General features: G+C 43.7%; 1 protein-coding gene and 1 pseudogene across 1 annotated transcript; one reads left to right on the top strand and one right to left on the bottom strand.

Annotated features, from left to right (window-relative positions):
• Positions 1 to 30541: 30541 nt before the first annotated feature.
• HS3ST3A1 (heparan sulfate-glucosamine 3-sulfotransferase 3A1) lies at positions 30542 to 116292 on the bottom strand. The gene is made up of 2 exons (XM_022560858.3): positions 115632 to 116292; positions 30542 to 31794 (listed from the first exon to the last, which is right to left on the bottom strand). Exons 1-2 carry the CDS (start codon positions 116228 to 116230, stop codon positions 31173 to 31175), a joined length of 1221 nt encoding a protein of 406 aa, XP_022416566.1. The 5' UTR covers positions 116231 to 116292; the 3' UTR covers positions 30542 to 31172.
• A 9575-nt stretch (positions 116293 to 125867) lies between these two features.
• On the top strand, positions 125868 to 131511 carry LOC111167729 (uncharacterized protein C3orf38 homolog pseudogene; annotated as a pseudogene).
• Positions 131512 to 144179: the final 12668 nt, after the last annotated feature.

The following is a 144179-nucleotide window of genomic DNA, read 5'->3' as shown; positions in this document are numbered from 1 at the left end:
TCTCTGTGAAACCTGAGTCTATCAAGTAGGTTCTCCCAGGGCCTTTGAAAGACAGATAACAAGCTGGGGTTATTAAAGGGTAAAGCCTCAAGCTGTAGTCTAAAGACAGGGCGTGTTGGAAATAGGACTAAAAGCCCTGGAACGGTTGTAGTCTAGCAGATGAGGTGGTATAAATAGCTGGATCAAAGGATGCCTATTCTAAGTTGTCCTTTTCGCTGGGCATTCTTGCGGGCAGCAGTGCTTGGGGCGGGTCTGCTTCATCTTGGGGAGGGAACCAGTATGGACCAAGCTGGACCACATACCCCCCCCATGCCTTCCCCACCACTGTATGGTTCTCTGGTTTTCAGGCATCCCACATCTATTCCAGTGCCTCAGCCTGAAGGACTGGTGTAGAGATAAAGTGCAGACAGAGCAGCTCCAGGAGGCCTCATGACAATGTGGATACAGAAGGACTCCGCGTGAAACCAACTGAAACGTGGCAGAAATCAAACTTGTGAGAGTAAGAGTTGAAATCATATTGTACTAAAACACTTTCTTTAAAAAACATCTCCAAAAACATACAGTGGAGGATTTTTATGCCTCCACAGTGTCTCTCTTACAGATGGAGTGGAAAAGTTTCTGCTGTCATCTGATGGATTCCCAGAATTCTGCTTCTGTGCCTCAGATTAACTCTCTGGCTTTAGTTCAATTCAACAGATACTCAATCATCACCTAATACAGCCAAGACACTATGTTTAAGCACCTTGAGGATGTATACATGAACAAGGTGAGAGACATGAATACTTGTGATGGAAAGGGCCTTAGGGATCATTATTAATTCATTCATATAAATACTGGGTCACCACTATGTGCCAAGCTTTGCTTCCCTCTAGAAAACTAAAGAGATGGCAATAAGCCAAGATAGGCAAGATCTCTGGTTCCTGGGATCCAGGGGCATGTTCTAGAATCACCTGAAAAGCTTATAAGATGCCCATGCCAGGACTTCACGCCACCTTGAAGATTCTGATTCGGTCGGTTTTCATAGAATCATGGCAACACAGGTAATTCTGATATACCTCCTGCCTTGGAACCAGTAATGTAGCACCATTTTACCAGCATTAAGTTGAGGGAACTAGGGCTCAGAGAGAAGTTGTGTTGTTCGCAAGGATATATACTGCTTAATGCCAAGTCATGCTAGGACCTTGAATTTCATACTACGCTACACCCTGGCCTGATAGATAAAAAGACATGTACACAAGTGATCATAAAAGCAGGTAAAACTTGACAGAGGCTCTAGGAAAGGTTCAGAGTACCTGAGGATATAGGTGGGGAGACCACTTCTAGGATGGTAATCACCTTAGAGGCCTTGGAGAATGATGGGGATTGTGTAAATTTTTAAATAAGGAAGTGTGAGTCCTCCAGTTTTATTATTTTTCAAGACTATTTTGGATATTTATGATCCTTTGCAACTCCATATGAGTTTTAGGATTGGTTTTTCATTTCTGCAAAAAAAAAAAAAAAAAAAAAAAGCCATGGGGATTTTGATAGGAATTGCATTGAATCTAGACTGCCTTGGATCTATTACCATCTTAATAATATTGTCTTGCAATCCATAAACAGGGATGTTTTTCCAATTATTTAGGTCTTTTTTAACTTCTTTCAGCGTGTCTTGTCAATTTCACTATATATGTCTTCCTTAAATTCATTTCCAAGTATTTTATTCTTTTGATGCTATTGTAAATGAAATCATTTTCTTAATTTCCTTTCTGGATTGTTCATTGCTAGGATATAGAAATCCAACTGATTTTTGCATGTTAATCTTACATCCTGTGACTTTGCTCAATTAGTTTATTAGCTGTAGTGGGTTTTTAAAAATAGGTTCTCTAGGATTTTCTGTCTGTAACATCATGGCATCTGTGAATAGCTGTACTGCTGCCCTCCAGTTTGGTTGCTTTTATTTCTTTTGCTTGCGTGATTGCTCTGACTAGAACTCCTAGTACTATGTTGAAAAGAAGTGGACACAATGGACTTGCTTGTCTTACTCCCGATCTCGGAGGAAAAGCTTTCAGTCTTTCACCATTGAGTATGACGTTAAATGTGTTTTTTTCGTAAGCGCCCTTTACCAGGTGGAGGAAGGTTTCTCTATTCCTAATTCTTTGAGTGTTTTTATCATGAAAAAAATGTTGGATTTTGTCAAAGGTTTTTCTGCATCAGTTGAGAAGATCGTTTGCTTTTTTCCCCTCCTTTCTACTAATATGCTTATTACTTTTGTTGATTTTCCTATACTGAACCACCGTTGCTTTCCTGGGATAAGTCCCACTTGGTCATGGTCTATAACCCTTTGAATATAATGCTGGATGGATAAGGAGGGATTCTTTTTTAAGTAATTAAATTAATCTAGTACATAATATAGTTACCTGTTAGAATACTGGTGAAGGAGGGCACATGATTGAAGGGGAAAGATTGCAATTTCTATGTCTTACATGGATACAGGAATAGCAAGCAGGGAAATGAGAAAGGAAAATGCAGACTTTCTTCTTATAGGCTTGAAGAAATCTCTGAAAAGACTCTGTGAAGGCCTTACGCTGCAAAAAAAAAAAAAAAAAAAAAAAAGACTGCTATAAGCCCTGACACATGGTGAAGCTTCAAAATCCCAGGCAATACATGGGAAAAGAATCTAAAAAAGAGTGGATAGATGTATATGTATAACTGATTCACTTTGCTGTACACCTGAAACTAACACAACATATACAATGGTATATCAACTATACTCCAATAAAAAAAAATTTTTTTTAAAAGGTACAAACTTCCAGTTATAAGATAAATAAGTACTAGGGATATAACGTACAACATGATAAATATAATTAACACTGCTATGCATTATATATGAAATTTGTTAAGGGAGAGTAAATCCTAAGAGTTTATATCACAAGAAAAACATTTTTTTTCTACTTCTTTAATTTTGCACCTGTATTTGATGATGGATGATCATTAAATTTACCGTGATAGTCACTTCATGATGTATGTAAAGCAAATTGTTATGCTGGACACCTTAAACTTATACAGTGCTCTCTGTCAATTATATATCAATAAAACTGGAAGAAAACAAAACAAAACAAAATCCCGGGTGAGTGCTGTCATTCATGCACCATGGCGTGGATAATCGTGAACAAGGTCTGTGCAGTAGATGATAATTAGGTTAAAATAAGTTGGTGAGTAATTTCTATGTCTATAATTCCCTGTGCGTTTATGACTCATTTGTATTCCTGTCCTCTATTGCTGCCTAACAAGCCACTCCAAAACTTGGTGGCTTAAAATAAGAGTAAACATTTTATTATCTCTGGCAGTGTCTGTGGGTTAGGAATTTGGAGAAGGTTCAAATAGGCAGTCTTGGCTTGAGGTCTCTCATTTCAGTCAAACAGGAACTGGCCAGGCATCTCTCTGTCTTGGTTTAGTCTAAAGAGCTTCTCCATGTGTTTTTCCCACATGGGCTGCCTTGAGCTTCCTCATGACATGGTGTCCTCCCAGGGGAAGGACTTTGTGTCCGGCTATTTAGAACTCCAGCTTGAGTGCCCCAGGGCACCAGGTGAAGCTGTACCTCTCATATGACAGCCTCCAGAGTCACGTGGCATCGCTTCCACCATAGCCTGTGGACTGACCCATCACGAAGGTTGGCCAGATTCAACGGAGGGGATGTGGACCCCATCTCTCCAGGACAAGAGAATCAAAAACTCACAGGACTGTTTTCAAACTGCCACAATTTGCTTGACTGAATCCTTGAATGCTATTTTATTTAATTGATTGGAAAATCTAATTCCCCGATACTGAAGCATGAGCTTCGTTGTGTGGCCCATAGAGCTGCAGCAAAGCAAAACTGTGCACCCAGTGGTGGCAAGCGGAATGCCCAGGAGGAAACAATGCACTTCTTGAGTCCTGCATTTGCAGTCCTCGCACAAAGTGAGAACTTCACAAAACATTGCTACTCCCAATACAGATACACAAAACCCATCTTCCAGGAAACAACGTTCCATGTTTCTTCGATGTTTCTTCCATGTTTCCATGTTTAAGAAAATGCCATAAAACATCATCAGATCAAGGCCCTCGCAGTACCTGTGGCTGACACTTATTTGCTATTTTCATTTGTATGAACCATTTCACCGTCCCACAGAGCGCAAACAGCTGGTTAGCCCTTAAATGAACACGATGATACAAGAATGATGTTCCGCATGCACTCAGGAAGGTCTCTCTGGATAAATAAAAGGTTGCTCATTTATTTATGATGCAAAAAAATCCACTGTGCATTCGGCAGAAAGAATCATCAATTATTTATTCAGAACTCTCTGTCTCCAAGTATAGCTTTTTGAGTGCACAAGGCATGACTGCTGTTATTACTCTAAAACATGTAATTTTCTCTTTGATGGTGGTGGATGTACTCTCATGAAGCACGTGGCGCTGTGGTAACCTGTGCATTTGATAAAGGATTTCTAGTTGACCATATACCCTTTTCATCCGATCCCCATGGTGCCCTGTACTCAGAAACCCAGGAGCTGTGACAGATGCATATCAGGAGTGCATTCATTCACCAGGAATCTCATGCCCTCTCTCTACCCCCAGGACAGAACTACTGCGTCACTACATCATTAATTAAACCCTGGGAGCAAACATCTTCTCAGGCATCACTACTTACCCTAACCTTAGTGAGGGCATGATTCTCAAAGGTATTTAAAGGTATTTTAAACTGACTTTCCTTCAGCTTAACTCTACATCCATCACATCCCATTGTCAGATCAGAGAACCTGGTTTCCAAGGTCTATGTGGAAAGTGTAAAGAGCTGAAATTGGGTTGTCCACAGCCTACTGTGTGAGCTCTCCAAGGAGTTCATTCATCCCCCAGTGCATATACAGCGGCCGCCCCACTGCTGTGCTCACTTAGTAGGAGACTAGGGGAAGGTACATCATGTGGGCCAGGAATTACTCCTCTTCCAGACACCTGTCAAGGGCTTTCTTTATTTTTATCTTTTATTTTTAAAAAAATTTATTGGAATATAGTTGATTTGCAATGTTGTGTTCCTTTCTGCTATACAGCAAAGTGAATCAGTTATACATACATATATATATATATATATATACATCTACATATATACATTATATATGTATATATACACATATATGTACATCTCCACTCTTTTTTAGATTCGTCAAGGGCTTTCTTGTTGCAGAGGGTGGGAAGTTCCCCTCATGTGAGGTTTGGGTGGCTGCCTAGCAAAGCCTCTGATCCAACACAGCTTTGAAGCACTTGAGCAGCGCCCACAAGCAAGAGCAGCCCTTGGATTCCTCACCCAGGCCCTCCAGGGGATAGTCTATGCTTGGGCTCCTCTCCTGGCTTGAGGACCAGCAGGTGTGGTCTCCATTGAGGTGCATGGCTCAGGTGATTTGGGGGAGCCTGCTAAGTGGAGAGCGGGGACTGACGGCCTTCAGCTGCCACACCTTGGATCCACTGTGGCATGTGTGCCAAGGCCATCCTCTTCCCAGGCTGCTTCCGACCGAGGAAGGAGTGTAGTGGCTAGGGGCAGGAGAGGGGCTCAAAGAAAGCCATTTCTTACCAATGTGGAGCCCCTGTAATGGGCAGCCTCTGCTCTAGGACTCCCCATCCGAGGACCTTCTCAGGGCTGCACTGCAGTTTGAGGCTCTTCCTTCCCTTCCTCATTCCTTTCATAAATGTCACACTTGCATTCGGATCTGAAGGCTATTATCCTCAATAAATTTTGCTTCACCTCGCCTTTCTAGAAAGAGAAACAGCATTTGCCCCAGCAAATCTCTCCTACTTAAAATTCCATTGTAGGGTCTGCTCATAGAGCCCTAACCCTAAAACTAAACATCACCCTCACCCTCACCCTCACTCCCACCCTCACCCTAGGTTTCTTCCTCACCTTTTCCCACTCTTCCCCTCTCCTCTGGGTTCCTGCCCACACATCTGCATCTGCCCACACAATAGCCTTCTTTTCTTTTCTTTTCTTTTTTTGGTGGCATATCAGAAATAGATAAATATTCCATCTGTCTTATCCTACCTAAACCATTAACACACACACACACAACTGCTTTACTTTCCAAGTCCCCGCTCTCTGTGGGGCAGGAATTGATCCTCCTTCTTAAGCCCCATCCCCCAGTAAGACAGATGAAACCTTCTAGTGAAGCAAAGAAAACAGTAAAAATCAAGTTGAACTTTGTAAAAGATGGGTGAAACATGCATATGCTGCTACATCTGAATTTTACTTGGTCATGTTTTATTCATCTTTGTATTCCCATCACAAATGCCTGGAGTATAACTAACATAGTTGAAATAACTGTTGCATAAAAAACCCACAAAAATTTATCTCTGCTATTTCCCCACCCACACTCCTCTTTACATAACCCCTCTAGCACCTCCTGGTAGCCAGTGGCTTCAAGCTTCCTTCTGGCATTTTCTACAACCTTAACCTTTGCACCCAAATTAGAACTCTCACCACTCAGATTCATTCTTGGCTCTCATGTAAAAGCCATATTAAAATCCTTATTCTATTAGCTCCCATTATTCCGGCTACCAGAAATCTGATTAAACTCATAAAGTGGGAAAAGAATTTCCATGGAAGTCAGTCTGCTGCCTTTAACTAGCGGAAGATTTTGTATAAGTAATTCCGTTCCCTTGGCTTCAGCTTTCTCATCCGTGCTACCTAGTGTATAATGTCTATTGTACATTAAGGGAATTTTCTGAAAAATGAATTCATACAACAATACAAATGGTTGAAATTTTACTTTATACTTTCTGATATATGTATGTGTGTATATATATTTATTTATTGCATATTCTTGTTAGATCAAATAAATCAGATGCATTCAGCCTTTCTGTTGATGAAGTGAAAAATGTCAAGTAGTGTTGGGGAGATTCTGGGAGGATCGGAAAGAGTGATCTTCCTGCCATCAAGGTATAATCACCACATACACTCACTCAGTCACACACACCCACCTACATGTGTCTTGAGAGCCATATCCCACCTGCTCTGGAATATCAGGGCAAAAAAGTCTTGCTGACACACTTGGGCAACTCCCTGGTGAGACTCTTAAGTCCTTTTCTTGGCCATCAAGGCACAGGATGGATGTCCTGACAGTGCAAGACAGCAACAGTAATAAATGACATGTAAGGGGTTTGAAATACAGGGCGAAACCGTGGTTATTTATGCTGAACCGCTCCGAAGCTCTAAGAGAAAGGAAATCTGGCAGAAACCTCTGCATTTCCTTTCCCCACCTCTGGGACAAGACCCTGAAATCCACACACCTTGGAAAAATGCAAAATATCTCTTGGATCTAAGCCCCCTCCCTATTGGTTTTAAGTACCATAATATACAAAGACGACGGACAGCCGGGAGACCCTGCCGGTGTTCCTCAGTAAAATGTGCCATTGTACGTTGTAAGACGCTCCCATCAGAAAGACAGCAAATAAACAGCCTGTTTCCTTTCTGTCCAAACTTTTTGGCAGGATCCTAATTTTTCAGTCTCCTTTATTCTCACAGCATAGCTAATATACGTCACTTGCCCTGAATGTACCTGAGGGACCCTTGGGGTCACAGGAGTAGCAGCTTCAGGACAGACAATTAACTTTAGGAAGCTTGTTGCATCCATCTGATCGAAAGCAGCAGATAACGCAGGATGAGATTTTGAAATACCAGACGAAGGTTCTCCTCTTTTACTGTGTGACTTCCTCTCCCCAGGACAGATAGAACATTCCACTTCGGTGTATCAGGACAGGGATATGTCAGCAGCTGTGCCAAAAGGAAGAAGAAGTGAGTCAGCTTTGGATCAGAATTGATTCTGGAAACTCCTGGCAGGAACAGTGGTCTACAAGAAAAAGAATTTTAAGTCACAAGGACCTCAAAATTAGGAGTTGCAAGAGCATACATGGTCCAGCAGATGTTTTCATATATCTCCCTGAAATGAGAGGTAGATAAACAGCTGAGTTATCCTGCCTGTGTATTGGGCAGATTTCAAAGGCTGGGAGGAGAGAGGTTCATTAGAAGAGAGAAAGGAAGTTAGAGGCTCACCTGGTCCTCAGGCAGGTCAGCAGGGTAATCGTGCCAGGTAGGCTGGAGAAGTAAGGCCGCGACATCTGCGTCTCTTCCCTGTGGAGCCTGGGGAGATAAAAACCCTGCTCTCTGGTGCTCAGCAGAACGCGGGAGCTGTAGAGTAGAAACGGCCGTGAGGTGTGTCTCAAGGACTCAGAGTCTTTAGTCTCAAGAATGGCACCAGAGAATGGCTGAATGTCTGCCTTGCACCCCTCTCCCCTCTGCCAGAGAAACACAGAAAAGGCTGAGTGGGAGCTAAACAGGTGTGTATGAAGAGGCCTTTTGTCTGGGGCAAGAAGGATGAAGCAGCAGGCTGAATGGTCAGGTAACTGGAGAAACGTTGGGACCAAGGAAAGATAAGCCAATGAATGCCAGCTCTGACCAACAGCAACGGAGGGACAGACACTCCATCCTCAACACACACACACACACACACACACACCTGCCTTGGCACTTGGCAAGAAACTGAAATACAAAATGCTGTAGGAATTGGAAGAATCCCCAAATTCACACATTCAATGACTTGTTTCTTGAGTTTCTGTACATCGTTTTAGGTTCCTGGGGATAGAAAGGAATAGAAAAAATTGTCCCACCCAGTGGCATAGGATCTTAAAAGAGAAAATAGGATCAGCTAGAGATAATAAGGTAATGTCTTGAAAAGGCGAGTTTGTGGCCTGAGATTGGTATTCATTCCCCAGGGGTCTCGGGGCTGGGGCAGGAGTCAGGAAACACAAAGAGAGAAGGATTGGTGTTTTGCTCTGGTTCACTTAGCTCGAGGGCCTGCTTTTGCCAGCATGATGCACAGTATGCTCCATCTCTCCTTGCTGGGCCCTGCAGCCATCTTTCTGGTAGTTAACCTCAGAGCAAGAAAGAAGGGGAACCATCTTGACAGGTGACTCAGGATAGAGGCAGAAGTTACGGGACTAAATAAGATTTCTCTCAACCCTAGACTCTTGATCTTGTCACTCTGCCCAGTGCTCACCCTCGTGAGGTTTGTGTACTGGTTCTTCCAGAAGGACTTCCCTCCTGGCCCAGATGCCCAGAGGCCTTCCAAGTGCCCAGCTTCTCGCTCCTAAGCTACTAGCTGCCCTGGTTTCTAAGTCCTGGCTGCCTGAGGCTGATGAAGTATTGCCAACTCTGTTTTGATGGAAACCATATGTTTGTAACTTCACGTCAGTGTCAGATGGCAAGACATGGAGTAGAAGCTATGGCTTCTTGTTCCAAGGGGTCTTTGCTTGCCTTAGGCTTGTAAAGATGAGTGCTACAGTTTGCCGGGATAACCCAGCATCCCTGTACTCCGTACAAAAAGCCCTTTTGCTAGACGTGCATGTGCTCTTGGTTCTCCCAGGCAAGAAAGCAGAATAGCTATCTCAGAGTTGAAGCATCGTGTTGCCCACCCCGACATTGCTCCCTGCAGGGACACAGCTCACCTGGAAGGCAGTGAGGATAAATCCGGGCTTTGTTTCCATATGGTGGTAGAAAATACTAGTCACCAAACTTCAAGTCACCCTGAGTGCCTGCTGCTGATTATAAACAAAGAGGAGGGCCTGAGATGGGCAGAGTCTAGGGCCAGGACCACTCTCTCGGGCCTGAGCATAGGGGGGCACAAAGACCCCTATTGTTTACACTGGGCCTGTCTGATGCCCAGTCAGGAAGCCCCCTTCGCAAACAGAGTGGCCTCTGCCAGCCCTCGGGGACCTGGGGAATACATTCGCCCAGCCTTCGGTCTGCGTGTTTAGACTCACGCCACACCGAATTTCATCTGGGAGGAAAAGCTGTTTCAGATGACCATGAATAGCAGCTTTCATCAGCTATCACTCCCCATTAGGGCCAGCGTGATGTGGAAATGTACTAGAGGCTGGAGTGGAAGGAGCTCTTTCTATTCTAAACATTTATTGACTTCACTTATCCTTTCAAAAAAGTTAATCAGTCCATTTGCCTTTCACCGCCCCCCCCCCCCCACATCTGGCTTAGGTTCATCTGACTTTTTGGGGCAGAAAAATTTGGTGCCTTAAGGCCAGACCTGGGTGGAACTAAGGATGCCAATCTAGGTGATTCTGGGGCTCCATTTAGTGCTCTTTCCCTTGGGGCAATCAGCTGTGTGCCTCAGCTTCCTCATATGGACTTGGCCTCAAAGAGACAGGATATGTTTTCTGTGTTAGGAGAAATGGGATAATGTCCCTGTGGGCGGGTATTCTGTCTTATATTTGTCATTAGGAGCAGTGATGGGCTTGCTTCAGGGGCATTTGGTGAACCAGCTCCCTCAGGAAAAAAAAAAAAAAGGAAGGAAAGAAGAAAAGAAAGAGAGAGAGAGAGAAAGAAAGACAGAGAGAGAGAAAGATAGAAAGAAAGAAGGAAAGAAGGAAGGAAGGAGGAAAGAAAGACCATATTTGTAGCATTTGCCAATTTCCACAGTATAAATACTCTCACCATGGTTGAGTTCAAGGTACCAGCATGACGTCACTGAATGTGGTGTCCATGCAGCTGGGAAGAGATGCAAGCTGTTGGCTCTAGTGAGCCAGTAGGGGTCAGTTCCAGCACACCACTGGTGTGTGGGCCTGTTGGTTGGTTGTACAAAGCTGTGTGATGGGTACAGGCCCAGGAACTTCTGATTGACCTGTATTCTTCAAGCCAGCCCAGGCGATAAAAGAGCTCTCGATCCGAGCTATGGAGGGGGCAGGAATGACTGGCTGTAGCTCAAGCTAGCAGACATAATGTACTTTAAGCTCCAGCCTAAGACTAAACAGGTCAGAAGAGTCGTCATTCATTAGCCATTCAAGATGTTGAACAGGCAGTGGGGACAGGCCAAACCCTCGTGTTTTGATCCTCGACATCCTGCTTATGTTTGGCCACAATATAGAGAAATGCAAAACTGGGAACCAGGACTTGTTCATGCAGCTTTGATGGAAAGCAGATTCTGTTGTGCTGGGCAAGAGAAGGAATCTAACACCTTTGAAGAAAAATGACCCTCGCTAGGAATTTTCTGTATAAGCTGCTATGGCTAAAGTAAACTTTCACAAAGCCAACTGGACTTCCCTGATCACCACTGATTCACTTAAGGATTAGTGCTTGGTTCAAAGCAACTGTGTGTGGAGTGTCTAGGGTGATCTCTGATGAACACCTCCTGTAGGGGCACTTGTACAGCGTGGTGGCAAAATGGTCCGATCGGGAAAAACATATAAATGTAAACACAGACAAGGTGAGTCCTTCGCCCTCAGTCTTTCTCTGTGGAGGGGGAGAAGCTGTTCTTCCAGTGAAATGAGGGGCCTGTCTGGTGCCATAACAGCTGGACCCTGGCTCGCCTTCCCTTGTGTCCTTATCACAGTGCCCGGGTCTGCCTCGATTTCTATCCCGGAGTGAAACCAGTCCTGCGCTTAAGGAAACTGCAATCTAGGAACATAAGTTTAGTATATAAATAGCTAGTATACAAAGAACAACAAAGAAATTGTCAGGTGTCAGGAAGGGCTTGGAGGAGGGCGGGGTAGCCTAGAGTGATTGGAGAAGGGATTATTAAAGACACAGCGCTGCAGCTGGGCCTTGAAAGGGTCACAACATGAAGACCTACAGAGAAATTAGGAGGGAAGGACAACAGGAGAACATTCCAGAAAGCATGAGCCAGTGTATCAGTCAGGCAGGCACGGACTGTAAACTGGGGAGCAGGAAATGAAGGAAGGAATCACAGAAAATAACATCAGAAAAAAAAAATACAGACAGACTATGGCAAGGCAAATAGTGAATTAATGAAATTTTTTGACCAGGAGGGAGTTTCTGGAAGATGACTGTGGTGATAGGGTGAAGCCAGGAACATGAGAGAAACAGGATCCTTTTCGCTGATCCATCCAGAAACAATCTGACATTGAAACTTCTCCTGATCAGGATGCCATACTCATTAAAAGATGACAACGAATGTGACATCTGGCATCAATGAAAAGGATACGGGAGCCTTATGACACTAGCTCTGGAGGTAAGTTAGCTCTGCCCGGACAGCCTGCCAGGGCCTGGGTATCTGCCATGGGGAAAGATGGTCCCTACGACCACGTGAAGCCGGGATGAATCCCTGAAGAAGGAGGAGATGATAGGATTCGCTCATTAAATTTTTCTTTGTTTTTCCTTATGAAAATTTTTCTTATGAAAGAAATGGAATAGATTCATCACGGGGTGGCTGCCAAAAGTGACGTAAAACCATCCGACACCGCGTCTATAGGAACGGCTTAGAAATGCTTTCCCAGCATGACTCATTTCACTTTGAAACGCTCAAGTACAAAGCCCTCTGCGATGGTGGACCTGTCAGAAGGCAGAGGTGGCGGAGCAGTGGGGTCAGAGGCTCTGGAGCCAGACTGTCTAGTGTGTCGCGCCCTCCATCGCCTGCCTCCTTCGAAAACTTCAACTAGCCCTTAGCTACCCCAGGCCTCGGTTTCCTCTTCCATAAACGAACGTGGAGCTTACTGACAACACTAAGTGAACCCGCACGTGAACTTAGAATAATACCTAACCCATGATAAGCAAGCAATTAAGTATTAGCCAGGGATTCCTATCAACTTCTCTTGACTTTTGACCTTCATCGCTCTCAGATGGAAGTTTGCTCACCCCTTGAACACCCAGAACGGAGCCGGACACGTTCGTGCCTCTGGGATCGAGCTGTAGCGGTGCCTTCCCTGCTGCTTAGAAGAGAAATTGTCTTAATGCAGCCCCTTTTAGGCTGTGGACAATAAGGGCTTTTAGATGTTTTCTATCCAAGTCACCCCTGGAGGGCTTTCTGGAGCCTCTGTACTCCCACGAGGTCTCCTGAATTGCTCTAGACCTCCCTGCTCGCCCTTCCTTCCCTCCCGACGCTGGGCCGCGCCCCCGGGGGTCAGGGGGAGATGGAAGGGGAGCGCATCCGCCTGCCAGGTGTCCTATAACGGGAACATAAAGAATTCCCCGTCTTTACCTCTTTCCTGGGAGAACACATTTCCTTTTAAAGCAGCCCGATCTTTTTTTTTTTTTTTAAACACTTTTAGGTCACCACCAACATCTATAACAGGTTTTGCAACAAAACTTTAAAGAATGCTTCATTTTGTGCTGGTGTTGATTTAGGAGAGTGAGATCTGGGCCCCAGACTCCACTGCTGCTCACCAGCCCAGCACATGTTCTATTCTGAGGCTGATTTTATTCCAAGATAATCTATCTACCCTCCCCCACCCCTTTTTTAAACCAATGCACGTATACAGCTCATGAGAGGACTTCACTTGATCTACATTTTCCTTCTTCCCCATTCAGAATTTGCTCTCTCTCCTACAGACCTACCATCTCAGTCCAGCTTTCTTCAAAAATACCTGCCGTTCTCCCAGTTTTAAGATAAATAAGTCCTGGGGATGTAATGTATGGCACGGTGACTCTGGCTAACAATACTGTATCGTCTATTTGAAAGTTGCTAAGAGTAGATCTTAAAAGTTCTCATCACAAGAAAAAAATGTGTAACAATTCGAGGTGATGGATGTTAACTAGACTGATTGTGGCAGTCATTTCGCATTATATACATTTATCAAATCATTGTGTTATATACCTTAAACTAATAGAGTTATATGTCACATATCGATAAAACGGGAAAAATGTTTTGTTTTGGTTTGGTTTTTTTAAAAACATTGTTCTCCAGTAATAGGGAGAATGAGAATAGGAGTATCTTCTTCCTGAAATTCCCCTTGGTCCAAAGTTAGTATTTTGAAGGAAACAGTAACTAATCCCTATTCTTCACATAATCTCCTAAGTATTTTTTTAAAAACCAAATCCATAGATGTGCATAGTTAATTTAGAAGAGGTCGGGAGGCAGGTGTGCGTGTGTATGGATACAAGATGGGAAGGGAGCAATAACAATGAGCTTAGGGGTCCTCCTCTTGCTCCTACCCCTGCCCCAAGGATAGAATTTCTGAAGAATTTACAATTGTGTAGACAGAGTGAGAAAAAATGCAACTTCCTGATTTACTCATTTGGGCAGGATATGCGCAGTCCTGCCCATGGATTGTGGATTAGTCATTCCATCCACCAGGAACTTCGGGGATTGTTTGAGCGATGTCCGGCTGGGGAGAACATCCTTCTGAAATAAACCAGGAGTTAAGGAGTAGAGCCTTACTGACCAAGTCAGCTCATGTCTCACAACCTTGATGCCCTCATCTCTTCCCAAGCCCCATTGGGTGATGCTCTTTTCACAGTGTCTTATCTCCTTAGGTTCTTTGCTTTCTCTCACCTGACCCTCGTCATTCCCCCACCACAGTGAGTTTGGCATGCATTCAATCCCTGCACACTTTCACCCTTCCTCTTGCCAGAGCTAGGGCTTTCTTTGTTCTACATTCTGGCTCTATGAGTTGGATTAAACCCGTCTGCCCTCACATCACAGGTGGTTTGCAGTAACATCGGGAAGAGTGTCTCATTCCGACCCTTGAGCTGAGCCCAGTTATGCTACACAACACAACGGTATTCATTCCTTCCCCCCCACATCTGGAGCCCCAGTTCTTGAATGTGAATGCCTCATGCTCTCTGTACTGGGTTCCCAGGTAAGTCACAAGGAACAAGAGAAGAACAGGCAGCTTCAGTGGCCGGTGGGTTGAAGAGGTCGTGGCTGGGGGCATAGTGTGCTAGGAAACGGGGAAGGTGAGATGAGTTTGAAAGTCATTCCAGTGGCATTAGGCAAATTACAGAGTCCACAAAGCCAGGCCTGAATTGACATCCGGAAGTCAAAGCCAGGACTGAATCAAGTATGGAATTGTTACTGGCATCCAACAACTTCTACAAGTACTAGGCTCTCTTCTTTCCACTCCTTACAAAGAAAATAAAATTTCATTAATGTGCCAATGGATAGAGTTTGAAGTCACAAGAATAAAGTCAAGAACCCTTGTTTCCTCATGGAGAGTCAGTCCGTCTAGGATTTCTCTTTACCTCCAAATAGTTAATAGAATAAGAGGGGCTGAAGGGGTCTTCTCCTCTGTTCCCGTAGAAGGTCAAGGAAATCAGGATGTGACCACTAGAGAGAAGGACGAGGCTGACCACTTGGGGGCTTTGTCTAGGTCTTCAGGAAGCTACCATGGTTAACTCCAAAGATCTTGTTGAATTCCACGATTAAATGAAATTGAAAATTAACTGAGATTTTGTGCATGGCATTTAACATTTAACTGACAGTGCTGTGCATTTGTTTATGCCTCTGGCCAATCATATTGAATTCCTGGATTTGGGTCCAGGGGGTTGGGAAATGATCAAATTGCATGGCTGTCTTTGAAATCCTAAGCTGTTAGAAAGCTTTAAAATTTCATGTATCTTCTATTTTTCATGAAAAAGGTCGTGTGGGTTGTGGATATAATTAGGATTGAAGCAGAACGTTTTTCAGTGGCAATCATTGGAATCACTGATTTCATTGAGGTATTTCTGTTTTCATTCCTTTTCAAATGTTTTTTGCTTGGAGCACAGGCAAAAAAAGACCCTATGATTTGCCGAATTCTTTAATGTCATCCCACCTTCCCCATTACAGCCCTTCAGAATGCTACAGTGCATCACCCAAACGCACAGGGAGAAGGAATTTATGTACTCACCAGGCCTGGAATGGAAGTTGAAATCTCAGAACACTTCATAAATCTGGGAGGCCTCTCATGCCTGTTGGCAAACTCCTGGCCCCTGAGCCATACGTCAGGTTGAAGAGCAACTTTCCTTTAAGAATCTCAACTATAAAGCATGATCCATTGTGCAAGAAGAAGGTCCCTGAGGGCCAGCTGGGTCCGACTTCCATTGCTCTGTTGAAAAGAGGTCAGTGTGTCCATCCATTCTTTTTTATTTTTAGACAGTAAAAGAGAGACACAGATAGGCAAGAAAGCCTGTGACAATGACCTTCGTTAGCTTCATCCTGAAAATGTGTAGTACGGCTGACCCTTTTTTGCTTCAAGGCTACAGCTTCATCCACTGACACGGCGTTTACTGCCAAGTGTGTGATGACAACATAGCTTTTCTTAATTGCTCTTGAATGTAATGAAGCAGGAAAGAGAAGACAGGTCTTTGGATTCCTAGCCTCATCAGTGGCTAATGAATCAAGCATTCCATCCCAGGATACCGCTGGTTTTAACTAGCAGTAGGTGCGGGATTTATTGGGGCAGATGGCAGTTATACGGGATGCGGGTGTGCAGAGTTCCCCGGAGTTGGAGAGGTGCGTACCCACCGGGGCAGCCTGGTGCTGTGGAACAGATGTACTTCCTGCCCTGGTTACTTCACCTGAGTTCTGTAACTAAAGAGCTCCCTGCTGACAGATTCCTCCAACACTTTAAAACCACATTTCCTGTGAAGGTCTTTCGGAGGTGAAGTAAAAGTTAACGGGAAGCACAGTGAGGGGCCGGGATCGGGTTGCCTTGGGGAAGTTTATTACGATTCACACAATGCTGTAGACCCTGCAGACGTATCCACTCTGACGTGACGTGGTGAACTTAGAGGGAAGCAAGTTTGCCACTTCCTTCACATGGCTTGTCCCTAGAGCAGGGGTGGGGTTCCTCCCAGCCCACACAAGAGAGGCCGTGTTGGTGGTCACAGGCGCCTCCCAGACCTCACTAGGAGGGGAGCTGCTTGGTCCTGAGTGATGTTAATGTCAGTGACAGCTCACGTTTATCAAGTACCTGTCACTGGCCAAGCCCTGCTCTCAGAACCTGATGCACGCAACTTTATTGAATCTTTAAAACAGTTCTACAGGTCTGATGTCATTAATACCCCTATTAACAAAGGAAAGTGAAGCAAATTGAAAACACTATTGTCTGACTCTGCGATCTCTGGGAACCCGGATATCTTCTGGGCGCCTGTATTTCAGCTGTAGGTCTCGGAAGCTGAAATGTGATTAAGTTGAACATACTATAAAAGAGTAAGTTATCATTTGAGACCCTGGGGATCTTGTCCATCTTCCCTTCCAAGCCTCACTTTTCCATTTTATTCCTAGAGTTCATTCCCTGAATTCTAGAGCAGGGATGGCAAATAGGGTTATCACATGCAGGGGCTTCAGTCACTTGGTAGGAGGTTCCCAAAGCATGTGGCTGGGGAGGATTCTCAGGGGAATCGGGGTTCAGTACATCAGAGCACTAAGATGAAAGAATGGCATCTTCTGTGGGTACAGGCGGGAGTGGATGAGGGGTTAAGACCATCCCCACAGTGGTGCCATTGTATCTCTGTTGGCCCTTCTATAGGGACCTGAAACAGTAAATCAATTTGTTAACTTATGTATCCTGAGACGCTTCTCTGTGGTGGCACCGTGTTTTCTCATGCCTTCACACCACCAGCAACAATCCCATCCATCCTGGGAGGTTTGGGTCAAATACCATTATAGCCTGAGGGACGGTCCACGGTGGTGAGGCTGGAGATTCAAAGAAGAGTTTCACCAGCTACTGGCCCCCAATCAGAATTACTTTACTTGAATCTCCGTGTAAAATAATAAGGAATGTCCTATAAAGAAGCACCAGTGAATGACAGCAACAGACCCTGTATCGTATGAAATGGGTGCCGTTTATTACATACAATATAAAACACAAACACAATTGTTTTTAAAAACAGAAATAACACGGAACACAAAGTGTCCAGCAAAATATGTGAAGACAGATGTTTTAAACTCCTTAAACCTTTATCACAGAAAACATACATATTTTATGTTACATAGAAAGAGACAGAAAACCTGGCGCAGTGGTACAAATTTAATAAATACATTTAAAATGGGATTTTCCAATTTTAAACTGAAATTTTTTTTTTTTTTTGGCCTCACCCCATGGCATGCGGGATCTTAGTTCCCTGACCAGGGATCAAACCTGTGCCCCCCGCAGTGGAAGCAGGGGACTGCCAGGGAATTCCCTTAAGCTTAAATTTTAAATTTGTTACTATTGCCTCTAACTTTCCTTTTTGTAATTTTGTCACAGCGAGTCTTAATACATTAAATGTAATTAATACATTAAACAGTGTCTAGTTTAAATTACTAGAGTAGAAAAGTTAAAGAATTAAGAAAATTCACAGAGAAGCATTTTGAATAAAAGACCTTAGCAGCTTTTGTAAGAACTGGTTAAGAATGATGGACTGAAAACAGAAGAAGAAATTATATTTCCTCAGAGACAGAAAATGGTCAGTTGTCTCAGATGGGGTAAAATTTGCAGTACTAAAAAAGAAATTTAAAGACTTAAAGCACATAAAAGCTACCTTTTTGATAACTGTCAGAGAAAAATACTTTAAAGGAGCTTTGAAAGGCTTTTTTTTTTTTTTTTAAAGTTAATTGTCATCAAATACGACCAAACAACTTGGAACTTCAAATAGAGTGCCCCCTTAATACAGCATATATGTAAATCTAATTTCTACTTCAACAAACATGAGAAAATAAATTGCATCAAATCAACATCCACGACCACCAATGGTCTCCTTTCAGTTGCCTTTGCTCTCCAGCGGGAAGAAAATAAACAAACATGTACAATTGGCTTAACGGAACCAAACCATGAAGGGAAACTATGAATTGGCTTGTTTTTTATGAACCTTAATATGTTTGCAGAAATCCATAGGAAACCCAGATGTACCCTTGAAAAATTCCAACTTTTAATTTCAGAAAGTCAGGGAAGCTAAAACTGTTTAACCAATTTGATAGATATATAAAATGCTAATAGCCCTAGTCTCTAAGGCCGGGAGACTTGTAAAGTTTTATTTCATAGCATCTAAGTCCTATTTCCTGGTAAATATCTTCATCTTATAGAAGTGCTGCTAAAGAGCATTTTTGTCATATTGAGGTTTTGCAACTGTAATCGTGAATTAATTCCACGACCTCAAAACAGTCTGATAGACACAGCATCCCAGTTTTATTAACCTGGTTTATAGTCGAAGAGGTTGAACAACACCCTTGCCAGTATATGAGTCATCTCTCATTAGGCTTTTTTCCCTAAACTTATCACTACTTTAAACTTCCGAACCATCATCTTTCTTCCTCTTCTAATAAAAACAGAAAACGTGAATTTACGTTGTCTCCATACCAGATGATTGCAGAAGTGGGGTGTGGTGTAGACTAGTACGAAATCTGCTGGATCACTGGGCCGGTGATGATGATTCTTAAAATAAAGAAGATACTCTGCCATGTAGTTGCAAAGGTATTACTGAAGAAGAACCATTGAACTTAGGGGCTATGAGGGATACTCGGTGATGAACATGAAAATATCCACCTTCAGGGGCTCTGACTCCCAAGAAAAAAGCTAGCCTTTGGCGTCAAAAGTCTTGGGCAAACTTGAAAGTGGCCACAATTAAAATGTGTCATCATCAGGGTTAGCCAAGCGATCATGTTTTCAGGTTTGACAAAACGTGCATTTATCCTTGTTTAGAGCTGGTGGGAACCTTCAAAACCATCTATTCTACTTCCTGAGGAGCAAAGTGAGACCCTAGGAGCCCTAGGAATTTCTGTAAAGTCACAAGGGAGTGGGACATGAGGCTGTGGGGGCTGCTCCGGCCCTGCCCTGGGGAGACCCACAGGTCACTCCACCAAGTAACCCCACGGGTTTGCTCTCTGTAGGATGACTTACAGTGGGCAAGCCTAAGTGGTCTCCCTCCTGCCCATGACTTGTTTCTGCAAAATAGAGGCGGGGGAGGTGACTGAGGGGTCACAAACACAGACTCCATCAGTGGGTTTACGCTACTCCCCGCTCCTTCCATCTCTGGGATTTGGAAACTTCCAGCTTGTTTGAGCAGTCTTCTAATTTCAGGGTAAAATAACCTTAAAATGGAGTGCAATTATCCCAAATTGCATAATCTCTGTGCAAAAAGACCTGGAAATGCATAGAAAGATAGGGATGCACCTGTATGTAAACGTGTTCATGCAAACAGTCATTTCCTAAAAGCAACAGAGGGGGTCTGTAATACTCCTAAACAGTAGCAAACAGAAAGGCTGAAACTTACATCCTATTTGCTGTGCGCCAGGCATGGATATCAGCGCCTCACATAACAATTCAACCCTCATGTCAAGTCAGTGCTTTAAGTGCTATTATTGTCATCCTTTCTCCACAGGTTAGAAAACTGGGGCACAGAGAGCTTAAGTATGTTTCCCAGGGTCTTCATAAATTAATACATTTAGAAAGTAATAAATCTAGAATTCAAATCAAATATCCATGCCCTTAACTAATAATTTACACAGACCCTCAGGATTAAAGACTTAGAAAATAAGCTCAGACGGGCTTAAGAAGGATGTGAGGTGATCTGGCGCTGCCCGTTAAAATTAAAATGCATCGTCATCACTCCTTTCAAATGGAGCTGAGAGGATGGTCTCCAGGGCACTGGGCTGTCCCTGTCTCTCACGCGGCTCCATCAGCCTCTCCTGTAAGTTACAGCTGCCAGCGGGAGCAGATGAGAATGAGGAAGGGGAGCTGGGGAATAAAGCAAGAGCCTTGCAGCACTTCAGATCGAGGTGAATTTGAACGTGGTTTCGGGGAAGGCCGTGTGCCTGTGGCTGAGCGTGTGCCCTGGCCACATGCTACTGGGATGACAAGAAGGAGGTACCGGTTGGTCACCTTCCAGAGCCCAGAACGGAAAGGCCAGACAAGCTGGGGGAATCAGGATCCATCCAGATGAAGCCGCCATGTGCTTGCAGGATAGATGATCAGGAGGGTCTCTGGGATGTGGAATGTTGGGAAGAAGCAGAGGAAGCCGTGGAAGAAAACAGAGGATGAATTGGTTCTTGTTGTGGAAGGAAAAGGGGGAAGCTGATTTCATCTGAGGGATGGAGAGGGGTGAAACGGTCAGGAAAGGGCAAGGAAAATGAGAAACAAGTCTATGTATTTAAAAAATAAAAAAATTTAAAAGCCCCAAGAAGAATGACAAGAAGGAAAGGGCCAGAAACAAAGATTTTGAGCTAAGGAATAAGAATAGAAAAAAGGCATCCTTTTCCCCCCACATCTATTAGGATCGCTATTATCAAAACAATTCAAATAAAATAAAAATCAAACAGAAAATAACACGTGTTGGAGAGGATGTGGATAAATTCGAAATTTCATGCTTTGCTGGTGGGAATGTAAGATGGTGCAGCGGCTATGGAAATGTCTGGCAGGTCCTCAAAGAGTTAAGCACAGAACTACCCTATGATTCAGGAATCCACTCTGAGGTATATGCTTAACAGAATTGAAAGCAGAGACTTTTGCAGGTATTTGTACACCCATGTTCATAGCAGCATCATTCACAAAAGGTGGAAACAGCCCAAGGGTCCTTCAAAAGATGGATGAATAAATGAAATTTTATATATATATATATATATATATATATATATATATGCAATGGAATATTATTTATCCTTAAAAATAAAGGATCATCACAATGTGGAAGGATCCTTAGAGACGTTTGTAAGTGAAACAGCCCAGACACAAAAGGACAAATATTATATGATTCTACCATGAGGTACGTATAGGGGAGTCAAATTTACGGAGACAGAAAACAGGATAGACACAGCCTGGGCTGGGGGAAGGGGATGGGGAGTTATTGTTTAATGGGTACAGAGTTTCTGTTTGGGAGGATGAAGTTTTGGAGATGGTTGGTGGTGATTGTTACAGGACAACATTGTGAATGTATTTAATGCCACCGGATTATATACTTGATGGTTAAGATGGTAGATTTCATGTGTACTTTACCAAAAAAAAATTTTTTTAAGGACCCTTTTAAAAAAAGAGTTCAAAAGATCCTTGGAAACTAAGTAAATTCCCACAAATCGATGCCAACTGGATTTAATTATGAGGCCCTTAGGCACAATGGATAGTGCCTTTCCTGGTCCCTTGAGGATAATCTTTGGGCAAACCCTAGACTCAGAAGGCATTTGTATTGTCGATCAAGAGGCAAGAAGTATGGTCCCCATTTCCAAATGGTTATCAATGGTGCATTTTCTCAGTAGTAAAGGATTCACAGAGTGAGGTTCTATCTTCTTTCTTTGCAAGCAGGGAATGAATGGTGCAGGAGGTGGGAAAAGCCAGAGTATAAAAAATGCACGGAAAATAGTATATGTCAAAGGAAAAGCATGGTCTGTCTGGACCAGATCAAAGTGATGATGAAGGATATGGTTAACACAAGCATGGATGAGTTTCTTTATGGCTACATTTTATCGTTCAAGGTGGGAGGTAGTCTGTAAATTAAAGACCCAAAATGGATGGATGAAGATAGTTCCAAAGTAGAAACTGTTATTAAGGACCTTTTTTTAAAAATGTTTTTAAATTTTATTTATTTTTTTATACAGCAGATTCTTATTAGTCATCAATTTAATACACATCAGTGTATACATGTCAATCCCAATCGCCCAGTTCATCCCACCCCTCCTTCCCCCCGCAGCTTTCCCCGCTTGGTGTCCATACGTTTGTTCTCTACATCTGTGTCTCAATTTCTGCCCTGCAAACCGGTTCATCTGTAACATTTTTCTAGGTTCCACATATATGCGTTAATATACGGTATTTGTTTTTCTGACTTACTTCACTCTGTATGACAGTCTCTAGATCCATCCACATCTCTACAAATGACCCAATTTCGTTCCATTTGATGGCTGAGTAATATTCCATTGTATACATGTACCACATCTTCTTTATCCATTCATCTGTTGATGGGCATTTAGGTTGATTCCATGACCTGGCTATTGTAAATAGTGCTGCAGTGAACATTGGGGCGCATGTGTCTTTTTGAATTATGGTTTTCTCTGGGTATATGCCCAGGAGTGGGATTGCTGGGTCATATGGTAATTCTATTTTTAGTTTTTTAAGGAACCTGCATACTGTTCTCCATAGTGGCTGTTATCAATTTACATTCCCACCAACAGTGTAGGAGGGTTCCCTTTTCTCCACACCCTCTCCAGCATTTGTTGTTTGTAGATTTTCTGATGATGCCCATTCTAACTGGTGTGAGGTGATAACTTATTGTAGTTTTGATTTGCATTTCTCTGATAATTAGTGATGTTGAGCATCTTTTCATGTGCCTCTTGGCCATCTGTATGTCTTCTTTGGAGAAGTGTCTATTTAGGTCTTCTGCCCATTTTTGGATTGGGTTGTTTGTTTTTTTAATATTGAGCTGCATGAGCTGTTTATATATTTTGGAGATTAATCCTTTGTCCGTTGATTTGTTTGCAAATATTTTCTCCCATTCTGAGGGTTGTCTTTTCGTCTTGTTTATGGTTTCCTTTGCGTTGCAAAAGCTTTTAAGTTTCATTAGGTCCCATTTGTTTATTTTTGTTTTTATTTCCCTTATTCTAGGAGGTGGATCAAAAAAGATCTTGCTGTGATTTATGTCAAGGAGTATTCTTCCTATGTTTTCCTCTAAGAGTTTTATAGTGTCTGGTCTTACATTTAGGTCTCTAATCGATTTTGAGTTTACTTTTGTGTATGGTGTTAGGGAGTGTTCTAATTTCATTCTTTTACATGTAGCTGTCCAGTTTTCCCATCACCATGTATCGAAGAGACTGTCTTTTCTGCATTGTATATCCTTGCCTCCTTTGTCATAGATTAGTTGACCATAGGTACGTGGGTTTATCTCTGGGCTTTCTATCTTGTTCCATGGATCTATGTTTCTGTTTTTGTGCCAGTACCATATTGTCTTGATTACTGTAGCTTTGTAGGATAGACTGAAGTCAGGGAGTCTGATTCCTCCAGCTCCGTTTTTTTCCCTCAAGACTGCTTTGGCTATTTGGGGTCTTTTGTGTCTCCATACAAATTTTAAGATTTTTTGCTCTAGTTCCATAAAAAATGCCATTGGTAATTTAGGACCTTTTTTTTAAACAGAATTTTTTTTTTCAGAATCCAGAAAAGATAACGGCCTTACAGTCAAGGAGTGAGAATGCCAGGATTGCAGAGAAAATAGGAAGAAACACACAATTCAAGGGCAGTCATCACTCCTCCGACATTGACAAATGCAGCTAAGTGATAGAGGAAGGAAAGGTTTGGTGGCCAGCTAGCACTGATTCTTATTAATAAAAGCAAATTTTGGTCACAGTTTTTAGTGGCCTATGGGAAATAGGTAAAGCAATTGATTTAATGATAAGCATTTTAAGAGACAGAAGAAAAATAATTGTGACAGCTCCAACCATAAAATGTTTCCAGACATTTCAGTTGGACTGAGCTTGACAGTACAGTTTATCCTGTGCATTTTTTAAAATAAATGAGAAAATTGAGGTTTAGTGGTTCTGAATGATTCATGCAAGAGTTCATCATTTCTGGTCAAATCAAGACTGTTCACAAAATAATCCACAGGACATGGGGTTTCATCATTAAGGCACAGAAAAAGCTGATGAAATGAAACATCTTTTTTTTTTTTCTTTCTTTTTTAAAGGAAGCTAGGGTTAAGAAAATGGATGGATTGGGCAGGTCATGGATTCTTTTCAAGGCATATTTAACTTTGAAGTGTGAGATAAATCTAATGACTATATAATCATATTATTTATCAGTACGGCTCTATCCCTGGCCTCAAACAGTGAGTGGAGAAAAAAAATTTAAGTAGGAAATGAGAAGGGCTGCTTAGGAAGGGTCAGGCAAAGGCAGACTCAGCACAGTTCTAGACACATAGCAGACATCACAGTGGCCAGAGTAGAAATAAAGGAGAGGACAGTAAAAAGGATGACGATCAGGCTAGAGAAACTGGAGCCAGAGTCAATTAAATAATGAAAATGTCATAGGAATAGATGGGCCTGAACAAGCAGGGAACAGACTGGCGAGACAGCTAGAGACACACATCGAAGGACTGATGAGGGAAACAGACTCTGGGCATTGTTATCACACGGGAGATTTGCAGCTTAACTTAGGACACAGGATGATGCTGGTCAAAAGAGATCTGCTTCCAATTTTTCCGTGTATTCATTATATATGGCTCAGGCTAGCGGAGTTTATCATTCAGCTCATACAGAACTTTTTACTCATGGCCTCATCAAATAGCAGAGGCCGAAGAGTCTGAAAAAGAGCTCATTATTTACAGCTAGATGGAGGAAGAGCTAAACGTGTTCAACACAATCATTTCACAGTTGGGAGCCAATGCCGTTTGGTGCTTTTGCATCTTAGTGGGTAAGAAGGGATCAGAAAGCTACATCCCCAAGAAAGTTCTCAATTCCAGATGCTCAGACGCTAGTGGGAAGGGGATTTTTCTCTAAAGAGGACTTTTCCTAAAATGAAAAGGCACACTCTAAGAAAAGTTAAAGTAGATCAAAGAAGGTAGAATCAAGGCCAAGTTTGGAAATGAAAACAAGGTATCGTTCTGGGGCCAGATGGTTACAAAAAGGGAAAAGTGACAAGTAAGAGTCTCATTGAAAAGAAAGGCAGGAATCCAAAAAAAAAAGATGCAAGATGACGTTTGGCATAAAGATTTTGATACAAGAAAGTATTGCAGGGTAAAAGGTCACCTAGAAGAAAGATGATATGGAAGTAAGAAGGGTGGGAAAAAAGGGGTGAAAAGATATTTGTAAGTTATTCAGTTGAGGGGAAATGTGGAGTTCGCTGGAAATGCTGAAGAGCTGTAATAGCCTAAACTTTTTTTTTTTTAATTTAGAAAGAAAAAGAAGAAAAAAACTGTTCAGGCCTAAATACGGTATAAAAGTGCTTTGACTCATTCTATATAAAGGTAAGTTATTATTATTCTAGAATATTTACTTGGACTTTTCATGAGAAAGAACAACTGATCTGGGGTTTAAGGGGTAAGATCAAGTGGTCTGAAACAAGAACTATGTTTTGCTCTAAAGGTATCAGTTGATAGTAACTCATCAGGAACTCTGTTCCCTCTGAAAAACTGCAGTGAAATGACTGCAAAATTTTCTTGCTTCCTAGTGTTCCCTAGTTGACCAGCTGTTGCAGGCTTGAAATAAAGAAATCTGAACTTAGATAAGGCTTTGTGGGAAAACAGGTGGGAGAAAAATGCCATTGCCCAGACCAGAGGCAGACAACCTTTCAGGAGTGGAATGCCAAGTTGCTGACCCTGGTTCTTCAGGTCAGGGATGAAGGGCAGGGCCCTGGGAACCTGGGAGGTTCCAAGAACACCTCCAGCTCCAGTCAAAAATGTGCCCACAACTTTCACCTCTGTTTCATCCATCTTCCTTTGGGCCCTGTTTTCCTAATGTAAGTATTCTCTGGGAAAATGAAGCTCATCTGACCTGCATCTGTCTGGGTGTCTACATCAGATAAACAAACTACTTTCCGTAGAGCTAAAGATCAGAGCAGTTGCCCCAGGTGGACCACAAGGTTTTCCCCAGGAATCTGAAGCGTGAAGTGGACACCATCAAGTATGGTGCTTCTGATGAGAGGGTAGAACTTAGACCAGTAGGGTTAAGCCCATAAGGACACAACGGAGCAGTGGACACAGGCAGGATGAGGGGGGAGAAGTTACTTGAAAAGTGAAGGAAGCAGGGATCTAGGAGGTAGGAGGGGAAAAGGCACATCACTTCCCTTTGTGATGAAAACAAGCCCCCAAGGATGGTAAACACTTTATGATTACTATAAAGTGACTTTGGGTACGTGGACCATAGTTGGACAATGTCTAGACTAGACAGTAACCTGAATGCCCCTGAGGAGTTAATCAGTTAGCGCCAACCTAGGAATCTGGCCTCATCATGTACCAGCCAGGAGGAGCTAACAAAGGATGCCGTTTCTCATCATATGTGATCCTTCGAATATACCTAAAATATCAGACCCAGGAATTGGGGGATGAAAAGGACTCACAACAGAATGTATGATCCCTCTTTATTGTTACTTTTTATTTTGACAGTAAAATTAGAGGAGAATTAAGATGTTGAGCCTATAGCTATTAAAAGAACACAACCAACTGTTGGAAATTTAACTAGATAATTAGGGTTATAGCCCAAAACCTACTAACTAAATGTCCCACAATGGATTCATATATTAGAAGCAATTTCTATTTTCAGTTTTATTTCCTCCTGACGTAACGAAAATCCATTATTTTATTACTCTGTATTTGAGGTTGCACTGCCTTGTAATTTTCCAAAATTCATTTCTTTAAGCTTTAAACGAAAGACCTGCCATTCCACAATTTCATGATGTGACAAACAGGTCTGTACTTTCCCTGTCCATGGTTTTCACCATATAATTGAGGCTCTGAATGCAAATCTGTCTTCACGTCGATGAAGATATTTCAAAGACCATAAATTCTACAGTAGCGCTGATGTTTCTTGATGTTTGGGTTTTTAAAGTCCCCTTCTTCCTCAGTGATTACAGGATGCAATAGGAGAACAGGTGGGTGTTTTATTTCTACACTAAGACTTTCACTGGACGGTGAGCCATATTTTCTTAATTTGGGGAACCATACGATTGTCTCTTCCTTGATTCTATGGTGGGCCCATACAAAGACCTGGGGTTTCTAGAAAATGTGGCAGTAAGAATTCATCTTCCTTTGCTATTATTCAGCCATTCAGGGCCAATTGTAAACCATAGCACATCTATCTGGATTTAGCTGGTTTACAGAAGTCGAGCCATTTACTTCTATTTCTCGACACTTGGTTGTGTCAGGTGACAAGAAATACTGTCATGGCACTCTCATGGAGGCAAACTGAAGCTGCAGGACTTGAACTTGAAAAAGACTTCAGAAATGTTTTATCAGAATGACATTATTCCACCCGAAGCTGACTGATTCCACTTCCCAGAAATGCAGTGATCCATTTGTTACAAGCTGCTCCTGTATCTCAGTTGTAAAAAACCCAGCTCAGCGATGCTTCTCTTTAGTACTTCTCTTGACAAAGCACACCCTTAAACACTGATCTAGTTACCATAGTGGAGTCACTTACAGAGTTAGAGAAGGAAAGGTTTTCAAGAGAAAACCTAGAGTGGCGAGTGAAAGAATTACTAGCCGAACCTTAATTAAAGTCTGGTTTTTAGACCTGGTTTGGACACAGACTAGCTGTAACTGGTGTACTTCTTCGTCAACTGGAAACCTCAGCACCACTGAGGTGCTGATGTCTATGTGTGATAACAAAGTGTGATAATACTTCGTTATGAAGGCTCTCGTGTACATTATTAGATGGCATCTATAATCCACCATGCTTGGGACCCCAGAATATCTCCAGACATCACTTGGAATGAAAAATTGCTTTTCGTTGAGAGCCACTGTCTTAAGTGTTAGTTTTTTCATCTGTACGGTGGAATGTAAGTGGAGAGCAGGTGTTGGTTTAAGGGGAGAAGATGTACTTCGGGTAATCTGCTACATTAATATAAGCTGTTATCGCTTTATGGACCCATTTACTCACATATTAAATGTTGGTTATCTTCATGGGTAACAGATTTGGCAGGTCTCATGCAGGATGCAGGTGTTTAGAAGAAACGTATCCTCTTTACAACTGTAAAATCAGAGTTAATTTAGAGACACATCAATGTTTTAAACCCCTGCATAACCAGCTAAAGAAAGGACTCAAGTGCCAAGTGGGGATTTAATCCGCATTACCATTCAGGTTTATTCTAACTTTGAGGATTTTTGAAAATAAGGAAATTAGAGTGGGATTAATACTTCTGGAATAATATCTGTTCTCTAGAAGCTTATTAATCTATAGTTAATAGGACAAAATTAATTTCCCTTAAAATTTCTTAGTTACCGGAAGAATTTATACACTATAGGCGTGGCCTCAAAAGCAAACGATTCAGAATGAAGCCGTAGACCTCTGGTTGTTCTCTAAGAGGGGTGAGCTTGGAGGAAGGATGATTACAATGTTCAAATCAAGAGCACAGCCTATGATCTGATGTAGCCAAATGGAAGAAAGAAATCTGAGGCCAAGTCCGTGCACAACAAGAGGAAGTACTACATAAAGGCAGAAATGGAAAATTCCTGTTCTGAGGTAACACTGACCCAAGATCTTTATGCACTTGGCTGGGATCTAAAACCTCTACCACTCTTATGAAATCTTCTTAGAAGTTAGAAGGCTTTCCTGGAATGCTCTGTAGTCATTCATTTTAAAAATCATATGACCAAACAAAAAATCTACATGCAAGAAGAGGTTCTTTGCACTCAATTCTGTTCTTTTATTATTTCTTAACACAACAAGATGAAGGTTGCTGAATTCAGTTGTTAGATGCACTTGTGTCCTTGTGCAGGCCGCCTTCGCAGAAGGTCCGGCACATGCTTACTAGGGAGTCAGAAGCACAAACATGAGTTAAGAGAAAAGACGAAAAGAGTTTAAAATGCGTTTCTTGTTGCTGGTAGTGATGATTCAAGTAGAACAAAAAAAACAGGCTGTAGCATCGGGAAATTGAGGGCCTAGAAGGGAAGGCTGTCGGCTGGGAAAGGGGACCTGGATTGGGGGTTTACTTAACCCCCGTGAAAGAGAATTAATAAATCCAGAGATTTAGAGCAATGATAGAATATCTAGAAACTTAAATTGTTTTCCTTCATTTTAATCCCGTGTGAGACTTCTCAAGAAGTATTTACTTCACCCGATGCAGCATCTATGTCAAATGCACAGTGAAACTGCATATTGTAAAACAACTTTAGTTTCTTTTGATTGACAGCACTGGAGAAGAATATTCTTTTAGAATACTGGAGTGTCTGGTCCTTTACATTTTAGCAGATATGGAAAATTTCCATGAGATTGGAGACATTTTCCTCTTGGGTTTAAACCTGTGATAAAAATGTTGCTGACAGACTAATTATGAATGTTTTATATAGTTTGTGCATATGTGCTCTTCTCTAAACCAATTTAGTTCCCATTAATGCTAATCTCGTTAATGCCCACTCAGAGAGGAAAGGAATACTCTTAATAAACTATTGATTTATTTGAGCTATCTAAATGGGGAACAGGCAGAAACAGATGGGAGAAGAGGAAAAATCACCACTTTACCCATATCTGCATTTCTTATTTTCCAAATACTAACGAATATGAGGTTATAACTGGTACAAAGAGGAAATGGGGAAAAATAAAGTGACAAAGTGACAGCCCTCCCTCCACCCATGAAAAATTGGGGCCTTGTAAATGAGATGTTGATTGACCTTTTTTTAGTACTAGCTGCAAGTTTAGAAATAAGATATTACAAAGAGAGGCAGATTTTCTTTGTTAAAAAAGAGGTTTATAAAATGAGATTCATATTTGTAAGCTCTTACTGAAGTGGGTTTTTTTTAAGAAAAAAAGGAAAATACAGTCAAAACAAGAATAGGTAAATTCTTCTCCTACCACACCTTGTACTCCTAGTGTGAATGGCCATCTTGTTCTCCATACAAGGATCCAATAATTTCTCTCAACTTCAATTGAGTCGAGATATCCACGTCTCAGGGTGCTTTAACTACCCAAGATTGGCTCTTAAAAGATGTTGTGTCCAAGACAGAGTGGTTTCCTTGAGTACAACTGTGTAAGGTGTCTGAGTGCCATAGAGGCTAGCCTAGAACTTAGAAAGCAACAGGAAACTCTCTCTGTTGGTCCCCAAACTAGCTAACCATTTCTAAAGGCTGTCTGTGCCTTTCCCATTCTCACCGGAAAAAGTGGCACAAAATAGGGAACAAGTGGAAGATGAGGTTTTGTTCATAGTCCGCCATCTGGCCTTAGGACACATCACTTAAGCTCCCTGAGACTCAGTTTCCTTATCTGTAAAACGGGGGTAATAATCTCCATGTATTATGTTGTTATATCACATCTGAGTATAAGGATCAAGAAAGATACTTGATATTTGAAAGCACTGTGGTAAGTGGGAAGTGATGTGCAAACGTACAGAATCACTAACTGGGAAAGGGGTTAAGAAAAAGTGGCACAGGAGAAAAACTAAAGGGAGAAGAACATAAGGGTAGACATCAGTCTTATCCGGGCTTTGTTAAGAAAGGAGAGCGAGCACGAGCTATACCCTCAGGATTTTCTTAAAAGTTTTCATGGCAGCTGACGCTCATACTTCGTCACTGTGCGCATGAAACATGAAGTGGAAATGGAAAACGGAGAGAATTTAGTGAGATGCGTGCAGGTTTCCTTTTTTGTTTCTCCAAATGTTTGTGCGCGCAGTTGTACATGACGGTGAGGGCGGAGGCGAGAACAATCTCGAGAACAATCTCTTTAACAACATTCATGGGAAAAAAATACTGAAATATCAGCAGCGCAAATATTCAACTGCCTCTTCTCTACCGATTGGTAAAAAAATATATTATCTTCTGATTTTTTTTTTCTTTTTAAATTATAAGGTTATCCGTCCCAGCCGAAGTCGTGGCCCGTCATCTGGTAGAACTTGCGGTTGAAGGGCCGGTAGAAGTCGCGCAGCCGCCGCAGGACCTGGCCGTCGATCTCGGGGTGGGGTCTGCCCTTGGTCTTGCCCAGGCAGTGAGGGCGGCCGCTGCCCTCGGCCTTCTTGAGGCAGGGGAAGCCCTTGGTCTGGTTGAAGTAGAAGTGCTTGTCGGAGATGATGCGCTTGAGGCCCAGGAAGTCCTGCACGCGGCCCAGCTCGCCGGCCGGGTCGCGCACCAGCCGCTCGCCGCTCACGAAGAGCAGCTGGCGGGCGGGGAAGTGGCGCAGCCAGCGCTCCAGGTGCTCGGCGTACAGGCCGATCTGGATGGCGCTCCACGCCCGGTCCACGAGGCCCGCCGTCCGGTTCCTGAAGGCCAGGCTCTCGAAGCTGGGGATGTCGGGCCGCTTGGACAGCGTCTGCGTGTAGTCCGAGACGGCCCTGGTCACCGGGTCCCGCACCACCACCAGGAGCTTGGTGTCCTTGGACATGGCCGAGATGCGCGCGGGTGCCTCGCGCGTCACGAAGTAGCTGGGCGTCTTCTCCATGGTGATCTGCCCCTCCAGGGTCCTCGGCATCAGGTCCCTGCGCGGAGCAGAAAGGCACGTTAGGGCCTGAAAACTGAGCTCCTTCCCAGCAGAGGGAGGGTCTTACAGACCCGGAGCCTGAGTTGAGGTACCCACTGCTCCGCTTACTAGATGTGTGACCGTGATCGCGGAGAAGTCGCACAGACGCAAGGCTGTGGACCCCTGGTTCCTCGCGGACGTACTTAATGGGAAATAATAACACTACTGATCTCCTACGGTTGTTATGATGATTCAACGTATTAATATACCTCAGCAGCTTAGAAAAGTGCCTGCCACAGAATAAGCGCTGTGTAATTTTTATTTTTTATAATTATCAACCCACAAGGCTGTAAGAAAATAACCTTGATCTAATTCTTTAGGTGAATTAGGACAGTGTAATAAACACAATTGTATGACTATGGGATGGTGTTAAGATACCCTGAGCCCTTTCTGTAGTTTTCTAACAAACAAAGCAATTACAGTCAACATGATACCCTTGCATAGTACACAAAATACTTCTCTTTATAATTCCTGAATTTTCCTGTAACAAACAAGACATGAAATAATCCATCTTTTATCTAATAATTTCAAATGCCATCCTTCCAGTAGTCTGAATATCTTGGTTCCTCTTTCCATTGGCCCAGTACATTATGGTATATTTTCATGTACATCAAAGTAAATTCTGACTCTGTTGTTCAAAACGTTCTAATGATTCTTGTCTGTTTATTCTTCCAGATGAATGTTAGAATCACTTTGTCCTGTGGAAAAAAGAAATCCTGTTGGAGTCTTGATGGAGCGGAGATTGCTACCTAGTTCAAGCACGCGTTCCTGCTGAGAAGTGATGGGTCTTGAAGCCAGTCCAAAACTGTGAGTAGGAGAGATAAAACCTATTTATTCTTCCAAAAGTGTACTGCCATTAAAGCCACTATCTATTATATATATGAAACACATACACACATATATATATATATATATTCTAATTTTAAGGCACCATCTTGCTAATTCCAAGTTTTATAAGAAATAGACATTGTTCAAGTCAATATTAGATAAATGTATTTGGGAGATTTATTGCAATGACAAAATGTATTTTGTCCTTTGATCCACTGATCCAAACTGATAAGTACCCTAATATTAGATTCACTTTTATTCCTGGAGTAAACCCTATTTGATCATGGTATATTATTCTTTCAATATAGTCCTAGACTTGATTCATCATTATTTTGCTTTGGATTTGTCATCCATATGCATTAATGAGATGTTCCTATAGTTTTTTTTTGATCAATAGCTTAATCAATTCTGAGAACATGAATTATTCCACAAATAAAATGAGAAATGTTTCATAGTTTTCTATATCCTAAAGAAGTTTCAATAGCAAAATAATTTTCTATTCCTTCAAAATTTGATGGGTCATCTACAAAGCCACCTAATACTGGTACTTTTGGGGTAGAGGGTAAGAAAGGGATTAGAATCTTCAAGTATCTTTTCAGTTTCTTCTGTGGTTATTGTTTTTGTAATACTCTACCTCATCTTGTGTCAATTTTGGCAATTAATATTTTTCTAAATGAATTATTTTTAAGTTTATCTCAGACAGACATAATATCAACTGGTTCATAAACAATCTGGTGCCCATCTGCATTACACCCGGCACAGATGCCTCAACAGTTGTGGCCATAAGCCACTCGTGCTGTGTTAGTTTAATGACGCAGGTTTTCTCACACTTTTGCCACCTTTGATATTTCAGTCAAGTTATCTTTACTTTTTTTTGGAGGGGGAAATGATAATTAGATATCTCATTTCTGTTGCTTTTTTCTTTGTTGTTTTAAAAATCTGCAATTCCTTTTTCAAAAGAACTTTTAATGTGTGCCCATTTCCCATTTCTTAAAAACGCCTGAAGGTCTGGGTAGGAGAAAGCAAAGACCAGGGAGGTCAGTGTTGACACAAGGGAGACACAGACTGTCTTTACCGCCGACGCAATGCTGGAGCCACTGCGTGACATGAATTCACAGATTTCACCACTGTATATACATATACATACGCACTATATATATGTATTCCCTTCATGGAATTGAGAAATAGGCTAGACCAACCTACTTTGGAAGTTTAGTTACACTTTTATTATAAGATGAGCCAGGAGATCTATCCAGAAACTGTTGGACTATCTCAGTGAAGAAAATTGGCTCAAAGGTGTGAAAAAGTTTTGGACTGTAAAAGCGAACATCAAGCATCACTGAAACTATAAGAAGGAGTATTTGGTGATGTTTTTTGAAGTCAGCATTCTTGCCTCCTTCCCTATCATCTCTGACTTTTAACCACTCGACCTCATATTTCGGCCAGTAAAATAGAGATAACATACTTCACGTGGGAGCTACTGGTTGGTAATCTCAGCCTTCCTGCCCTCCGGCCCTGGGGAAAAGCAGAGACTCCCCAGTAGCCTTTCAGCAGAGATTAAAGCTGAAGAATGTGCCGTTCCAGAGGAAATGTTACCAATATTTCTGAAAAAAGAACCATATTTTAAATTATCTCAATAGGGTAGGAAAAAGAGCTATCCAAAATAGGAGGAGTTCGAAGAGGAAGCAGCTAAAATAGGATTTCAGAGGAAAAACACATTAATTACTGTCATCTACAGGATGAGGAAAGCTGATGGGTTTAGCATCCCCATTGGGATGGGGAGTCGGGTTAACTATGAACTCTCTGCAGTCTACTTTCTCAAAAACAAAGACGTGCGAGTGTAAATAAATCCTCAGTGAGGCTTACATTGTAGAGCACAGTTGTTTGGTAAAAGGAGTCACAACAGAATTCTTTAAAGAGCAGTCTCCCTTTTAAATTCTACATTCATTTTCTTATTGCAATTTGAATTTTAACGTTCAGAAAGGAGCTCCTCTATCACATAAAACAAAATGCACATGTACTTTGGAATATCGTATTTCAAGGTGTTTAGGCAAACTTAGAAATCTTCCTTCCTTACCAGAGTGAGGCATGTACTGTGACTCTGCTCTGTGCAAGGGCTCGGCCTGGGATGGGCGATGAAAGAGCCATCCCAGTACGATGAGAGCTTTGCAGAAACACCAGGCACGCGAGGGGAGCGGAAAGGTGTACGCAATGAGAAGACATTTGAGGTTGTCTAAAGACAGGACAAGCTGGGGCGGAGGGTGAGAAATTCCATTGAACGATGGGAAGGGGAGGTCCTAGGACGCCTTAACTTCCAGGCAAACAGTATTGGCTATATTCCATTCACTTCTCCATAGTGAAAAGAATTTGGAGACATTTATAGTCAGTATAGGAGAGGAGAAATGGGTAGAAACTAGAACAATAAAGAAAAATTAGAGACGCTTATTTGTTTTCTCCTGAAGATGACAAGGAGAAGAAGGGGTTTTACAAGCAAATGAAGGATTATAACAGGTGTGTCCCACACATTTGTTCTTTGTCCCCAAAGAACAAAAGAATTCTCCATAGCCAAAAAGTAGAAGCAACACAAATATCCATAGAGGGCTGAATGGGCAGGCAAAATGTGATCTCTCCATGCAGTGGAATATTATTCAGCCTTAAAAAAGGAACAGGATTCTGACACCTGCTGCAACGTGGATGAACCTTGAGGACTTTATGCTGAGTGAAGTAAGCCAGACACAGAAGGACACAGATTGTGTGATTCCACTTGTATGAGGTCTCTAGAGGAGTCGAATCCACAGAGACGGAAAGTAAGATAGTGATCGCCAGGGCCTGGGGGTGGGGGGACGAGGAGTTCGTATTTGATGGGGACAGAGTTTTAGTTTTTCCAGATGAAAAGAGTTCTGGAGAGTGATTGCTCAGCACTGTAAATGTACTTACCGCTGTTGACCTGGACATGTAAGAATGGTTAAGATGGTAAATATTATGTCTGTTTTACCCTGATTTATTAAAAAGAGAACTCACCCAGAGGGCAAAGACTTCAAATTGCATCGATAGACTTGAATTAGATAAATGAATCTTTTTGGCTTTGCAGGTAATTAAACACTAGCATGAGGTACCTGAAGAAGATGGTGGCCTTGCTTTCCTCTTGCAAGACCAAAGGGGAATAAAATCATGATGAGATTTTATGGAGCTGAGATCAGAAATGTTTGCCTGTGTCATTTCATTTCCTTTTTGTTTACCTTTTTGTTTATGGTGCTTCTGATTTTTTAACTACCAGCAGGGTGACCATGTGCTACTCATAACCTTTCCAATCTCGCCAGAAAAATCAAGCCAAGAGCTTGGGAAATCTGGATTGTAACGAAGTGTCAGCATGACAATTTCTACAAGGAACACACCCAAGCACTGCTCTTAAGAAAGTGACGCCCAGTGTACAGAATTCCCAGCCATCGGGAGAACCCCATTCTGTCCAGATAACTCGGGTCCAGAGGAGATCAGAGACCCCCGGGCGTGTTCCTGGGACGTTCACACACCTGCTCGCTTGAGGCCTCCCGCTGAGGACGTCCAGATGGTAAGGAGGCTGATGTGCGGGTTGTGAGCTGGCAAAGCCGAATTCTCTGGAAGGACAGCGGCTGGCTGGTTCTGGTGGGAGAGATGAGCTTGGCTTCTCAGGGGCAAAACCCCCCTGTAGTGTTAGATGTCAGGACAGCTGTTGCCTTTGTGGAGGGGGGCGCTTAGTGACCAAAAGGGGCCACAGGGGGCTTCTGGAAAGTCAGGAATATCCCAGTGCAGGACCTGGGTGCTGGTTTCACAAGTGTATCCGCCTTGTGAAAAGTCACTGAGTTGTATGCCAGGATCTGTGTCCTTTTCTGAATGGTGCTATACTTCAATAAAAAGTTTACGACACTTATAGAGGGCAGAGGGGAAGATGGCGGAAGAGTAAGACGCGGAGATCACCTTCCCCTCCACAGATACACCAGAAATACATCTTCATGTGGAGCAACTCCTACAGAACACCTACTGAATGCTGGCAGAAGACCTCAGACCTCCCAAAAGGCAAGAAACTCCCCACGTACCTGGGTAGGGCAAAAGAAAAAACAGAGACAAAAGAATAGGGACGGGACCTGCACCAGTCGGAGGGAGCTGTGAAGGAGGAAAGGTTTCCACACACTAGGAAGCCCCTTCGTGGGCGGAGACTTCGGGAGGCAGAGGGGGGAGCTTCGGAGCCACGGAGGAGAGCACAGCAACAGGGGTGCGGAGGGCAAAGCGGGGAGATTCCCGCACAGAGGATGGGTGCCGACCGGTACTCACCAGCTCGAGAGGCTTGTCTGTTCACCCACCGGGGCGGGCGGGGCTGCGAGCTGAGGCTTGGGCTTTGGTCGGAGCGCCAGTAGAGGACAGGGGTTGGCGGCGTGAACACAGCCAAAAGGGGGTTAGTGCGCCACGGCTGGCCGGGAGGGAGTCCGGGAAAAGGTCTGGAGCTGCCGAAGAGGCAAGAGACTTTCTTCCCTCTTTGTTTCCTGGTGCGCGAGGAGAGGGGTTTAAGAGCGCTGCTTAAAGGAACTCCAGAGACGGGCGCGAGCCGCGGCTAAAAACACGGACCCCAGAGTCGGGTGCGAGCCGCAGCTAAAAGCATGGACCCCAGAGACGGGCGGGAGACGCTAAGGCTGCTGCTGCCGCCACCAAGGGGCCTGTGTGCGAGCACAGGTCACTCTCCACACCCCCCTTCCGGGGAGCCTGTGCAGCCCGCCACTGCCAGGTTCCCGGGATCACGCACGGCGCACCTAAGGCTGGTGCAACGTCACACTGGCCTCTGCTGCCGCAGGCCCGCCCCGCACTTGGCGCCCCTCCCTCCTCCCCGCCCCGGCCTGAGTGAGCTGGAGCCCCCGAATCAGCGGCTCCTTTAACCCCATCCTGTCTGAGCAAAAAACAGACGCCCTCCAGCGACCTACATGCAGAGGCGGGGCCAAATCCAAAGCTGAGCCCCTGGGAGCTGTGAGAACATAGAAGAGAAAGGGAAATCTCTCCCAGCAGCCTCAGAAGCAGCGGATTAAAGCTCTACAATCAACTTGATGTACCTGCATCTGTGGAATAGATGAATAGACAACGGATCATCCCAAATTGAGGAGATGGACTTTGAGAGCAAGATTTATGATTTTTTTCCCCTTTACCTCTCTTTGTAAGGGTGTATGTGTATGCTTCTGTGTAAGATTTTGTCGGTATAGCTCTGCTTCCACCATTTGTCCTAAGGTTCTTTCCATCCCTTTTTTCTAAATAATTATTTTTTAATTTAATAACTTTATTATACTTTATTTTACTGTATCTTCTTTCTTTCCTTTCTCCTTCCTTCCCTCCTTCCATCCTCCCTCCCTCCTTTCTTTCCTTCTTTTCCTTCTTTCCTTTTCTTCTTTCCTTCTTCCTTTCCTTCCTTCCTTCCCTTCCTTCCTTCTTCCTTCCTTCCTTTCTTTCTTTCTCTCTCTCCCTCTCTTTCTCTCTTTCTTTCTTTCTTCCTACTTCTACTAATTCTTTCTCTCTACTTTTTCTCCCTTTTCTTCTTCTGAGCCATGTGGATGAAAGGCTCTTGGTGCTGCACCCAGGAGTTAGTGCTGTGCCTCTGAGGTGGGAGAGCCAACTTCAGGACACTGGTCCACAAGAGACCTCCCAGCTGCACATAATATCAAACGGCGAAAATCTCCCAGAGATCTGCATCTCAACACCAGCACCCAGCTTCACTCAACGACCAGCAAGCTACAGTGCTGGACACCCTATGCTAAACAACTAGCAAGACAGGAACACAACCCCACCCATTAGCAGAGAGGCTGCCTAAAATCATAATAAGTCCACAGACACCCCAAAACACACCACCAGACGTAGACCTGCCCACTAGAGAGACAAGATCCAGCCTCATCCACCGGAACACAGGCACTAGTCCCCTCCACCAGGAAGCCTACACAACCCACTGAACCAACCTTAGCCACTGGGGACAGACATCAAAAACGGGACCTACAAACCTGCAGCCTGCAAAAAGGAGACCCCAAACACAGTAAGATAAGCAAAATGAGAAGACAGAGAAACACACAGCAGATGAAGGAGCAAGATAAAAACCCACCAGGCCTAACAAATGAAGAGGAAACAGGCAGTCTACCTGAAAAAGAATTCAGAATAATGATAGTAAAGATGATCCAAAATCTTGGAAATAGAATGGACGAAATGCAAGAAACATTTAACAAGGACCTAGAAGAACTAAAGATGAAACAATGATGAACAACACAATAAATGAAAAAGACTCTAGATGGGATCAATAGCAGAAAAACTGAGGCAGAAGAACGGATAAGTGACCTGGAAGATAAAATAGTGGAAATAACTACTGCAGAGCAGAATAAAGAAAAAAGAATGAAAAGAACTTAGGACAGTCTCAGAGACCTCTGGGACAACATTAAACGCACCAACGTTCGAATTATAGGGGTCCCAGAAGAAGAAGAGAAAAAGAAAGGGACTGAGAAAATATCTGAAGACATTATAGCTGAAAACTTCCCTAATATGGGAAAGGAAACAGTTAATCAAGTCCAGGAAGCACAGAGAGTCCCATACAGGATAAATCCAAGGAGAAACACGCCAAGACACATATTAAGCAAACTGTCAAAAATTAAATACAAAGAAAGCATATTAAAAGCAGCAAGGGAAAAACAACAAATAACACACAAGGGAATCCCCATAAGGTTAACAGCTGATCTTTCAGCAGAAACTCTGCAAGCCAGAAGGGAGTGGCAGGACATACTGAAAATGATGAAGGAGAAAAACCTGCAACCAAGATTACTCTACCCAGCAAGGATCTCATTCAGATTTGATGGAGAAATTAAAACCTTTACAGACAAGCAAAAGCTGAGAGAGTTCAGCACCACCAAACAAGCTTTACAACAAATGCTAAATGAACTTCTCTAGTGCAAGAAACACGAGAGAAGGAAAAGACCTATAATAACGAACCCAAAACAATTTAGAAAATGGGAATAGGAACATACATATCGATAATTACCTTAAATGTAAATGGACTAAATGCTCCCACCAAAAGACACGGACTGGCTGAATGGATACAAAAACAAGACCCATATATATGCTGTCTACAAGAGACCCACTTCAGACCTAGAGACACATACAGACTGAAAGGGGATGGAAAAAGATATTCCATGCAAATGGAAACCTAAAGAAAGCTGGAGTAGCAATTCTCATATCAGACAAAATAGACTTTAAAATAAAGACTGTTACAAGAGACAAAGAAGGACACTACATAATGATCAAGGTATCAATCCAAGAAGAAGATACAAAAATTGTAAATATTTATGCACCCAACATAGGAGCACCTCAATACGTAAGGCAAACACTAACAGCCATAAAAGGGGAAATCGACAGTAACACATTCATAGTAGGGGATTTTAACACGCCACTTTCACCCATGGAGAGATCATCCAAAATGAAAATAAATAAGGAAACACAAGCTTTAAATGATACATTATACAAGATGGACTTAATTGATATTTATAGGACACTCCATCCAAAAACAACAGAATACACATTTTTCTCAAGTGCTCATGGAACATTCTCCAGGATAGATCATATCTTGGGTCACAAATCAAGCCTTGGTAAGTTTAAGAAAATTGAAATTGTATCAAGTATCTTTTCCTGCCACAACGCCATGAGACTAGATATCAATTACAGGAAAAGATCTGTAAAAAATACAAACACATGGAGGCTAAACAATACACTACTTAATAACGAAGTGATCACTGAAGAAATCAAAGAGGAAATCAAAAAATACCTAGAAACAAATGACAATGGAGACACGACGACCCAAAACCTATGGGATGCAGCAAAAGCAATTCTAAGGGGGAAGTTTACAGCAATACAAGCCCACCTTAAGAAGCAGGAAACATCTCGAATAAACAACCTAACCTTGCACCTAAAGCAATTAGAGAAGAACAAAAAACCCCCAAAGTTAGCAGAAGCAAAGAAATCATAAAAATCAGATCAGAAATAAATGAAAAAGAAATGAATGAAACAATAGCAAAGATCAATAAACTAAAAGCTGGTTCTTTGAGAAGATAAACAAAATAGATAAACTATTAGCCAGACTCCTCAAGAAAAAAAGGGAGAAGACTGAAATCAATAGAATTAGAAATGAAAAAGGAGAAGTAACAACTGACACTGCAGAAATACAAAAGATCATGAGAGATTACTACAAGCAACTCTATGCCAATAAAATGGACAACCTGGAAGAAATGGACAAATTCTTAGAAAGGCACAACCTGCCAAGACTGAATCAGGAAGAAATAGAAAATATGAACAGACCAATCACAAGCACTGAAATTGAAACTGTGATTAAAAGTCTTCCAACAAACAAAAGCCCAGGACCAGATGGCTTCACAGGCGAATTCTGTCAAACATTTAGAGAAGAGCTAACACCTATTCTTCTCAAACTCTTCCAAAATATAGCAGAGGGAGGAACACTCCCAAACTCATTCTACGAGGCCACCATCACCCTGATACCAAAACCAGACAAGGATGTCACAAAGAAAGAAAACTACAGGCCAATATCACTGATGAACATAGATGCAAAAATCCTCAACAAAATACTAGCAAACAGAATCCAACAGCACATTAAACGGATCATACACCATGATCAAGTGGGGTTTATTCCAGGAATGCGAGGATTCTTCAATATACACAAATCTATCAATGTGATAAACCATATTAACAAACTGAAGGAGAAAAACCATATGATCATCTCAATAGATGCAGAGAAAGCTTTTGACAAAATTCAACACCCACTTATGATAAAAACCCTGCAGAAAGTAGGCATAGAGGGAACTCCTCAACATAATAAAGGCCATATATGACAAGCCCACAGCCAACATCATCCTCAATGGTGAAAAACTGAAAGCATTTCCACTAAGATCAGGAACAAGACAAGGTTGCCCACTCTCACCACCCTTATTCAACATAGTTTTGGAAGTTTTAGCCACAGCAATCAGAGAAGAAAAGGAAATAAAAGGAATCCAAATTGGAAAAGAAGAAGTAAAGCTGTCACTATTTGCAAATGACATGATACTACACATAGAGAATCCTAAAGATGCTACCAGAAAACTACTAGAGCTAATCAATGAATTTGGTAAAGTAGCAGGGTACCAAATTAATGCACAGAAATCTCTGGCATTCCTATACACTAAGGATGAAAAATCTGAAAGTGAAATCAAGAAAACACTCCCATTTACCATTGCAGCAAAAAGAATAAAGTATCTAGGAATAAACCTACCTAAGGAGACAAAAGACCTGTATGCAGAAAATTATAAGACACTGATGGAAGAAATTAAAGATGATACAAATAGATGGAGAGATATACCATGTTCTTGGATTGGAAGAATCAACATTGTGAAAATGACTCTACTACCCAAAGCAATCTGTAGATTCAATGCAATCCCTATCAAACTACCACTGGCATTTTTCACAGAACTAGAACAAAAAATTTCACAATTTGTATGGAAACACAAAAGACCCCGAATAGCCAAAGCAATCTTGAGAACGAAAAACAGAGCTGGCGGAATCAGACTCCCAGACTTCAGACTATACTACAAAGCTACAGTAATCAAGACAGTATGGTACTGGCACAAAAACAGAAAGATAGATCAGTGGAACAGGATAGAAAGCCCAGAGATAAACCCACGCACATATGGTCACCTTATCTTTGATAAAGGAGGCAGGAATGTACAGTGGAGAAAGGACAGCCTCTTCAATAAGTGGTGCTGGGAAAACTGGACAGGTACACGTAAAGTATGAGATTAGATCACTCCCTAACACCATACAGAAAAATAAGCTCAAAATGGATTAAAGACCTAAATGTAAGGCCAGAAACTATCAAACTCTTAGAGGAAAACATAGGCAGAACACTCTGTGACATAAATCACAGCAAGATCCTTTTTGACCCACCTCCTAGAGAAATGGAAATAAAAACAAAAATAAACAAATGGGACGTAATGAAACTTCAAAGCTTTTGCACAGCAAAGTAAACCATAAACAAGACCAAAAGACAACCCTCAGAATGGGAGAAAATATTTGCAAATGAAGCAACTGACAAAGGATTCATCTCCAAAATTTACAAGCAGCTCATGCAGCTCGACAACAAAAAAACAAACAACCCAATCCAAAAATGGGCAGAAGACCTAAATAGACATTTCTCCAAAGAAGATATACAGACTGCCAACAAACACATGAAAGAATGCTCAACGTCATTAATCATTAGAGAAATGCAAATCAAAACTACAATGAGATATCATCTCACACCAGCCAGAATGGCCATCATCAAAAAAACTAGAAACAATAAATGCTGGAGAGGGTGTGGAGAAAAGGGAACACTCTTGCACTGCTGGTGGGAATGTGAATTGGTTCAGGCACTATGGAGAACAGTATGGAGGTTCATTAAAAAACTACAAATAGAACTACCATATGACCCAGCAATCCGACTACTGGGCATATACCCTGAGAAAACCATAATTCAAAAAGGGTCATGTACCAAAATGTTCATTGCAGCTCTATTTACAAGAGCCCGGAGATGGAAACAACCTAAGTGCCCATCATCGGATAAATGGATAAAGAAGATGTGGCACATATATACAATGGAATATTACTCAGCCATAAAAAGAAACGAAATTGAGCTATTTGTAATGAGGTGGATAGACCTAGAGTCTGTCATACAGAGTGAAGTAAGAAAGAAAAAGACAAATACCGTATGTTAACACATATATATGGAATTTAAGAAGAAAAAAAATGTCACGAAGAACCTAGGGGTAAGACAGGAATAAAGACACAGACCTACTGGAGAACGGACTTGAGGATATGGGGAGGGAGAAGGGTGAGCTGTGACAGGGCAAGAGAGAGGCATGGACATATACACACTAACAAACGTAAGGTAGATAGCTAGTGGGAAGCAGCCGCATGGCACAGGGATATGGGCTCGGTGCTTTGTGACCGCCTGGAGGGGTGGGATAGGGAGGGTGGGAGGGAGGGAGACGCGAGAGGGAAGAGATATGGGAACATATGTATACGTATAACTGATTCACTTTGTTATAAAGCAGAAACTAACACACCATTGTAAAGCAATTATACTCCAATAAAGATGTTAAAAAAAAAGTTTACGACACTTATAAAAAAATAAATGGACCAATTTTCCATAATTCTCCAAGGAATACATGGATTTCAAACAAGGGCATTTGCTAAACCAGCTACATCTCCAGTTTGTGGATGTTTAGGTCATAAAGGGAAAGGAACTGAGCTCCCATTTCTAGGAACCAGTGGTCCTCATAGTGACCTCTTGCCCCGCACCCCCGGTAAGCATCACAACAGGAGCTGCCTCACCTCTGTCCCAAACGAGGTTCTCCCAGCGCTATAAGCACTACCGGGTTCACGTTATCATGGAAGATGTGTGTCTAAGGTGTGGACACAAGCAGAGATACCTGAAGAAATATTACGCTTGCAAAACATCTTATCAATGGTTTTCTCCCTTAAGATAGGCATTATGCTCCCCAGTTTTTCTGATGAAGAAGCTGAAATTCAGGGAGGGAAAGCTGCAGGTCCAAGTTCCCACAGTCAGTATATGGAAGGTGACAGAAGTCCTCCCAGTGCCTACGGCCAGGTTATTTCTGTTGCATCGGATGAGAGGAAGTCAGCAGACAAGAGGGATGGGAAAAGGGTATGCCCGAGGTGACTTGGATGGAGCCAGTTGGACGGATGGAGAACCCAAGGACGTGTGAAACTCACCCAGAGGGTAGCTGTGAAGAGCCTGAAAGGCCCAGAATCTGAATTGGACACAGATGAAGAAATCTGTTTGAAACAGGGGAACTGCATGAAATGAGACTGCAAATGTGAGGGTGTGATTAGAGTCAGTGATAGATTAAATCTGAGTCGGAGCACAAGTCCGGACGGATCAGGAAAATCGTGCAGGTAGTGAGATATTTTGCAAGGCTCCTCCGGTGTAATCCAGGCTTGAGGAGCTGAAGACCCTGGGTTTGGGGGCTGATGGTGAGAGAGAAAAAGGTGGTGGGAACGAGAGGAACATTGATGGGAGAACGGAGGAGGCTGCACAGCTGACTTATGGACGGAACACGTTTTCAAACAAGATCCCAAAGCTTTAGAGGTGGAAAATGATAAAAATTTTACTTTAAAAAAAAAACCCCAAACAGTTCTTTTCAAGGAAGAAGTAGGACCCCTTCTTCTTAAAAAAGGGGGAAAAAATGTAAGTTTCTCCTTCAGTAGAGTTGAGGCTAATTTTTTTTTATACTTTATTTATTTAAATTTTTGGCTGCGTTGGGTCTAAGTTGCTGCACGCGGGCTTTCTCTAGTTGCGGTGAGTGGGGGCTACTCTTTGTTGTGGTGCGCGGGCTTCTCATTGCGGTGGCTTCTCTTGTTATGGAGCACGGGCTCTAGGCACGCGGACTTCAGTAGTGGCACGCAGGCTCTAGAGCACAGGCTCAGTAGTTGTGGCGCACGAGCTTAGTTGCTCTGCAGCATGTGCGATCTTCCTGGACCAGGGCTCGAACCCGTGTCCCCTGCACTGGCAGGTGGATTCTTAACCACTGCGCCACCAGGGAAGCCCGAGGCTAATTTTTTAAGTTAAGATTTCTGCCTAAGAATTCTAATAGAGACAAAAGACAACACATGATTGGCTTTATCCCAAAATATGGCTCAGATGGATCACATATTTCCATGAAGAAACCACAGTTTTATGGGAAACTCAAAACTGGGAAGAGAAATGTGGATTCAGTCTTGATTCTGATGTTAAAAGCTGTGTGATCCTGAGCAGGTCACTTAACTTCTCTGGGCCTTGGTTTCTTCATAAGCAAAATAAGACCACGGTCCTTCACGTCTCAAAGGCCATCCCACCTCTCAGGTCCCATGCAGATTCAGGGCTTTCACTCCTTAGTAACTTGTCAAATTCAAAGTTCTGCACAGCATCACACTTGCTGCTCTGTTCTGAAGTGTGACTCCACCAATCAAATAAAAAAGATCTGTGTAAATCATTAAGCAGGGCAGTTCTGCATCAACAGAATCGATTTCAAAATCAATGAGGTCGGAAAGAACGCGGCTCCCATAACAGATGCCTAGGGAAAGTGCTCAGGCTGGTTCAGACGAAGGCTGTACTGGCCACGTCCCTCATGCCTGGAGCTAGCAGAAAGACCAGCAAGTCCACCAGCTGAGTGCTGTCACTGCCTTTAAGAGGGCAGGGATGAAGGAGACCCATCTCTGTCCCACGTGTCCTCTGTGCCCAAAACATCAAAAGAAGATGTCCCTGCTAGAAGGTGAGGTTCCCAGATAGGGCACTGTTACCAGTAACACACACGGGGCAGACAGGATTTCAAGTCCAAGTGTCTTAGGAAGAACATAATGAAGCAAATGAGCACTTACTAAGCGTTTACCATAGGCCAAGATCTGATGTATCCTTTCCTGTGTCTCACAACAGCAAAAAGCTAGAATTACTGGCATAATTTCTCAGATGAGATAATAGACTCAGAGAGGTAACGTGAGTTGTCCAAAGACACACAGCAATGAGTGAAAGGGACAGAATGAAAATCCAGGTCTATTCTGCTCTAAAGCACACGCTCCTTCCACCGTCCCAGACACCCAGGCAGCATGAGCAAGAGTCTCTGGGTGGATGGTATAGCCATCTTTGACGTTCTGTCAAAACATAGGAATGTTAAATGCACTACTTCCCTATTCATCTCAGAGTATAAATCATTGGAATCTTGCAAACAGGTAATAGACATGTTTTTCAAAGGCTTGCTTCTGTAAGAGAAGGACCTGAGTGGTAAGGCAAAGGTAATTTACCTTGAGAAATAAATAAATCTGGCCTGTGTACACATACAGTTTTTTTTTTTTTTTTAAAGTCTCTGCAACCAAAGAGAACCATGTGTCTGTTTTTGGAAGCCTCCAGCAAAAGCAGAAAATTCGAGGGGAAACATGCTCTTTTCACGGCCACGGCATGAAGGTGGTTCCCGGGGGCCCTGGTGGCGTGAGCTTGGAGCAGAGGAAGCAAAGCAAACTCCGGTTCTGTCGGGCCTGCATCCCTGGGGCCAAGGACCAGCCACATCGATATTTCTTTTCCTGCTGCTGTTATGTGGGACCCTTCCCCCCCCGCCCCCCCACCAAACGTGCCTTGTGAGGCTGGAAAGAAAACTCCCTTCCATTGTTTTTTGAGTTGGCTTCTGTGGGAGAGGAAGACGTATTGTTTTTGAACCGGTTCCCACACTGACCGAATCTGGATGTGCAGATCTAATAAGCAAACTGTCGTCAAGATATTCAAGCATCAAACTTAAAGGCTGGTACGTTTCCCAGTGCCCGTGATGGCAGGTTCCTTCTAAACCTCTGAACAATCAAGTAAACGGACAGAAAGGCATGATTCTCACCCTCCCCAGGCTTAATGACAAAGGAAACAAGCTTATTTCAAGAAAGCAACACAATGTTCCTTGGCACTGAGAGGAGAAGAGTGAAGAATTCCTGGTTGATAATTTGGGGTAACCCGTGAAAGGGCAGAAAACACATCTCTCAGGTCAGAAAGAAGGGCAGCCCTGAAAGGGAAGGGGCAAGGGTTATCTGGGATCATAAATTCAAGCAAGAATCCTTGATGTTTGTGTGGGACCTCAGAGTTTCCCAAGCAATTCCACAATTTTTCTCATTCGTGGGCTCTTAGGAAGTATAAAAATAGACCAGTAACTTACAAGGCTCATCGCTTCACCCTCTGATTTTCTCCTTCTAAGTTCACTTCATTGGGAAACTCATGTATTCGTAAGATTTAAAATATCATTTCTAACCTTGTTTACAGCGTCCCAAACTCTGTTTTAACATAGTGTCTGGCTCTTGGGAACTGAGAGCTTCTCCCAAAGTCCTAACAAACTCTCAAAGAATATCCAGAAGGAAAGCCCTCACCCCCTTAAACACTAAAATGCACAGACCCGCTAATGATAACGGCAGAATCTATAAGAAAATCGGAGCCTGAGAACGCACCGAGAAAAACATAGGAACTCGCCACTTGTCCACGGTGGGTCTGTCGGATGTTCTTTATGCCTCAAGCCAGAAAGGGACAATCATTGTTCTACTTCAACACTGCACTACCCAGAGAAGAAGCATCTCCTCAACTTCTGCACCCTGTGTGCTACCGATGCCTCACCCTAGTTCTGGTCCTGGTAGAGACCTACACTCTGAAATGTATGAGCAAAATGCTTTAGAATTTGAGGATAAAGAAAGTATTTCACAGGCGTTCACATAGAAAGGCAAACAAAAGAGCATAATAACTAGGCTGCTGACGAATGAAGGTGACGGACGAATGAAGGTGACGGAGGGGGAGCTGGGCCCTGACTTAAGTAATAAGGGCCCAGAGCTTACGGAAGATTAAAGAGAACAAGACCTTTCGACTGAGCTCAGTTTTTACTTCATTGAAAGTAGTATCCAAATACCATCTTCAGATACGCGGTGGTTCCAAACACTTGGCATCTAGACAAGTTTGAGAAAAGTGCAACCTTGAGATTTCATTTCAACTGAACCACAGATAGAGCAAAATGAAAAGCTCACATGTTCACGGAACGGAGGGGACATCTAAATTCAGTTAGAATAGAAATGTCTTAAAGAATGTTTCTAAATCTAGTTATAAAAAATGACCATAGAAAACAGAGATAAACTGAGATTAAATTAGTCAGGATATACAGCCTGAAAAATAATTAGAAACCCTTAGAAGTGTGTGTGTGTGTGTGTGTGTGTGTGTGTGTGTGTGTGTGTATGAGAGAGAGACAGAGAGAGAGAGAGATTGATTACAGAGAGACAGAAGAGATCAAGAATGAATGAGCTGGAGAAAGTAAGTCAGACAGACAAAGACAAATACCATATGATATCACTTACATGTGGAATCTGAAACAATGATACAGATGAAGTTATTTGCAAAGCAGAAACAGACTCAGACACAGAAAACAAACTTACGGTTACCAAAGGGGAAACATGGTGGGGGGATAAATTAGGAATTTGGGAGGAACATATATGCACTACTATATATAAAATAGATAATCGACAAGGACCTACTGTACAGCACAGGGAACTCTACTCAATACTCTGTAATAACCTATGTGGGGAAGGAATTTGAAAAAAGAATAGATATATGAATCACTGCTGTACACCTGAAACTAACACAACATTGTAAATCAGCTATACTCCAATATAAAATAAAGCTAAAAACAAAAAGAATGAGCTGGAGAAAAGGAAGCCGGCAGACTGGGCTGTCCTGTGGGGCAGCATCACCAAGAACTGGGAGGGTCTCAGAAGCCCCTGCCCCAGCCCCGTGGTTTCACAAAGGCGGGAAGTTCTGAAAAGACATGCAGCCAGATGGACCCGAGGCTTGGCTTAACTCTGGTCTCCTGAGCCCTGGTTCACTGTTCTTTCCATGATACAGAATTCTTCTCCAGTTCTAGAAATACAGCATGCTCAGGGTTCGACCACCTTGAAGTTTCAACTCCCTAAAAAATAAAGTTCATCCCTGCAGGGGAAATTCCCTCGTGGTACTTCTGAGGCAGGAAAGGTGCATTAAATACGAGCCCTAATTAAAGGGAGAATTGATTGTCCTTCATCCTATCTGGTACTTTTAACCACGTTCTAAGATCAACAATCCAGAGGGGATGTGGAATTCCTCATCAGAGTGGGCGGGGCCCGGGTCGGGGCTGGCAGGCAGCTGTCCCGGCTCTGCAGCCACGACCCCGCACACCCCCAGCTCAGCGCACCTTGGCTCCTGACAGGGGTTTTTATAAACGACTGGTCTGAGAGCTGTGCTATCAGCTTCTGTGGCGCTGTGGACGGGGCCCTCTCATCAGCCTGGAATCATCAGGTTTTTGCATACATGCCGCTGCAGATAAGGGAAGAACCGTGCTTTCCTGGCCTGAGATCCACAACCTAAGGACACTGAGGCAGCTGAGAGACAGGCCGAGGGCATGAGGAAAACCCTGCTATTTTAGAGGGTTCTTTGTTACATTTGGACAATGGTGCATTTTTTGTTTTGGTTTCCTTGATTTTTTTGTCTGTTGGTTGGTTGTTAGGTTCTGGACACAGAGTGGGTGCTCATCAATAGGTCTTTCAAGTTTAAAACAGAAAAGGTGACGTGAAGCTATTATTTTGCAGGGTCTGGGGCCCTGGCCTTCCTGGATGTTCTTTCTAAAGTTTGCCATCAGGACCCTGCCATCAGCCTCCCTGGGTTTGAACAAGAAAACGACCCACATCCTGTCTCACTAACAGAACTTCCAAAATTATCTCACTCTGGTGACACAAAACAAACCTCCAAATTTATGGCGTCATCGTGAAGTGAGGCAAACGGACAAAACAAACTTCAGGAGAGCAACCAGTGAGAGTCCGTTAGACCCACACCATCGGCGTAGCTGCCAGATGTGCCACCGAGAAGGGGAAAACCCTCCAACAGGGACACAGGTGGCCCATGGGTCAAATCCAACTATTTTTTTATCAGTAACGTTTTATGGACACACAGCCATGCCTGTTTGCTTACTTATTGTCTATGGCTGTTTCTGAACTTGGACAGCAGGCCAAGCAGTTGTGACAGAGACCAGATGGCCTGCAAACTCTAAAATATTTCTGACCTTGGCCTTTTCAGAAAATGTTTGCCAACCCCTGCTTTAGATCATTATTGCCACCAGAACAAAATTATGAAAATCTTGATGGTAACATATTTAGTATTTTGCTGAAATTAAGCAGGAGAAATGAATTGTACTGCAGAAGAGATAATTGCTCATGATGTGTGTGTGTTTCCATTTTATTACCCACACGTCACTGGTCCAGCCACAGAACACCGAGCAGAGCAATAACAGTCAAATCGAGTTCCCTCCGGAATTTTGCCAAAACTTTCAGACATATAAAAACAATAGATTTAAGCACATTTTTTCCTGTTTTGTTGTTATGAAGGAATATTTGTCAAAATAGAATATATTATGTTTAACAGTTTATTAGCTTATCACTTTTGAAATGTTTAGATGCATGGGATGTGGGGCTTCCATGAGTAGTTTTGTCCAGGGACCCGTTAAGGGTGGATCAGAAGAGGATGTACCAGGGCTTGGAGAAGAAATCACAGAGAATTAGAAGGCAGACAGACAAGGCTCTGACTCCAAACAAGCCTGAGGGCCTCCAGGAACTGGGCTTTCGAAATGAAGCAATTCACAGGGACCAGGTGGTTCTCCTATGGCAGAGATGTCACAGATGTGCTGTCACTACATCTCTGTGATGGACCAGGAAGGAATCTCTCTCCTATCGGCTCAAGGAAACAAAACACCATAGGCTGCAGGGTGAGATCATGGAGAAAAACAGCTGCTTTCCAGAAGGACTCGTTTTTTTTAATTAAAAAATTTTTTAATTTACAAATTGCACAAGTTAAAAAGAATTGCACAAAATCGCACAAACTGCACATTGTAGAAAAATGAGAAAATTCAGAGAAGCCCAAAATTCTTCTACACTCGGATGTAGTATCTTGAAGTATATCCATCCAGGCTATTCTATGCAATTCTTTATAACATTTGTGAAATGAGATCGTTTTGTATGTAAACCATTCTGAACTGCTTTTCTGCACTGAGGAACAGGAAATTCCTGACCTTAAATGCACATCGACTTCATTTTAAACGACTGTGCAGTAACCCACTATATGAATCACCATAAAGTGTTTAGTGAATCCCTTATTATTGGATACTTAGGTTGTTTCCAAAGTTAAACATTTTCATTCATGTTTAATTATTCCCTTGACGTATAAAGGAAGGTGTGTGTATCTTAAAGGTTTTTGAATCATACTGCAAACTGGACTTCTATAAAGATTTTTAAACTTTATCTTTGAATTTGAATATGTTACTTTAGATATCTCAGTTCTATTTCCGTATGTTAAAATACGTCTTCTAATGCATTCATTTATACTGTGTATTATGATATTGCATAATTAGTTCCAACAAACATATGGAAATGATTTTTAAATATTTTAATGCTTATGTTTTAAGCTAGTGAGCATTTTCTCAGACATTTATTAGAAAAGCTACTTTTAAAAACACTACCTGGTTATGCATTTTTGTCTATTATTTTCTACTGAGATGCCTCTTAGGTTTTAAGTATTTCCTTTATATTAATTTATTTATACCTTGTCTTTTATGTAGCAAATATTCTGGTTTATCCTTTCTCATTTCCTTTTTGTTTATAGTGTTTTTGATATTTTAAGTGTTTTTAAATCTCTCAATCTTTTTCTTTGTGACTTTTCCTTTATGATGTTTTCTAAGGTCGTCCTTACTTTAATAAATATTAAATAAATAAGTATCCATCTTTGATTTTAATTTTATTCATTTTGGAATCCATTTTAAATTATTGTTGAGGTTGACTTCTCAATATTTTTCTTTATAAAAAATTACAGATTTTTATCCATTACTGATATGCCACCTACTTCATATACCAAATTCCTGTGTAACTTTCATTTTGTGTATTAAGTTTTTATATTCTTTTCTACGTTTATTTTGGCACTAGTAAAGCAGTCTTTTAATTATTATAATGTTATGATAACGTCTTAAATCTAACTCGAAATTGCCCGTCCTATTCTTGAATATTTTTTATTAAATATGTTTTCTTCCAAATGGACTAAAGGATTATCAAATATTTTCATCAAGTCCTCTTCTCCTCATTTCCATTGGAATTGGGATTTCACAAAATGTAAGGACTAATTTAGGAAGAAATGACATTTTTCTATATTGAGTCTGTCAGTCTAAGAAGATGATATGGATTTCATTTATACAGATTTTCTTTTATACTCCTCAGTAAAGCTTTTATTTTATATTTAAATTAGCAGATAGTAAAACTGACATTTTCGACGTACGATTCAATGAAATCCAGTTATATCTAGATTTGTGTAACCATGGTGACAATCAGAATGCAAAACAGTTCGATCACTTCAATACTGTGCTGTCACTTTGTAGGGTAAGTTATCCTTTCTTCACCCCTAACTCCTGGCAAACACTGAATGGTTTTCTTTCATGATAATTTTGTCTTTTTGAGAATATCTTACCAATGGAATCCTGCAGTATATAACATTTCGAGACTGGCTTCTTTCACACAGCATAATGCCTTTGAGATCCACTCAAGTGTTGCATGTGTCAACAGTTTGCACCTTCTCACTGCTGAGGAGTTTTCCATTGCATGGATGGACCACGGCTTCTTTATCCAACCACGTGTTGGAAGATAGTTGGGTTGGTTCCACTTTTCAACAATTATGAACAGAACTGCTGTGGATCTTTGGCACAGGTTTTTGTGTGACTATGTTTTTCTCTTGGTTAAATAACAAGGCGTGGGATTGCGAGGGCATTTGATAAGTAGACATTTCACTTTATAAGAAGCTGCCGAACTGCTTTAAAGATTAGCTGTACCAATTTGCATTCCCAAAGCAACGTATGAGGGTCCATTTGCTCCAGTGTATGCCAGCACTTAGTATTGTCAGGTTTTAAATTTTTTGGTTTAGTCTTTCTGACAGTTACGTAGCGGTTTCTCATAGTGGTTTTAATTTACATCTCCCTAAAGGCTAATGATACTGAACATCTTTTTGAACATCTTTTCATTTGCTTAATTGCCTCTTGTTTGAAATGTTTGTTAGAGCCTTTTGCCCATTTTTAAATTCGCTTATTTTCTTACCATTAAATTTTATAAGTCCTTTAGATATTCTAGCTAGAAGTCCTTTGTTGGATACAGTATCTGGAAATATTTGCCAAGTCTGTAGTTTGTCTTTTTTTTCATGATTACTGCACTAAATAGTAAAGATTAAATTTGAAAACTTTTTTCCCAAGCTTTTTCTTTTTCTTTTTTCTCGGTGAACACATTTAAGTTCTGCTCTTTTAGCAGATTTCCATTATACAATACACTGTTATCAACTATAGTCACACCATATAACTACAGTCATACGTTAGATCCTCAGACTTTATTCATCTTAAAAATGAGAGTCTGAACCAACCTCTCCCTATTTTCCTACCCCCCCCCAGCCCCTGGTAACCACTTTTCTACTCTCTGTTTTATGATTTTGATTTTTTTTAGATTGCACATATGAGTGATACGATGAAGTATTTGCCTTTTAGCAGTGTCTTTGGCCAAGTCAAAGTTTTTAATTTTGATGGAGTTCGATTTATCCATTGATTTCATGAATTACGCTCTTAGCATCCTGTCTGAGAACTCTGCCTTTGCCACAGATCATGAATCCTCAGTAAAGACGTTTACAGGCGAGTTGTGCACACTTCTTATTGATATTATTCCTAAAAGTTTGTATTCTGGCTACTATTTTGCATGGGATATTGCTGTTTCATTTAATCTCAAAATACTATTTTTAAGTGTTTTTTAAGATGCAGAAGTCATATTTCTTATCCAGTGATTTTTTGAAAACTCTCTTTCTTCCGAGAAATAGAACATATCTATGTATTTACACAGAACTATGGTTAAGTAATGTCAAATGAGTCTTGAGACCTATTTGTGGTAGATGTTTCCCTTTTATATATCTGAGTCTCCAAAAATATTTTAGGGGTAGGTAAGATCTCTAAAATATAAAGATAGTGATATGAAAATTCCATATTCTGGCCACTTGCACACTTGTCATGAAGTGAGAATTAAGGCCTATGACAGGGGAAGGGTCATGACGGATGCTCTAACCCCAAGTCCCCCAAATCTGTCCTTCGTGGAACTAAGTCTGACATGGGGTCATGTTCCTATCAACTGGAGGTAGAGGTTCTCAACCGAGGTCCCAAGACTGAGTACAGGAAGTAGAGAACTCACTGCAAGTGTATGTAAAAATGGGAACAAGTACATATACCTATTTTTCTGAGGGAAAAGTCTGAAATTTCATCAGACTCTCTCAGAACACCATCCGACATCAAGAAGCCACAGTGACATTCTTGCCAGCTTCTCATTTCAAGTATATCCAACTCACTGCACATATTCAATAAACATTTACTGAATCACCGAACAAATAAGTATCTATTAAATTATTTTAATATGGCTACCATTAGTTTTGACCCCCAAGTGTAAGATTTTTACTTAGCAAACCTTTGTCAGGCGCCTACTTTGGTCAAGCACCCCATTAGGAAATGGAGCTATGAGGCTCAAAAGACGACATCCCTGCTCTCGGAGAGCTTTACCCTCTTGACAGAAAGACGTAGTAGCAAATGTGTTTGGGAAAATAACTGTAACGGGAGTGTTTAGATGTTCAGAGAAGGAGTACCAATCTGCCCAAGGAACTTAGAGAAGGCTTCACAAGCACAGCGGTGCCTGAGTGAAGACTGGAATGACATTCAATTGCAAACGCTGTGAACCTGAGATACTGCAGGGTGCCTCTGATATGGAGGCTGGCAGGCAATCACCAGTGATGCTATACGCAGGTTCACTTTCTCCTGGGTTTCACTGTAGCTTATTGGTCAAGTGGAAGAGGGAGGAGGATTTTAGAAGAAACAGTGTTTGAAAACATGGGGGCATAGAAGATGGTGGCACAGTCAGGGGATTACAGGTTGCTCAGTCTCACTGGAAGATAAAATAAGAAGGATCCCACAGGTTCAATTTACTGAAATATCAGTGGCAGTACACAAACGGTTATGCAAACATGTGTCCACTGCAGCACTATCCCAGAGTTCCCAAAACAGAAAACCACTTACATGCTCACTATTAGGGAACTAGATAAAAACTTTTGGTATATTCATATAAAGGAACATTTTGCAAAGTTAACAAGATTGAATGATATCCGTTTCAAATTAAGAAAGGTCTTCAATATTGTATACGCCATAAAATGATAGGATAGAATACTATCTCATATTTGTAAAAACAGGCAATTAAAAAACTGCTCGTGTGTTAATTACGTTTCACTGACTGTTAGGCTGGGTGTGTTGATGGCCTCAATTCTTCATTCCTCTCTCTCTCCTGGCCCTTTGCCACGAACTCAGCAGCTTTTTCATCATGAAAGTGGAATCTATTTTCCCATGCCTGGATACTGAGTTGCCATGTGGCTTGCTTAGGTCAATGAGCATTAGCAAGTGTATAGTTATTTCAAGAAGAGGCTTGAAAAACCTCCTGTATGTTCCTCTCATGTGCCTGGCCACCTCTGTGAGGACATGTCTGGATGAGCCTTCTGGAGGATGGAAGACAATTGGAATAACATTGAGTGACCAAGTCATCTCAGCAAAGACCACCTGAGATCAGCCTTCGGCCAGCTGATTCCCCAGACATGCGAGCAGACCCAGGAGAGATCGGGACAGTCATCTGGTTGACTCACAGCTGACCACACACACATGAGTAAGGCCAGCTGTGACCTCAGGCCAGCCCGGATCAGAGGAACCCCGTAGCCTTGTCAAATAAACAACTGTATGTCTCTGAGGTTTCACGGTAATGTTATGAAACATGATTTTAGCCATAATAACTAATGTGATGTGTATAATATTGGCTTACCAAAAATCTGGAGGGATGCACACCAAACTATTAACAGTGGTGACCTCTAGGGAGTGGAACTGTTGGTCGGCTTATACTTCCCAACGCCGAAAGTACTGCTGAACCTTCTAAAAAATAGAGTTGCACCTTCTGATTTGATTCATTTTCCTTTCTTTAACTTATTCTTAAAATGCCAAAAGCAGAGTAGATAAGAAAATAGGCCCTAATCCTGGGAGCCTTAAGATGAAGTCTAAATGGTTACGGCACTGGCTTTGCCTGCAAAAGGTTTCGAATGGTCATCTTTGGTTCTTGCCTGCAACACTGATGGTCCGAACATCAGTGAAGGAGCCACTTAACCTCTATTTTAGCCCATTTTGCTTTTGTAAACATGCAAGTAGCTCCTGCTTGGGGTGAGGTCATCGAGATGATGATTGTGTCTCCTAGGAATGGGAAAAGCAGGATGAGACACTGTCCGAGCTACCCGTGAGTTTATTTTTCGCCACAGGAATGGCCACCTGCTGCATGATCTCTCAAACTCCTTGAGGTTGATCTAGTTTGGACTTTCAGATGATGAAAATAAACGAGATATTTTTAAATACCGGCTACTGACGTGTATAGTTATTTCATTCCTTCATGCCACCTGTCTGGGAGACGATATGGCTATTGTTTAAACGTGACCAAGTCCAGAAAAAGAGAAAGTCATTACAAACTCTTATGATGTGGTTGGATTTTTCTTCCCCACATTAAGCTTCAACAAATACTGTTAACTGCCTGTAAGGCATTTAAAGTAACTGTAAAATCCAAAATATCAGAGGACCATCCCCTGGTGTGAAGTACAGAATGCAGAGGTAGTAAGATGGGGAAATGGTGTAAAAACGGGTCAAGTTTGGGGACTAAACCAGAAGCATCTGGTTCCATTTCCTAATAATTATGTGACCTGTAAGTGTCTTACTTTCTGTCTCAGTCTCTTCCTCCACTTAATGGAAATAGTCAGTGCCCCACCGTAAAAGTCAAACTCAGTCATTTGCCACCATCTCCCCACTTCCGCCTTCCTAACAGTAAGAAGCCTGCAAAGGATCAATGAAGGAAGAGCTGGTTTACATACCACTGCTACTGACACTCTCCATAATTCTTAGAATCGGGAAGTTTTAATTCGTTACTAACTCCCCTTTCCCCGGTATGCTTTTATTTTCTAATTCTGCTTGGGTGGAGATATGTAGAATCTGCCGTAATAGGCCAGTTCTATTATTATCCAATTCTCTTAAATCCATAGTAAGTTCAAGGGGAAACAAAGCTTTATAGATGACACCAGTCCAACCACACATTTAAATATTACAAAAGCCTGGCTGGGAGATGCAAAGTAATTTGCCCAACGTTCTACTAACCAAATAGGAACAAAAGTCTAAGACTGCAGGCCAGAGCAACCTCTAGAATATTTCCTAACCAGTGCACGTCTGTGGAGCCAATCCACGGTGATTATAGCTAAGAATGCTGAAGAACAGGCAACATATTTCCATCTAGATAAATAAAAGGCATCGCTTATTCACAGAAAAACCAGAACCGCATCCTGTATGCCAAGTTTGATGAGGGCTTGGTGAGCCCACCCTAAACCTTCCACCCAAAGCAACTTCATCAGCTTCCCTCCAAATTCTCCATCTTTCACACGCATCCTGTTGAACTTTTCTGGTCCCACTGGCATCTTTTCTTCCTACTCAGGAGCAGCTGTCTGCAGAGGCACCCTTCCCAAATCCAGGCTTCTGAGTTTCAGTCGCAACCTGCTTCTTGGCCGGGTTGGTCTACAGACTACATTCCAAGTCTCTCCACTTTGTGTTCTGCTTTCGGATTCTTTGCTAAGCGCCCGTTTCTTTTGAGGGGCACTAAAAGGGCCTCTGCTTCCTTGCCCCGGTGGGCAGATGTCCTCTGCTTTCAGATGTCTCAGCCCTTCCAAATATAGTCTTCATCTTGGGAAAGGAAGTAATTAGCCTCATGGGGAAGAAACTACCATTTCAGCAGTTTTCTCCCTCTTGGGTTTTGAAGTAACAGAGGCCCAAGCAGGTCAGAAAGAAGTTGAGGGCTGTCGGGTCTTAATGCCCCACTAAGCTCAAATACCAACTACGGGCACCCGAAGCTCATTAGCTCTAACCTGACCCTGCTAATCACCCTGAGTGCTGAATCAGCTTCCATGGACGCTTAGAGAAGCATTCATTAGTGTTTTAACCTCAAAGTGCCCTGTGTGGCCTTGAAGACCTAAGTCTCACTAGCTGACCTACACTTGAAGAAAGAGTACGCCACGCACGAAAGTAAGGAAAAATGGGTCTATTCTGTGGGGTGCCCTTAAAGACAAAAATTGTACTTATTATTCCCCTTGGAAGAACCTTGGCATATTATTAGGGGCCGTGTTCCCCCTTCTTGGTAACCCTAGCAGAGAAGTGTTTTTAGATCTGAGGGCACAAAGCTTCAGATCAGCATTTCTCAGCCTCAACACTACTGACATTTCAGGATGGATAATTCTTTGTGGTGGGCTACCCGGGTTGTGTAGCACGTGAGCAGCACCCCTGGCCTCTACCCACGAGATGCCAGTAGCACCCTCCCCCCAGCCCCTGCGGCAGGACAACAAACAAAGATGTCTCCAGCCATTGCCAAATATCCCCTGGGGGAGCGAAATCACCCCCTGCTGAGAACCACTGCTTTAGAAGATTGCCACCTGCATTCAAAAGAACAGACCTCAATAAAATAGGACAGGATAGAAATTATCAGACAGCATCACATAAGAATTCTTTTTTTTTTTGAAAAGCACTTGTTTTATTTAATTTTTATTTTTGGGCTGTGCCGCGCGGCACGTGGGATCTTAGTTCCCTGACCAGGGATCGAACCTGCGCCCCCTGCATTGGAAGCGCAGAGTCTTAATCACTGGACCGCCAGGGAAGTCCAAAAGCATTCCTTCTTGAACATGTATTTCACATTTTGTTTGTATGTATATGCACGTAAATAACGTGGGTCATGGTAAAAAAAAAAAAAAGGTGAAAAATACTGATAGAGTATCTTGACCCTCACAAAAACAATTACTTATCTGTGCTTCTGCTAGGAGATGGGTATTAGTCTCCCACTTAAAAATCTCTAATTTTTCTTCAAAAATTTATTGCATGCTTTTTACTGGGTTCTTTTTAATTTAACATGGCTTTATTTCAACAACAAATGGGCACTCTGTCTTCTACCTTATTAAGACAACTGTGCTGATTTATCTCTACTCTAGATTTACAAAATTATCAAAACAAAACATTGTGGGTCATCCAGCAGATTAGTGAGCCTTGACTATGGGCTGAAAGAAAATGTGTGAATCCAAATGCTGCCATTTCAGGGTTTATCATCTGTTTTAGGAGACCATGTATTAAACGATGCTTCTTTAAGTCTAACTTTGCAGGCAGATCACACAGAGTTAGTCGGTGAATATCAAGTCATACAAGAAATGACATCTGCTCTTTAGGGATGCCTGACCTAAACACATAAAAACTGAAACAAGTATACAATGGTAAAATAATCTTTCACAAACCAAAGCTGTTATGAGTCAAGCTTCATAGATTCACCAAAAACAGTGAGCACAGAAGGACATGTTACTCTTAGTCTGGGCCACATCACCATAGAACACACAAGTGAAGTTTTGTAGGCGGTGGTAGAGCACGTTCTCAAGCTGAAATAGACATCCGGAATGAGGCAGAAATGCTGAGTGTTTGGAAATGAATCAGAAGTGGGTCAAGATAGGAACCAGAGGCAAGAGGTAAGGTCAAAAGCGAGACATTATACAAGCCAACAGGTTCATACAGGAAAGAGGAGGAGCTAGATCTCAAGGGTTCAGTATCGAAGACTGTAGAGTCACCTGAGACTCCAGAATCAAGCAGAAGATCAAGAGAAGTTTTGTCCACTTTCCTCTGACATTAGTTCCTTTCTAGAAAAAAGTGATGTCAAGATCTGGCCGTGTAGCTGCGCAGGAAGTGGGTAAAAGAAGGAAAAGACAAAAAGAATCTGGTTAGTTTCTTGAGAAGGAAACAGGATCTGGTGATTGAAACAAAGAATATAACAATTGATGGGACAAAGCAGGGGAGGAAGAGGGTGGTGTCGATGAAAAACGAAACAGGGGACAGAGGAAAACCTTTTAAAAAGCAGTCCTGACCAACAATGTCAAAAATCAAATGCTGCAAAGATGTGGGTAAGGATGGTGAGGGCTGGTGGATTGGACAACATGGTATACCTTTGTTACCCAAGGAAAGTACGCCCTCCACAGCTCCCCATGGTGAGGCTGGTATTTTCCGTGCCTCGGATAATGATAACAGAGGAGCGTACTTCTCCATGGAGAAACCTCTAACAGTTTTCTCTCAGTAAGATTCTGTCTGCTTTTCTTTGGTTGTTTTTAATTTACTTTGGATTGCCTTTCAATAACTGATGTCCTTTGTGTTTCCTGCAGACAGTTTTGGTGACTTGTGTCTTTCAGTAGATTATATATTTCAGGGATACAGATGGTCTGTGATTTACGATGCTTCAGCCTACGATTTTTCAACTTTAGATCCTGCAAAAGCAATATACATTCAGTGGAAATTGTACTTGGAATTTTTTTTTTTTTTTTGTGGCCACACCATGTGGCAGGCAGGATCTTAGTTTCCCGACCAGGGATCACACTCGTGCTCCCCTGCAGTAGAAGTGCAGAGTCCTAACCACTGGACTGCCGGGGAAGTCCCTGTACTTGGAATTTTGAATATGGATCTTTCCCCAGGGGAGTGGAGTGACAGGAGGTATGATGCCCTCTCATGATGTTGGGCAGGGCAGCCATAGTTCCCAGCCAGCCCTGAGATCACAAGGGTGAACAACCCATACACTTAACAGCCATCGTGGACCCAGACAACCATTCTGCTTTTCACCTCAACCCATTATATGAGATGTTCAACACTTTGTTATCAAACAGGCTTTGTGTTAGATGGTTTTGCCCAACTGCAGGCTAAGGTAAGTGTCCTGAGCACATTCATTTCCTTCACCAGAGGACATGCGGTGGACTAGAAGGGAGTGAAGTAAAGGTCACGGGCAGAGGTGGTTTCCTACGGGGGCCTCTTTGGGAACCTCCACCACACTGGGCTTCTGGCTGGATGCTTCACTGTTCTAGGTACCAGGGCCACATCCCCAGGGACTTCCTGCCCCTCCGCATGTGCCCACCCCAAGCAACCTGCCCGTTTCCACTCCTCAAGCCCCAGGAGCTGTAGAGAGAGCTGAGACCGGCAGTCTGGGTCTGCCCTCACCTACCACTGCTCACGTCCATCCTTTCCAACTGCTTGTTTTTTTTCCCCTTTTCTGCCTGGGCTTTAAAAAAAATACGAAACAAAGGCTTTCTATGTCCACAAAGTGACACTTTAGGGGAAGGGAGGGAGGGAATGGGGCACGATAAAGAGTTAGGATGCTCGAGAGACACAGAGTGGATTCTGCCTAATTATACTTTTTAAACTCCCCTAATTGCTCTGTTTAATTATTGATGTGGAAAGTGTTTCCTTTGAGGGAATTCAGTCATCAAGAGCCCTCAGGACCAAGGAGACAGACATCACCTGCTTTGGGCTTGGTAATTAAGGCACAATTGTCACCCAAGAGTGGGGCAGACCCCTTGGGAGGGGAAGGTGGGGCCGTGCCCACCGCCAGTGCACAGCCCCCAGCCCCCAAGTACAAGTGCACCTAAGGCCTCGGAGCCCAGCAGCTTCTAGGAAGAGCAACTGATAAAGAGGAAGGGACTCTGCCACAATCGACTCCCATTCTGTCACTGATCTTCCTCCTTTTACAAACAAAAATCTGCCCACAGACTCCCAGCTCTTGCTGCAGCTGACGTGTCTTTGTGGGTTCAGCTCCCCTTATAACCTCTAATTGTTTGGGGACTTCAAGTCACAAAAGCCTAATATTTGAAGTGTCAATACAGTTTTGTTCTGGTTTTTTAATGTGTAATTGAACCACTGGGCCTAGTGCCGATATCACAAGTAATTTCCTCATTTTCTTCCCTGACATCCAGCAGCATTCATTTCCTTGGCCCCAGGAAAAGGCGGTGCCTCCCAGGGCGGCCGGATAAATGGATACTTGAATGTCACTGGAATGAAGGAACAGGAATGGGAGTGGGTGGATTGATCTAGTAGATTCTGATTTGAGATGCAGTTCAGAATGGACCCTAGAATGAAGGAAGTCATAAGACAGTGTCTCCACTTCCTCGTCTGTAAAATGTAGGGGCTCCAGTGCACGATCCTTAAAGGCCCTTTCCGGTTCTCACATTCTGGGTGTATGTAGGTCAAAGAGTAAAAACTCTGATTAGCAGCAAAAAAGATGGAAGACACAGAGATGAACTACTCTGATCCCCTTTCATGAAAGGACTTGCAGCCTGGCTGTGTGACAGCTGCCAGGTCCCAGTTGTTTGAGCCCTTAGGGTCCATCTTACTGCGAAGCACAGGCTCTGCTCCCGGGGTCTCTCCGTCAAAGCCTGGACAAGGAGGTAGCCTGGGGGCTCAGCCCCGTCTGCCCAAGTTGGGGCGTCTGTGATGACTGATCTTTGCTCCGGGTCTCCCGCTACGGCTGGCAGAGACTGTCAGGTCTACACTGGGTCTGCCCAACCCAGATTCCCTCCCTTTTCCTCCGCAGGTGGCCTCTCTCCAAGACATCTTTTATACTCCTAACTCCTTCTCAGGATCTGCTTCCTGGAGAAGGAGAACCCAAAGGGTGATGGGGAATGAGCTGTAAACAAAATGGCATAAAACTCAGGAAAGGATGCTGTGATTCCAACCATGGGGGAAAGCACAGTCACGAAGGAAGTGGCATTCAAGGTCGCCTTTGAAGAATGAGTGGGTAGAAAAAGAAGAAAATCGGCCTTGCAAGCAGAGGGATGGATGCGTGCACCAAGGCACAACGATATAAATATACAGGACGTGGGACCACGGGCAGTGCCTGGAAATGGAGTATTCCGTGTGTGCAGCGGTGGCGGCCGGAGGGTGGGCCGGAAAGGTAAGGCTGGAAAACACGGGACCCAAGATATAGAGCTGTCACAAAAGCCCCGTACATACAGCCACTGGTTTGTAGACTCTGACATAGGGAACCGGGAACCCTGGGAGAAGAACGAGCTACCCAAAGCAATAAAATACGGGAAATTCCATAGCACAGTACTTTCGACAGCCCTAAAAGAAAGATGTTTTACCTCTGTGTAGGTGGCTTCCTTGAATGAAGACCACCAGCTATTTGTCAGGGAGAAAATGAATTGCTTGTCCCACGTTACGGCAAAATCAATCATATCGTAACACCGATCTATCAGGGGGAATTCAGTCTCTAGCCCCGTGATTTCAGGGGCAGTTAATACTCCAATCCCTTTTTACTTATTCAGGAGAAAAAAAGGACCTGCCCCCGGGTCCCAAAATAACCTCCTTACGACCGTTATCAAATTCTGACACTGAAGTTCTTCCATCCTAACAAAGTTTTAATTTTATAAATCACAATTTGCTGTAATAAAGACAAAAACAGAAACAAAACAGCATTTCCCAAACTTTGTTCCAAGGAACACATAGTCCTTCGGGTTTTCACTGTCATGAGGGAGACACTTGTGCATGACAAATCCCATTTACTTGTCATATTGAAGCTTAGAAACACAACTCTTAAAAGTCCACCATGAGAAAACCCTCAAAAGACCACCATTTGAGTTTGCTGAATCCATTTCCCATTCATATTTGACCACAAAATCTTCCTGCCCTCATGGCACCCACAGACACTACAGAAGTAACATTATAGGGAATACATCTTGCAGGCTGACTTTGAGGATTTCAAAAGCATTTCCTATCGAAATGTGACAGTAGTAAACAAAATCATCGCTTTCACAAAATTCCATCTTTTATTCTTGAACTTGGTGCCTCAGGACTCAAGGGTAAAGTTAAAGGGGTTTCATTCCCAACCAGGTATGTGGATGGTCCTTCCAACTGGTCATGGTGTGGAAGGTCCAGTGAAAGGTGGGATGGGGAATATTAAATTTACTGTTTCTGTGGTCAAAAGAAAAGCTCTAAGCTGGAAGCACACATTGAAGGTATAAATGAGAAGTTCCAGGCCTATGGTGTGCTATCCTATTCTGCAAGATTAAGGAACGTTTGTATAGAGCTGTCTTAGGGTTTGTGACCCCAGGGCAATATTCCTGTGTTCCCCTGAAGTTTCGGTGATGTGATCAAAATTGCACATTATTAAAAAATGATGCAAATCTGTCCCACACAGCTAGAGAAAATGCAAGCCAATGACCTGTTCATTCAAACTAGGCTGAACACAAACCTCCAGGCTTCTTGGAAATGTGTTAGGGACACCCTACTAGGTGAGAGGGTGGGTCAAGCAGGTGGGTTCTGGACACCCACCCTCCCTCGTTCAGTCAGCACGGATTCTTTTATAGACTAAGAGGTGGCAGGAGGTTTGTACAAACATTTGAAACCAGAACTGTAATCTATCTGTCTATCAACACACACACACTGGAAGGTAAATCTGTCATTAGGAAAAGGGACACGACCAGGGGCTTGATGGCAGGGGAAGAAACGCCCTCCTCTTTATCGCTCTGAATAAATGCAACATGAAGTCCCCAGGGGATTCTCCTGGTTAGATATCCACAAGCCCACCTAAAACACAGCTCTTATTTCGGGCTTTGAAAATAAGAGGAAATTGCCGGGTCCAGTGTCTCCAGTCACTTTAAGTGCAAAGGATGTTTACAGATGATGGGTTCAGAAACGATGGCTTCATGAGGTCACGGGTCAAATGACAAAAATCACAACAAGAATAACAAGATAGTTCACGTACACTATCTCTATGGTCTCCACCTTCCCGGATGGCGAAACTGAAGTGTGCAGAGATTCAACAACTTGTCCCAAGTTACCTGGGGGTAAGAAGGAGTGTTGGGACTTGAACCCAAGATCGGCAGTGCTGTTACAAAGGCAGTGGGTCACATTAAGCAACTATAAAAGACCCTAAGTGACACATCTGTTCAGATGTAGGACAAAACAGATTATTCTCAATGATCCTCAAGGTGAGCTTGCTTTGTGGAACTTGGAGGCAACTGCTACCAACCAAAATTTAAATGGTGCTCAAACAGCTTATATCCCTGAATCATGGCTTCCTCTGCTTGAAATTCCCAGCGGCTACGCTCGGTACAATGTGCAGTCATTGCACGCGGACACGTATTTAAAGCTTTGTAAATGTGACAAGGATGAGGCGGGCATTTCCTCTCTTCCACCCAGTGGTTTTACAGCACTGAGTCAAGGCCTTCCCTCCCCCTGCCCAGACCTCTTCGAGGAGGGCCAGTGAGTGTGTGCTCGCTCCGGCCTGCCCAGGAACGAGCCCACTGGCCACCTGTTCTGATAAACAGAATCAAGACCTGCTTCCACTTGAGCCAGTCAGGCAGCTATTCCCGAGGTCAACTTGGTGTCGTCCAGAATTCGAGAGAATCCATCTACTGCCCAAGCCTGGATGTCTTGACTCATTCAATCAAACACTTAGGGAGGAAAGCACCAAAAGACGGCTGTGTAATTTTATCATGGCTTCTCTCCCAAGTGCATTCAAAGCAAAGCATGGGTTGAGTTTGTTCAAAGAATGGCCAACTCTTTAGACACGCTCATTAGTAAATAGCTCCCCTTCAAAATCTAGAACCCACGGTTGCATTTTCCATTTTCAACCAGTTTTCGTCATCAGTGCAATTCCTGGGTGATCACCTACCCCCGTGCGTGACATCCCCTCTCGTCAGAACAGGAGTTTGCAAGTGGCAGCTCTTGTGAGGGCGGCATGGGGGTGTTGGTCCTACCCACATCCCAATATCGGAGCGAAAAAATAAATAGGTTTTGTTCCCTTAAAATGTTTCAGGCAGGAGAGACCGCCTTGAATGTTATAAACTTCAAGAGAAAAAATGTCCATTCTTCTTCCCCACACCCCACTCTGTTCGAGTCTCAAAAAACATGTAAATCTTGGCCCAGACTAAGCAAATCACCTTAAAAAGGAAGGTTGGAGAACTGTTTATTATTTGAAGTGTCTCTCCCTAGGCCTTATTTTTGATAAATTGGCTTCAGCTCCATTACTTCATGATATATCTCCCTTGACATTTAATTATACTTACTTCAAACACATTAAGCGAATCAGTCTGAACAGCTTCTTATTCATATGCAAATTTCTCCTTTGAAAACCCATGAATCTGTGAAAAATCTCTTTAGGCTTCCATTAGACCCACTCAGGAAGTTGTATACCTCACACAGACACTCGTTTCATTCACTGACTCAATGATTCAGCATTTACTAATTGTCTGAGTTAACTATTCCGACCACATCAAGGGGAGCTGGGAGGAAAGCGGGGGGGGGGGGGGGGGGAAGAGGGGGGACAGGGAACCAAATGGGATTCAGAAGCTGAACACTTAAAAGATGAATGATCAGAAGGCCAGGCCTGAATTAGCGGCTGTAATTAGAGTTGAAAATCAAGCCTCTCTGCAAACACAATCAGCCATACAGCCAGATGAGTTGACACAGCCCACTCTGTGGCAGAGAAGCCCCAGCTCACCAGTGAGCGACTGACTTCTCCGGCCACTGCTCTCCAGGACAGAGTAGGGGCAGCCGAAGGTGGGCTTCTGCGTGCGAGAGATCTCCGTGCAAGCTCAAGTGTTCCCTGCCCATGTGTTCACTTACAGTCATATTTGCAAAAGACCTGGTTGTCCTGTAACAGGGGGACCAACATGGACTCTTGTAGTTCTCAGAGGAACAAAACAAAGACCAAACGGAGCGCTCAGAAGTTCAGACTTCAACTTGGCAAAGGCATGGTCCTGAGGCTGTCGGGGGTCAGAAGCAAGTTCCAGAAGAAGAAGCCACAGCTCCCCAAATCAGGACAAGAAGGCTACACTTCTGGAGCAAGGAGAAGTCCTGGCACCGAGGAGACAGAGGCGAGATGGTGCGAAAGTGAGATTTCTAGGAGAATCCAAAGCCTGAGGGGTCAGAACAGAAGGGGAACAAAGTAGAGATCAAGGGAGAAAAGGAATCTGGAGATCCAGACTTCATGAGAGAATTAAGGGATTCTTGGCTCTCTGATGATGGGGTACTCAAGATGGGGAAAGACCACCATTCTCCACGGTCCTCGGACAAAAGTGTGGGGTTTGGGACATCTGGGCAATAGAGGATAAGAACATCGAAAAGCAGCGTATGCCGGAGGCAGATTCCGTGGCCTTATAACCGTGATGGCGTTGAATATGCCCGAGAAATACTTGCAACTAGTAAGCAATATGGTGGCGTATTTGCTTTGACTCATGATGAAAATGGAGGAGACGTAACAGGTTATTTTCAGTGACATCCGTGAGTGCCACTTCGTAGCTGTGCCAGCCTGAGTCTTTGCTCCTATAAATGGTTTAATGCCCTATCTGCAGTGCTGCTGAGAGAATCTAAAGATGATATATTTAAGGTACTTGGAATGAGGAGTCAGGAATGATGGGTACTGTCATTAAACACTCCTTGAGGATGCGATGTGTTCTACGGCACTTTGCATCCTTCACCTGAACAGGTGGGCTCTCAACCACACAGTCAGTCTATTCTCCTTATTCCAGGCACTTTACAACATCCCGCAAACACTGAATCAGAGAATACTGAATCATGCTCCTAGGGGAAACGCAGGGTTAGGCTCCCATGAGCCTCTGGTCACAACATTTTCATCAATCAATCAGTACATCACCTTGTCTTATGTGTGTTTCTGTTTAAAGACACCTCATTTAATATATCCTGTTGATTCATTAATGTTGAACTTGCAGCCAACCATGCTCTAACTCAGACCTGAACAAAGCTCATCTAACACACGGATTTTCTCCATAGAGCACCTCGCAGCCTTAGGAACACTAGACAGCACTTCAGTTCTACACTTCAGGGCCACTTTAAAAAGTGAAATCACCAACAAAAAGCACGAAAATGAGAAAAGCATGGCACTAAACAGATCCCCAGAAGGACATCTGTTCACAGTCTGAGCTGAAACAGGAGGGCAAGGCATTGCTTTTTTGTGATCTCAGGTGGGAACACACACACAGGGCGACTTAAGTTTTCTGTGCTCCGCCCGTGTCCAAAAATGACCCTGAAAGCGCTGCAAGTGAAAATTGGGGGATTGCAAATAAATTTTAGCAAGTAGGCGAATTCACAAACACAAATCTGTGAATAATAAAAAGGTCAACTGTAGAAAGTGAAATGAAAAACCTGTAAAAAGCAGGCCAACTGCTTTGCAGGGCTTCTTCCAAATTAGGTTTTCTGCTCTTACAAAAAAAAAAGCAAAACATCTTTATGTCAGAAACACACTCATTCATACGAAATGGCACGTTGATGTCAAATTGCTTTCCCTATGCTAATAAATGAATGTACTGACCCACTATCTATTCTCTGGGGCATGAAAAGGGAGAAAAGAACAGATCTACAGAATTATTTTAGATTCTCTCATCAAGACCAAAAACGGAAATATCAGCATGTTTTTCTGACTCCAGAACCTTCTCTAAAGAACGCAGAGAACCACAGAGTCACTCACTGTGCGGCTGCGGCGTGCAGAGTGCTGTTCCTCGGAGCTCACACACCAAACCTGTACGCTCAGGTTCAGTGACCCTTTCACGGTTCAAGCAAGAAAAGTTATACCTCATCCCATTCTCATTTGTCAATAACCCAGAAGTTCAACTTCAGAGCGCAAGCTTTAAAGAAGGCACTTGGGTTTCAAGGTCTCTTTTCAAATAGATAAACCTGCCAAAGTCGGCTGCAAAGTCTATTCCACGATAAATCAGCTTATGCTAGTTTTTGAAACTTCTGCTTGGGGACAAAAAAAGAGGTTTAAGTTGTTTTTTTAAAAAAAAACTAATTTTTTAGGCTAATTTTTAATGCAACTGAATGGACTTGGTTTCATTTTGTAGATATGAGAAAATACATTCTTTTTTAACTTAAGTTCTCCTTTGCTCTACAAGACAACGGCCACAAGCTTTCTGCTCCCCACCTTCTGGGTACCCACGAGGGTCCACAGACCTCTCTGCACAGATGCATGGTTTGCAGAACAGAATAGGGAGAGGTCCTTGGGACTTAAGGTTTGAATTTCTTCTCTTCTTCGAGAGAAGATCCTACTTAATAATAGTATTGCTAACTGATCCCACTGATGCTCCCCCCCCCACCCCCGCTCCCCGGCCAAGGTGAAAGCTGACAATCACGTCCAAACCATTCAAGGCATGAAAACCGAAACCTCAAGGTGAGCAAAAGCTTCTCGTCTCAGACTCGTCACCGAGTTGGGATGCGCTTTGTGGGCATCAGACCCACCACCCCACAGGGTGCACGCTCAGAAGGGCTCCACTCTCTGTTCAGTGCTCTGCTGTTGCACCTAAAAATTCGCAATAACTTTTTAACAAGGACCCCTCCATTTCCACTCTGCATTGCGCCCCATAAGGTACGCACCTGGTCCTGCACGGAGCTAATTACTGACTGAGGGAGAACTCCCCAGATCCCTGGTCCAGTGCTCCTCCCATCTGGACACAGTCACCACACCTGAGGTCCATGGGACAGCTCACCTACACAGACATGTGGCATCAACTTTGTGCCCCAAGAACCCATCCATCCATCCGTTCATTCATCTGTCTATCCACCCATCCATCCATCTGCCCAGGGCGGGCTGTGAACCAGTCTCTCTGCACTGCCCGACTCGAATGCACTGGAATCACAGCCTCCACTCTGCTCTGCACAGACCCAGTTTAACTTTATTAAAAGAATGAGCTAACAGACAGGCAGGTTAGGGATACAGTTGTTTCCTGGATAAATAGCACAGCCCTCATATGGCTGCATCGGTGGCATATTTTATGCGTATGTATTTTTATGAAGCAGCTAGAGAAATAAAGCAACGTTATATCATCTAAGGACAACAATATGACTTTCTGTTTGGCCAGCTGCCCTGCAATCCTCCCCTCCACAGCTCCTGGAGTGGTCCCCTGCCTGTCCCCATTACTTTGCACAAAGGTGAATAAATCAACGTGAAACTCTTACTATCTTATTTTCTCTCTGCTCCCCCCGCTTCTGTCCTCCGCATCTTGAACGGTTTGAGAAAAATTAATGCCCGTGTCTCTGGCAAACGTATTGCACCTATAATTCAGCTTTAAAACAAGCACACCAGCAGTGGCCAAACCTTGGGTGGAAGGTTCATTTTTCACATGAGTAATTGAATCCTTCCCTTCAATTCCCTTTCAAGTATTAAAGACGACTTATGCCTCGCTGAAAAATCTTATAAAACTTCCACCAGACACTTGTCAACTGAGGGTAGAGATGCCTCTTGTACCAGACAGGGATGGGGGGAGGGGAGAGGAGACGAGACAGCGGGAAAGCATTCTCCTGTGGTTCACAGGTAGAAGGTTATCCCGAGGTACTGAAAGTAATAAGAATCCTTTATTTCTTCAGCCTCCACTCTATGCCATCAATATTTCAGTAACATGAAAATCTGGACTTCAGTGTTTACTTAGGTGACATCGCCAAATTTAACTGAGTTTTCAACAAATGCAATAAACGTTCTTTAGCAGATTGCTTTGCCCTGCCAAGGTTTTAAAGAGTGTTTTCTACCAAGAAATATCTGTTTGGCCTGCAAGTGCTACATTTGTGTATTTCAAGTGACACATAAATTTTATAGTGTTTTTCTATCCAACAGAAGTGACATGTCTGACCACTTAATCGTCACACAACCAGCAACAGTTTCACGCAATGAAGCTCACTGTGGTGCTGCAGAGCTAAGTCACCCTTTGTGTTTACAGACAGTGCTTCCACCTTTTTGTTGTTTATCAAACTTTTTTTACTGTTCCCTGAAATGGCTCAGTGATTCACCTCCAACCACCTGGATTGGCCATTGAGTAGCCCAGGAGACATGGACTCACCATTTTCCGAGTCCACCGAAGTTGTCTCTTGATATTTTGATGGTAGCACCTTCTTTTCCTTGAAATTCATCCCCCCACCACCTTACCTTATAAGTGTCTAATTTCCCATTTCTGGTCCTTATCACTACCCCCTTCTCCCTGAGGGTTTGTATTCTCAAGAAAGTGTGTGTCACCTGTCACTGTCTTCCTTTGCCATGAGAATTGAACACCAAGCACCAGTAAAATAACATGGAATGTGAAATTCATAAAACCGTGACCCGCACTGGTGACCACTCCTACAAAGCTGGGAGTCACATCAGGACACTGGGGTCGGGTCCTCCAGCCCCATCCTTCAGCCCCATTTGGGTGGAAGGGAAGTTCTGCAGGGTCTAACACTGAGAAGTCCCAGGTGTCTTGTTTTTGTTTTGCTTTTCTTCACCTAGAGTCCATCAGCGATCTCCCGGCCAGTTGTCTCAGCAGAAGAGTCTATCAGGAGGAGGGGAGACGTCTATCAACCAGCGTCCATCAGCGATCTCCCGGCCAGCTGTCTCAGAAGAGTCTATCAGGAGGAGGGGAGACGTCTATCAACCAGCGTCCATCAGCGATCTCCCGGCCAGCTGTCTCAGAAGAGTCTATCAGGAGGAGGGGAGACGTCTATCAACCAGCGTCCATCAGCGATCTCCCGGCCAGTTGTCTCAGCAGAAGAGTCTATCAGGAGGAGGGGAGACGTCTATCAACCAGCGTCCATCAGCGATCTCCCGGCCAGTTGTCTCAGCAGAAGAGTCTATCAGGAGGAGGGGAGACGTCTATCAACCAGCGTCCATCAGCGATCTCCCGGCCAGCTGTCTCAGAAGAGTCTATCAGGAGGAGGGGAGACGTCTGTCAACCAGCGTCCATCAGCGATCTCCCGGCCAGCTGTCTCAGCTCGCTACTGCTGCTTAACAAAGCACTCGATGCTTACAGTGACGCAAAGCATTTTGTGTTTTAGGAAGAGCTTGGCTAAGTGGTTCTTCTGCTCTACATGATGTCATTTGGACTCATTTAGCTTTATTCACCTTGGAGCTCAGCTGGGGCTAGAATGACCAACAGAGCTTCCATCACACGTCTGGGTCCTCAGCTGCAGAGACCGAAGAGCTGGGGGCTGGCTAGCCTCTTTATCCAGCAGGGTTGGACTCCTTGTACGGCGGCTCAGGGCGCCAAGAGAGCAAAAGCAGAAGCTGTCAGCTCCTTGCATGGCTAAGCCTGGAACTGGCATGGCATCACTTCTGCCTCCCTCTACTGGCCCCTGCAAGTCACATGGCCAGCTCAGATGCAAGGGGAGAAGAAGTCATTAGATGCCGCCTCTTGATGGGAGAAATGGATGAACAAATGTGGATGGGAGGAACTATCTGTGGCCACTGTTGGAAACAACCCCAGACCAACCCCCAGCGTTCTTCTAGTCCGCGGTCCTAGCTTAGGGGAGGGTACTAAAGGTCAGCTGGGGGAATCTGTGGTCATTCTCTATGATTTCACTTCACAGGTTAGACGCATTGCCAAAGAACACCTTCTCCCTTAAACAACACCGCATATTTGCTATTATATCCTCATTTCAAGTTTATTTGAGTTACACATCAGTCCTATCACTAGGAGTCAATTTGTGGATAAAGTAGGAAGCTTGTATAGTGGAGTCAGATCCCATGCAATTCCTCAACGTACTCAACTGATCACTCTCAAAGAGAATGAAACATTCTCAAAAAGGGTGGAAAACTGGGAGATTGGGGCTGACATGTATACAATAATATGTATAAAAGGGATAGCTAGTAAGAAGCTGCTGTATAAGACACTAAATAAAATAAAACTCAAAAAAATATAAATAGCACGACAAGTTTGTAAGAGTGCTATGAATAAACAGACTGATGAGGTTTAAAAAGAAAAAAAGAATGGACGCATGTATATGTATAACTGACTCACTGTGCTGTACACCTGAAGCTAACACAACACTGTAAATCAACGACACTGCAATAAAATTTTAAAAAGAAAGAGAACGAAATGTATAATATATTTATGCTGCCCTGCTTAGTTCAAAAGGGACCTTGGCTTCCAACAACACAGGAAAAAGAATATCTCAGCCAAACGTCCAGGAAGAAAAATAATACATGATTTGTCTTCGGGCTTCTATGGGTCTAAAGGATTCTCAGAGACCATTTTGATTTTGTAGCTCACTGATATCAAAAGCTCAGCACAAATCATATAAGATGAGATTCCACTCTACACGTTCCAAACTTACCACAGAAGAGCTATAAAGAAAGGGTACCCCCCCTGCTCCCGAGTCTGGGCTCAGGTAAATAAACCCAAATTCCCTCCACGAAAACATCTGAGCCTTGCTGGTGAGACTGACAGGCTCATCTTTAGAGTTCCAGCAGAAATTAGCTCCTTGCAATACATCTCCGGTATAGATGAAATGCAATTTTGTACAAAGAAAGTAAATGGTTTCTTTTAAATTTCTGATTGCCTCTGATTACCGAGCTTTTCTGATAGATCAAATTGTCCTCAGGCAACAATCCATACTGTTCTAGTGTTATCTGTGTCACCGACTAGCTTCTCAACATTGGGCAAGATATTTTTCCATTTTCTGAGCTCCAGTTAAGGGGTTCAGTGGCTGGTCATCAAAGGAATGTTAAAGAAAAGGAGTAAACGTCATCATCAACACTTATTCTTGCGAAGTGTTTTACAGGTTACAAAGCCCTTTTATGTCATTCTCTCGTTCGATTTCAATTTCCAGGGTCCCTGCCATCTTCAACACTATAGATTTGATGGATTAAAAAATGCATGGTCAATTGATAAAATATACCTTGTTTCAGCAGTTTGCTTTAAAGAGTCAAAGAGTTTTAAAAGCTCCTGCTGTGGGGAAAATCTGATTCTTTTGATCTCTACATTTATGTTGGAAGACCACATATCATTTTCAAAATAGTTTTCAAAACTTAAGGAGAGGTGTGATTTACTACTTAACGATCAGCTTCCACTCCCAAATGCTCTGTGGTCCAGGAGAAATTCACTGTAGAATGAGAACCTCCCAGAGAAAATGCATTCAATCTATCTTCTTGGAAGATCTTGGCGTTCGTTTCCGTTGGGTCTCTGCGACTTCACATCCTTTCTTCAGGCAGAGCACCTTTCTCTTACCAGTACTGTTCTATTTTACCTCAGTGTAAAATTTCATTTGAACCAAGAGTTCTAAGGTCACCAAGTATTTGAAAACTACTGCTTAAAGAAACACATGTGGATTTGTACATCTTGCTAAGTCTACTTAAATATTGTGATGTAATTCTCCCTACCGATGCTGTAAAAGAACTTTTTTCTACTGAAATCTATGATATGAACTATTCAGACTGACCCTGCCTATCCCCAAAGGCCTCCTTTATAGCTCTACCCTGTAGGTTGAATGAGTGTTGAACGGATGCCAAACATTTCCTATCTCTGGGCTAAAGAGCCTAAGACGACAAAAGAAATCAAGCCAGGAAAAAATAAAAATAAAACAAAGATCCAGCCATAAAGTTTGAAAGAATTCTCAGACGTTAATTCTGACCCAAGTGCCAGTGTGATGCACTGTTGGGGGAGATGCTGAGTGATCTCACTTTGGACTTCTTAATCCATGTTCTATTAATGGATTTTAGCCACAGCTCAAAAGGTTAGGAATTAAAGACCACATTTCCACCTCTTTTTATTAAATTCTAGCCTCATCCTCGGTAGTTCATCACTGTCTCACTCACTCTTGGTATACATGTTGGGAATGGAAGGGCCGGTTTGTGTAATTACCCTCTCCACCTTCCCAAACATATTATAAGAAATCAAGGCCTGAGTCCAGTTTCTTTGAGATTTGAGAGGCTGATTCTTCCGATTTTACATCCTGTGCTATAATAGAAAAGCCAGTTCCAAGAGACTCGTGCTCCGTGAGAACTCTCCTCTCTCAGTGGAATCCTAAGCTTGATTATCTTCAACGTTGATTTAGGTTGAGTCTTCGAGCATCATGGCCAGATGCTCTCTGTTGGCTGTTGACACGGCACTCATTCAGTGGACAAAAATTCCGAAGGCTATTCAAATAAGGGAGATGCAGGCCTTTTTCCATCTGTGAATGGTGCTGGTTTTCTCTGTTTTCGGTACATGTATTAAAGTATGCTGAAGAAATGAAAACCTTGACCTAACTGTACCTGTTTATGCGCTCAATGCGTCTCCTTAAAATCTGTGTGTTGAAGCTTTAACCCCTAAGTGACTGTATTCAGAAACAGGACCTTTAAGGAAGTAATTAAGGTTAAATGTAGTCATAAGGGTGAGCCTTAATCTAAAAGGACTGGTGTCCTTATAAGACGAGACAGAGACAACAGGGATGCACGTGCAGAGGAAAGGCCCCTTGAGGACACAGAGAAAAGGTGGCCATCTGCAGCCAGGAAAGAGGTCTTACAAGAAACCAGCCCTGCTGATACCTTGATCTTGGCCTTGCAGCCTCCCAAACTGTGAGAAAATTAATTTCTCTTATTTAAGCCACCTAGCCTGTGGTATTTTATTACGGTAGTCCTAGCAGACTAATACAGTACCATATAACCTCAAGACCTGGAAATCAGCATAAAGATTAGTTTCCAGGAGACATTAGGACTGTCTTTATGTGAGGGGCTGCTACACAGAGAATCTAATTTTTTTCTCTGTGTACCTAGGAGGAAATCCAGAATCTGCTAGAATTATAAAGCTAAAGATTTGGGCTCAATTATAAAAAAGAAGTTTTAATGGCTAAAGCTATTCAAAAGAAGAATGAGCTATATACAAAGAGAAATGAGATCCCTTCACAAAATAATCATTTGTCAGGATTTTGAAGCTTCATGTAGAATGTCAGACTACTATGAGTCTATGATGACTTTAAGTGGTATAAGCAGGACTAAGGAGACCTCTCATCAAAGTTGACCACTAACCAGATCATGATCTTGGCAAGCTGCATAACATCTCTTCATCTCAGTTTCCAAAATCTTTTTTTAAAGCAAGTACAATTGTTGTGAAAATCAAAAAAGACTATTAGTGAAGCATGATATGAATGGGAAAAAACCATCACCATCACCATCATGTTTTTTGTGCCATCAGGCACACCCCATTTTATTGTATCTATGAAGCTTTATTGTGCTTCACAGATTTGCATTTCTTACAAATTGAAGGTCTGTGGCAACTCTTCCTCAAGCAAGCCTAGTGGCGCCATTTTTCCAAGAGCATTTGCTCACTTCAAGTCTCTGTGTTACATTTTTGTAATCCCCACAGCATTTCAAACTTTTTCATTGTTATTACATTTTTAGGGTGTTCTGTGATCAGTGACCTTTGATGTTACTTTTGCAAAAAGATTATCGTTTGCTGAAGGCTCAGGTGCTGGTTAGCATTTCTAGCAGTAAAGTGTTTTTAAGTAAGGTGTGTGCATCGCATTTCGGACATAATGCTATTGCACACTTAGGAGGCCACAGTGCAACGTAAACACAACTTTCATGTGCCCAAAAATCCACATGACTTGCTTCATTGCAATACCCGCTTTATTGTAATGGTCTGGAACCAAACCCACAGTACTTCCGAGGTATGCTCATGTCGGCCTCACCCAGAGCATCCAGCACAAACACTTAAAAAATATCAGATGGATCTTTACCTGCAGCCTCTTGCCTGCGTCTGTGCACAGTTGGCCCTTGAACAACACAGGTTTGAACTGTGGGGTTCTTGAAGATCTTTTTCAATAAGTATTACATGATCCTCGGCTGGTTGAATCCATGGACATGGAAACGAGGATAAGCAGGGCTGGGTATGGAACTTCAGCATCTGTGGATTTGGTATCCATGACTTTTTTTTTTTTTTTTTTGCTCTGGGCTTGCTTTAAAAATATAAACATTTATTTTTGAAAGTGTTTATTGAAAAGGCAATCATCTAGACTCCTTTACAAACCAAACCCTAAACTTTTGTATTACATCAGAAGAGGAAGAAAAAGCAGAGGTGAACTTGGACAGAGGGTTCTGTTTTCCAAAATAGGTGTAAAGGGATCTGTATAAGCTGTAGATGGAGAGAAAGAAATGTCAGTCCTTCATGATAAGGTCTGGGACGACCTTTGTAACTCGGGCAAAACTGCCTTTCCTGTGAGTCACCCTTTGGAGGAAAGGGCCGTCTGCCCGGGAGCAGATCTGCTGTCTCCCATGCTTTCATCCATCACTCCTCAGGCCCTGGACGTCTGGCACAGTCCCTGCCTCTTTCCTGGCTCCCCTTGGCTCCTGTTGCCATGGAGAAGAGATGTCAGGAGACTCTGACTCAGGTGAGCGATAAGGAGCAGATGGCGCCTCCACTACCCCAGCCCCTCCGTGCACCCGGCTCCTCGGAACACGAGTAATTATTATAAATGGGCGGGTGACTGGAGGAGCAAAGACGGGGGTTTTCCAAGGGGACCTGAAAGCCTCATCCTCTAAAAAGGAAATGCAGCCTCGGAGCTGGGCAACACAAAGGGACCCCTGACTGGACACTGTTTTCTGACACGATGCTCCCTCCGTGGGTTGTTGTTCTAATCTGATTAATGAAAGGACAGTGTTAACGGGGGGGCGGGGTGGGGGGGCGCAGCTTGCTGCATCTCGTGGCGGACCAAGTTGGGCAATTCCCTCTAGAACATCAATTCTCGGTGCCCTTGTCAGATAATTGTTTATGACGAGATGAATGCATGTGGCCATCTCGGGTAAACGAGGCTGATGGATGGGTTTTTAATGATGGAAATAATCAGTTTGGTAATAGCCGGCTCGCGTGTGTCAAGTGCCAACCAGGAGGGGTAGCCTTCCTCAGGGCCCGCATCTTTATCTCCAGGCTGGAGTCTGACAACTGCCCAAGATCACCCATGAATAAACACTGCGTCTTCCCCAGACATCATGAACCTGCCAATGCTGATATGCCTAAGTAATGTTGATATCTTCATGACACCAGAGAGTGTCCAGGTAATGAGAGTGGCATGAGGGGGCGGGGACAAGGCATGGAGACATCGACCCTCTGCTCGCTCCAGGGAGCAATTCCTCCAGTAACCCATCCCAGGGTTTGCTTATCATCAGGCTTTCATTTCTGGATTTTTCTCTCCCCTTGGTTTGCCATCACCACCCCAGAAAGCTTTTCTTTCCTTTCTAGACTTGGGGGCTAAGCATCTCTCCTCACGAAAGAAGTTTTCATGTTTTCTGTCCCACTCCAATGGGCCCAATTTCCGTGGTCACGTGGCCTCTGAAATAAGCCAACTGTGCTCCAGACACGGATGAATGTGAATGTGGATCCTGGATCTGGAGCTGCATCACCTTGTCCGTGAGGTCATGGAAGAGACCCCAGTCCTGGACGTGACCGTCTCCTGATCTGTCTGCATCACCCAGAGCATCCAGCCCAATAACTTAAAAAGTACCAGATGAATCATCATCCAACCATCTTATGGCCTCAGGGGATGCCCCTAACACTGATTCCTCGCCGTGAACCACATCCATTGGTCCTCTTCTGACGGTAGCTGATCCTTACTCTCAACTTTTGTTTACAGAGAAGCTCAGATCGGGGGATTTATTCAAAGACAGGACTAGGGTGACATGAGTGAGAGATTTTCCTCTGGTATGCAATTTAAGGGGGCACAAAAAATTCAGTCATCAAGATAAATAAGATGTTACTGCAATATTTTAAGAAATCAGAATTGATGCAAAAAATATCGGTCACAAACAAATGAGCAACCTTTTAAATAAAGGCACGATCACCGTTTATTTGCTCCAGCAGCGTCCTCTCCTAATTTGATAGGTTTCCACCCTCTACCATGCACACAGCACCAACGAACTGTCCTAAAGAACAGCTTGGATCTCACCCTGCCCTGTTCAGAGGACCACAGATAACTCTGTACTCCTGAGCCAGCGCCCTTCACTCTCAGGCTCCAACTATTTTCCATGCTCTGATGAATGTCTGTCTCTGAAAAACAAACAAACAAACTGTATTCACTTCTATCTCGATGCTGTGCTTAAACTTTTTCCCATTCTTAAATTTTCACTCTTTACCAAACCCTCTCCATTAAGATCCAATCATCTCCTTCATGCAACTTTCTCATAATGACCTATTTGCCTCCTGCATTTCCTTTTCTGTTTTTCATATATGATTTAACCCAAGAATTACTATTCAACTTTGTAGGACTGAGTCTACTTTATTCAACTAAGCTGCACACTTTGTGGAAGTGAAGAAAGTTCTGTCTTACCCGACGGACAGGCACTTAACTGATTTGACTTAGGCCTGAGTTTATGGCTGTCTGATCAGCAATTGCTGGTTTTCGTTTTGAACACTTTAATTTTCCCTTGGCTGACCACGGTACTTACAATCCAAGTGCCAAGGTATGTCAGGGCAAAATACGATTGCGACACTGATCGATACAGCCTCCCCGTGAAAGCATCCTCAAGGGTGTACGGAAAGGGGATGTGGGGAGGGTGGGAAGGGGGTTCTTTCTGCCTCTTCTTAGGTGGATGGCTTTGGCTCTGTCACCTCATTTGTAATTTTATTTGTACAAAGAGTTCCCATCTGTACTGAAATGTGTTTGTCTCCAAAACCCTGCCTACTGGCTGGAGAAGCAGTGCCCCAATCTACCTTTAGCATCATGATGATTCAGTACTGCATTTGTTAGTAACTTTTCTGGCAGGTCTGGGGGACTTTTTCAAGTGCAAATTAAGGCAAAGAAAGGTAAAAAACTACAAATAAAACTACCATACGGCCCAGCAATCCCACTACTGGGCATATACCCTGAGAAAACCATAATTCAAAAAGAGTCATGTACCAAAATGTTCATTGCAGCTCTATTTACAACAGCCCGGAGGTGGAAACAACCTAAGTGTCCATCATCGGATGAATGGATAAAGAAGATGTGGCACATATATACAATGGAATATTACTCAGCCATAAAAAGAAACGAAATTGAGCTATTTGTGATGAGGTGGATAGACCTAGAGTCTGTCATACAAAGTGAAGTAAGTCAGAAAGAGAAAAACAAATACCGTATGCTAACACATACATATGGAATCTAAGGAAAAAAAAAAAAAACGGTCATGAAGAACCAAGGGGTAAGACGGGAATAAAGACACAGACCTACTAGAGAACGGACTTGAGGATATGGGGAGGGGGAAGGGTAAGCTGTGACAAAGTGAGAGAGTGGCATGGACATATATACACTACCAAACGTAAAATAGCTAGCTAGTGGGAATCAGCTGCATAGCACAGGGAGATCAGCTCGGTGCTTTGTGATCGCCTAGAGGGGTGGGATAGGGAGGGTGGGAGGGAGGGAGACGCAACAGGGAAGAGATATGGGAACATATGTATATGTATAACTGATTCACTTTGTTATAAGGCAGAAACTAACACACCATGGTAAAGCAATTATACTCCAATAAAGATGTTAAAAAATATAAATAAATAAATAAATAAAAAATAAAACATTCCCTCTTCCAGCCTCTGCTCCAGCCCTTGAACTTGAGAAGGGGGAATGGAAGCTGCAGAGTAGGGTAAAGAGCTTCCCGCATCTAATCTTTCTGCAGCAAAAGCAAATAATCAGAACCTTCAGTAACCCCGTCAAGGTTCCGATTATTTGGTTACTGACTAATACTGCTTCCCCTTTAGCAGGGAGAGGATTGCAAGCGATTGCTTAGAGAGGTGGCCTTTTGGTGTCATTTGGACATTTGGTTCCCCTGGGACTAAGGCTTGCTGGCTTTTTCCATGATTAAGTAACTTTTTAAAAACACTTTTTATTTTATACGGGAGTATTGTTGATTAACAATGTTGTGACAGCTTCCCGTGTACAGCCAAGTGATTCAGTTATACATATACATGTATCTGTTCTTTTTCAAATTCTTTTCCCGTTTAGGTTGTTACATAATATTGAGCAGAGTTCCCTGTGCTATACAGTAGGTCCTTGTTGGTTATCCTTTTTTTTTTTTTAATATATAAATTTATTTATTTATTTATATTTGGCTGCATTGTTTCTTCATTGCTGCGCTCCGGCTTTCTCTAGTTGTGGTGAGCAGGGGCTACTCTTTGTTGCGGTGCGCGGGCTTCTCATTGCGGTGGTTTCCCTTGTTGCGGAGCACGGGGTCTGGGCACGCGGACTTCAGTAGTTGTGGCTCGCGGGCTCTAGAGCGCAGGCTCAGCAGTTGTGGCGCACGAGCTTAGTTGCTCCGCGGCACGTGGGATCTTCCCCGACCAGGGCTCGAACCTGTGTCCCCTGCACTGGCAGGCGGATTCTCAACCACTGCACCACCAGGGAAGTCCCCTGGTTATCCATTTTAAACATAGCAGTGTGTGCATGTCAATCCCAATCTCCCTAACTATCTATGATCAATTTAATTTAAATTCCTTTTTCTTCCTTCCCATGGAGCAGAGTCAACTCAGTAAGCATCACTGTGGCCCACAGGCACACACGAAATCCAGAGCCCCATGAACAAGGGGTTGGCTTGTGTCTTCAAGGCTGAGTAGAGACTGATGCCCGTGCCCCCTCCAGCTCCTCGTGGACACTAAGCAAGAGAGTTGGGGTGCTGTGAGTTCACACGACGGGAAACTTGATGCTGCCTGAGCAGGTGTAGCGGGTGGGTGGAAACCCGGGAGAGCACCCCCTGGACCCCGTGCAAGAGAAGCTGCCTGCGGGAAGAAGCAGCTCTCACGGCTGCGCTGCTAATGCAGGAGCCATCCTAAGGCATCACTGCAGGTTCTCAGTGCGTTGGTACGGGTTTCTCTGCTGATGATACTATGTTTTCTCTCTTCATTGAAAAAAACAAAGATCTTTTCTACCTGTGGTTCCTTCAGGGTCCTCAAGACTTGTCCAGATCAGATGACGTTCTAAAGAAACTATCCAGGTACTGAAATTCTAAACAGCAGTTCAGACCTCCCTAAACATCTCTGAGATGATGCCTCACCAATCAAGCTGCCATCCACAGCACTCCTTGCTTTAAAAAAGGGGTATTTCGCGTGAAGTGCCCCTGGCCGGCTGATATACTACTTTCTGAACGCTCTGGCGTTTTTCCCAGGCACGTGAAATAGTGCTGATTTCCCAAAATATATATACTTTTTAAGTTCATCATCCCTAACCTCCTCCCCTTACCCTTTCAGGTACTTCCTTTTAAAACTGTAACCATCTTGGCCTAACCCCTCACATCTTTATCAAATTTCCCTTAAAATGATACCCAGGAGGAATCTTACTCTTTTGGAAGCTCTTACAGATAGAGACTTCAGAGCAAGGGATGATCTAATAACTTTCCTACGAAAACTCCAGGCAGGAATCTACAACGGAAAGTAGACACTGAGATAAGGAAACGGAGCCTCTGATATGATCGCCAGCAAGTAAGGGGGCTGGAGACCCCAAGGAAAATCAGAGATTCGAACAAAAAAGAACCTTCTCGGTAAATTAACCAGAGTTGGGGACACTTCCTGCCACATAAACGAGACATCTTATCCATTCGACAGATCGCAGGTTTATTCCGTGGGGTTTTCTTGCTTGTTTGTTTTCTTTTGCTTTGTTTCTGAGAGGTTCTATCAAGTTGCCAGCCTGTGCTCCAGGCAGGACTGAGGCTCAGAGCTTCGCAGGTCCAGCTGCAAAGCCCACGGCCCAAGTCCAGCAGTTGAAGCAGCCTGGAGCCGTCCACGGACTGCAGCAAAGCAGCAGGGAAATTCGAAGTTCTCAAAGCGGTAATTGCCAGTTGTTGCTCTACTGGTTCCAATTTTAATAGTAAATTAGCAATGCATCAGGCTTATTAAAAAATAAAAATGAGAAATAAAAGTGCTCCAAGGGGAATGGCAAATCCGCAAAGTTTTTCCAGACACAGCCATGACCAGAGCCGCCATCTGACTGCTCAAGGCCCCACGTGGCACTGATGTCCCTGGGATGCGGCCACCCGCCGGGCGCTCAGGGGTCACTGCACAGCCCTGACCGGAGCACAGCCTTCCTCGCTGAGTGCCAGTGATTCAGGAACTGTCATGACCCAACCCTAGGAGGGCGACCTAGTTAGCAGCACACTCAGCCTTCTTCCAAAAGAGAGATAAGGCAAAGGCTTTGTTTTTCAAGCAGGAAGAGGAAAAGTTCATCGAGGTTTTCCTGACCTGCTGAGGTGGGGAAAGACGCTGTCCCCGCAACAGATGTCACCTCCCTCCAGCATCTGTCCACCCTCCGTGCCTTCTTATCTGTAAACTAAACTATGTGATGTCCTCGTAAGTGACCTCCTTGTAGGCAAACCACGTGAGCATGCTTCTGTTGAAAACAGACAAAAACAGCAAGCTCCCAAGAAGCCAAAGCCCACGTCAAAAGCAGCCATGTAGCTCAGCAGGTTCACAAAATGAACAGGGGTTGGGGGACAGGCTGGAACTGCTTCCCTGGTAGGTCCTGTGAGATGCCACCTCTTCCCTCCGGCTCACAGTTGCTGAATCACTTAATTAGACTGGATTTTTCATTAACTGAACCTCCTGTTTATCTGGGGTGATTCACACACTCTATTTTTCACGCAAATTAAAAGCCTGAATAAAACCTTGAGCGTTCAAGTATGAGTCAACAGATAACAACAGACATCAGTTCTAGAAAGAGAAGCCACAAAGTTAAAGGAACAAAGCCCTAAATAGAAAGGGACTACAAAGGTACATTTTGGAGAGAAAAAAAAATTTACAACAAATAAACAAAACCCGAAGTAAATTTTAAGAGGTATTAGCCCGATATGCCCACAAAACTTAAATATGGACCTTACGGGGCTTCCCTGGTGGCGCAGTGGTTGAGAGTCCGCCTGCCGATGCAGGGGACACGGGTTCGTGCCCCGGTCCGGGAAGATCCCACATGCCGCAGAGCGGCTGGGCCCGTGAGCCATGGCCGCTGAGCCTGCGCGTCCGGAGCGGCGGGAGAGGCCACAGCGGTGAGAGGCCTGCGTACCACAAAAAAAAAAAAGGACCTTACGGAAACAGAGATAAATTGTGAAATAGTAAGGATAAAGAGAGGCTCAGAAAGAGCGAGTTGATGAAAAGAGTTGCCATACAATTCAGCAATCCCACTCCTGGGCATAGATCTGGACAAAACTCTAATTCAAAAAGATGCATGCACCCCTACGTTCACAGCAGCGCTATTCGCAATAGCCAAGCAACCTAAAAGTCCATCAACAGAGGAATGGATAAAGAAGATGTGGTACATATATACAATGGAATACTATTCAGCCATAAAAAAGAATGAAATAATGCCATTTGCAGCAACATGGTTGGACCTGGAGATTATCATACTAAGTGAAGTTAGAAAGAGAAAGACAAATACCATATGACATCACTTACATATGGAATCTAAAATATGACGCAAATGAACTTACCTACAAAAGAGGAACAGACTCACAGACGTAGAGAACAGACTTGCGGTTGCCAAGGGGGAGGGGTGGGAGAGGGATGGATCGATCGGGAGTTTGGGATTAGCAGATGCAAACTATTATATATAGAATGGGTAAACAACGAGGTCCTACTGTAGAGCACAGGGAACTAGATCCAATCTCCTATAATAAACCATAATGGAACTTTGCTGTACAGCAGAAACTAACACAACATTGTAAATCAACTATATTTCGATTAAAAAAAAAAAAGTTACAAAAAGGAGTGGGTTGAAAGGTAACAGAAATGGGAAGGGAAACAGGCCAATCATTAAAAGACACGAAAAATACAAAGGTGGAAAAGCTCATCATCACTGTGGAGGCCAAAGGTGACTCTGTGTCCTCTTAGGCTGCAGAGAAAAGTTGTGGAGACAAAAGGACAGAAAAGGGGGAAGGGCAAACAGAGACCAGGGCTTCACGATGTGGGGAGGGGCTGCTCCAGATGAAGCTCTCATGACCCTGAATCTTGAGACAGAAAGGGTTTACCATGGACAAGGACGACTACTGAAAAGGGACAAACATGTGATGTATCCGGGTAAACAGTTTGAATTTTAAGAATAAAGACAGAATCATACAAGTTACCTAAAAGCAAGACAACAGTTGCCTAAGGCATCTCTTTCACAGCATGAAATACCATAAAACCAGAAATCAGCTTCTGCGGAATTTGGGTGGGTGGGGGGGGAATATCTATGACTCAGGAAAGCTAACATTTACCAAGATTTCACTTAAGAGAAGATTTTTTTTTTATATTGGACATGCAAAGAATCATAATGAAACGCTGAAATATTAAAGTACTACAATGAATACATGGATAAATGGAAACAAAACGTTCAAATATCTTACATAAATTTTAAAAACAAAAGAGAGCAGTTATTTATGGTATGCGTCAGTAATAAAAATAAAAATATACAACTGAATGATTTTTAAAAAAGATTACCACAAGGGACAGAGTATAGGGGCTGGAATCAAACAGGGACACAAGGAAACTGACATGAAACAACACCAGTTTATATCTTTGAAAAACATCTATATCCATCTCTACCTATGTCTGAAGCAAATATGGAAAGAGGTCAGGTCTGGTACATGAGAGATCAACTGTATTATTTCTATGCTTGGCATTGTATATGTCCTTTAAAGAATAACTGAATAAAGGAGAGATCAGAGAATAAAAGGCTTTATCATCAAATAAGCCAAATACAGAAGTCTAAATAATTGTCATAAAAAAGTTTATAAAATGCCAAGGTCAAAAATAGCTCTTGAAAAAATGACAAGGTTAATGAAAAGTAATAATAAGATGCCAGGGGATATAATATTAGCAGTTTAAGGTCTGAGTTCGGGGATAACACTGATCTGTGCTCCGAGCCTGACTCCAGCACCTAATGGCTGTGTGACTTTAGGAAAATTGCAGCACCTCTCTGAATCAGTTTCTCCCTTTGTCTTACAAGGTTCACAGTGATACCTGCCTCCAAGGATAACTGTAACAATTATGTGAAACAACAATTACAAATCTCTCATCCTAGAGCCTAGAACATATGGATTCTGAATTAATATTAGCTATTACCAGTATTATTAAAACAAAAAATGGGACAGGGTGGAAAAAGTGTTGCAGGAAATAAAAGCAAGAATATCAGTTCATCTTTCAGAAAGTAAATCGGTACTTTTTCTCTCCATATTCTCATTATAAGAGAAATATAGTTTCAATTTTTAAAAAATTAATGATAAAATTAGCAGCATTAAGAATACGATAAACTTCAGCCAAGTTAATGAAAAACATAGTCTGGGCTTCCCTGGTGGCGCAGTGGTTGAGACTCTGCCTGCTAATGCAGGGGACATGGGTTCGAGCCCTGGTCTGGGAGGATCCCACATGCCGCAGAGCAACTAGGGCCGTGAGCCACAACTACTGAGCCTGCGCGTCTGGAGCACGTGCTCCGCAACAAATAAATTAATTAATAAACTCCTACCCCCAACATCTTCTTTAAAAAAAAAAAACAAAATAAACATAACTTGTGTAGAAAAAGAAAAGTTTAAAAATAAGTAACAATGACAACAAAACCCATGAAATGGGATGACTGTTTGTCCAAACATACGATATGCTTATATGAACAGATACATGAATGAATGTTCATTCATGCATTTGTTCATCAATGAACAAAAGTGGGTTCAGCCTATCAGACTGTTACACGTATTGTAAAAAATCCAGCAACGATTTGCTCTGAAGAGATATACCTAAAACAAGGTGGCATCAAATGGTTTTAAAAAGTAAAATTAAGGCAAAGAACTTGAACAAGCAACAATGAATAAACAAATTAAGTAGGAGAGCAACACCAAATATATCAGAGTTTAAGGGCAAATGCACTGAATAATGGTAACAGTCAAAACCTCTTTGTTGCCCATATGGCACCTTGATGCAGATGTGAAAAAGCGCCCCATCCTTGGGTGCTGCAGCCCCGGGGCAGGATGCTCAGTGTGGCATCACAAGCCGTGAGCATCTTTGTTTCAGCACCCCAGCCCCTCAGCTGGGTACCAGCACCGAGCAAAGCTGGGGAAGGTCATTTCATATTAGTGGACGGTCCCTCCCCCAAACATCTAGGAACTCAAACATCTGTATATGCAAACTTTAGTTCTAGACTACACTTACAGCTAAAGAGAGATTAACATATATATTATCCATATCTCTATATAGCTATAGTATATGCAAAAAGGTTTTAAGCAATTTATTATGTTTATGGTATCCTTCCCTTATAAAATGCTGGAAATGAACACACTGTTACAGCAGATAGCTTCAGCAAATAGCTGACGAGGACCAGCATTTCCTTAGTCACGTTCTAGGCACAGAATGTCAGCACACACCAGCCTTAAAGTAACTGAGGAAACTGATGAACAACAGGCAAACATAGATTCTGGTATTTTTTTTTGTTTAGGTTGTGCAATTAACAAGATTCATTTTTCAAGGAGCTCACTTATAGTTGGGCCACCGACTTATTTTTAGTCAATTCTTTGATTCCATAAGCTTTTATTTTGAAAAACGTCAGAGTTCTAGGAGAGTTACAACAATAGTCGGAGTGAACTGCCCATTAAATTCTTCACCTAGAATCACCAACTGTTTTTGTTTTTTGCCACATGTGCTCCTGTGTGTGCAAATGTATATATTCTTTTGATGAACTATAACAGAGTTAGTTGCAGGCATAGTGACACCTCATCCCTAGATGCTTCCACATATATCTCCTAAGAACAAAAGTCATTCTCCTAAATAATCGGAATACAGTTGCCACGCTCAGGACGTTTAACATTAAGGCTTTTTTTTTTTTTTCTTTTTTGTTCATAACATGTGCCTCGATTTTTGGTTTAGAACATAAGGTCTCCATTAGTCTGGATACCTTTGCTGACTATGCTTACGCTAAAGTGAGCTGACCTCTTCCAGGGCAAAACAATATAGCTCCATTGCTCAAAGGATAAATCTCTCTAAATGATTCAATACCACAACTCTATTTCACTCAAACTGCAATATAGGTATCTAATAGAGAAACTGATTTTGAACTAAAGTACTCAGCACTTCAAGAGAACTCTTTTCAATGTTTTCTTCTTTTAAATGATAAATACACCAAAGTTTGGGAAATTAAAGTGGCATTCCTCAAGTTTACCGGCTGAGAAAAGGTTGGTGAAATTCAGACAAATTCCAGCAGTGTCATCCAGCAAAGCAAGAAAACTTAAATGCTTAGCCTATGGGGGGATGTGGCTGTAAAAGAGTCACAGAAGACCAGAAACAAATGTTTCCATCTCCCTCATTTCTGTAACTAACACATCCAAACAGAAGCCCCACCCTTCACGCACATTAGAATCATCCTGGGACCATTTACAGGACGCCCAGATGCTTCGGCGTCCAGCTCAGACCAATTAGATAGGAGACCCGGGGCATCAGTATTACCAGCTCCCCAGGGGGCTCTAGAAAGTGGCCAGCCCCAGGACCCAGCGCCCTGGAGGAATGGCAGCCTAGACATTAGCTGCAGCCAAGTACTTTTGTCCACTTCCCACAAGTGGGAAGTTTCTCGTCTTAGGAGGTAACGCTAGTCTGCATTTTTTCTCTCCCCGCTGCTGACTCTCTCCCAGGCATTCTCCCTGAGATGCTGCCAGCCCAGAAGCATCCCTGAACGCACTGGCCACAGACCTCCCAGCGAGCTAGAGGCACTGAGGAATTCCACCAGTAGGTGGGCCCAGCAGCAAGCAGCAGCCCTTTCGCTCACAGAAGCACCCGGAACGCTGCGCATTTTGCAAGAGCGAAGGTCCCCGTCACAGGGGTGGCAGGAGGAGGCTCCCGAAGCGACGCGACACCGTCGTGTGCTGGTCTGTGCTGAAGGCAGCTCCCTCGGATAAGCTTTCGGCCGTGACGGGTTCTCACTGCGCCGGCGAGCTCGGCGGCAGGAGGACCCCACGCTTGCCAAAGCGGGGTGCAAGGTCCACCCTTATGGACAGCTGGCTCCTCAAGCAGAGACCAACCAGCAGTCTGTTCAGCCTGTCTCCAAAAGCCTAAAAATGGGAACCGACGACGGATTGGACTCCGCCCCCTTTCCCTCCACCCAAGGCCCTCCAGTCCTGTCCTGCGTGGCTGGGACCAGCAGCGTCTTTGGCTGTGTCTCCAGCTCTGCTGGCCACACGACAGGCCAATGAATCGGAGGTGAGGTGACTGGCCCGCAGACAGAGAAGGTGGCAGACTAGTGTCTCCGAAAAACCACCTTCTGGGGGTTTGGATGCCAGTTTCTTTTATAGCACAGAGAGGAGGAGGAGATGAGGAAGTAAAGTAAAAAGGCCATAAGTTTTGCAAATATCCCCTGGAATGGCCAACCTCAGGGAGGGGATATGTTAATTTCTTCTTCCTTGCAGCCATCCACAGGTGGACAGGGTCCAGATGTGTCCCTGAACAAAGGCACTTCAGTTTAACATTCAGGCAGAAGGACAGGGTGCCCCGAGGCAGGCCGTTACGTATATAGAGACAGTATCCTTTCAGTGAACAAAAGCAACGGGAAGCAAATGTTAAAGAAATACCCAACGTGTAGTCAGGTTGGGCTCTTCGCTGTTACAGTGGGCGCCCAGCAGCCAGCAGGCGTACTGCGTGCCAGGAGATGAGTCAGACACAGACCTGGCCCGGAGGAGTCCAGGGTAACTCCCTCTGCAGAAGGCAGGGACAGACCCAGCTGCCTCTGACGGACACCCCAAGCCCTTCTGTGAGCACTGCACATCCTGTCACCAGTGTGGTGGCCGGGGACTCACGGACAGTAACCCTATCGGATTCCTGACATCGCCGTCCCCTGCCACCCCCTCTGATCTCTCTTACATCCTGGGATCAAATGGCCCTATAAAAATGTCCAGTGTGAAAGACAGATTCAAAAACTGGAGAAACATTACCCCGAAGGAAGTCCTTTACCATCCTCCCCCCAGGCCCCTCCATCGCCCCCCTACACCCCAGCCCCGGCCAGGCAGAGAATTTATGGGCTGTAAGTCCTGTTTTTCTACATTGATGGAAACTGCTGGCAAACATTTCCATGGGCCAAACTCCATCCAGAGAGTCAAATATCAAGGCACCCAGCTGAGCTCCAGGACTCAGGGTTTATGAAGCCAGCCGACGTGCCCTGTGACCGTAAACCATCTTAGATTTACTATGACAGGACTGTATTTGAGCTCACAGAAAAGATGATTTTTGTCTAACTTCGGCTGCCTGGAAGGCCTGAGCTTCTTCTACAAGGGGATTGTGTATGAGGAGTGGGTACACAGCCTGCGAAGCTCAGTGGGCCCGCTGTTGCTGCTCACTTGGTAGGGGTAAAGGAGTCAAATCAACCCCACGTGACCCACGACAAGACCCCCGAGATCCTCAGGGCTGCACTGGAAGTGGGACAGATACAACCTATGATGTACGGTGCAGACGGAAGGCAGGGGAAGGGGAACCCATCTTCCCCAAACGAGTACCAGACCCTCCTCCCTCCAGGGATGCATGGATCCCATTCGGAAAGTAAGTGATGAACCTTTCCGACGGGCCACCAGAACCCTGGGGAAAGTGAGATCACAGGTCATCTGTTCAGGGGGGCAATGGTACTGAAAGACACTAACGGTGGGGCCCAGGGAAGTGGAGGGGTTAGAAGGGCACCGACGCTACTGAAACAGGATGGCGAATTCTCTGCTCTCTGAGGCACCTGAAGGGTCTGTGTGCTGGTACCAGTGTCGTGTTCGGATCGCGATGCAGGAGGACGTTACGTCAGCTGGAACCAGGGCAACCGGAGGAGGATCTGTGTAGGTAATCTAGAAGTCAGAATCTGGGCAAACTGTAAATGGCACAGATGTCCAGCTCGTCTGCCGATCCCAGCGCAAGGGGCATTTAGCTTGTTCATGTCTATAGCAGCTTGGCGGGTTGGAAATTCAGAAGGTTCTTTCAAGCTCTACCTCTAGGAATCACTAATACAAAGGCGTTTGGCTCAGCAAAGCATCACAAAATGACCTTCCTCCAAGACACGGGTTCCCCATGCCGGACTCGAGGCTCTGTCCTCTCTCTTTCTGGCTATGGAAACGTGTCCCCAAAGAACATGGCTGGAGCTCCTTCCTGTCTTGAACAGATGTCTCTGAACTCTTAAAATGCTTTTCATCAACTGAGAGAGGGCAAGTGAAAAATCACAAAATTGCAACTATTAGCACTGGTGCTGGGCGTAGAGTTTTTCTCAATTACTGTTGAATGCATGGCCCAATGTACTGATACACAATGAAACATGTGGACGGGTCGCCCTGACCAAAAAGCTGCATTACCACTGCTCTGTAGGAAACTATAGAGTTTAGGTTTGATTTTAGGAAACTTTTAATGTTAATCCAAGAAAAGCCATTCTTCCATCAGCGGCACCTCAGGACATGCGTTAATGATATTTTTTCTACACATTGATCTTTATTCAGCCTGTGCACAGCAGCATGTATTTTAATGCCTTGGTGTAGAAGATACTAGAAGTGCGGTGTATTGCGGAAGTTTGAAAGGAGTAGAAATTTTCTCCAAAGATCCAGGTTCTTTCTGACAGAGACCTATGTTTCTGAGAAAATTATCCAATCCGAGAATCTTTCAATGTCTGAGTTTAATCCATTTACATTTATTTTGATTACTTATAAATTTGGACTTCTTTTCTACCATCTTATTTGATGCTTTCTAGATTCTATGTCTATTCCTATGTTTTCTTGTTCCTATTCTATGCTTTTTTTTTTTGCTACTTTGTTGACTTCTGTTGGATTGACTGAGTTTATTTATACTGTTTTACCATCGCTCCAGTTTGAAGTTATTTTTATTCTTTTAGTGGTTACATGCAAATGGTGTGCATGATGGTTAACTTAAGAAAATCTAAAGTGAATATCACTCTCCTTCTCACTATCAACACTACCCTTCACCTCATTCTCATTAATAATCCAACAAATTTATGACTTTTATTAATTTTATAGTCCTTGCTCATTTAGATGTACTATAGCATGTTTACCCAATTCTTGGCTCTACACGGCTTTTATTACATCATGCTTTCCTTACGGATTCAGTCTTTCTTGCTAACGTATATCATTTAGTAGTTGTTTCAGTGAAAGCCTGTGTGTAGTTAACTCTTTATTTATCTGAAAGTTCTCCACGTTCTCTTCTCTGGATGTCTTACTAAATGCACCTTGGACCTAGTTAGTCTATTCTCTGTGCCTAGAAACCACCCTCTTCTAGTCCTCCGTCTCTTTATCTCTTTGGTAATTTCATCAAACGTTTTAGTTATTAATATTTTCCAGCTGCTTGGTTCTGCTGTTTGGTAAACCTATCAGACTGATCTCTTAGTTATTACTAAGTTTGTTTCTGCTATTTTAATCTGCAGCTTAGCCTATCCATTGAGTTTTTAATTTCAACTCTACTGTTCCTTTCACATTCTCTTTGGTTCTTTTCCAAATCTTTTTTATGCTGTTGTCATTTTTCATTGTGACTTTTATATATTTTAAAATTTCTCTAATAATTTAAAACGAGTTGTAAACACCTTTCAGAGTGCTGTATCTCCGAGGTCTTTCTGGGGTTTGCTGAGTCCCCTGTTTCTCACTCATGGTTGATTTCTTTTCTCAAGTGATTGAAATTGCTAACGGTGCCCTCATCCTCCATCCTGGTTGTTCATTCTGGGGAATTCTCCTGGGAACCAAGTTATAAAAAATCCAAAGCAGTTTTTTTTTTTTTTTTGTCTGCCAAAGATACCAGGGGTTTCAATGGCCCTGAGACCAGTTTTTATGTTGATTTCTCAGTGTGTGAAATCACAGTTTATACTTCTCAGTTTATACTTCACAGGAAGTATAAACTCAGACCACATGCCAACATACAGAACTGCGGTTTTAATTTTTTGTGGGTGATTTTTTCTTTTGTCCAAAAACCTATCGAGAAGGCAAGCCTCCTGGCCACATTTTTCTGAGCTTGATAGGTGAGCCACGAGGACAGAGAGCAGGGGGTTTGTCATGGCATTTGGTAGATGTAGGGGCCACCGTTTTGACTCTCCTGGCAAACACAGGCCGCATCCCAGAACCCCGGCCTTCCGCCTGCGGGCCCTCCCTCCTGGGCATCCTCTGTGGGTACCACAGCCTCGGCCTGCACTGCTCTGGCAGGAGGATTCCCTGCCTTTGGACTCTGGCTGGGGGCACTTGTTTTTGTTGTGGTGGTTGTTATATTTTCTGCAACATTCCTGTGTGTTTATTGTTAGTGGCCGAGGGAGGTGGGAAGGGGATCATATCTTTCCCCAGCTCAGTCCTTCTCATCACTGGAAGTGTTTCTGAGATAAATAAAGGTTCTCATGGTGAGGCTATATTATTCCTACATCTCACAAGCGGAGAGGCTAAGCGTACAGCATCTCCGTGCATTGCAGGAACACATGGCAGATGCATACAGCCCAGGAGCCCTCCGAAGGAGACGGCCCTGAAATGCAACACCTGCCCAAAGCCTGATGCTCACAGAGGACCCAAGAATGAATTCGATGAGTCATCACTCCTGTTCCCAGGCCACGTTCTGCCAACTCTTCCGGTTCCTCTTTCTCTGTACAACCAGCCATGATTTTTAAGATGTCCATTTCTCACAACTAGCAACCTCTGAAATTTTAATGCAGGAAACTAGACTGGAAGTAAAATTCTGATGTAAATCCCTTTCCCTTGGGAAAGACAGTGCGGGGAAGAAAAGGGCAAAACAGAACTTCTGAAGCGCGCACTCAAGAACTTCCGGGACGCCTGCCCTCGCGACCTCGCTGGCGTCCGCATGCTCTGCTTGAAAACCTTGAGCTGTCCCTCGCTCCTCCCACCTTCCTGCTCACGGAAGCTGGGCCCTGGGAATTCTATTCCGGGTGCCACTAATCCCGCCTGGAAAGTGGCACAGTGCGGAAGACAGGAGTTCGCGGGTTAGCCAACGGTTAATCTAACCTCTCAAGGTCTTCTCACAGCTCCAAGTGATAAAATCTTCTAGAATCGTTGACAGTCAGATCTTCTCCACACATTTGTGAGACCCCAGCTGTTATCCAGGGATGCAAAGTAAACGAATGTTCTCAGGCTACAGAAGGTATAGATCAGCAGTCAGTACTACTTGTAGGCAAAGAAGGCTCATTTCTGCGAGATTTCAGTTTCTCCCCCAAACGACGGGTTGCTCCCTTCTTCCACTACCTGCTACAGAGATCATTTCTTGCTTTTTGTTCTAAAATGACGAGAACAACAGGTGCTTGGCCCTAATACACTTTTTCATGATAAAGGGAGTATCACCGTATAAACAATTTTGGAAAACAGGAAGAGGCAATTATCGCTGGTCCCTAATTCTAGCATGCTGGCATTTTACAGGATCTCCTTTCAGTCTTTTTGTTTTCCTTATGACTTTTATTTCAATATCATAAAATGATATTTAAAATCATCTTGCCCCATGTATTTTTCATGTATTTACAGGAGCTTGGGGTTCCTAAGTATCTCTTTTTTTTTTCATCACAACCACCCTCCCACTTGAGCCTGGTGAAGATTCTTGGCCATATTTGACAGAGAAAGAAACAAGCACAAGCATTTATTTGGTGGCGAGTTGCTCAGCGTCACAGAGAGACAAGAGAAGCTTCTTGTCATGAAAGCTCTCTCCTTAGATGTCTGCAAACACAGGGAACTCAGCCCGCACAAGCTCATGGGTGCTGAGAACGGTAGCCACAGCTGGGATTAAAGGGAGAAAGGGGGATGAAGGGTGGCTTGGAGGAGTAGCGTCACCAGTCTAACCTGCGTCTGTCTGTTCCGAGCAAGAAAGCCAGTTTTCTTATGAGCTGTATAGTCCTGAGGGGAACTCAGAAGAAAAAATCCCCCCAAATACTCTGGGTGATGGCAACACTGAAGGAGGTATGTAGCCTCCACTGGAGACTGCTTTGATGAACTTTGCTCATTTGGATCTACAGACCCTGTGCTTTTTTATATTCAGTCTCCTTATTCTTATATTTTATACTGTGCAGTTGATGCACCATTTCAGCAAAAGCTCTTTTCTGTGAAACTGCAGGAAGAGACTCTCCCTCAGAGGACATCCAAGATGGCGCTGGGTGCCAACCTGCCGACTCCAGTGGTCTCAGTGACTAGCTGGCAACTTACCCCAACTTTCCCAGGGCCCTGTGGTGTCTGTCTGAGGAGAGTCACCATGCCCTAAGGGACCGTGCAAACAAAAGAGAGTCCACCGTGCACAGAGGACACATCGACGGGAAACTATGTGATAAAACAAGCACAATAAAGTTCTAAGAATAGACTCGAGGTAGCGAGTAGATGGGTGTTTACTGCAGAAGTCTTTTAACTTTACTATATACTGAAATATTTCATAACAAAATGCTGTTTTGAAAATTAGTGTTCTCCTGACTAACAGGATGCTGCTGGATAGACTTTTGTTCACCTGCCTTTCTCTCTCTTCACCTCACCCCCTCACCGTGTCTTCCTTACCTCTACAATTCCTTGAGAACACATCTCTAAAGATGGCCAAATATGTTCAGGGAACACTGAGTCAAACCCAGTTTTTAAGAAAACAAAACTGAGGTCCTACCAAGGGGAACAGACTTGTCCCAAATCAAGTCATCACCTGGCGGGCTCAGGAGTACGTCTCCAGTTTCCAGATCACACTGTGACACTTTCCTTCCTAGGAGATGGACAGTTGGACCTTTGTATTGTGGACACTCCTTGAAAGGATCAGAAAACCAACACATCTGGACATTTTAGAAGGAGGTTTAAAAGAGGCCAGGGTGCTAAGGACAAGGCAAGAGCCAGCAGAGGCAACATGTGAGCAGCTGATTCTGTGGATACAGGGCTCACGTTTTCCCAGTCAAATGAAATTGTCTCTCTGTTGTTTTAGAATCCCAGAAACAGAGAAACTTGATCACATTTCTACCTGTACAATACTGCTGGGAGTAGAAATTCACACAACCCTTCTGGAAATCAATTCGGCAAATAGGTATCAAATATTCACAGCCTTTGACCTTGTGATTCTATTTCTGGCAGAGCATTCCAAACAACTTGTATTCAACATAAAAAAAAAGCGTTACAAAGATAGGCATCAAAGTACTGTGAATAAGAGCCCCAAATTAAAAAGTGCCTGAAGCCCAAATGATAAGTAAATTATGATACATTCTTAAAAGGGGATTTAGAAGTCATTACAATATTTATAAAAGGTCTAACAATATAGTTAGAAAATGTTTATATGATACTCCTAAATGATAAAATTTCTAACAAATTGTACATGTGCCCTGAGCCTAATTAGAGTAACAAATTTAAAAAATATGTGACACATAGTAAAATGCCTGAGAGGAAATACATCACATTGGTTACAAGGCTTGTCTGTACTGCATTTGCTACATTTTCTGTAATGGTATCCAGTCAGCTGTGCTATAACTCCAACATATGCATTCCTAAAATCCCTCCACTACATAAAATCACACAATAAAAACCTCAGAGCTTATGGGGAAAATGGACTTAAGCTACAACACTCTCAAAATTTATCAGTGGCACATTTTTTGAAAGGTAGGAACCTAATAATAACGGTACCCCAGTTTTCACACTTTAACTGGTTAAGTGATTCATAAACACATGACACTTGACCTTGAAAAAGCCCTAAAGTTTTCTAGTGGAATCGCGCATTGGGAGGGTTGCAGCTTGGGAGTTATTGCGAAGTGGTGGAAAGCAGGTTATCAAAAATGGGACTGTTCACCAGATGTAGATGAATGTAACTCAGAACTGGCTCTGAGCTGAGGTGGCTGGTGGACAGTTGAGGCACATGTGTGCAAATGTGTGCACGTGTGTGTGTTCTTACACGACTCACTTCAGCTGAGTGCAGTTTTCTGCATTCATCTAGTGTTTCTTGCTGATGAAAATGTACACGAGCTACAAATGTACAAATCTAAAACTGGCAGTACACGCAAACGGTTTCCTAAACTATGAATTCCACTGGAACAAACTCAACGTGTTCGAAACAATCACTCTAGCAGAACTGCTGTATTATCTTTCTAATAAATAAATAAACGTGAATATGAGCTACCAAAATCCTCTTTCTAAAGTGGTCTACACCCTCTACACTCTCTCAAAACAACTAGTCACATGAATAAAGAATAAACAGACGAGATTCTGCTTGGCAACCAGTAGGCAAAAGAAGCCAAGAACTGACTAAATAGTTTACCCTTCAAATAAGTCAGGTTATATCAGTGTTTGAAGACATATCAGAAGATTATCTGTTGACTAGAGCAGCTATGGGACTCATCTAATATACTTTGGTCTGTCAGATAAGTATTGGGCCAGATGACCTGGAGGTCATTTCTAATGCTAATAATGAGATTTTATGATAGTGTACTTATTTCTTAATAATTAGATGATTTATTTGGGGGTGAGAACAAACAAGTTCAGTGCCGAGAGAATTGAGATTTAGTACAAAGTCCGTGAAACTCAAACAGGAATTGAATATCATAAAAGTAAATTCGGTCACACTGTCCTGAGCCTAAATATTTCAAGGTTTCAAAAAACTGTTTATGATACATTTTATATTTCGCTGTGGCTGTGTCTAAAGAAAACTGCAAATCTGTCTTATTTCCATCATCGTTATGTGAACATATGCTATTAAACAGTCTACATTACTTTCCTCTGATTACGGATTCCTCTTTCCTTTAACTACTGTCTTAGCATTTCTGTGCGGACAGAATACAACCCCCAGACTCAAACTTGTAAATATCACCTGAGAACAATATGAAATTTTCCTCTGATTTTAAACTTACCTTGACTTAAGCAAACAAACACACGCACAAAAAGGCCTTCCTGGGACACAGTTTGTCCAACAGAACGCTTCCTTTTTCTGGTGGATGCGATAAAAGGGGAAACGACTCATTTGACAAAGTATAGTACATCATTACTCAAAGCTGGGTTCAACAGTTCAGATTTTTAAGGCCTTGGGAGTAAGGAAAAGGATTTTCTTTATTTAAGGGAAATGATTTTGCCCATGCTTTCAAAACAGAGCTAGCATTCTACAAAATTCCGATAAGGGGCACTCAGAAATCAGACGCCCAAATCAATACACTGAAATTGTTTACATATTTAGCTATTACGCAATTTCAAGAACTTACTGTTTTGAAGGGCAACGATTTCACCCAAGCCTTTAAAACTGTGCCGCAGATCATGACAAGAGGTACACATACATCCCATGTTCAAGCCAATGTACTAATGGAGCTGTTTAAATCAACTATTATTTATTTGCTTTCTTTTATGAAGGAAGGGGAAACAATGCCTGAAAGAAGAGAGTCAAAATACAATCTATCTGAACGGACACACAACGAGGTCCTGCTGTAGAGCACAGGGAACTAAATTCAATGTCCTGGGATGAACCATAACAGAAAAGAACAGGAAAAAGGGTGTATACATATGTGTAACTGAGTCGCCATGCTGTTCAGCAGAAACTGACACAACACTGTAAATCAACCACATGTCAATAAAAAAACCATATATATAAAAAAAAATATATTTTATATATATATATATATATAAAATCAAACCCTTGATGTAGTTTGATGAACCACCAGGGGATTGGCCACGGAATGAGACATTTCCCGTCCAACAGATTTCCACGTATTTCATAATAATCACCTTTTACGTCTGCATACCCCTGTTCATACATGGTATCACGTGACTCATGGTTTTCCTGTCTCCTCTCCCCAAGAAATCGATAATCTATTAAAGAAACCATATTTGAAATACTGTCATATTTTTCTGAGATCCTCTTTGTTTGTCGTAGACAGTAACCCCCAGCAGACACACTGATGATACGTGAGCAGGCTGCACAGTTCACGAGGCTCAGACACGCGTTAATTTTGGAGACACAGATGATGTGAACTCCTGTGAAGGCACAGAGCCGTTCAGTCTCCGCGAGTGTGGGGAGGTGCTCTTTTTCGAGAAAGATCAAGTGGACAGAATAATGAGGACCTTTACTGGAAACCGATGGCCACAGGAAGGATTGTGGACGGGGAGACACACAAGGAGGGGCAGGTGCGAACATTTCCACATCTGAGAATTTCAGGACTCACAAAAGTCCCCAGAGGTATCTACCGAAAACATCAAGAGCGCCAGATCCGAGCCAGATCTGAACCCGCTTGCCCACTCCACGCCCCTCCTCGTGGGTCTCTGGGCCCCTTTACTGGTGGCCTCTGAAGCATTAGCTCAGCAGTGCTTCTCTTTCTTTTCCCCTCCTAGTTTTCTATTTTCTCCACTGCTGCAATTATGCAGCCCTCTGGCCACGCAATGAAAAGTTCTCCAGTTCTGTCACACAAATGCAAAGGGCGACACGGTGGCCTGCTTCATTTTAATCAGGATATTAGATGAGTGAAGATTTCATGCAGTCATTTGTTTACACTTACACCCTCGAGCTTTTGAGTTCCTCGGTTCTCTGGACGTCTCACCCCCCCCTTCCCTCCTCCCTTATACTTTCCAAATCTCACCACCACGCTGTTTAAAGGTCCACCCTCAATTTCTGAGTGGACTAGAAAGGACCATCACGGTGAAATAGATGAATTATTTGCAATACTCCAAGACTAAACCTAGAGAGATGCCATGAAAATAGTTTCTGAACTTTAGGTACGCGAGTCCCCTTATTTTAAGCAATTTTCAACTTGAAATGTCCTTCACGTCCTTTTCCTAAGAGCCTCTATGAATCAGAGAGAAATGACTGCCATTGACTTAAATGAGAAACAAACACTACAAAAACAATTTTTTTCCCCCATAAGCAATCGATCTGTGAGTCAGACAGTAGGAATAAGTTGGTTTGGTTTTCTCAGGTTTTTCTTTTTTCCTTTTTTTTTTTTTAATGCTTTCTCAACAGCAGCAAAATTTCCAGGGAAAAGAAAGGAAAATATTAGAAACATTACAAAGAATGTCTTCAATTTGGTGTTCCTAGAGAAGAAATAAGATGTCACCAATGGGGACTTCCCTGGTGGTCCAGTGGGTGGGACTCCGCACTCCCAATGCAGGGGCCCAGCTTCGATCCCTGGTCGGGAAACTAACTAGATCCCGCACACATGCCGCCACTAAGAGCTCTCGTGCCGCAACTAAGACCCGGTGCAGCCTCAATAAATAAACAAATAAATAAAAATCAGTCTTAAAAAAAAAAAGATGTCACCAGTGAAAGAATATCCATGGTTGAAACTTTAAATTTCAGTGTTGGTGAGAGAAAACACAAAGCATTCAGAAGTCCTCATTCTTTCAGGGAATTTTCAAGTGAGTTTTCAAAAAGACAGAGATTCTTAAAGCAAGTTTCGTTTGCTGCCCGGACTTGCAATGGAGTTTAGAATAGGCTGGTACAGCACTACCTTGAAAATTAGCCGCTACACTTTTACCAGAATGTTCAAGAAACTTAAACAGGTCTATCAGATGCCACTTGTGCTCAGTAACTAACGCAGGAAGTTTTAAGCATCCAGCCAAAGAGCACAGTCTGCAATTTAAAAAAAAAAGGCTTTTTCCTAAGACCCTGTGATAAAGGAACTGCTGATCAAGCCACCAGGCCTAAGTAACGACATCCACGCAGAAAACAGGACACACAAATGCAGTAACCAGGACAGAAACGTACTAAACACATTGTAAAAATCTCCTTTCTATATAGGGAAGTTTTATGTACATGGATGACCAGCCATAATGGTCATAAAGCAAGCAGGAGGACCCCACTGGCCAACTCAATCCGGGAAAAAGAGGGAGACAGCAAAGATCAGGCAGACACATGGATGAAGTTCATCACACTCTCTGCCTCTTCTGCGTAGTTTTCTTTTACCCATCAACACATTGCCTGCTTTGTCACACGCCATAGCCCGCCTGGTCTCAGGGTCACCAATAGCTTCCTAGTTGACGAGATGACGAGACAAACATTCTTTGGTCTCGGACCTCTATTCACACCTTCTGTATGTAGCATTTCATACCACTGACCTTGAAAACATCTCCTCCCCGCTACTGCCAACATTTTCTTATGAAAATTTTAAACGTGGCAAAAATTGGTAAGAACTGTACAACCAAACACCCATCTACCCACCAACTAGATTCTAAATAGGGATTTTTCTGCACTTTTATTATCACATATCTACACATCCCTCTACCCATCCATCAATTCATCTCATCCTTTTGAATGTGTTTCAAAGCAAATTCTAGACATCAGTACCTTTCCCTCTAAACACTTGCGCGTGCACAGCATAAACTGTAGAAACGGTCCTTCTTTGGGGCAAGAATATAACCATGTCTTCCTGCTCCTGCCCTTCCCTCCCTCCCCTGTGTCCTTGCTGCACAGTTTCATATCTCGGCTACAGTGACGCTGGCACGGCCTCAGCCATCAGGCCTACGGTGGTCCCAAGCCTGACCTTATTTGTGTGCTCCAGCCCACCTTGAGGCTCCATCCGCTTCGTGTGCCTAAAACAAAGTTGTCTGTTCCCCTTGTTACCTGTTAACTCCTTCTGTGTCCCTCCCTATGACAGTCACAGTTAATCATAAATATCCCTGAGCTGGAAATCTTCCAGTCTTCTCCAGTTTCTCCTCCTTTCCTCCTTGTTAGCATCCCACACAAAGTTTTATGATTCCTTCCACCAAAACGTCCAGCAAATCTCCTTCCCACCACTTCCCATGGCCATGGCCCTGTTCTAGTTCAAGCCTCCATCTCTGTCCTTGAGACTCAACAACCAGGGGGGCTTGGTGTGCATCCCCCGCCCTTCCCATGCCACCTCGGACTGGGTTTCCTGGGCAGAATCAGAGGACGACTACGGAATCAGCTCTCTATGGAAAGCCTTCAAAACCCCTCCCCTGGCCCTGCCTCAAGAGCCGTAATTACCCAATATGGTAGCCACTGGCCTCAGGGAGCTACTGAATACTCGAAATGTGGGTAGTCGGAATTGAGAAATGCCGCAAGCATAAAATGCACATGAGGGACTTCCCTGGCGATCCAGTGATTAAGACTCCATGCTTCCAAGGCAGGGGGCACAGGTTCGAACCCTGGTCAGGGAACTAAGATCCCACACGCTGCGTGGCACGGCCAAAAAATAAAAATAAAATAAAATAAAGTGTTAAAAAATAAAATAAAATAAAATAAAATGCATATGAGATTTGGAAGAGTTTGGACAAAAAATGCAAAATGTCTCGTTGATAATGTTTTATTGTTGATTACATGGTGAAATTATAATATTTCAGACAACTTGGCTTCAATCAAAATATTATTAGAATGAACACTGCCTCTTCATTCCTACTTTTTTTTTTTTTTTTCCGGTACGCGGGCCTCTCACTGCTGTGGCCTCTCCCGTTGCGGAGCACAGGCTCCGGATGCGCAGGCTCAGCGGCCATGGCTCACGGGCCCAGCCGCTCCGCGGCATGTGGGATCTTCCCGGACCGGGGCACGAACCCGTGTCCCCTGCATCGGCAGGCGGACTCCCAACCACTGCGCCACCAGGGAAGCCCCATTCCTACTTTTTTAAAGAAGTTACCAGAACATTTAAAAGGACATATGCGGTTCCCGTTACATTTCTTTTGGACAACGCTGATCTAGAATAAAGTCCAAACTCCCTAAGCATGTTACTGAATGGTCTCAAAAATCTCTTCTGACACTTTGATCCCAACGTGACACTTCACTCTTCAGCTGCAAACTCAGACTGCTGACTGAAACTGCTGGGTGGGGTTGCTTCTCAGGACAGAGGTCAGGTGACCCCATCACAGGATGCCCAGGCATCCAAAAGACAGACGGAAGAATGGAGAAGCAGGGGAAGCTCTATGTAAACTAAACAGGTACTCGAGACAAAGTCAAGGAATCCGCAAAATGCATTATTAAGCTTTTGTAAAAACAATGACCAAAGACTGCCGATTTGTGTTTTTATGACGTCTCTTCCAAAGTAGAACGTTTGTCATTGAGCACAGGAATCACCTTTACATGGAATGCCACCATGCTGAACAAGTCTGCATATTTCAAAAAGCTCCCACTGGTCACTGCCTGGGATGGACACTTCTAGCCTCATCCAGCCTCGAGGAGCTGTTATTTCTGAGCGGCACCTCGCATAGGGGGTCCCTCAGCTACACCCTCAGCACTTCCCATGAATGTTCGTGGTGGACACTCACATGCTAAGTAAAGTAAGGGAAGGTCCAGGGACATATCTGAAGCTTTTAGCCTATCCTAGAAGTCTGCAAACCAGGCCAGTGAGCCAAAGGCCTGTTTTGGTCAACAACGTTTTTATTGGAACATAGCCACACCCATTCATTTACATATTGTCTAACGCTGCTTTCCTGCTAAAAAGCAGAGTTGAATAGCTGTGACGGAGACCATATGACCCACGAAACCTAAAACATTTACTATTGGCCCTTTCCAGAAAAAAAATCACTGAGCCATGGCCTAAGGCATCATTTTTTTTTTATTAAACAAAGAGTGAATCTCTTCTGACAGGTACAGTTCCAGGGCCCAGAGATAGATACAAAGTTGAAAAAGACCAAGGTTAGTTTCTCGAGGGACCCTGAAGCACGTTCACTTTAGTCTCTTCACACAGGACTTCTGCTCACACTGGCCAGTGTTTTTCAAACTTTTTTCTATTGAAATCCACTAATAACAATTACGCTTACATCCAATCTTTCAGCACACACTGGTCTATTTATGTAGGTACATACCTGAACCAAGCTTGCCAAGATAATATTTGCCCAGCTTACTACCTGGGATTCACTCTCTTATTTTATCCTGTTATAGCCCCTTCCATTAAGAAAATAATAATTGGTTTTATTATACACTAATGTCTTGGGATTCACAGTTTGAAAATCTCTTAATACACACCAGCTTTTTGTTGCTAACTCTGATCGTCACTGTGAGCCAAAGGTTATGAACCAGCAGCCCCTCTCCTCCAGATGAAATTGATTTACTCCCTCTACGCAGATTTTTGGTTTGTGTTAGTTTTGGTTTTTAATATGTTAATTATTTCTCAATATGTTTTTTAAAAAATCAGTAACCCGAGATTCTTTAGAAAAATCAGAGGGCAGGGCAATCATGAGTCTACTTTCTTTCTTGGTAACTGTCAGCTGGAGCTGAGAAGTGGTTTCTCCAATGTCTGCTTCCAACTCGCCACCCTCTGCCACGGGGCAAATGCACCTGAAAATCCCAAGAATTTTCATCACAAGCATTAGCTCCCCATGAACTCCCCCCGCCCCATATAAATATAAAACAGATCCAATGTGCTTTCTTTCCATCATTAAACCCTAGCAAGGCATTCTAGTAGACCCTCTGGCTTTGGGGAAAGCCTTTTTAACAGATACCGTTGTAATCTCGAGTCCTCCTACACCAAGAAGAAACAGACAGGCCTCATTAGAAAGAAAAACAAGCGGCCTTTATTTAAGAAGAACCCACAACATTTGATGAAAGAAACTACAATAATTAAAGTCCACCAGAAAATTAAGAAAAAACCCAGATGCCAGTTTTTGTTTACTCAAAAGCTTTGTTTGTAAAACGAAATCACTTCATCACTGCAGCCTTTTCTTACCGCCAGAACCTTTCAAAACATCGATTGCAAGCAAACATGGCTTCAGTTAAGAAAGGTGACCAGGGGCGCAGCAGTTAGCTCTGGGAATGTAACTTTCGTGGCGGCTTAATTCAGTTCCCTTTTTAAATACCTGAGCTTAAGGAGAATCTGCAAAGATTTACGACCGTAACAAACACACCACTTTTGAATTTGTCATTCAAACCAGCCTGGCAACTTTGATATTCCCTATTGAAAGGAGAGCTCTAATCCAAGTAAGAACTCTGAAAAAGGGAAAAGGAATTTTATTCCCATAATTTGATTGATTACTTCCTACTCTGAACACTCGAGAGAGAAAAAGCAAACTTTTTTTCTGTCTGTAGTTGGATTTCTCCCACTAATCTTTTACAATCAGGTAACAACCATAAAACACAAATTACTTACAAGGATCCACAAGCCAATCGTGCTAGCTGGGTTCCAAAATCCATAAGCATCAAAATACTGGGGAAAACATCTGAGATGAAAACCACAAATTTAAAGATGAATTGATCACTGACTAAATTCAATCCAATACTTTAATTCACCAGTTCTGGGAGGAGAAAGAATAGTGCTATCAATTGTTCCATTCTCTGGAATAATTCTGCCATCGATACAAATCCTCCAAAATGATATTTATGTAATTTAGAGCATGCAATGGTTTCCCAATTGTAGTCTCCAGAATTTTACCCTGAAAAATGGAAGCTCTAAGCTCTTGTCTTTTAGCTTAACCTTGGGCAAGGCACCCTGTTTTCTCATAGGCAGAAGACAATCTCTGAGATACTTTCTAATTCCAACTTCCTTTACGGTTTATGATTCTGTCTGGTTAGAGCCAGAAAAGTTCAAATCAACAACCATGCCTTATTTGGCAATGATCCGACCAGTACAGTAAAGAGCTTGGCACTATTAATGACCAGCTGGCAGGATAATTAGATAAAACTTATTAATAACGATAATAATGAAGATAGAAGAGTGCTTGGGGCTAAAAATTGGGCTATGGCCTGATCGGGAATATTAACATTTCTAAAGAAAAAAAGGTGTCTATCAGAAAGTGCAAGTACACGTATATGGATGGCTGAGTCGCTTTGCTGCGCACCTGAAACTATCACAACATTGTTAATTGGCTATACTCCAATACAAAATAAAAGGTTAAAAAATAAAGGGCAGATACAGAAAAGAGTGAGAAAGATGGACTTTGGCATGACTCAGCCATGGCTGGTTGGGGGTTTCCTACAAAGTTGAAGACACCAGGGAATGGGTACAACCACCAACTCACCTTGCCCCACTTCCAGGAGCAGCCAGCCACCTTCTCATATGTCTCTGACAATATTTTGGCTTCCCCATGCAGCCATTTAGAAGGAGGAAACTTGCTCATTTGGACCACTAAACAAAGAGGTTTTTTTCACGGTGATTATTTTTCAATGGGTGGGTGAAAAATCAATTGAATGGCTCAGGATTTCTGATATGATCAATAAGATGAGCTCTGTGATCAGATTATATTATTTCTTAAAAAAAAAAAGAATTACACAAAAAGTAGAGGTGGTTTTAGTTTTTCCAGATAGACCGATATACTCACAAAGATATTTAAAGACTTAAAAATTTGTTTTGTCAACTCTATGTTGATATGTTGCCTAGTTTTTAACTAAAGGTCTAAGGCCCAGAATCAAACATGTCCAAGTCCTTCTATCACATGGGACAGGCTTTCAATCCCTACCATCTTTGAGCCACTGATGGCTGGATATCTAGGCAGGAACCACACATGGGCAATTCCATCTGAGAACATGATGCTTCCCAGCGGTGAAGCATTGGCATAAGGTGGGTGGACTTGGATTCAGCACTAGTTCTACTATTTACTTGACTATATGACCCTGGGCAAGTTACTTCATCTTTTTGAGCCTCAGTTTCCTGAGCTATAAAAGGTAGTAAATAATAGGACCTACCTAATGATATTAGTCATATTAAAAAAGTATCCAGACTACATACAGCAGGTCATGCAGTAAAATCTAGCAACACCCAGTGTGGGCTCAACAGATGCAGCTATTATTACCTTACATCTAAAATGACAGATAGATCATTCAGACAGGAAACCAGTGAGGAAACATTGGATTTGAACTATATGTTCAATAGTTAGGACCGGATAGACCTAACAGACATATATATACAGAACATTCCATACAACAGCAGTAGGATGCACACAGAACGTTCTCCAGGGTGGATCATATGCTTGGCCACAAATCTAGTCTTAACACATTTAAGAAGACAGAGGTCATATCAAGTATCTTTTCTGAACACAATGGTATGAAGCTAGAAATCAGTAACAAGCCGAAAACTGGAAAATTCACAAATATGTGGATGTTGAACAACATCCTACTTAAAACCAATGAGCCAAAGAAGAAATCAAAAAGTAAATCAGAAAGTATCTTGAGACAAACGAAAATGGAATCCGAACACACCAAAACTTATGGGATGCAGCAAAAGCAGTTCTAAGAGAGAGGTTCATAGTGACAAATGCCTACATTAAGCAAAAAGAAAATCTCAAATAAGCAACCTAACTCTACCCCTTAAGGAACCAGAAAAAGAAGAGCAATCCAAGCCCACAGTTAGAAGAAGGAAAGCAATAACAAAAATCAGTGTGAAAATAAATGAAACAGAAACTAAAATGACAGATTTCGTCAAATGTACTTTGCAGGGTTCAAATATTTTGCTATTTTTAAAAAGTTTCAACATGCATGAAGAAAAGCATTATACCAACTAAGATGGAAAAATGTCAAACAACAAGCCCAGAATGGCATTAAATCACGGAAATTATTTTTATCTACGTAAGCATTTAGTAGCCTGTCCTTTGCACGATACAGGTTCATAAGACAGATGCAACCAAGGTAAGTGAGCCAACGATTCAGAGGAAGTACTGTTATCTTCTCTGAGTCTCAAGACGTACCAGGTATTGTTTTGTTTTGCTTAAGTAAAAATGAGATTTTAATTTTTTTTTTTTTTTTGCGGTACGCGGGCCTCTCACTGCTGTGGCCTCTCCCGCTGCGGTGCACAGGCTCCGGACACGCAGGCTCAGCGGCCGTGGCTCACGGGCCCAGCCGCTCCGCGGCATGTGGGATCCTCCCGGACCGGGGCACGAACCCGTGTCCCCTGCATCGGCAGGCGGACTCTCAACCACTACGCCACCAGGGAAGCCCTGATTTTAATTTTGACAGTTGTTAAAACTATCAAAGGAAAGGTTTTGAGGCGGATTGTCATTACTCTACTAAACCCGAGCCTCTGATGCACAACAGAAGCCGAAAACGCCAGCACGCTACCTGGACAGGAACTTTGAGTCTGGTAATGCTGGCGTCCCAGGCTTAGCTGTTGCAGCAGGAAGAACCACCAGGATGCCCAGGTCCTGTCCTCCAGTGCTCTGGAGGTTGGATTTTCTCCCTTCCACCCTCTCCTTCAACCCCGTGATTGCTCCAGGTCTGCTTTGTTCCCGTGGCAGATCCCGTAAGCCAGGGTCTAAACCAAAGGTTAAAGCACAAGGGCAAGTAAGCAGGTAGAACATTTAAGCTGACCCAGAAAATCCAGACTGTGTTGTCATCTTAGCTGTAAGGAGTGTCCCCAGGCACGGCCCCATCTCGTCACCGCATCGCCAGCTTCCCCAGCCCTGACAACTGCCCCTCCTACACTGGAGGCAAAAAAGCCAGATTCCCACGTCAGATTTTCCTCTGACCCCTACTTCAGTTCTTTGTGTTCTCAAAAACTTGCCACCGCCATCAAAGTTTTTTCTCTCCAGGCAGAGAGGGATTCAGTCAGGGCTGGGTGACTTTTTATACCTTCTTGACTTGACACTTGCCAACCACAAAGAAGAGAAAGAAAGACAAAACAGTCTCTGTCCGTGTTTCAGAGACAAGAGAGTAGGAGGGGGGCCCTGAGCCAATGTTATTATGCAATAAGCTGAGGGGGACATCAGCATGCCTGGAGCAACAGGTGCTGGCGTGGAGGGAGCCAGCGGGCTGGTGCTGGGGGCCTTGGGGAGGAGAGGAGTCAAGGGCTGGCTGGGTGGAGTGTTTCGGGATGACCCCTCACACTCTCTGCCTTCTTTGTTAATGGTCTTCTTTTCCCTTTGGTTTTGGAATCATTCTAGACAAGAAAACTGTAAAAAAAAAAAAAAAAAAAAAAAAAAAGAAAAAGCAGTACAGAAAAATCTCAGAGACCCCTTCAGCCAGTTTCCCCTGAGGTTGTCATCTTCCATAACCCTGGTAAAGGATCAAAACCAAGAAATCAACCTTGGTATGACACCGTGAACTAAACCACACACATCAGTCACATTTCCTCAGTTTTCCACCAATGCCCTTTTTCTGCTCCAGGATCCAGTCGACGGTACCAGACTGCATTTATGCATTAGCAATTAGTCTCTTTCTTCCCCTCCCAGGGTGACAGTTTATCAGTCTTATTTTGTTATTCATGATCTCGCCATTTGTGAAGAATGCTGGTCAGGTATTCTGCGGCTGTACCATCCATTCATGTTGTTCTAACGTTTTCTCATGATTAGATGGGGGTCAAGGATTTAGGGGAAGAAAACCCCACAGGTGAAGCCCTCCTCCCTGCCTTACACCAGGGGATACAAGATCTCAACACGGCAAGTAGGGAACGTCACCCTCAGCACTTGGTTCAGTGGGGTCCGCCAGGTTCCTCCACCGTAGCGTTCCCATGTTCCCCTTTCCCCCTTCCTTACTTTTTTTCTTTAATTGAATTATAGTTGATTTACAATGTTATATTAGTTCCAGGTGTACAGCAAAGTGATTCAGATGTAAACACATATCTATCTAATCTTTTCAGATTCTTCTCCCTTATAGGTTATTACAGAATACTGAGTAGAGTTCCCTGTGCTCTGCAGTAGGTCCTTGCTGGTGATCGATTCTATATATACTACTGCGTACCTGCTCACGCCCCCTCGCCAGGCCCTGGACCAAAGTCACAGGAAACAGTCTCCCGTTGGAACTCCGAAAACACCTTCCTATAAAACTGTCCCACATGGTGGATCTTCCCAAAGTGTATCTCAGGTGTGTTAAGGGTTAAACAGGCTTCTGGGTGCTGCCTGTTAAGAACCCTGGGACCCTCTTCCGGAGCCTATACCACGCAGGGATAGAAATAAGACTGCATTACTGATGTTGAAATAAAATCATCTGGGAGTGATTTCACGTGAAGCTGGCTTTCAGAAACAGAGGCAAAACACACTAACAGAACTAATCTGGGCATATGGCATTCCTTTCAGGCACACACATTCCTAACACAAATCTCCTAATCACTTCTCTCTTCTTTTTCAGGTTTATTGTCAAGGCAGCTCTTTTCTATTTCTCTCCAAAGGATAACCTCCCTGCCTGAAAGAGTCGGCTCAGGCAGAGTGGCTGTAAGTGCTACCCAGGATGACTTTTTTTTTTTTTAAAGTGAGACCAAATATACTCTGATCACGATGAGGTTTTCAAAGTCCACCCTTCTGAGTTCCTTGCTGACTCTCCCTCCCACTAGGTGGCGCTAAAGGTCACATTCAACGTGGGCTGCTCTCAAAAGAGACCAGGAAGAGGATTTTCTTTTTTTTAACCTTTGTGAGAATATCACAAGTACTAAACTAACTGCAAGTACTAAACTTCCTTCTTACTAAGCAGTTCCCCTTTTCTTTTTCACGTTTACTGCCATCTGACAGCTTCTGAAACTGAGCAAATCTGAACTTCTGGAATCCAGCTTTCAAGGAATCACAGAATAAATGTAAATGTTAGGGGCGTAAGGGTCATGACCACATGAGTGATATATAAAATCAGCAGTTGCATCATTGGAGGCAAGCAGCTGGGAAGATGTTTCAATTCTCTGAACTCAGCATTTCCTCAGTTTCTACGTTCTGCTTTCACGTAAGTTTATTTCACTCAAGTTTATTTATTAACTATATCAATATTCCCCCTCCAAATAGATTTTTTAAACTGTATCAAATGAGCAAAGATTTTAAAGTGCTTCCGAACGTTTTTAAGACATTCTTAAAAATGCAAAGACTAGGGAGCTAAAATATTACTTAGGTGCAATTCCCTCTGGTAACCCATCAAAGGCATATGTTTTAATAAGAAACCTCATTTCCACAATTATGATTCATCACTTAAGGAAAAACAAACTTTCTAAAAGCTTCGAGTCTAATATCATTGGGAAGCACACGGAGAAAGGATGCTCTTTATCAGCCCAGTTCCTGTTCCCTGGGGGAGGAAGACGTGCCCCTGAGGGAAATCGCTACGTCTGTCAAGTTCCCAACCCAGCGCAGCAATGTGGCTGATGGTAATCGTGATGTGCAGTCCTTCAAATGCATCCCGTAGAGATAGCAGGCCTTTGCTGTTCATACCACGTCAGTTTGTTTGCTCTGTGACACTCTCCTACTATGATGTGAGCATCTGGTCTGTGTAAGGTCAGCCCCTGTTGCCATTAATTGCACGGGCTTATTTTGTTCTCATGACCCCTCCAGAATACAGATTTGGCACGTACTCTTTCTGGGCCAATCAACAGAAATTCTATGAGACAAATATTTTGGCCAGAGCGTTTCTTGATTTTTTTTAAGAGGAAGGCAGAAGATTCCAATATTGCGGAGGGTTTTCGCTCCTACTTGGCTATGCATTCCACACACACTACATCAGCACCTGGTAAACCTCATCACTACAAGGGCATAATCACTCACACAAGGTATTCCAATTCCAGGCTACACCAAACATGGTTTTGCTATTGTTGTTTTTAATGCCCGGACTCAATAATCCTAGACCTTGCTCCACCTGGGTGTCTGATGCTGCTCAGAAGTTCCCCAACCACTAAGTAACTTTTCTGTTATCAATTCTATCACTTTCCCCACCTACTGGGTACCTGCTCTTGCATACATGTGTGTATGGGTTCATGCATGAACCTCGTGCGCCACACACACACACAGAAATGAGACTGTTGGACTTGTCTTGCTGGGTTGGTCTACTGGGGAGATGAACCCAGGGCAAACAAAATGGCAGCATGTAGCTTCTCAAAGGGGTTCTTTGCACCTCTCAGTTGATGGAGAGTGTCCAGTCACTGAGGGCTCCAGGGAGCAAATGCATGAAAGAAATTGGGCCCTCCCCTCCCCCCACCACAGACATGTACCCTAGACTCAGGGCCCAAAGCTGCTTCTCCACGATCCGCCCCCCCCCCCACCTCTTATCCCTTCCAAGGTCCTTCGCTTCCCTCTGAGGACACAGAGCCCCTTTGGATGTCAGTCCCCAGGACCTTGCATGGGTGGCCAGACTCCCTTGGCTCGAATTTCACTTCCAACCCTTCATGTAGAAGGGCTGGTGGCTCAGGAGGCTGGGAAAGTACGCAGGGAGGTACTCTGCAGCTGCTCCCAGCTGCTCCAAGATGCCGATCACCCCCGATAGGAACCGGAAGTGCCTCTGCTCAGCCTGCCTCTCCCGTGGACTTGATAAACAAGGCAGTGATCAGGAAGGGCCAGAAAACTTCACATTCTGACGAAGCCACGGAAAGGACCAACTCCTAAACTCCAAGCTGAGTAATCTTTGATCTTTCTGGATGCTACAGAGTAAAATAAGTTTAGCGACATTCTTCTCTGGGGAAATCACCCAGTCTCACTAAAGAAAATGAGTCAAAATATAGGAAAGATACATGCTAGCACAAGAGATTAGATGATGAACACTTACTATCTTGTCCCCAAATAAAAGACTGAAGTGTTACAGAATCCAAACGTTTATATTCATATACATATATAAATATATATATATGTACATAGTATATATAAGCATACACGTATCTTTAAGTACTTTATAAACAGTTATCTTTTGTCTTAGGAGAAAAATAACCATGGCCTCCAGCTGGTGCAGATATACAGGCAGAGTAGGGGAGGGGGCTTCCTTTAGAATTCCAAGGTCACCTGCTCTTGAACCACAGCACACGCATTTGGTCTTAACTTCCAGAAAAGATCTCAAAGTTCTGAAGGTAATGAAACAATTCCCCCCTTTTCTTGAGGAACCCATCACACATCCGACGGAAATGGAGACAGCTCACAGTGAAGGACTGCTTTCCTGTGACACGCAAGCCACAGACATTTGTTGTCCTGATATCATGTCAGCTAAATTAAGTAATGTGGAATGTTTTTTTAAACGCCATCAGAGCGGAGTTTCATATCCAGAAAAGTCCGCTGAAGCGTCCTAAATTATCATCAACGAATTTCCAGGCATATTAAAATGTTCATTTATTTCATTTATTTTAGAGTAATATTAGGACATTTTTAAATCAGTAAGAATAACTTCCTTTTTGGAGATTTTAAATAAATTTGTTTTCTTGGCCTTTACTACACATTAGTCCAAACGAAGAAACCACTGGTTACACTGTTCTTGGGATGTAGTTTATAAAGTACTTTTAATTTTTTTCCCAGAGAGATAAATTTATTGACACATCCTAACAACAGGCATTTTTAACTCTCAAACTCAGTTTCCAAGAGATTTTCTCCCAACTTCGCAGTAGCAACAGATTTGTCCCATTGTCAGGACGGTAGGGGGCGCTGCCACAACAAACTATTACGGCAAATTGAGAGAATTTTCACTGGGCGAAGAAACAAGGCTAGACATTATGATTCTCCCATGCCAATGAGCATGTAAAAAATATTGTACAAATTTTTTTCTCTTCTATAATTCACTTCAGGGTTCAAATACTAGGGTTTTCTTTCTGTTCGTGTGTGTGTGTGTGTGTGTGTGTGTGTGTGTGTCTGCTCATAAATGTGTGTTAGAAACCCTATATTACAATTTTTGAGCTGACTCAAGAAGGTCTTACCGAATCCCTTTACCTAAAATACTGGCTAAACACAAGCAGCTAAAACGTGCCTAATAGTTAAATGCCATTCTGTGTGATTTTTTGTCATTGGTAAGTAAATCCTCAGTCTTTTTCACAAACATCTAACTCCAAGTTCAGGGCCGAGATGAAAGAGAACTGTAGCAAAGTTTCATTAAATAATCTCATAATCCAGGCCCCATAGGTTGGACTTCTTAAATAGTTTTCCACGTAATTGATTTAAACTTAAATTTATGCGTTCAATAAAAGACCACTGCAAATGGTAAAACAAAGACACTGCTCCAACACTTAGAAAATTAAATTCACCAAACCATGAAGTCTACTGTGCAGCTATTTTTGTAACCACCATAAATTGCTTTATAAAACTCCTCTACCGAAGTAAACAATCCAAGGAGATATTTACTTTATAGCATGCCTCCAGTTTCCAAACGAGACAGCAGCCTAAAAGTTCATGACTTTTTCTTCTTTTTTTCCTTTCCTTTTTTTTTTTTTTTTTAAAAATACTTGTGTTTCTAGTTACCTTGAAACCTTCCTTCTCTTACACAAGCTCAGAAAGGTCAACGGAAAATAAGATCCAGCTCTGTGGATATACTGTGCCCCCAAATACTCATTTCTGGAAGAGGAAGAAACAGTCCTACTTTGTGGAAATAAAGGCTATATAGCAAAATGAAAATAAAGGGTTTTAGTACTAAATGTTTCACCATATTTTAATAGCACCTCAGAGTCCAACATTGTCTTAGATGTTTTTGGGCAGTCGGCTTGAAATGTGTTCACTTATAGCCCTGTACCAGGCCACATACAATGCAAACTGCTATAGATAAGAGTTTTAGGGGTCTTTAATCACTTCTTTCTTGTGTCCTTGATGGAAAAAACAGAGCTGCCTTTGTGCTAAGAAGAAGGACCTGTTGTTTCCAGATTCAACAGGTCATTTTTATAAGAGCTTCCCAGAGGATACAACATAAATGACAGAAACACAAGGGGATTTTTTAAGTGGCCGATGATTTTAAATGATATATATTCTATAGTAAGGGAAGGTTGTTTGTCTTCCTCTCCAACAAATGGAAAGTTACTGTTTTAAACATGTTTAACGTTCTAGTTCGACTTTTAGGACCAAATGTTTTCTCATGAGTTGGGTTACTGTAAATTTGCTTCCTGTGCTTGACCCTCAAGTAAATAAACTTGTCAAATCACATCCATTTCTCTTTTGGGGATGAATGGTTAACTGAGTGGGCTTTTGAAATATATTTAAATGGTATTGTAACTTTTGTCCTATGATTTCAGTCAAGATAACAAGGAGACTGCAAATTTAATGAACAAGATAAAACTTTATAAAATGGAAAATTCTGGCCTATTTTTCCATATACTCAGAGGAAAGGAAAAAAGACCAATATTTTATGGCACACAAAATCCAGGTGACACTAAGATTTATTAGAGTTTGGCTTATTCTATTATTAAAGGTGGTTTGAATTTGAGAAGACTGGTAAGTTTAAGATTAAGACCTAAATCAGACTTGTTTCCTACACTGTATTAGGAGGGTTTTTCACAATGTAACCAGGATCTCTACTTTTCCCCACGTTTCTTCCTTTCAAAAAATTTTGTCTACCTCATTTTTAAAGGGAATTGTTTGGAGATCTTTAGAAAAGTTTCTGCCAGTCCAGAGACAAAAGGTACTCTTCCCTACAAATACAGAAAGCATTTTATACGAAGTCATTCCTAGCCCCAAACAAAAGTTATTGCCAACGAAGCCGTCTTTAAAGCACGCTGCTCTCACATATATCTCCCCCAAACCTAGAGTCTAGCTCTTGACACTTTAACTCAGTGTCTATATTACTTACTACCTAGGACAATTAGGCAAAGAGTTAAGGTAAATAAATAAACTGGCGATGGCAAAGGCTGCGTTAACCGCAGGGAATCGCCCAGAAGATGAAGAAGAAATAAAAACAGGCTTCCTTGGGAAAGGGATCCACTAGGTCACGTATCTAGTAATTGGTGAACAGGTTTCTACATGTTTCTTTTTTTTCTCTCTTTAGCTACGCACAGGGAAACTTTCACAAAGCAGGAGAAAATGATGAGATTGGCTATTTGGGGAAAAGGGAATTCCAAGAACTAAAGACAACATCTGCAAGGCCAAAATTTCCCTCCGACCCGCTCCCTCTTCCCCGGGAGAAGGCAGGGTGGGGAAGGAGACCCCTCATCTTAAGGACAACTACCGATGACCCTCTGCCCTCTGCATGAAACCGGGGAGGGCGATGAACTGGGTGGGCGTCACCACGGGCTCCTCAAGCCCCTACCCCGGGCTCTGGCCGCCCCCGCCTGCCCGCCTTGTCCGGCCCCAGCTCACCGGTACCAGGCGAGGCCCTTGTCGTAGCTGCGGTCGAAGAAGTGGGGCTCGGCGCCCACGGCGCGCACGTCGGGGTGCACGCGCAGGAACTCGAGCAGCGCCCGCGTGCCGCCCTTCTTCACGCCGATGATGATGGCCTGCGGCAGCTGCTTGCTCCCTTCGCCCAGCAGCAGGGCCAGGGTCCCCGGCGGCGTCTCGGCCACACTGCTCCCGGCCCCGGAGCCGCCGGGACTCCCCGCCAGGCCAGGGGGCTCCTCTTCCCAGGCCGCCACCTCGCCGTCGTCCCGCAGCGCGGGCGGCCGGCGCCTCGGCCACGGCTGCACTTGCAGGAGGCGCTTCCTTCGCGCGACCGCGGGCCACGCCACCGGCTCCCCCGCGCCTCCCGCCAGGACGCCGCGACCCGGGGCCCCCGCCTCCTTGCCACCGCCCGACCGCCCCACGACGGGGCCCGACACGGTCTGGCAGCGCTCGGCCAGGCAGTAGAAGACGTAGAGGGACGTGAGCAGGGAGCAGAGCATCAGCAAGAACTTCCGGAAGATGCTGCGAGACAGCGGCTCGGTCGAGATGGGGTGGGAGCCGGCCGGGGCCGGAGGGGCCATCCTAGCCGGAGGCGACGTCGGGCAGCGCGCGGGCCATGCTAGGCCGGGACTTCGCCAGGTGCCGTGGCATCCTCCGGGGGGGCCGGCGCGCCGGCCGGAGGCCACATCGCCCTGCGCCCCTGCGGCCGTGCGAGCTGCCCGGGCGGCGGCAGCCGAGGCTCCTCGGGGAGACGGAGCCCCCGGAGCCCCGCGCTGGATCCCAGCCTCCGGTCGAGGGGGCGGGAAGGGGGACGTGGTGCCGTGCTTAAGAAACCATCGTCTGAGAATCGCCCAAGTCCTGAGCCCGGGGCCGCGCTCGGCGCCCCCGGTCCCCGAGAGTCGCCGGAATGGGGGTGTCGGCGGCGGTGGCGAAGGCGTGCGTCTCAGACCCGGGCCGAAACGGCCTCTCGGCGGGAGTCCCAGCTCAGCGATCGTGCATCCCTCGCTCGGTCCCGGTGAGGGGACGTGCGGCTCCGGGGCCGCTGAGCTCCGTGCGCTGCAGACCGCGGCGGGGACTGTGCCTCCCAGCCACCGCTTCCTCGGTCCCCGGCCCGCCTGGGCGCGCGCTCTCGGCCCCGGGGCGAGGTCCCCCGAGTCCCTCTACCCGAGCGGGAGCCAGAGGACCCGCGCCGAGCCTTCCGGCCCTCTTGGTGCGCGCCCAGCCGCTCCGGCGGCTCTCGGGCCCCACCTGGGAGCGGCGTGGACGAGCCGGGCTGCACGGGACCTGTCAGCAGCCGTGGCCACTGCGCTCGCCGCCTCCCGGGCCGTCGCTGCAGCCACACGTGGGGCTCCGAGGGCAGCAAACTTAGAGGTGACGTCAACGGCCAAGACCGGACCGGCCCCCGAACGAGCGCAGCGGGGAGGACGGGGTGCGACGGAGAAACGGTGGCGCGGACCCCGAGGCGGCCGCCCGATGACATCGGAGAGGGCGGGGGCGACAGGGGCGACGCCCCTTCCCCACTCCGCCCACCCCTTCCCGCCAACCACAGCCGGCGGCCTCGCCCCCTCGGAGCGCTGCCGGGTCTGCGGCGGCTCCTGGGGCGTCTGACAGCCAGGGCAGCCGGATCCCCGGGGGCCTGACTTCCACCCAGCCAGCCGCTCGCTGGATCAGGGGTTCCCAAACCTCTGCGACGCCGCTCTGCCCTTCGCAGCCCTGACCCCTCCGAGGGCCCCGGTTCCCTCCCTCCGGAGTCGCTACATCCTTCCCCCGCTCTGCCCCGCCCCCTCCGCGAACCTTTAGAAGTTTTGTTGGCGGAGGTTCCCGGGACCGAGCCGCGCGCCACGCCCCCATTTGTCATGGACTAACCGAATTCCTCCGCTGCGGCTTCGCCTTCCACCTACTCTGCTGTCCACTGCCGGCTCCGGAGCAAAGCCTTTTCTCCCCGCAGCAGTTTTTGGTGTTTTTTGTTTTTTCATTTGATTTGTATTCGTTTAGGATGATCAGAGTCCCCCAGGACCTGGAAAGGAGCAACTTAGGAAATGAGCCAATAAATAAGGAGAGAAATTAAGATTTAAAAAATTATATCAGCTACGATTCCAAATCCGTATGCCCGGTTTTTGAGGGATTTTTTTAGTGTTGCTTACACTGGTGTGTGTGTGTGCGCGCGCGCGCGCGCACCCGCTCGCCAAGCTAAAGGAGTTATATGTCCTTTCCTAAGCGGTTTCCTCTTTCTCTTGCCTCCCCCGACCCTATATCCTCTCCCTGCGCTCCTCGGAGAGCAGGTCAGGAAGGGATACAAGTCGCCTTGCTGTTTAATGGAGGGAGGTGGCCCGTGGAACCTGCATGAGGTGGTTTTTAATTCCAGTCCGATTTGTTCCTGATTTCTTGGCTTCCTCGTCTCGGCAGGACGCCCCGCAATGTGGGCGGTAGCCTGACCTCCTCGTACCCACCCTTGCAGGCTGTGCAGGCTGCTATCGGGGCGCACTGCGGGTGCTGACGAGGGCTGGCAGCGGCAGCAGAGCGAGGGATGCAGGAAACTCACAGGGGAAACTTCTGCTTCCTGTGCTCTATCTGACGTGGAATTGAAGTCCTTTTTAACCTTCCAAAGGGGACCTGGTGGTTCTGACTCGGTGCCTGGGTGGAATCGCTGTGTTTGTGCCGGTTGGATAAATACCCAGGACTGGACGTGATTTTCTGTTTATGAAGTGCCAGTCCCAACCTATTCTGTAAACTAGTGAAGAGCTTGTTAGGTTCCACTGCCACAGAGCAATGGCCTTGTACAAGGATGAACAGTAAGTCCTGCCAAGCTTTAATGCCTCTTGTGTCCTAAAATTGGACATCAAAAATCTAGTTGAGGTTTAATACTAACTTGAGCTTTAATATATTCTAGTTTGTCTCTTGGTATTTCAGTCTGACTTGCAAAAGTGAGACCAAAAAAAAAAAAGAGGCAGTTTTAAAGTTATTCTGAAAGTATACACAATCCCATAAATGTTTACAAACATGCTTGGGTTTTCCCATCTGGAAAATGGTGGTCGCCAAGTTCCCTTCTAGCTCCAACATGGTAGGATATCATGCGTTTTGCTTTCACGTTCCCAGCACAGGTATTTCCTTTATGTGGGTATTAAACACCCACACTATGTAGGAGACAGGGTTCTAAGGACCACTCACACCATATCTAGCTCTAGGGCAGCTCTGTACATTAGAAATAAAATAGAAGCCATGAACACAAGCCTCATAAGTCATTTAAAATGTCTAGCAGCCACCTTAAAAACGGTAGAAAGCAGGTGAAATTAATTTTACTAATATAGCCAACATACCTAAAAATGTGATTTTACCATGTAGTCAATATAAAAATTACTGAGGTCATTTATGTTTTCTTTTCATACCAAGTCTTCAAAATCCAGTACGTGTTTTACACTTTCAGCACTGCTTTATGGGGACGAGCCACATGTCAAATGTTCAGTAACCACAAGAGCTAGGGGCTCCCATGTTGGACGGCACGAATGAGGATTTGTTTTTGGTGAGAGGAGTGTCTGGTGTTGATGTGCATGGATTCATGAATGGTTCTCCTCAAAGAATTTTGGGTGCTTCACTGGACCTTTCATACCGCCACCCTCCCCCCGGAAGACTGACATGTCTCGGGAACAACGCTATGGCGCTCCGCTGCCCCATCCCTTGTTTTAGGAGCTTATGATCTTAATGAGACAAAACGTACACACACTCTTTAGAATGCAAAATCACATTGTGTTCAACTGAACACAGGTGTGCTGCCCACTCACCGGATTCACATCCAGCTCCGGGATGTGCCCTGTCCCTTCCTGTCCCAAAGCACATGGTGTTTCGACCTAGAATGTACACCCTCTTCATCCCTCAGATGTCAGCTGTACACATCTTTAAGGATGCCTTCCCTCCGCATCCCCTGTCCCTGGTTTGATCATGTCTCCTGGTACAGATTCTCAAAGTTCCCGGCAGTTTCCTTACAGACTTGATGAGGGTTTGCAATGTTACAGGTGTGTGGTTATGTCTGTGTTTCCCCGTTAGAAGCTGAGTACTCCAAGGAGCCGGGAACCACTCCTCAGTAGCACACCTGGAACATCTAGCGTATTACTTGGTGCAAGGAGATGCCTGGTGAAGATCTGTTGATGAACTAATGAACCTAGAGGATTGGGGGCTGGGCATCCCAGTCTGAGAGAGCACCACATAGAAGCCAAGAGATGGGAGGGAGCATAGGGCAGTGTAAACCGCTTGTGTTCAGTGTGAACCAAGTGTGGGCTGGCCTGGGGGAGGCACTGGGGGGACTAGAATTAGCACAACAACAAGACTAGAGAAGAAAGCAGGAGTCCTGATAATCAGCTAGAAATAAGGAGGGAGATTTGGTGGAGGGGCTGGATTTCAACATGGGTCTTAAGGAATTGGCTGGGGTGGGGGGACATGATATTTTAGGTCACAAGGAATAAGCACTAAGGTGTCTGCTGCAAGACACAGACAATAAATGTTGAGTAAATGCCCTGTGACCAAATCTTCATTTATACCTATTTCAGCCCTAAAGAAGTGTTTCAGTGCTCTCTCTTTTAACTTAAGAGACAAAAATGTTAGGGTCTGCGATCTTCAGACTTCAAATTCGAGCGGCTGATTTCTTGTGCTCAGTCCAGGAAGAGTGAAGGTAACGTTTTAGAAAATTCCTCTGCGAGCTGAATGCTGGATTGGTTAGAAAAGCTTGGATGTAGACAACCCAGTGGAGAGTCCAGAGTTAGATGTGAGCCATGAAATCATAAAATCCCAAACTGTAATGTCAGCAGAGGGTACAAATAGAGAAAATCTAAAATATCCTACAAAGAAACATAAAATCTGTGATAGGGCAGATGTCGCAGATGAAAGAATACTCAGAAGCCGTTCCAAGTATCGCCACTGAATGGGTCCTTCTCCAGCTGGCCTGGTGTGTGTTTGCTAGTCAGTTTTTTTCATCTATCTTTGCAGTTGGGCATGCTGGTGAATGCTCTAAATGGACTTGGGGACCCGCGAGTAGGATTGGAGAAATGGAGCTGAGTAGGTAGCAGTCAAATGGCCAAGTGGGAGTTGAAGGTGAATCAAGTCACTGTCAGAACTGAAGATACAGCGTTGGACACAAGACCGTTCTCACCAAAGGATGAAGCAGACTTGACAAGAGGTCCCAGTGACTATTTTGATCATTATGATCCTTACTCATCTCATGTGGGGGGGGGGGCAAAATGGTTTTCTCAATCTCAGGTGACATGTTGATTAATATGTATTAGTGGCTATCCTGTGAGTCATTAAGAGTTCCAATAAAATAGAAAGATCACCAAGAATTCCCAAAGTAAGTGGAATTTAAGAAGGACCTTGTAGAAGGAGTAAGAGTTTTGCAGATGGAGATGAGCATGGTGGTAGTTCCAGACCGAGAAACAAAATAAACAGAATTACAAGACAATATTAAAAATTGTTCTTACCACTGTTGGTGATCAATATTAGTCTTTGTAGTTTGGACAAGAAAGGATGATGAGAGAGAGAGACTAGTGATATCCCCTGAAGGCCAGACATTGTGCTGGGTGCTGGAGCTGCTCCTACTAGGTCTTACTCTGAGTGGATGCTCAACTCTTTGCTTGCCATTTCTAATGTTGGAAGAGGCCAGAGTTTCCCCAGATATAGCCCTAATCCTGGGAAATGTTCCATAGCAAAGTATTCTGCGATAGAATAAATTTGAAAGACTACCCTCTCTTGAGCATTCCTTATAAACATTAGCATGTTACAGTCTCTGAAATGACTTTTCAGTAAAGATACCAGTTAAATTTTGCTTAATCCAATGTTTTCCAAGGCTTTTCGACCACGGACTCCCATTACCCATGCCCTATCCAGTAATATTCCTTGTTCTCAGGAACACGTATCAAGAAATGTAATCCTAAACTTTACAAAGGCTTGCTGTTGTCAGGAACCTCGAAGGACAAATGTTTTCTGAACGTACAGGGGCCTCAACTACAAATAGCGAGGGTTTGTTTTACTTTGAGACCAGGTGGGGGACCTTTCACCAAGTATCTGGACTTTTCTTTGTTCTATTATTTCTCCCGGGACCCACCTCCCCCGAGGGATAGGGCTTTAACTAACGTCTTGACAAATGGTAATTTTCATGAACTATTGATTTAGCCAAAAATAAATGGAAAGCTTGATAATTACACAGAGATTTTCTCATGCGTCTTGCTTCTGTCCTGAGTCAATTCTTTCCGATTCTGTGACATATGAAAGAAATGGGTGCAGGTTTTGAAATACACCTTATTAAGGAGTGAATTAGCATGCAAAAGGATCAAGGGACATTTTCAGTAGACTGACCACTCGGTTCTCAAAATCCCCAGGCTACAATGTAAGTTAAGCAGGAAGAAATAAGAACTGTTAGTTAAAAAGCAGGACCTATTTAAATAAATAAATGAGAGCTAAAAGTTGATTCAAGGAGGGCTACACGGTTATTTTTTAGTTACTCTCAGTTTCTCTTCTGAGAGTAGAGGATGCTGGGTCCATAATTTTTTCTTGGGTTTATTATAATATTGGTATTTCTTTTATTTAAAAGATATCACATACTTTTTATGGGAGTAGACCAAAATTGAGTTTATATTCTAGGTGAACTTTAGAAGGATGTGGGGCATAAATAATGGACCTGAAGGATAAGGGGAGTCAGAGTGAGTTTCCTTGGCTCTCCACCTCTAGAGATTTTTAAGCTTTCCTTATGTTATAGGAGAAGGAGGTATGAGTCAGAGGGAAAGTAGGAGAGCGACAGCCTGGTGCTTCCTATCTGTCCCCCTCCCAAGGCAGGAGCTGGAGGAGAGACATCGACCCCCTAGATGAGCCAAGGGAATTTGAGAGCAAAGGAGCCTTGTGCCTCGGTCCCCAGGGAGGACCCAGGGAAGCGGCAAGCCTCAAAGAGAGAGAGCAGAAGAGGAGAAGGGCTGTGGATTCCTTAGAAAGCACCAGCAACAACTCCCTAGGGGCCCCTCAAAACTCCAGAGGCACGGAAGAAGAATCAGTCAGCTGAGACGGAGCAGGGTCTGGAGAAGCCTGGGGATCAGGAACAAGGCATGACGCAACCGTCACAGGCGTGGGCTGGTGACCAAGGACAGGAAGGACAAAGTACAGCTCATCAGATGCCCAGTGGATGGGTAACAATGGCCAAAACCCAGACTCCCTATGATATCTTGGCATCTCTAAGACCAGACCAGAGATATGGAGTGAGAGCAGGACTGGGGGCAGGGGGAGGGAGGGGGAGACCCTGAGGGTCCCCAGAATGCACTGAGATTACATTTCTGCTACTGTGAAAACAGGCGCTAAAAATGGAAACCCAGCTTCAGAAGCATGAGGCAGTTACTTTGTGCACACCTGATTTCCAGTTGGAGATCTGTGTGCTCATTATACTCTCTGAAGTAGGCATAGACCCCCCCAGGCTTAGTTAACTCACCAGAACGTAGAAGGCATGCCTTGACACACCCATGCACAGCACCTCTTTCAACAAAGGTTGTTACTTTCCTTTTTAGTTCTGATTATTATTTCTCCACAATCATATAGCTTTTCCAGATATATTATTAGGCAACTGAGGGCAAGACCGCAAGGTTCCTCACTGCTGATATTTTCCTGCATACTGACTTGGTCATTTTATCCATCTGATCGCCCCTTCTCTTTAGCATTCTGCCCTTCAACTGCTGGCATAATAGTAGCTGGGGCTGCAAGGATAATGCTTAGCTTTACTAATTAAACACTAAAAGCCCAAGCTCACCTCTGAGATTTTTACAGCTTAGCCTCTGACACGGCTCTCGCTCTTTTAAAGGATTTGGAATAATTCAAATCCCAGACTATATAGGAATGTGATTTTTATAGACCCATTTGCCCAGGAAAAAAATAACGGTTTTAGACATGGATATATATTGATTTTAAAAAATAGTTCCGGGGTTTCCCTGGTGGCACAGTGGTTGAGAGTCCGCCTGCCGATGCAGGGGACACGGGTCCGTGCCCGGGTCCGGGAAGATCCCACATGCCGCGGAGCGGCTGGGCCCGTGAGCCGTGGCCGCTGAGCCTGCGCGTCCGGAGCCTGTGCTCTGCAACGGGAGAGGCCACAACAGTGAGAGGCCCGCGTTCCGCAAAAAAAAAAAGAAAAAAAAAAAAGAGTTCCTTCTTTGTATATGATTAGGTCTCTTTTTTTCCTTTACAAACAGGAGAATTCAATCCAGGGTACTAAACATCTCAAGAGGTTATGAACGAGACCAGGGAAAGTTACCAAGAAAGGGATATTCTGAGTACGTTTCTTACGTAAACAATTTCTCTATGTGTTGTAAGGTAACCATTCAATGTTTCCCCCCCACCCCAAATGATGAACTAGTTTTCCTAATACCTATTCTTTCCCTGCTGACTTGAAATGACATGTTTCTCTTATATTTAGCTTGATACGTACTTGAATCTGTCCTGGGACATTTTATTTTGTTCTATTCATCTGTGACTTTCAGGACCACACTATCGTGATAGTACTTACTATGTACTATCACTTTGAGACTCCAAACCCTAAACTACCATTCCAAAGTGTCTTGACTATTCTCACACCTTTATTTTCCTAGAAATTTAAGTTTATTAGATCAATTACCCCCCAAAATATGCTGTTTATATTTTTACTGGACTTTAATTTCATTTACTGATTTCTTGAGGGGAAATTCAGGTATATATAATATAATATAATACAATATAGTCCCTTCCAAGAACATGGTATGCCTTATTCTACATCATCACCATTAGTCTGTTCTATTGAATTATATTGCATGACCACAGGAAGAATTTTTCATTGTCTTCATAAAATTCCTGCATCTTTTGTTATGGTTATTCCTGTATGAGTTAAATGGATGATTGTTTTGTAAATGAATCTTTCTGCAAGATATTTTTCATGATTTTTCCTTGATATATAAGCAAGTTATTACCTTTCCCACATATATTCAATAACTGGCGCCCATAATGGATACTCTTACTAGTTTCAATGTTTTTCAGTTAGACAATTATTTACTCTCTAGTTGACAAAAATTTTAAATCCTCTTTCCAAAAAGTCTAACTCATTCATTTTTCTTGCCACATTGCATTGGCTAGAGCTATAAAAATAATGCAAAAGTGATGATAAAATATCAGATGTCCTTCTTCTGTTTATGCTATTTATGGAATAATTCTGTATTTGACCTTTAAGTATGACGTTTGTTCTTTTTTCCACTATGGAGTGTTCATCTTATTAAAGAATTAGCTAACTTCATTTCTAATATAAAAATACACTTTAATTATAAATGAGATTTTGTGTAAGGCCTTTTACAGATACTGAGATACCTGTTCTTTTTGGTTTGTTTTCTGTGATGTAATATTTTATGTTACGTCAATTTGTGTTAATGTTGAAGTGTGCTCATATTCACCTCCTTGGTAATGTTGTACTGTTATTATTATTTTATTTTGCCATCGTATGTGTTTTGCTAAGATTTTATTTGGGATGCTTGTATCTGTATTCATTCAAAAGGCTAAAGTTTTATTGTATTCAATTTTGGTCAGGTGTTTTTATTATGATTAATCTGGCTTTCTAAAAGGACACGAGAAATTCTACATTTTTTCCGTGCTCTGCAAGAGTATAAATAATTTATATGAGAGTAATATAAAAATTATCCATAAAGCAATTCAGATCTGGAGCCCTAATGGGGAAGGACAGTCATCAACAATTTCAAAAAATCATGGTTTTTATATTCAGATCTTCTAACATTTCTTGAGTCAGTAATTATTCCTTAAAATCATTCATGAGAATTTAGATCAATATAGTAAAGTGAGCATGCTCATTACCTTACGGGGAGGAAAATAAAGGAAAAAGTGTAACAAGTGTAACAAGTAGACCAGAAATGTTGCAGAATGCATGAAAGCAAGACAGAAGAATAGAGTAGATACAGGGAACCAAGTGCTACCCAACATGCTGTAGGGCAGCGGTCCCCAACCTTTTTGGCACCAGGAACCGGTTTTGTGGAAGACAATTTTTCCACCGACCGGGGCGGGGGTGGGGGGCGGTGTCGGGCGGAGGGGAGCGGCTGGGGGGGCGGTGGTTGGGAGGAGCTGGGTTCAGGCGGTAATGGGAGCGATGGGGAGCGGCAGATGAAGCTTCATTTGCACGGCCCAGGGCAGGGGTTGGGGACCCCTGCTGTAGGAGACGCTGTCGCAGAGATGAGCGTGGTCCCGTGTAGTCTCAATGCCATAGTCAACAGGTGGGTATGAAAAGTGGAGGAGCAGTTCCTCAGGGTGATGAAATGGGAAGCAGTGCTCAACCTCCTCCCTCTGCCCCTCCCGCTTGCGGTGTGGCTCGGCAGTGGGAAGCCCTCAGAGGTTCTGGTTCACAAGGGGCCAGCCCACCCCACACCTGGTAACCCTATCGATGACCAAACAACATAGAAAAGCATAGGCAGAGAAACAGAGGGTCTTACGAGACTTGCAAAATATGAATTCACTGTCTTTGTAGGTTACAAAATAGTCAAACATCAGTAATAACATTTGGTCAACCTGCTTTGAACCACCAGGAAAGATCGATACTTGATTGCATTAAAAGAAGGAACAATATCCACAGGTAAAACTGCAAAGCGAAGAAGCAAAAACACTTTTCAATAAGTAAAATTACTATTGTCAGTGATGAATGAGCAAGAGACCATTGCATTCATAGAAAAGAATCAACTCGACTTCTGCCTTAAGATTGAAATTTCTTCACAGAAAACCTCTTTGCCAATACCTAAAGAAATGAGTAAAAATTAAGAAACAAGCTACCTCTCTCCCATTACAAAATGTATCAGGAAAGAAGGAAGGGAGGGAGGGAGGGAGGAAGGAAAGAAAGAGAGGAGACCTAATTCAATTTGAGCAGAGCTGGGGATAAACTTGATTCTGCTCCTACGTCTGTTTCAATCCCTAGAAACCATTCTGGTGAAGAGACATAAACCTGAGAAATTTTACTAATATTCCCAAGTCTGGAGAGATGAAAACTGAGGAGGGAGCTTTATCTTTTGACACTTCTCTTCAATAAGTAATAGAAATTACTGCTGGGGAGCAGTGAAAGCATGAGATATATTGCTGGGTGGCCTCATCCAACTGGCAGGGTAAAAACACTGATGATAGAAAAGATTTTCAAGAATGAGCAAAAAAAAAAAAAAATCTAAAAGAGTAATGCGAAAAGTATATTGGTGTTGACTTTTAGGAAGGTGAGTTGCCACCCTCTATCAAACTAGAAATGATAAATCCTTCCAGGAATTTATGCTAAAGAAATGCTTGCACTTGTGCCCAAAGATGCAGAGATGCTCAATTTCTGTGTTGTTGATAAAAGCAAAGTTTCTAACATCCTAAATGTCCATCAACAGAGACGTGGTTAAGTAATTTAAAAGGCTACCTTCCCAAGGAACACGCTGAAGCTGTAAAATTGGATGAGGCAGATCCACATGTCAACACTGGATTTACCATCAACTCATTTGCTTAAGTGAAAAAGGAAGTTCCAGAGCAGCATGGATAATATTATCTCACATGTAGATTTTCCCATATGACACCGAAGACATAAACACACACATATGTATAGGCCTCAGTGGGGGAAAACAATGAACACTCAACTCTTGACGGTGGTTACCTTTAAGAAGACGAGTTCAAGAGATGTGGAAAAGGGGATTTCTTGGTTTTGCTGTACTTAATTGTTTGATTTCTTTCTATGACAATACGGTCGTGTTTCACTTGTATAATATTTGCTTAATAAACATAAAACATGCTAAAATCATTCTAGTCATCAGTGTTCAAACTGTGTATAGTATTCAATGATAATTTTTAAAATATTGGATCTGTTTACTTCATGATTCTAATTCTTATTTAGTACACTTGTGTTTTAGCCTCTCCTTTATTTTTTTAATTAAGCTTGCCAGAGTTATGTACGTTTATTTATTTTGTTCAAAAACAAAAAAACTGAGAAGTAAAACTACCATTTTCTATTGTCTGATGCACTGATTTTTGCTTGTAAGTTTATTTCCTTTTTTCCTCTTTCCTTAGATGCATTTTGTGGTTCTGTTCTAGAATCTTGAGCAAGAAGAGAGATCATATTTTATTTCTTTTCATTTTTTTGTTGTTCAGTGATGGAAGTTTTTAGGGTTATAGATTTTATCTAAGTAGAACTTTGTCTACATCCCAAAGCTTTTCTATGTGCCGTTTGTATCGAGCTAATGCTTACTTGCTACGGGTTGGGCATTGTGTTATGAACCTCATATACAACCTCATACACAAGACTCCTGTCTCATTTTACACGGGCGAGCCAAAACATCTCTTTGGGGAGTGAGCACTCCCTCATTCTTAGCCCATGTGGCCTGGGAAGCATGGATCCAGCCTGATTTACAGGCGTGGACACAAAAGCCAGAACTTGGCCATAGTGATTTGTTCACAACCAGGCCAATGACCCAAACCCAGTTAATTAAAACCTTTCATGAGACTTTTACTAAGTCTTAGAAGAAAAATACACTCTTTATCACGGAATCTTTAGCTACATAACAAAATGAAAACAGGTGTCTTTGCCTCCTTGTGGATAGAGTTTGCCTGAGATTGAAAACAAACACCAGGGTGTGAGACTGTGCTGTCTGAGAGCAGGAGGGTGAATTTATCCAGAAGTGTAGCACAGCAGCCCACCTGGCACTTGTGGCCATGAACTTAAAGTACAACAGATCAGCACAGCTGTATTTTCTTGAGTCATGTGCAGTTTGTTGCCTGGGTCCAGGCTGAAATACATCAAGATTAGGGACGAACCAAGGTGGAGTGTGTCAAACAAATACTCTGAAGTCAAAGAAGAAAAGGGAGTTAAGGGAGGGACTGTATGAAAACCATAGAACCTAAGCTGAGTGGGAGAAAAGGGAAGGTGTGAGTGTGTATCAAACAGTGAGAAATGGTAAAACCAGTGGATCTGAGGTGAGTGACTAGAGAAATAAGATGTGATATTACAAGGCTTTTGGAGATAGTGCAATTATTGGTCATGATAAGACCCAAGGCAGTACTTTTAAAACGGTTTTTGACCTTGACCTAGAGTAAAAAATACATTTTTTATCACAACCCAATACACATATACATACGTGCATCTCTACATGCATCTCTCTCCATATATCTTATTTATTTATTGGAATTGGCTCATATGATCACAGAGGCTGGCAAGTCCAAAATACTAGCTTTATGCTAGATGTTTTATCTGTATCAAGTCTAAACCTTACAGCTCTCCTACAGGATCTTAGACGCTGGGCCAGGCTCAGAAAGCTGAACAGGTGTCGGTAGGGATGCATTGCAGATCTGCCTGGCTGTGATCTTTCCACTCCACTGCACTCGCAGTGATCTGGGGGCCAACGGTGTGCCCCAGAAGGCTTGTTAGCAAATGTTCTCTATCAGTTTGGCCAACACACATGACTTCACAGGATAGCAAGCATTTGCCACCAGCCCCGCTGGTCCTTTTGTAGAACTAACCTTGCCAGGTGTACCTCTAGCATCCTTGGATCAAGTACCAATTATAACTGAAGTGCAATGTCATTAGTCACACAATTTTGAGCAGCTGCAGTTTAACTCCATTAAATTTACATCACCAAACTGACATAATGAAGGACTGCTGACAGAAGGAAAATAGGTATAAATCATACCTTCATGTACATTTGAATCATGGTGGAGTCATATCTAATACTCAACCACTAAGTGTAGACGCTCTTAATTCAGTAAAATTTATCATTAAAAGATCCTTGGAATTTATACGCAGATGGATTTCTGATCATACACCCGTTACAGAAATAAACTGGGATACATCAGATCAAACCTAACACCCCCATTGTACAGACGAGGGACTGAGGGATTATATGAAAGAGTAACTAACACTTATATTGTGCTGAGTTCTGGAGTTGAAATATCTGAGTTTAACCCTGACTCCACCATCTGTCAGCTGCCTGATCTTGGACAAGTTACCTAATCTCTCCTGGCTTCAGTTTCCTTTTCTGTGCCATGAAGATAACAGTAATGTGATTGTCTATCATGATTGAGTTGATGTGAGCAATAAATGAGTTAATACATATGAAAGGCTTTATAGAGTGCCTGACTCACAGAAATTGCTCAAAAAATGGTAAATATGTAATCGCTATTATTCCCTTCTACTTACTTTTAGACACGACAATGGGAACATCTTGTAGCCAAGCTTACGGGATGGGTGCTTTATATCTTGTTTGCGAGGGTATCTCCACAGCAGGAATAAAGGACTTTAAAACATGTAATTCTCTTTGAGGAAATAGGGGTTTCTTACTGGAGAAAACTGGAAGATTGTGAGCTCCATGACAGTGAAAATAAATCTGCCTTGAACACATTTCGCCAGCACATGGTGGGTGTTCAGTAGGTCTTTTCCGACTGATATACTAACTGACCATCTAGTTAGAACGGAAGGCAGGCACTCGAAAAGCTCATTAACAATAAAAGGAAGAAAATAAGTGCCCATCAAAGAAAGAGAATTTGGCCAAAGGAATGCCAAAATGGAATTTATAATGTTCACGGATCTAATGAAAATGTGTAATTGAAATGGTATTTAATGATACAAACAATATGCAGTCAGATGCAAACTGGGCAATAAAGACCACGCAGGATTAGGGTATCTGTTGCCAAGGTGCCAGCCTGGGGGGCCTAAGGGGCGACGTTATTGGCATCCTCTCCCCCCCTTTCTGGGGGTTGAGAAGTCGGGGCTCAGCTACCCAGAGATGGAGGGCTGTCGTAACCTGCTCGGCCTATTGGACAACGACGAGATCATGGCCCTATGCGATACCATCACCAACCTCCTGGTGCAGCCTGAGGACCACCAAGATGCCATTCGTGCAATATTAGTGGACAGTCAAAGTGCAGAAGAACTTTTGAGGCGTAAAATAGTCCACCGAGAAATCATATTTAAGTACTTGGCGACACAGTGGGTTATTATACCTCCAGCTACTGCAAAACAACACAATGTCATTCAGCGTGCGAAGGGTCGCTAGAAAGAGCAGCCACAACCGAGACCGAAGGGAATGGCAGAGCCACGTAAGACAGAGGACGTGAGACTCTTTGAACAGCAGGAGAAAGAAGATAAAAAAGCTGAAAAGTCTGATTTTCGTCGATTAGGTGCAGAATTCTGTCACTGGTGCTTTGAACTTCTTAATTCTCAGAATGCTATTCTGGGACCACGTCAAGAAGAATGGGGGCCACAGCACTTCTGGCGTGATGTCAAGCTTAGGTTCTATTACCACACATCTGAAACAAAATGTGATAGACTACCATGGAGCAGAAATTGTGAGACTTCGTCTGCTGTCACTAGTGAATGAAGCATATCTTTTTCTCAGTCCCAACCTAAATTCCCATGGACTGAGATGCACTTCTTCTCCCCATGGTCTCATTATGGTTAGAGTTTGCTGGGACCGTCCACCGAGGGAACACCTGTTGGGGCATTTTTGAACAGATTTTTGGACACATCCACTGCCCTTCTGTGGAGAGTACTTGGAAAATCAAATTTATCAACCTGAGAATTATTGGAGAGAGTTCCCTTGCTCCTGCGACATTAATGAAAGCAGCTATTACACTTGAACCAAGTGATCGAGAAGCCTTTTATATAATGTAAACACTTTATGTGGTCCAGTGAAGTGCGACTCAATGTAAGGCAGGCACTGGATAGTGGGACTGGAGACCAAACTTTATCTAGTGGAAAGGAGGCACTGTTGAACAAAAGAGAATTAATTTTACCTAGCCCTTGAAGCACTGAGTACTATATATGTCAGTCTGAAAAATCTTGTATACAGAAATTCTTCCAAATACTACATCAGTAATGTTTCAGTGGCCTCGGGCTGGGGGACTGGCGTATTTTAGCTGAAATGTCTCTCTTGACTACAGGTTAACATATTATGTGAACACTCGCCTCCTTCTACTTGAGTTGCAGCAAATGTTCTGAAAGCTTCATGCAATTCATCAAATAAATCCCACTTTAAATGTTGTAAAAAAAAAAAAAAGATCACGCAGGGTTAGAAATTCAGAAAAGAAGTTGCTCACTGAAGGCTGGAAGAATCAGAAGCCTGAGGAGAGGATTCCTTTTTTTAATGCTTAGAGTTTGGGTAGGTGGAAGGACAGGAGAGAACTTCCAGGCGAGGGGAACGGCACAAGTAACAGCATCAAGGTGGCGATAAACGTGGGCAGGGACGATGAAATGAACCGGGAAGAAACGACGACTCTTTTTAAAGGTGTGGCGCGCGGTACCTTGGCCGAGTTGCCCACGGTAGCCGGTGCAGTTTGCGACACCGTTCTTTGAGATCTTCCTTGCGTTCAGCAAAGAGGAGGCCTCTTTATCTATATATGGACGCTTGGGGTCACCTAAACAGGTGCCTCATCACAGCCTCTAATTTGGATGAGCCCAGTAGCCCTACGAGAAATAACTGGACCTCACCCATAGGAAGGGCTATTTACAATTATGTTTGAGAATTTTGGAAAGGGTGTGCGTGTGCATGTGTGTGTGTTATCTAGTTTACAGGTATGGAAAAGAGGGCGGTTAGTGACAGAAGGAACGACAACTCAGGGACAGGGCAGTCACGAGGTGGTGGCCCTGACATCAGTGTCACGTTGTGATCAAATTAGCCCCTTCTCAGGGTCTCTCTGGGTGGCAAAACTGAAAAGAGCTGTTTCACCAGGATCCCAAGCTGCTCTCCTGGAGGTGAGCAGAATCTGAAGGGACTTAATCACCCGGTGTCCCTGTGCCCGTCCTCCTACACAGGGAGCCACCTACAGGAGAGAGAACCGAGTACCAGGTACCGGGAGACAAGTAGCCAAGGACTCCAGGTAATGGCAGTAAAGTGAAACAAGCACGTCAAGGTGTTAAAGGTCAGAGGTGGTCCCCGAAACACCTGAACGGCAAATCACCAGCGAAGGGGCAGAAGGCATGCACCTCAGGTTATATGTGAGACCCCAGCTCACACCAAAACTGTCACCAACACACTCTTTTGGGCAATGTGACCCAGAGTTTTCTGCTGGCCAGACTCACCTGGGACCCTTGTTAGGTGTGCTAGAAGCCCTGCCTGCCCTCACTACTAAATAAGGATCTCTAGTGGAGGGCCCAGAAAGTTCTTTGAATAACAAGCATTTACCCCGAGGGAAGGGGTTATTCTCACCACTGAGGAAGTCTGGACAACTCTAATCTCAGAGACTTCTTGAAAGGTGCAAACGTGGAAGGTGGCAGTCTGGTCATTTGGCACATAGAGGCTATTGACACGGCAGAACTGTTAAAGTGAGTGATGCTAGCTGGTGGCACGGAGAGGATACTTGGGTGACAGCTGTAAACAACTTCGAGCTGGCATGCTTTGCCGATGTCAGCCTGTGCCTGTGGCATGCATTAAACAGGCCACAAGTCCTGGGCAAGAGGGACAGTCCGCCATCAGCAGATGTATCGTAAGTCTTCCTCCGTAAGAATTTTCCTGATGACAGTGTAGGAAACAAATCTAGATATTCCACTGAATCCATGCTGTCATTAACAGATTTACAATGTAATCAATAATATAGGCACTTTAATCAAATGAACCACATAGGAATAACAGTATTAAATGCCTGACAGCTTTAGAAGTTATTTATCTGTCCCTCGCTCTATAAATCTATATGTATTTTTCGATCAATAGAGATAAAAGGAAATGCATATAGAAATACAGATATATTCCTTTGAACAATTACCAGCTTCCCCTTAAACTCACCGCAATTTTCAAACGGCATGCTAACTATAAAATAAGGTGTGCCATAAGTTTGTCAAGCACGTCTTTAGGAGCTGGAATAAAGTTTCCACGCCCCAGAAGATAAAGCTTTTGCACAAGACAGAGAGAAAAAGACTCATGGGAGCTTACTGGGGAGAACCTTCTATGCCTTTCTGCCTTTGCATCCTACAAATATTGTCTACTTTGCAAGTTGGAGGTATCCCACCACTTTAATATTAATTTGCATTTCCTGTCTTATATTGATTTGGCTGGAGTTTGCATAAGCTGCGGCGCTTTGCCCGCCAAGAGAGAAAGTCGTTCAAGTAAACTTTTCTTTCTTTCTGGAATTCACCCCAGTCCCCTCCTTTTCTCTCTCCCCCTTCGCCTTCACCCCTCTCTCAGCCCAGCTCTGCCCTTCCCTTTTAAGAAAGTTGCATTAGTTCTTTACAAGTGAGCAAGAACAGAACCAAATGTTTCACATCTGCTCTCCGAGTTCACGGATTAGCATGAGAATGAGTGGCCAGTGTTTCAATGATGCACAGGCCAGTGGATGAGAATGGGGGCTCAAGCCCGCTATCAGAGGGCTCTCTGGCTCCTGCCAGATGTCCTAGGCCCAGGACACAAAAGCAGTGAACCCAGGGCTTTAACAAATCACCTTTCTCTGGGTCTAATCACTCAAGAAGAGGTTTTGTTGTGGGTTTGGAGAGGGTCAGGTTGGTCTTTCTCCAGGGATCTGTAGCTTCGCCCAGCCCCTCCAAGCCTTCACCCCGGGGGCTTTCTAAAGAGACCTCTTATTTCTCTCCCCCAAATGCAGGGCTCTGAGGGCAAAAGCTGCATGCCAGCGTCCCCCGAAGGCTCAAGGGCTGCAGGGGACTCATTAATCAACGGTGGCAACGTCGCTGGTCGGGCACTCACCCTCTCTGTCTGCACAATGAAGACTTTAGCAAGAATAAAATGGCTCAATGGGCAGGTACAAGGTCAGGCCTAGTGGCAAGACGGTTCCAGTGTGACCACAGTCGGAGGAATCCTGCACTGCCTGGAGGGAAGGCCCATAAACTGGAAAGCGGTGGTTCTCAAAGTGTGGTCCCCGGACCAGCATCATCAGCCCCACCTGGGAACTTGCCGGAAACGCAGACGCTCCGCTCCAGCCTGACATCCCGAGCAGAAACTCGGGGGTGGGCTCAGTAACGTGTCACCTCTACAAAGTCTCCTTAGTTCCAAAGAAAAGAAACTCCAGGAAAATTTTTAGTTTTTTACAGTAATTTTACACCCATACATGTTTGTTTGTTTGTTTTGCGGTACGCGGGCCCCTCACTGTTGCGGCCTCTCCCGTTGCGGAGCACAGGCTCCGGACGCGCAGGCTCAGCGGCCACGGCTCACGGGCCCAGCCGCTCCGCGGCATGTGGGATCCTCCCGGACCGGGGCACAAACCCGTGTCCCCTGCATCGGCAGAAGGACTCTCAACCACTGCGCCACCAGGGAAGCCCCCGTACCCGTTTTTATTCTCATCTTAGATGGGGTGACCAACCATCCTGATTTGTCCGAGACTGTGGGGTTTCCCAGGAAGTGGGACTTTCAATTCTAAAACTGAGAAAGTCCCCGGGGAAAACTGGGACAAGTTGGTCACCCTATCTGAGGAGCAGGGCCAGTTTGATTATTCCTGGACTGACCTGCATTCCTTTCCACCTGTCTGTTGCTGCCCTGCTGCTCCATCACCTTCTGGGTTGGAGGGGACAAAGAAAAAGAGATTAGCGACAGAGCCGTCAGCCAAAGGAGAGAGTTCTCATAATGCAAGAACAACAGAGGGCTCAAACAACAACGAAAGGAAGGCAGCAACTACGCAGAGGCCGTGGGCTTTGTATGAAAAATGTCTCCTTTGACAGTAAGTGCCGCCTTTAGAGAGAAGGCTCGGAAGCTTCTTCCTGCACTCAGGATGACGGGGGATATACTCTTGGTCACCCTTCCATAATCTTAGCAGAAAAATCATTAAACCAGTTAATTCTTTATACTCCCCGTTATACATTCAATATATTTCAGTTAGGATGCTGTCCTATTTCATCCTGATTTACCTCCTCTGCTGCTCTTTAGGAAGTCATGTATCTGGGCCCCGAGGTTAAAGGTGAGATTTAAACCAGAGACAGAATTTGAGGGAGTTCCCTGCACTTGAGAGCGTATATGGAAAGGGAAGAGCTGCCTTTGAAAGTCAGGGATCTGTAAACTGATGGGATGCCAGACACAGGTGGAAGAAAGGATTACAGGCGGTCACTCTGGACTGGAGGGGGTACTTATGCGATAGGTAGGCCAAGGTCACAGCACCGCCATGCTACTTGACGTAGAAGTCTTACATCACAGGAAGTGATGTGATCTGGCAGCTGTGCAGGGCCAGAGAGGTAGTATTTGGTCCCTAAGATAAGAAGAAAAGGTCTGGTAGTGACGGTGAGGAATATGCTCATTTGCAAAGACGGCAACGCATTATTAAACTCCTGATCAAATTTGGGGATGTTTCATTTAAAAATTATAGAAAAAAGAGAAAGGGAAAAATTAAAGTGCAGTAAAAGGGGCATAGGTTTTGGAGCTCAACAACGTCGAGTTCAAATCTTGCCCTTTTACTTACTTATTATGGGACCTTGGGCAAGTTACTTAAGCCTCCTTTTACTAGAAATCTGGACAAATAACATCTGTCTCCAAAGGGTTCTTTGAGAATTAAATAAGGTGATAAAATCCTTTGCAGGGTACCTGGTACACAGCAGGTGCTCCATAAATGCCGAGGACCAATGTGATATAGTAGCAAGGGTTTGGAGTTTTGCTTCAATAGAGACTTAGGTTCCAACTTCTAACTCTGACCCTTCTGAGTAGGTGTCTTTAGTCATTTAAGCTCTATGTGTGAAATTAACTGTGTTTGTCTCTGAGAATGCTTTAAGGATGAAATGCGCTTTCATACACAAAGCGCTCAGCACTTGGCTGGGTGTCACCCCCACTTCCCCAAATCGTGTTAACCAAACCCTTCTCGGAATTCTCACATAGCTCTCTTAGACTCCTCCCACCCCCCATGCATGGTCACTGGGTACCTTCCAGGCTTCTCCTCTCTAAGTTCTCCGTGTGCATCTGTGTGTCTCTAACACCTGGCAATGAACACTGAGATGAACTGAGCCTTAGAGAATGGACATCTGGTAACTATGAGGACCAGTTTAACCCTAATCCCTGGATCTGGGAAAAGCAGGTGGGAGAATGCCTATAGGTTCACTGATTTCTCTGGGGCAGAGCCTGGGCACCAAGGGGTGAGGGGCAGGGCTTGGACTCAGGGATTCGCCCCCTGTGAATGCTCCTCCTACAGGCAGGCCCTCTTTTTTTTTTTTTTAATTGAAGTACAGTTGATTTACTATGTTGTGTGAATTCCTGCTGTACAGCAAAGCGATTCAGTTATACATATATATACATTCTTTTTCATATTCTTTTCCATTATGGTTTATCGCAGGGTATTGACTAGAGTTCAATACTGTATATTGAATACAGTAGGACCTCGTTGTTTATCCATTCTGTATATAATAGTTTGCATCTCCTAACCCCATACTCCCACTCCATCCCTCCCCCCACCCCTCCCCCTTGGCAACCACAAGTCTGTTCTCTCTGCCTGTGAGTCCACTTCTGTTTCATAGATAAGTTTTTGTGTCATATTTTAGATTCCACATATAAGTGGAGTATCATATGGTATTTGTCTTTCTCTTTCTGACTTACTTTTTTTTTAATTAATTAATTTAATTAATTTATTTTTGGCTGCGTCGGGTCTTCGTCGCTGCGCGCCGACTTCCTCTAGTCGTGGCGAGCGGGGGCTTCTCTTCATTGCGGTGCGCGGGCTTCTCATTGCGGTGGCTTCTCTTGTTGCAGAGCACAGGTTCTAGGTGCGCAGGCTTCAGTAGTTGTGGCACGCGGGCTCAGTAGTTGTGGCTCTGGGGCTCTAGAGCACAGGCTCAGCAGTTGTGGCGCACGGGCTTAGTTGCTCCAAAGCATGTGGGATCTTCCCGGACCAGGGCTCGAACCCGTGCCCCTGCATTGGCAGGCGGATTCTTAACCACTGCGCCACCAGGGAAGCCCCTGACTTACTTCACTTAGCATGATAATCTCTAGTTCCATCCACATGGCTGCAAATGGCATGACTGCATTCTTTCACGGCTGAGTAATATTCCATTGTGTCTATGCACCACATCCCCTTTACCCTTTCATCTGTGGATGGACACTTAGGTGGTTTCCGTGTCTGCGCTGTTGTGAATAGTGCTGCTCTGAACATAGGGCTGCATGGATCTTTTTGAGCTACAGTTTTGTCTGGATCTATGCCCAGGGGTGGGATTGCTGGATCACATGGTAGCTCTATCTTTAGCTTCTTGAGGCACCTCCATGCCGTTTCCCACAGTGGCTGCACCGACTTACGTAGGCAGGCCTGCTTCTTGCTGCCCCGACTGCTGTGACCCTTCTGGGCTCTGAGGATCTGGGAACCATGTCAGGCGGAGTCCAGGTTGGACTTCACCAGACCCCTGGTTGGGTTTTGTTTCTGTGCTTCTGCTCTCCAGGCAGTGAGCAGCCCGCAAAAGAATCCTGGAGTTGCAGTCGGCCTTTGGGTCAGACCTCCAGGCTGCACCGCTTCAGGTTGCATACACCTGGGCAAGAACTGTGGCCCCATCACCATCCAGGGGGCACTCACCAGGCCCAGCCCTCCCGGGTGGTCTTCCCTGCACCTCCTGAGGCAGGCAGGAGGCAAGACCCAGGTGTGGGATCATACCCAGATGTGACTTGGAGATCACTAAGCTGCCTGATGTCACCGGCTGGTTGGCAGCCCACTTAGGACTCTGGGAAGCCTCTCTGATTTGGGCTGCCCTACTACACGGCCTCCTCCAAACCCGCCTATTCACCCCCAGTTCCCTCCTCCGCAAAATGAAGGAGTTCGATGCAAGGAGCTCTAGAAGGGTGAGCCCAGGACAGACCATCTAGTCCTAGGACTCTCCATCTCCTTAGCTCTGACTTGTGGAGGCTGCTGGGGGTAAGACCACACGCTGCGAGCTAGTCGGGCAGCCTTAGGATCCCACGTGACCTTGGGGAGGCATGTCCACAGGCCTTAGCCTCCTCAGAGAAATGGAGATAATGATACAAACAGTTACAACGTCCTAGGTTTCTGGCGACATCTGCAAGGAGTCAATATATGTGAGCCGCATGGAGCTACACCAAGCACTGAGGGCCACCACGTGTTAGCCGAGGTCCCCTTGTCATGGAGTGGATCCACCTCGCAGTGATCTCAGTCGGGGCCTGGAAAACAAGGACTAGCTTTAAGCCCGACTCTGGGGCTCTGTCACCCATATCTGCTTGATCCCCTGCTTCCAGCCTGACTCAGCCATTGCGGTCAGAGTGGAAGCCCCGCCTGCTGATGACAGCTAACATTTCCTGCTTTTGCTATGTGCGTACCCTTTAATACATCCTTCATGGCTTTTGCTATGTGCGTACCCTTTAATACATCCTTCATGGCTTTTGCTATGTGCGTACCCTTTAATACATCCTTCATGGCTTTTGCTATGTGCGTACCCTTTAATACATCCTTCATGGCTTTTGCTATGTGCGTACCCTTTAGTACATCCTTCATGGCGCATACAACAGATGCAGTGCGAGGATGAGGCAACAGAGGCACGAGGATGCTGAGTAAGTTGCCCGTGGTGGTGAGTAAGTGGCCAAGTCTGATGTGAGACCCTGGAGGTAGGGCAAGCAGGGGTTTTGCCGAGCAAACTTTCTAGAAGGCGTTAATGGAAGGGGAGGCCGCTTGACCTTGAGCTGGTTTTCCAGCAGAGTCCCCGCTCCCCAGGGCTGCTTGCAGCGCCTCCGTCCTGGAAGAAGAGAAAGGCAAGGGGTGGGCTGAAGGCTGACCTCTCAGCAGCTGTTGTTTCACAACAATTTCCACTTGTTTATAAATCGTACGCAGAAGTTGATGTGTTTGTAACCCCAGCAGGGCTATCTGCGGGCTTGTCCCTGGCTCTGCCTTGGGTTTGGGATGATGCTGGTGAGCTCACGCGAAGCCTCTCCGGCTCGCTGGGTCCATCTCCAGTGCAGAGTGCGCCAAGCAGCATCGGCGAGGGAGGCCAAACCAGGCTCTTGTTGTGTTCTTGTTACAGTGAGTGTTGCAAGCAGATGGCAGCATGAGTCCTGCTGTGGCCCAGTTCAGTGGAGCAAGTACCACCACCAGATCACCAGGGGCTCCCCTCTGCACCAGAAATCAGGGCAAAAAGCAGCCCAGGGCCCCAGTCAGCTGAACAAAGGAGGCCCCATCGCCCATCTAATCGCCCCCAAGCACAGGACCAAGAGGAGGTGGAACAAAAGGCAGCCTCCTTGCAGAGCGAGCCCCAAAGAAGAGCAGCCCAGGCTGACTTCCACTGGCCTCTAAATCTTGAACCGGGATTCAAGTGCTATTTAGCATTGGTGAATTGGGACTTGAAGCAGAATTAATGGCCTCCAAATTGTATCTTTCCTCCCAGCCATCCATTAGTTGTTCTGGCAGAAGGATAATGACACTTCAGGAAATACAGCCGCAGAATCGAGTCTTGTTCATCGCATCCCTGGAGCGAGTTCAAAAAAGTAAAAACCTTCCAATAGTGTATTTCCCCCAGGGTGACAGTGAATAGGTCACCATTCCTTTCTCTTAAAAGAAAAGCATATTTGTTTGTTTTCAAATAATGAAATTTTGGAACCTTTCGGATTTTACGGTAGAGGACTGTTTTTGTTTTCAATTGTAGTAATAGTGTCTGATCTTTATTTCCGGGGTGGTCTGTTTTACCCAAGGTGCATCTCCTTCCTGGTGAATCTCACTGCCCAGAGAGAGGGAGCTGGACACGACTGAGGTCGAGACGGTGCTGTGGCATGCATGGTTCCCCTTCAAGAGTCTTTTCCGTCGTTTTGGGAAATTGGTGCTGACGTCAAAGCTGAAAGCCAGATCCAGTAGAGGCTGAGGGTGGCGATGATGAAGCCGCCGGCTCCGTTAGAGAAAGGGTGATGCCCACATCATTTTAAACCCTTCTGAAGGCACTTAGTGTTCAGGACTAGCAGGAAGGTGTCAATGAGGAATTTAATGCCTATATTCCAACCAGTGCTGGACTAGAAGCTGAAATACCCCAGGATCTGTGACGCCCCAGCTGCAGATCAAGAGGGGCCGAAAGGGTCCAACCAGTAGTGCGTGTGTGCGTGTGTTGTACGAGTCCTGCCGTGGCCCAGGTCCAGTGGAACACGCACCAGCATCAGCTGGTACTGAAGAAATATAATTTAAAAGTTGTTTTATATTTCAGGGCATGTTGTATTTGTAAACAGAAAATAATACTATCTAATTCGTGTCACTGTTTAAATCAGGGCCCCCAAATCAACCGTCCACGGAGGAGACAAGTGATGTGAACAAGTGAAGCAGTGGAGGACGGAAAGCAAGTTAATCCAACTCAAGCCTGTCGTTGCCAAGTCACAATGCACACCCAGTATTGCCATATATATTCACTTTTCAGGAGACCCTGGAAGCTCTGGTTTTTTCAGTGTGAAACTTTTCTTTTAAATTGGCTTAATTGTTAAACACATGTACCTACGATCCCATCTATGGGCCTCATCCAGCCCACAGGCTCCCTGTTTGAAACCTCTGATCTAAATCAATGCTTTTGCCTGAAGAAAAGATGAAGCAAGTGCTTCGCTGACATTCACAGTCTCATTACTGGTGCCTGGAGCCAGTGGAAACAGGGGGAGCAAGGGGGAGCTAACACGGGCTGCTTGGAAGGAATTAAATCCCTTTTCAGAATTGGTCCTAAACCCGCAAGCCCTGAAGTGTCGCCTAATGTCAATATTTTTTCCTCTTCCCCTCTGTTCTCCACACCTGCCCTTCCCCTCCTGCCACCAAGCTTATGTTGTTTTAATGTCTGGCTGGTTGGCTGTTCATAATTCAATAGAGGAAATGAATAAGAAACACATAAGTCTTCTGCTTACTTGTCGAGTCAACAGTAAAGCAGTCTCACGGCTGAAACCCCTGTGGGTTCTTTAAATTAGGACTGACATATATCCACTACCATGTGTAAAATGGATAGCTAGTGGGAACCTGCTGTATAGCACAGGGAGCTCAGCTTGGTGCTCCGTGATGACCTAGATGGGTGGGACTGGGGGGTGAGGTGGGAGGGAGGTCCAAGAGGGAGGGGATATAGGTATACATATGGCTGATTCACTTCATGGTACAGCAGAAACTAACACAACATTGTAAAGCAACTATACTCCAATGAAACAAGAAAACGAAGAAAAAAAAATAAGCCTTGGGTTTTCCAGGAAGCTGTGAGATGTGGGAAGGGTCTGTGAACAGGAGGGCAGGAGTCCTGGGATCAAATCCTGGCCCTGCCACTAACTAGGTGTGTGCCCCAGGTGAGCCTCATGTGCTTCCTCAGCAGGGATGGGGAGACTCTGGCTGGGCTATGATGTCCAAGGCTTCTCCCAGTTCTGCATGATCACCTGCGATATTTGCTCTTCTTGTCTTTTCTTTCTTTGGATGGAGGGCAGAGGCTGACCTTGAGCACAAATGGAATTCGGCTGAGCTTGGTATTGGACTGGGTGCAAAGAGGAGAACACGCAGTTGAATGAGTAAAAGCCTAAAATCCCATAACTAAAATTACAGTGAGATACTATCTTGAGGTATTATTCCACGTTTGCACACTTTCTCCTTTATCTTCTTTTTTCCCCTTCCTCCAAGTTAAGTAAGTAGCTGTTTCTGCCTTTATTGCTACTAGCAAAGGATTCAATAGAACATTCTAGAAAAAAAATAATAATGTCTTCATATTCTTGGAGAAGGCAGAGGTTTCTTAAACAGGATATTAAAAATAACGGTAAAAGAAGATTTTCTAAAAATAAATTAAAATTATTTATAAATGGATAAATTGGACTTCATTAAATTTAAGTACTTTCATTGGGACAAAATATTTGCAATGCACATAACCAGTTAAGGACCTGTATCCAAAATATGTGAGCAACTCCTACAAATAGATAGTTTTAAAAAGAAAGAAAATCCAGTTGAAAAGTGAGCAGGATACTTAAATGTGCACTGCACAAAAGGGACTACCCAAATGGCAATAAATACACTAATATGTGCTCTACATCACGTCCATCAGGGGAATGCAAACTGGAACCACAGTGGGATCTTACTATATGCCCACCTGAATGAATAAAACTGAGAAGACTGAAAATATCAAGTGCTAATGAGGATGCATAACAATCAGATTTAATGCATTGTGGGTGGGTGTGTAAATCGGTACTACCACGGTGGAAAGATGCTTGGCAAGATCTTCTCAGGCTGAGCATACACTTAAACTATGTTCCAGAGATTCTACTCCTGCAACGGTGGTCCAAAAGCAGTTCTACTCCATTACAGACGGGTGCCTGTTTCCCCAAAGACATACACAGAACTTATCATAGTGACTTTACTGTTAGCCCCAAATTGGAAACAGTCTGATGGATAAATAAAGTATAGCTGATTCAAACAATGGGCTAGTACATAGCATTAAGAAAGAACTGCTGACGCAAGCAGCAACATGGACGAATCTCACAGACTTTTGAGTGTACAAAAAGAGAAAACACACAAAAGAGTTCATACAATGTCATTCCATTTAACCAACAGCAAAGGAAACCATTGACAAAACGAAAAGACAACCTACTGAATGGGAGAAGATTTTTGCATATGATATGATTAATAAGGGCCTCATATCCAACATATATAAACAGCTCACACAACTGAATGTCAAAAAAACAAACAACCTGATTAAAAAATGGGCAAGAGAACTGAATAGCCATTTTTCCAAAGAAGAAATACAGATGGCCAACAGGCACATGAAAAGATGCTTATCATCACTAATCACCAGGGAAATGCAAATCAAAACCACAATGAGATATCACCTCACACCTGTCAGGTAGCTATCATCAAAAAGAACACAAATAACAAACGTTGGAGAAGGTGTGGAGAAAAGGGCATCCTAGCGCACTGTTGGTGGGGATATAAATTGGTGCAGCTACTGTGGAAAACAGTATGGAGGTTCCTCAGAAAACTAAAAATAGAACTACCTACCATATGACCCAGCAATTCCACTCCTGGGTATATATCCGAAAAGAACCCCACACAAAACACTAATTCGAAAAGTTACATGCATCCCAATGTCCACAGCAACCTAAGTGTCCATTAACAGATGAATGGATAAAGAAGATGTGGTATATATATACAATGTAATACCACTCAGTCATAAAAAAAGAAGGAAATTTTGCCATTTGCAGCAACATGGATGGACCCAGAGGACATTATGCTAAGTGAAATAAGTCAGACAGAGGAAGACAAATACTGTATGATATCACATACATGTGGAATCTAAAGAATACAATAAGCTAGTGAATATAGCGAAAAAGAAGCAGACTCACAGATATAGAAAACAAACTAGTGGTTACCAGTGGGGAGAGGGAAAGGGGAAGGGGAAACACAGAGGTAGGGAAAAAATAGTATACGTCAATTATATCTCAATAAAACTGGAAAAAAAAGAACAAGCAAAACTGACCTTTAGTGATAGAAGTCAGAGTAGGGACTGCCTTTGAGAGGGGTCATTGATTGGGAGGGGCACACAGGAGCCTTCTGTGTTGTAAATGCACTGTTTTGATCTGGACAGTGAATACACAGGTGCAGAAGTTTATTGAGCTATACAGTTAAGATTTATGCACTTTACCTAGAAGTCTCTCTGGCTTTTGA

This window comes from Delphinapterus leucas, chromosome 19 (genome assembly GCF_059928025.1).
Source record: "Delphinapterus leucas isolate spDelLeu-1000000601 "Yukka" chromosome 19, BTC_Dleu_Yukka2, whole genome shotgun sequence".
NCBI classification, from domain to species: domain Eukaryota; kingdom Metazoa; phylum Chordata; class Mammalia; order Artiodactyla; family Monodontidae; genus Delphinapterus; species Delphinapterus leucas.
Note: the sequence above shows the minus strand (reverse complement) of the source record. Positions and strands in the feature narration are given on the sequence as shown.

Bases quoted from the DNA above. Each gene is read 5' to 3' on its own strand.
- HS3ST3A1 (XM_022560858.3), bottom strand. From the start codon at position 116,230: ATGGCCCCTCCGGCCCCGGCCGGCTCCCACCCCATCTCGACCGAGCCG. The intron at 31,795-115,631 runs GTGAGCTGGGGC...TGCTCCGCGCAG, and splicing joins AAGGGCCTCGCCTGGTACCG to GGACCTGATGCCGAGGACCC.